Source organism: Lissotriton helveticus, chromosome 2_1 (assembly GCF_964261635.1).
Source record: "Lissotriton helveticus chromosome 2_1, aLisHel1.1, whole genome shotgun sequence".
NCBI classification, from domain to species: Eukaryota; Metazoa; Chordata; class Amphibia; order Caudata; family Salamandridae; genus Lissotriton; species Lissotriton helveticus.
The window spans coordinates 916,036,901-916,181,079 of NC_136059.1; positions in this window are offsets into that span (position 1 = coordinate 916,036,901).

The window sequence follows — 144,179 nt, forward strand, 5'->3', positions numbered from 1 at the left end:
AATAGAAGTTCATGTTCTGGTGTGAACATGGGCTTCTTCTTGGAATTCTCCAGGGTCTATTATCAAGCCCATAGTTTTCTGCCGCTAAACCGGCGATAATTTTAATGCCGTCCTTGATCATATGCCCCTGAAGATTTTAGGATAGACAACGTAAAAATATTGAGAAATGTCACGTTTTGTTGAAATGATCGGAAGCTTCCGTCCTAAGTCGGGAAAGTTGGTGCAATCATTTGTGCAACTCGTCAATCCTTTTTTGATGGTTCAAATGCACATAGGCTACTCAAACTTATTTTGAGATCATATAGGGTTAGAGGTCTGCAGCTTCCAAGGGCTGTACATTATAGTTACTGTTATTAAAGATGTAAAAGCCCATCTTCAATGCTGTCTTTGTTTTATCCCTTGTCCCAGTGTTTCGGCTTTTATCAAGCTTACATAAATATATACAGAAGCCAACGAGCACTGAAGAAAAAACACTTGTCCCAGCAACACGGCCCAGGACAGTCTTACGGAGGCCGCAGAGACAACAAGAGGTTCAACGCAGACACTGGCCGAAAGTTTTGTGAGTAAACCGAGTGCTTCAGGTACGAGCCGGATAAGCTCTCTTTCCACAGGTCCCTAACCCCCTGAGGCCCCTTTATCTTCTCAGGGTCCACTCCTCTGCCAGACTACTCCATGGGGCAAATTTGGCAACAAGCCAACGTGAGGATAATCTTCCTTTCATGCACTTACCAACGTTTTTGTGTTGATGCGCTTACGATGCTTAGCCCACCACAAAACTTCATGTATATATGATAAATTTCACCCTAGCCATACCACCAATATGGCTACACCATTTGCCGCTTATTTATCGTCTACACAGCACAATAGATATCGGCAATCAAACTGTTTTGTGAATATGTTACCATACTAAGACTCTCCCCTGTATGTGTGTTTTGTCATACTTGTTGTATGTTCAGTAATGCTCAAAGAGGGAATCCCCCTCACACATGTAAAGCACCTTAGCGAGTGCTACACATTTTTCAAAATTACACAATCACTTAAAATTAAGTAATTTGCACCTATACACTTTGGTCCTGAGGAAAGCCAGTTTCAATCATAAAGGCCTGGATGAGACATGTAGACCACACCTGGATGTAGGAGACCTTAATTAACACTCCTATAACATCCAACAGCCTTTTTAATGCTAACAGTGACCCAGTTATTAAAATATAATTTACCCTTGGGTACTGGAACCCCTGTATAGCTTTTAAATTTTCACCTTCACGTCACTACACTGCACACTCAGAAACATGCTTGCTCCGCTGTATTCAGGTGTCGAAGCACACCCGGGACACACTCGGTGTCACTGGGTGGGCCCGATGATGAAGCATGCCACCAACCAGGTTGGTGGGTGAGGGCTTCATGAACAAATAAAAGGGTTTGTACCCTGTCTTACAGTCTTGAGTCTATGTAAATTCACAAATAGGCTAGTCCTTTTTGATCTCACATATAAAACCCTGGGGATATGGACTAGCTACCTAGTCCTCTCTCTCTCCTTTGATAGTGATATATATAGGCAGCGCACAGCTGCGAGAGGTAACGAACACCTATGGATTTTGCGAATCTGGCATACGCGAACTTGCGTATTTACGGATTCGCAATCCGCAAAATCCGCGAACTCTCGCGAATTTGCGGATTTTTGTGTTTTTTTGTGTTCGCAAGGGTTTCTACCAGTTCGCGAGGTTTGTTTACCAGTTCGCAATTGCGAACTTACTTTTCGGCTCGCAACGGCCGCGACTATGTTGTTTCTACGTCTGGTTCATCATCACAGGTTCACAGCACCCTCTGTTTCACCACTGCCACCCTCTGGTACACCCATGCCACCCTCTGGTACATCCTCACTGCCACCCTCTGGTTGGTTTATCACTGTAGATTATGGGGTGAAAAAAAGCAAGCACACCTGCCCTGCTTCAACTGCCATGAATTAATTGGGGTTGATTAATGTGTCACTGATTTTTAAACTTCCAGTCTGGCTGGCACCTGCTTCCTTCCTTATCTGTAATTTGCTTTCTGTTGCAGTGCAAATTTTTTTCACAGGACCTTTATGGCCTACTTGTAGCTATTCTATGAGCCTGCTGTGAGGGTCATAGCAGGGTCATAGAATAGTTGCAAATAGGCAACTGAACTCTGGAGGGGCCCCTCAGGAAGCACTAGAGTGAATGGTTACTAATGTTAAGATTGAACTTTTGCACCTGCTGATTGCTTTCAGTTTTGCAAAAATCATTTTTCTGCAATTTCGCGCGATTTGCGGGGCGCGAATCTGTGCGAGATCGATTTCGGAAGCCGCGAATTCGTGCGAATACACGAATTGTTTTTTGCTGCGTGTTTGTTCGCGTGATTTTTTGCATGTTCGCAAGCCGCTTGTAGCGCAACGTTTGCGAAGTTACCCTAGCGGTCGTACATGGGCGCGGCCATCTTGTTTGCGTGACGTAATTCAGTTTCCAGGCGCTATGTGTAATCTCGCAAAGTGTGCGGCTCGCTTGTACATGTTCGCGTGTGATCGCGAGGAAAATCTCGTGCGAACTTACCCACGCGGTCGTGAACGGGCGCGGCCATCTTGTTTCTCATTCATTGCTATGGTTCTGGGCATGCTCTCTGTATCCTTTCTTAATCTCTGCCATCCTTTGCTTGTTTGAAGTTTTTTTTAATCTATTTTACTTATTATCTATGCAAAGTAGCAGGGATGCGCCAGTAATTGTGCGCCATGCCACCACCACCCATGGTGCGCCGTATTTACAATGTGGCGCACCATGGGCCCAAAACGTCACAGAAACCTTACGCATCTGTGCCGTAAAGGCGGCGCATTGCTGGAGTTGCGTGCCAACGATGGCGCAGCTCCAGCAATGCTCTGGGGTGCCCTATCTCCCCAATGCTGCATCAAGCCGTACGTCGGCTTCAAGCAGGCGCAGGGTTTGAGTCACGCATCATTGTCCTAAAAGTGACTGATTGACATCTTGTAGATTTCCCTCAGCCAATTTTAGGATTCGTTCCTGCTCAGGAACGCCCTCCCTTGCGCCGGAACGCCCCCTGATGGCGCAGGGCTTTACAACGTGATGCATCTCCCATATGCGTCACTTTGTCAAGATACGCCGCACCATGTCGCCTCTTTTGTTCTGCCGCTGCGTCACAAAAGTCACGCAACAATGGAGCAAAAGAGCCGCAAGGGGCTTCTAAATCAGCCCCTACAGACTCAAGTCCAGTCCTTCCTTTAGACACATGGCTATAAGAAGAAATAGTGGTGGTGGTCGGTGGCTTGATAGTTTGAGTATTCACTGATCTGCAAGCACGATGGACTTTGTCTGTCACTTTGCGTGCTGCGGACTGCTGCCTGCCAGGCCTAGGCAAACCTTTTTAGTAGTTTGTTTACTGAGTTACATAGGAACTTTCCAAGTCAACGGTCCGCAAATCAAGCAATGCTAATAACGTAGTAGACCACATGAGATCGGTCAATTTATCCCGTGGAATAGTTGTCTATTTGCTATTTCGCCAAAATATTTTGTTATTGTTCTTTTGAAATGTTTGATTTGGTTGACAAATATCATCCATGTTTTCTGGTCTTTCTTTCTTTCATGTTGTACATCAGCTCCCCCAGGGGCAAGAGGACACAGGAGGAGGAGGAGGGTGCTGTTCAGGATGCAGGCCAGGATCGGGCAGGCGAGGGCTCCTTTGCTGGCCCCAGTAAGTTTTAATTTTAATATAGAGTACCTATTTTTTCCTAGCATTCCTCATTCGATTTTTTCTAAATCGTCTTTGATCTTCTTGTACACTGGATCTAAATTCTTATCCTGCCTCGACTATGACTCCCTGTGGTATTACTAGATTATTCTTATTAGTCTGTCTGTGTAGCTAACTAAGATTGCACATTTGGCAATTCCATTGGACTCCCATTCTAGTCAGCAATAGCTCTATGCACTGAGTGCAGTCCTCTGGGATTGTCCATAATGTCTTTTCAAGTCTTCTAAATGTTTATGCTTTGACAATTGCCAACAATAAAAAGGTGAATGGCCACCAAGAAAGAATAAGATACTACTTTACTTTGGGTTTGGATAGTAGGACAATCCATTCTACTACTGTTGCAGGGACAAATCTGCACAAACAGAACTATGGACACTAAATAATGCATTGCTTAGCTTATCAATTATAATAGGTGCTGTTAGACTTTCCACATACCTCAGTGATAACAGACTTGGTAGTTGAACCCCCAATCTCCTTACTGACTAGATAGTGTGGCAGAGTCATTTAGCTCCCAAAGTCACCGATGATTGATCCCCAATGATGATTAGATTATCCAACGCAGGACAAGAGTACGGAGTCAGAGTCAAGAAGTGTCAGAGGCACGGACTCATGCTTGCAAAAATTCCAAAACCTTTAGCTCATCTACTCTAGTCTGGAGGACCAAAAACCACAGATTCTATTTAAGTTTAAAAGCTTTATTAAAAGTAAACACATTTTTTAAAATCAACTTTTTCATAAAACTAAAGGTTTAACTGAAAATGGAAAAGTGCTTAGTGCTGACGATTAATTTGACACATTTCTTGTGGTCGAGCCGAGCTCTCACCTGGTTTGAACTTGATCCTGCTTGTGTTCTTAGAAGTCAAGCTTCTGTCTGTTAGGAGAAAAAGTGGTGCGTGTTAAAAATAAAAAGCAAGCATTCATCAGTTGTGCCAAAAAGTGCAGCAAGACAACAGCCTTCCCTGGAAAAAGAGACATTTTTACTTTAGAGTAGACAGTCACAAATTATTACATTGTATTCTGTTTTTTTCACATTTCTTTATTCCTCCTAGACCAAATATTATATAGTAGTGAGTGGTGTATTCTAACATTCTTAAATGTACTTTGTAGGTGGAACATCTGGTGGCGGGGCCAGCGCGGAGGTGGTGGTATTGGACGAGGGGACCAACTCTGGGGAGGAGGCGGTGCAAGTGCCGGACGTGCCTGTGAGGGTTCACACGGTGGTGGCGGGCAGAGGTAAGCTATATATTCCTTACTTATTGAGATTGAAGACTGCATAGTGTGCTTTCTGCACGGGTATATTATAAATCAACCAGGTAGTAGCCTCCTCTAAATGTACTTCGACTTAGCTGTGAAGTTTTTGGCGAGAAGAATCCCAATAAGATCTGAGATGAACTTGATGGATGGGATGAACGAAAAGTGAAAGAAGGGTGTAAGTAAGTGTGGAAGGACGAGAAATTTAATGATGACTGGCAAAGAAGAAAGATATGTGTTTGCTTGGTCCCCGAGGTGGCTGGGAAGGAAAGAATATGGTATGGTGCATGGCTGGGTGAATGATGAAGCAAGGATGGGTGGAAGGAGAACAGCCTGGGTGGGTGAAACAGAAACTGTATGTGTGCATATACTTTGAATGGATGGATGCCTGGATCATGGTATTATCTGACTCTTAGATAGCATATGTGTATCTAGAGAGAGTAGGCGGTCACTGGATGAACTAAGTGTTACTTTGAAGAGCATGTAACACCGCACCTGCACGTCCGTTCCAGTGTAGGAAAGGCAAGGAAAAGAAGTTGTAATTTTGTCCAATTACTACCATGAATAGTAGCAGTAGTTTGTATTGCAACTGCAAGCACAGCATATATCCGGTTATTACGGTGGACACTCCCTACCTCTCTTAATAACTTTAGTTTAGTAGTAGTACGTCATTCATGTGTGGGTGTATCACTGTTCACTTAATAATAAGCAAAGCACCTAAAATCATCCCATATGTCATCAAATACATCCCATTTGAAGTGATAGATAATCAGATTACTTAGCTTCTTCATTTTCCTTTTCTAGTACTCATTTGCACTGTAGGGTGAAAGCTAAATTAATTAAGCAGTAGCCCTTTTAACAGAGTATTCTCAGTGCCACCCGTAATAGAAAAGTAAGAGCTTCACCACCTGCATGTACTGGACCGGTACAGTAACGCAAGTCTGTCTCACTCATCATGGTGTGCGTCTGTTTTTCTCTGGTGCAAGTTCACTGCGCTGGCATTATGCCGGCTTGCATAAGATAACGTACCAATTTTCCTAAACAAGAGAGAAGAAGAAGAATAAGACTGGTGTACTGTCATAGTCCACTGTAATGGAAGTCCATAGTGCTCGTAGAATTTGTTCCTTAAACTCCCACTAATGTTAGAGCAAGGATGAAGAAGTGGGAGGTTAGATAGATACTGTCCTCAATAGTTATGTACTGTGCTTTCAATTTGCTACTTGTACTGTGACACAACTTTCTGCTCAATCATTTTGTGTTAATCTTAAGGAGCATTGGTTACAGACTATGTCTTTCTTTCTTCATATAGTTGCTCCTTCCAAATCAAACAGAACATCAAAGAGGGAGCTGGCTCAAATGGCCCGGCAACGGAGGCTGGATGCCACTGTCGCCGAATATCGGCGGCTGGTGGCTCTGGAGGAGGAGGAGACGCAGTCTACCGGTACAACAACAACATCCACTGGGACAGCTGCATCCTCCTCCGTGCCACCACGGGCTGCCAGCCAGCGCAGTGCTCCAGCGGTACGGAGCCGGGCTACCAAAGCCAACCGCCACCATCGAGCAGCAAAGACAGCAGCTGCCCCCCACAGGAGTTGCAAGGCACGCCAGCGCCGCTTATGCCTCAGACTGTCCTACCTGGAGCAGGAGGTGCATACCTATAAGAACTTGGTGGAGGGCCTCCGCTTCGACCATGCCACCCTCCGCAAGGAGTATGATGCCCTGGCCGCTAAAGTCAACAGCACCCTCCCGTAGTGTAGTGTCCCTTGCCCCTTTTTTAGAGACTTTTGGGGGGTGGGAATTGGGAGTTGGGTTGTTTTTGGGACTTTTGAAGTACAATCGTTGGGGTTAGGGAGGGTCTTGCGTGAGATTATTTTGTTAGGGCTACAAAAATATATTTTTTGAAACTTTATCTGACCATACCTGTTTTTTACTGCTTTTGAGTCTGGTGGGTGGGGGTTTAACAGTAAGTTTGTTTTCCTGAAGAGTCCTAGGACTTTAGTAGTACTACTGTCAATCTCTCGTCTATTCCTAATACTCCATTATACTACCTCCCACCAAACGCTTATCTTACCTGTAATTTGTGTTTGAAAGTAGGGCTAGGCCCAGGGCTGGCTCCACGGGAAATGGCGATTAAGGTTGGCAATACTGGGCGGATGAAATGTCCTCATTGCGGTGGTACTAGTGGTGTGACACAGTGGCAGTTGCATGCCTATGGAAAAAAAGAAAATGAAACCTGGTTTGTCCTTACTGTAGCATTACAACGGTACGATAGAGAATATAGCAGGTGACAGTACACTAGAACAGTGCCACACAGAGCCTAACAAATGGTAAAGTATTGAAAGTATAACTAGTACTTGCGTTGAATTTCTTTGACATTGGCTACTACTACAAGAAATAGTACTGAAGCTGAGTAAGTCTAGAATATATCCTCGGATTCCTTCACCAGCCTGTTGCTATGACCTTATCCTCCCCAGCAAGTGTGTGGAATTATTGATGTCATTTAGTCACACATCAAGCAAAACCACACAGCCCGGGGGAAGAGGGTTAGGGTTTGGAAAATGGATGGGAATGGGGGTTTCTTTTTGGGTAGGTTTTGTTGAGAGAAAAAAAAAAGCACAGCATGGACAAACAATAATTGAAGATAAAGAAATCTTTGGGTACAAAGCTAACCATAAATCTTTTAAGTGACATAAAGGAAGTGCATGCCCTACTGCATGCATTGTTACTGAAAAGTAAGTAGTACTAGAATGCGACAGTACAGGGCTGCAGCGTTTTCACTTGCCTATCTCTGCACTCAGAGAAACACTTCTTTCATTAAATTAGGTTTAAAAATTAGCCGAAGTAAAACCTATAGAATGGCTGTAGGGATCAATTTAGAAGCAGAGAGAGATCCAAGAAATGCAGTCACACTCATAGAAGAAAACAATGGATACTGTATCTGTATGTTGTTGTAGTTGTCCTGTTGAATTTGGTAAGTAAGTTGCATGCAGCAAACAATTCCTCTTATTAGCGGCACTCCTCCATTCCAGCTGACGCTTCGTCCATCAATGTTGGTGACCAGAAGACACCCTGTCTACTGCCTGCCTGGTGGATGCTGAATTGCGGCTCGCTAATGTGAAGCCTGACTCCATCCTTTTTTCCCCATTGCACAGACTGAAACCCGGACTGTAATTATTGAACGAAAAACAGGAAGTGCTATTACAACACCACTGATAAATAAATATAAGGTATGTACACTGTGTAGTGCAAAAAGTCACACTTTGATTTTCCTAAAAGACAGTACAATATTTTTGAAAGTGCGTACTCTGTCTGAGTCACCTTTTGAAGGATAAATAAGTATGGGCAAATTAATTTAGCGGATCTTTCCCCTCAGGCTAGGTGTACTGTAAACTGTGTTTTAGAACAAAATTAGACCTTCCCAGCAGTGCTCCCACCCAGACCCTTACTAAAGCCAGTCGCAAAAATGTAGAAGACCCCCAATCAGATCTCAAAAAACGAGGCCTAGCAGAAAACTGGTGACAAAGCGTACTTTGAAAGTAAAAGTAGGCCCAAATACCCCCTTACCCACCGTGGATTGTATTCAAACCACTTGCAAGCAAGCAAAAGTATCCATAGCCAGCATCGCTCCAAGACTCGAAACCCCCCCCACCCAAACACATGCAATAGAAATACTGCTAACCCTAACGAGCCCTAAGTTAAGAATAGTGGCAAAGGCTTTCTTTAACTATGCCAAATCCCCCCTTTCCCACCATACTACTGCTTTTGAGTCTGGTGGGTGGTGCTTTAACAGTAAGTTTGTTTTCCTGAAACTTAAGTCTGTGTCATTTTCTTCCTTTAAGTCTAAATGGCTAAATGTTTTCAACACTAAGTGCCTCTCATAGAGTAAGTGATCCCCCCTTTCCCACCATGGACTTTCTTCAAATCACTTGCAACAAAAATTAGACATTCCCATGAGTGCTCTAAAACCCCAGAACTCAGTTGCAAAAATCAAGAACACCCCGAAACACATGCAATCCTGCTGCTAGGGCTAACCCTAACGAACCCTAAGTTACAAAAAGTGCCAAAACCTTTTTCCTCATGGATGTTGTTTAAACCAGTTTTATCCGGTATTAGACCTTCCCAGCAATGGCCCCAGAGCCGTCAACCCAGGCGAAAACAAGTAGAAGACCCCCAAACAGCCAAAAAGCAAAAGTACAAAAATGTGGACTTAGTCACTTTTCTGAAAATTTCCAAAATCACTCAGCGCGCGCTCTGCAGCTAGGCCCTAACTCCCCTCTGCCTCCATGGATTTCCTTCAAACCTCTTGCTATCTAAACTATCCATACCCAGTAGTGCTCCCAGACCCCGAAACCCACCCACAAACACCAGGAAGCCCCCCAAACAGGCCCCCGAAAACGATACATTGAGCGAAAAGTCAGAAAATGCAAAAGCTTTTTCCTCATGGATGTTGTTTAAACCAGTTTTAACCGGTATTAGACCTTCCCAGCAATGGCCCCAGAGCCGTCAACCCAGGCGAAAACAAGTAGAAGACCCCCAAACAGCCAAAAAGCAAAAGTACAAAATGTGGTTAAAGTTTTAATTATATTAACTTGTGCAAAACAAAGAAAGACAGAAACACAGGAATAAAAGTAAATAAGTACGAAAAAGAAAATTTCTGAATTCATTGGCTCATTTTCAGGCCTCGGTGTCAGGGAAGAAGAGTTTGTCCTCATACTCTGCGAATTCAGGCAGGAGTAGGTCAGTGTCACCTAACACAGAAGAAATTCCCTCATCTAAGTTGCTGTTCTCCTCGTCTTCTTCAGTCGTGCGATCTGGTACTTTGAAATCTGGTGGTATGAGGTGCTCATTCATCTTGATCATTGTCGATATCTCCACATTTTTGGGCGAGAGGCGGGTCCGTTTGCAAGTTACAATGCGACCAGCAGCACTGAAAACACGTTCAGAAGACACACTTGCGAGTGGGCAAGACAAGTAATGTATAGCCAGGCGGGTGATCTCTGGCCACAATTCTTTTTTCCCATGCCAATACGCCAATGGGTCAGCATTAACATAGACCTCTGTTGAGTCATTCAGATAGTCCTGCACCATCGACTCAAAGTTCTCCACGGTTCCTCCACTTTGCTGAATTTTTGCTCGGACCTTTTTAGAACCATAACCAATCTCAGCTAGCCAATCCTCTTCATCACCCGATATTTCTGTTGTGTCTGGTGCAGATGATGCGGTTGCCGGTGTGTTTAACGGCTGAGAGGTCATTTCTGCCACAGCCACAGGTGCAGAAGTGGAGTCTTTTGACTGGGGATGGCCTGCTGATGTACTGCCTTTTCCTTCAATTTGCTTCCGTTCTCTTTCAAACCTGATGGCTGACCAGGCTATCCAACGTTTGTACTTTTTAACATCTTCATCACCAAAAGGAAATAATGCACAGCCTGCCAGCGCCTTTTTGTAGCGTGGATGCAGAATAGTAGCACAAATGTAATGCTGTTCTGAGTGGATCTTTTGTAGACGTTCATCGCCAAGTAGACGCTCTAATAATTTCTTCGCCAAAACAAAAGCTTCTTGCTTTTCTTCATCTTTTTGAAACTTTGAAGACACCGCCTTCAGTTTGTGCTCCAGCATGGGCAACAATGGGATAGCTTTTCCCAAATTACAGTCCTCCCTGCTGACTGCACGTGTGAAGACCTCAAAAGGACGAAGCATGTCTGTCAGGCTTTTAACTAGCTCCCATTGCGCCGCATTTAACCTCAGGTCCTCCTTCACAGCTGTACCCATTGTTACGAAATACTGATCGAGTACCGTAAACTGCTCATACAGACGCTCAAGCATGTAGAAGGTTGAGTTCCAACGTGTTGGCACCTCCTGGATGAGTGCTTTCACTGGCATTCGACGTTCATGTAGCAGGCTCCTCAGATGCTTCCGGGCCTTAAAAGAATGGCTGAAATGGTTGCACATTTTTCGGCAGGTGACCACTAACTGGCATGCTGGACTGTCTTTCTCCAAGAATTTTTTCACAACCAGGTTTATACAGTGCGCCAAACACGGCACTCTGAAATAGTCACCCAGTACCATGGCCTTAACTACATTGGCACCATTATCCGTGGAAACATAACCAATGCCGCGTTTTTTTGGAGACAGCCAGTGAAAGACCTTTGTGTTGAACTCATTCAAAATGTTTTCTGCTGTATGACGTAGCTCCAAGCCAAACATGGCTAGTGTTGCATGTTTCCGAGCAGCTTTAAAAACTTGGTCCAGGTCAGCACCTGCGTTTAGCTTTGCTTTAACCCCTGAAAAAGAGACCCAGTGTGCAGTGATGCACATGTAATCAGTGCCTGCGCCACTGGTCCACATGTCTGTTGTCAGATGTATAGTGTGAACAGCACTCTTCTGCAAAGCTGCCCCAATCACCTCCAGCACATCTTCATGTAGTGCTGGAACCGCAACTCGGGCAAAATAGTACCGGCTAGGAACCTTCCATTTAGGGCAGAGCGCTGCCACTAATTCGAGAAAACCAACCCCTTCTACAAAAGAAAAAGGGAGACGATCCAGCGCTAGCATTTTAGCCAGCTTAGTGTTATACAGACGCACCATTGGGTGGTTGCGGTCATATGGCGCGTCTGAAGAAAACATTGTTTTAATGTTGCCCTGGACCATTTTACGGGATGATGATGATGACTTCTTCGACCCAGTTACGCTCGCTGATGAACTTTTTCGCATTGGTGTCTCACTCTGTCCCACACTCTTAGTGTGGCTCCCAGGGGTACTGGGAGTAAGTGAAGTGTGTGACACTTCTTCCTCCTCGTCATCATCAGATGGAACATCAACGTTTTCTTGACTTGCAATTCGGGCTTCCTTGATCTCCTTTAGGTGCGCAAACCATTGGACAGCGTGCTGTCTCTCAAGATGACCTCTCTGGCCTCCAGTTCCATAGTTGGTACCAAGCTTACCACGACTAACTGCAAGCTTACAAATGCTACAAATGGCTATGTTTTCCCTTTTTGTGCAAACACTAAAGAAGTCCCAAACTGCGGACTTGAAATGTCTGTGGGGGCCGGAGGAGGCGATACTGGTGGTGGCCTTGCTGCTAATGCCAGATGAAGTAGAGGATGTGTATTGCTGAACTTTACTATGTTGTGCACTTTCACCACCACTAATTGAGGTCGAGGTGGATGGAGGTCCCTTCTGGCGAGTAAGAAATATGGAAGCGGTAGGTTGTGGTGTACTAGTTAACATCAATGATTTTGGTGTTCCCATTGCCTCCTCGTCGACTTCATCATCACGCTCAGCAGCTTGTCGGGCTAGGGTCAAAATGTCTGTTTGCTGCATGCCCGCTGGGGCTTCAGTGACGTTAGTGATGATGACTGCGTCGTCGTCGTGAGAGTCTTCAGCAGCAGGAGTATACGCCACTTCTTGTTGAGCGTCATCACACTCTGAGAGTTTCGATGACCTTCCTTTTACGCTTAGCTACCTTTGTCAGATCATGGTGTGCCTCCTCAACCTCACTCTCAGACGGCAGTGGTGCTGGTTCCCAAGTAAGATCCATATCATCAGAAGGAGGTGGGCCTGAAGAAGATGTAGACACCAACACCCTTGATCTTTTCCTTGCTCGGGATGTGGAAGACAATGAATGATCATCAGGAGGAGTGGCTTCCTCGAATGATACCTCGGCTTGATTGTCGATTTCCAGATGTGCCCCTACTTCTGGAGGAACAACTATTGTGGCCACTTGTTGTGCCCCTCCATGTACCTCTGCTTGCTCCTCTCCTTGCGCCGCCTCTCTATCCACATGTACTTGGGCTTGTACTTGCACATGTGATTGTTGTTGCGGCTGTGGTTGTTCAACACTCGTCAGATGAGTTACAACAACCTGTGTTGATTGAGGGACATTGCTGCTACTTTCTTGCGATGAGCCAACATCACTGGTCGATGGTGATTGAACAACTATACTGGCTGCCTCTGCAGCACTCAAGGACTTGGACCTAAGTTGGCGTGGTGGTGGTGGCACTGAGCCCAATGGAGCGGAGGTGCTGCTCCCAGCTTGGTCCCTAGCAGACCCCGCTGCTGCTGCAGGCGTACTTTTTTTTATCCCAAAACATTTGGCGGTCGTCATCACACCAGTCTCCTTGGTAAGTGGCGCCACTTGCTTCTTCTGCTCCTTACTGGCAACTTTCTTGCTAGAGGAGCTACTGGCAACTTTTTTTGGGGGCCATCTTCTTCAGATGTCACTCTGAACAGCAGGCCGCAGTTGCACAAGTTGCAGAGTTGTCTGTGGCCACATGCACACGTGACGTTGTGCTGCACACACCGCAGCAGGACTTCTTCCTGGCACTGGTGGTTCTCTTGTGCACCTACAAGCAATGGAAGACAGAGGAACATCAGTTATACACCCCAAAAAGTCGAAAAAACACACAAAAATCAGCACAATCCCATTCCCAGCCCATCCATGGCCTCAATGGTGTTTAAATCCAAAAAGACACCCCACAGAAAGACTAGGCCCATGCACCACTCACACTACCCCTGGGAAAAAGGCCCCACCAGCAGCCCCAAAAACACGACAAAAAACACACAAAATTCAGCACAATCCCAGCCCATCCATGGCCTCAATGGTGTTTAAATTCAAGAAGACACCCCACAGAAAGACTAGGCCCATGCACCACTCACACTACCCCTGGGCAAAAGGCCCCACCAGCAGCCCCAAAAAAACGACAAAAACACACAAAATTCAGCACAATCCCAGCCCATCCATGGCCTCAATGGTGTTTAATTTCAAGAAGACACCCCACAGAAAGACTAGACCCATGCACCACTCACACTACCCCTGGGCAAAAGGCCCCACCAGCAGCCCCAAAAAAACGACAAAAAACACACATAATTCAGCACAATCCCAGCCCATCCATGGCCTCAATGGTGTTTAAATTCAAGAAGACACCCCACAGAAAGACTAGGCCCATGCACCACTCACACTACCCCTGGGCAAAAGGCCCCACCAGCAGCCCCAAAAAAACGACAAAAACACAAAATTCAGCACAAGCCCAGCCCATCCATGGCCTCAATGGTGTTTAAATTCAAGAAGACACCCCACAGAAAGACTAGGCCCATGCACCACTCACTACCCCTGGGCATAATGGATGAAAGCTAGGCAAAATAAGTGCAGGCCTCAGACACTGCCTCTCTTCAAAATGGCCCCTTGGACCCCAAGCACATGTTGCCGGTACCAGCACTCAAGATGGCCACCACCACCACCCACATGGCCAGTCCAAATCAACAGTACACCCCAAAAAAAACGAAAAACACACAAAAATCACCACAATCCAATGCCATCCAGGATGTTTACATTAAAAAGACCCCAAAGGCAGACTCAGTCCATGCACCACTACCCCTGGGCAAAAGGCCCCACCAGCAGCCCCAAATAAACGACAAAAAACACAAAATTCATCACAATCCCAGCCCATCCATGGCCTCAATGGTGCTTAAATTGAAGAAGACACCCCACAGAAAGACTAGGCCCATGCACCACTCACACTACCCCTGGGCAAAAGGCCCCACCAGCTGCCCCAAAAAAACAACAAAAAACACAAAATTCAGCACAAGCCCAGCCCATCCATGGCCTCAATGGTGTTTAAATTCAAGAAGACACCCCACAGAAAGACTAGGCCCATGCACCACTAACTACCCCTGGGCATAATGGATGAAAGCTAGGCAAAATAAGTGCAGGCCTCAGACACTGCCTCTCTTCAAAATGGCCCCTTGCACCCCAAGCACATGTTGCCGGTACCAGCACTCAAGATGGCCACCACCACCACCCACATGGCCAGTCGAAATCAACAGGACACCCCAAAAAAAATGAAAAACTCACAAAAATCACCACAATCCAATGCCATCCAGGATGTTTACATTAAAAAGACCCCACAGGCAGACTCAGTCCATGCACCACTATGGTGTTTAAATTCAAGAAGACACCCCACAGAAAGACTAGGCCCATGCACCACTCACCCTACCCCTGGGCAAAAGGCCCCACCAGCAGCCCCAAAAAAACGACAAAAAACACACAAAATTCAGCACAATCCCAGCCCATCCATGGCCTCAATGGTGTTTAATTTCAAGAAGACACCCCACTGAAAGACTAGGCCCATGCACCACTCACACTACCCCTGGGCAAAAGGCCTCACCAGCAGCCCCAAAAAAACGACAAAAAACACACAAAACTCAGCACAATCCCAGCCCATCCATGGCCTCAATTGTGTTTAAATTCAAGAAGACACCCCACAGAAAGACTAGGCCCATGCACCACTCACACTACCCCTGGGCAAAAGGCCCCACCAGCAGCCCCAAAAAAACGACAAAAACACAAAATTCAGCACAAGCCCAGCCCATCCATGGCCTCAATGGTGTTTAAATTCAAGAAGACACCCCACAGAAAGACTAGGCCCATGCACCACTCACAACCCCTGGGCATAATGGATGAAAGCTAGGCAAAATAAGTGCAGGCCTCAGACACTGCCTCTCTTCAAAATGGCCCCTTGGACCCCAAGCACATGTTGCCGGTACCAGCACTCAAGAAAGCCACCACCACCACCCACATGGCCAGTCCAAATCAACAGTACACCCCAAAAAAAACGAAAAACACACAAAAATCACCACAATCCAATGCCATCCAGGATGTTTACATCAAAAAGACCCCACAGGCAGACTCAGTCCATGCACCACTACCCCTGGGCAAAAGGCCCCACCAGCAGCCCCAAAACAACGACAAAAAACACACAAAATTCAGCACAATCCCAGCCCATCCATGGCCTCAATGGTGTTTAAATTCAAGAAGACACCCCTCAGAAAGACTAGGCCCATGCACCACTCACACTACCCCTGGGCAAAAGGCCCCACCAGCAGCCCCAAAAAAACAACAAAAAACACAAAATTCAGCACCAGCCCAGCCCATCCATGGCCTCAATGGTGTTTAAATTCAAGAAGACACCCCACAGAAAGACTAGGCCCATGCACCACTCACTACCCCTGGGCATAATGGATGAAAGCTAGGCAAAATAAGTGCAGGCCTCAGACACTGCCTGTCTTCAAAATGGCCCCTTGCACCCCAAGCACATGTTGCCGGTACCAGCACTCAAGATGGCCACCACCACCACCCACATGGCCAGTCCAAATCAACAGTACACCCCAAAAAAAACGAAAAACACACAAAAATCACCACAATCCAATGCCATCCAGGATGTTTACATTAAAAAGACCCCACAGGCAGACTCAGTCCATGCACCACTACCCCTGGGCAAAAGGCCCCACCAGCAGCCCCAAAACAACGACAAAAAACACACAAAATTCAGCACAATCCCAGCCCATCCATGGCCTCAATGGTGTTTAAATTCAAGAAGACACCCCACAGAAAGACTAGGCCCATGCACCACTCACACTACCCCTGGGCAAAAGGCCCCACCAGCAGCCCCAAAAAAACGACAAAAACACAAAATTCAGCACAAGCCCAGCCCATCCATGGCCTCAATGGTGTTTAAATTCAAGAAGACACCCCACAGAAAGACTAGGCCCATGCACCACTCACTACCCCTGGGCAATAATGGATGAAAGCTAGGCAAAATAAGTGCAGGCCTCAGACACTGCCTCTCTTCAACATGGCCCCTTGGACCCCAAGCACATGTTGCCGGTACCAGCACTCAAGATGGCCACCACCACCACCCACATGGCCAGTCCAAATCAACAGTACACCCCAAAAAAAACAAAAAACACACAAAAATCACCACAATCCAATGCCATCCAGGATGTTTACATTACAAAGACCCCAAAGGCAGACTCAGTCCATGCACCACTACCCCTGGGCAAAAGGCCCCACCAGCAGCCCCAAAAAAACGACAAAAAACACAAAATTCAGCACAATCCCAGCCCATCCATGGCCACAATGGTGCTTAAATTGAAGAAGACACCCCACAGAAAGACTAGGCCCATGCACCACTCACACTACCCCTGGGCAAAAGGCCCCACCAGCAGCCCCAAAAAAACGACAAAAAACACAAAATTCAGCACAATCCCAGCCCATCCATGGCCTCAATGGTGTTTAAATTCAAGAAGACACCCCACAGAAAGACTAGGCCCATGCGCCACTCACTACCCCTGGGCATAATGGATGAAAGCTAGGCAAAATAAGTGCAGGCCTCAGACACTGCCTCTCTTCAAAATGGCCCCTTGTACCCCAAGCACATGTTGCCGGTACCAGCACTCAAGATGGCCACCACCACCACCCACATGGCCAGTCCCAATCAACAGTACACCCCAAAAAAAAAGAAAAACACACAAAAATCACCACAATCCAATGCCATCCAGGATGTTTACATTAAAAAGACCCCACAGGCAGACTCAGTCCATGCACCACTCACTACCCCTGGGCAAAAGGCCCCAACAGCAGCCCCCAAAAAATCGACAAAAAACACAAAATTAAGCACAATCCAAGCCCATCCATGGCCTCAATGATGTTTAAATTCAACAAAATGCACCCATAACCAACCCTGGTCCTACTGGATACTGTGGCTACCCACAATATATTTTATTTAATGTTCTGAAAAAGTTCCAAAATTGTAGTTGCAGCAACTGTAATGCCCCAAACAAACTTACCTGTGAAAGTTGATTTCTAATCCAAAAGTGATCCAAAGAAAGTCAAAAAGGCCTCAAATCCAAATATCCAGCAGCACCCACAAAAAGTAATCCTTCCAGGTCAAGGTCCAAATGAAAGTGACCAGCACATGAAGAAAGCACTGGGAGGAGCCTGCTGGACAGGAACAGGAACTTGGAGACTGTGGGGCACTTCCTTCCCCCCCCAAAAAAATGGACTCCTTGCAAAAAAAAGTGCAGGCAAATGTCAACCTGAGGAGGAGTGATTCTGATAAAAATCATCATTTTCTGTTTGCTGGTGGAGTTCTTGTGCAGAATTGCAAAATCTCTATTTCGCGAGTGCGAGATTGTTCCTGCCCGCCGCACCTACGTGTTCGCAATTGCGAACTCTCGCGATGCGTGCTGTGCAAGGTAAGGTGGCAAGCCGCGATTACGTATTCGCGGGCGCCAACTCCCGCGGGATCCCGCAGCAAGATCCAAAATGGCGCAGCACTCGCAAAATATCGAGAAAAACAACTCGGCAAACGCTGAATGACGGAAAGTGAACGCCGTGCGCCACGCTGCGCGCCGCAATATTGTATCACCAAGCAAAAAAATCCGCCGCGTGCGAATTGACGGATTTTCGGCAAATTCGCTAGAGTTTGCGGATTGCGAATTTACCGACAATCCGCAAATTCCGCGAGCGGAACGGATTTTACGCCCATGCTTACCGAAAACCACGGCCTCACTTTCAGTGAAGACGACATCAGTGAGATCCTTGCTGACCCATCTTTTCTGGCAGACTTTAACATCTCTAATACCATAGCTCAAACAACTGACTGGGACATACTAACAGAGAAAAAGCGGAATCGAATAAGAACCATCTTACATGGCGTCATATTGACCCAATATCTACGCACTAATACAACACCAAGGGGACTCCTTGTTACCAACGCCCCCAGAATATTCCTGGATGACGTCACCTTTAGGAAAGACTGGGCCCAGATAGCTTGGCACTGCACCAGGGACTGGTTAGTGCTCATCATTAAAACAGCGAAACGTCTCTCCAACGCTATAATTATTGATATCCAAACCACAGAAAGCCACTTCAAAACCACACTGACATCATACAAAAAGAAACTTGACGATCAGAACAAAGAGATGGCTGAATACAAAGATTATGTGACCCAAAGCAAAATTAAAACATTTCAAAAAGACCTCAAGAAATTCAGCTATTCCAAAACATACCCACACGCGGAGAATGACTATGTACCCCCTAACAAAACAGATGGTACCTATGACAGCTCAGGAGACAACACATCCATATCAAGCGACTCGAGCACAGGCTCCAACAAACAATGCTGCAGAGGACGCCACAGAACTGGCAGGGACCACCACAAACTCACAACTTTGGCCCACCGCCATTTGGACAAATACAACACGCATACTATGGATACCCACCTCTATACCCACCTGGCCCAATCCCCTTCTACCAAGGAAACCAAAGACCCCCTTTTTTAGGACAGGGCCGCAGATCACGCGGCAGGAGACGGAACTACCAGCAAGTCCAATGGGAAGAAGAAGACCCAGTCAGCACCAACACCCGCAACAAATCCCGGGAAATATCCAGGAACAAGCAAGCAGTGACCCCTGACACACCCACATCAATGGTGTTTAACCTATCGAGTACACCTGTGACAGAAAGCGAGACAATGGTCCTCAGTAAAGGCCTCTCGTTCGTCCCTACCACACGACTGGACAAATTTAAGCTCCATGTCGAACTAGCTGAGTTTTTCAGAAAGCTCAAACTTAAGGCCTTCTTTGAAAAAGTGACACCGGAAGAAACTACCACCAATACCAATCCCAATGAAACAGGCCTTAGGTTAAAATCCACCTTCTTGCCACCTCCTACCAGTGTACCCACAGAAATCTCTACCTTCGAACAAGCAGTTTACACTGACATAGAGAAACTGAATACCAAAGGAACCTTCAACAATCTATCGAAAAAAGACGGTGACATCATACAACGCCTACAAAATAACCCCACCATTGTCATCAAACCAGCTGACAAGGGGGGAGGGGTCGTCCTTATTGATAAAACCAACTACAATCGAGAATGCCGCAGACTCCTCAGTGACACACATAATTACAAACGCCTGGATAAAGACCCCACCGCGGAACTGCAAATCACCATACACACCCTGGTAAAGAGAGCCAGTGACGCTGAACAAATCTCAACCCAAGAGGCGGAATACCTGTGCACCAAAAATGCGAAAGTACCCTACTTTTATACTGTACCCAAAGTACACAAGGGCACCATACCACCCCCAGGAAGACCTATAGTCTCAGGGATCAACTCGCTATTGGAACCCCTTTCTAGGTACTGTGACCACTTCCTGAACCCACTGGAACAAGGAACGCCTACCTACATCAAAGATACCAAACATCTCCTGAACATCATCACTGAAATGAACTTCGATCAAAGCACCCAACTCATGGTGGGACTGGACATAGAAAGTCTTCACACCAGCCTCCCACAAGACGCCACCCTGCAAGTCCTACAAGATGTACTGATGCAAAACCCCTGGATGTACCAAAGAAAACTACTTTGAGTATGAAGGCACTTACTACCTGCAAACTAACGGAACCTCTATGGGTAGTGTTTTTGCTCCTAGCGTGTCAGGACTGTACATTCACCATTTCGAGCAGGAACACGTCATGCCACTAACCAACCCAACATAAAGACTTGGCACGGGTATATAGATGACATCTTCGTGATTTGGGATGGAACACAGGATGTACTAAACATTTTTCTTACTTGGCTTAATGAGCGTAACCCTTACCTACGATTCACGTGCAACTCCAGTGCCACCGAGCTGGCCTTTCTGGATCTCAACATTCGAGCACAACAAGGGACTCTGCGCACTACCACCTACTACAAACCAACAGCTAGGGACTCACTGTTACAGTTTGACAGCTTCCACCCCAGACCCTTAAGAGAAAACCTACCCTTTGGGCAATTCCTACGGATCCGCAGAAACTGCAGCCACCTAGAGGACTACAAAAGACAATCCCGCACCTTATCACACAAACTACAGGAACGTACCCCAACGCCATTATTGTCAAAACCAGCAAAAAGGCCGCAATATAAACAGAGAATCGCTACTGGAAACGGTGACAAAAGACCAGGAACCACCACCCATGACCTGTGTGACCACCTATAATACATCGTCAAATCAAGTTTCTAGTATCATCCGCAAACATTGGAAGATAATCAATTCAGGCACTAGTAAATGGGAGATCCCGCACTTTGAATTTAAACATGCTAACAAACTTAAAGACAAACTAGTGTCAACAAGACCACGTGCCAGTCCTAAATCTATGGACAATACAGTCCTCAACTTTTGGGGCCTCCCCAAAGTCACTGGCCATTATCCATGCAACAACTGCAGTGTGTGACATCTCACTAAACCAACGAAAACTCTCAACCATGAACCTGGCAAAATCTGGACACAATGCCAACACACCAACTTTAACTCCAGCAACCTTGTGTACCTCATAACATGCCCCTGCGGGCTCCGTTACGTGGGCATGACGACCCTCAAAATCAGGACTAGAGTGGTTGAACACAGAAGCACGATCAGGTGTGGCAAAAAAATCAGCAGACTGACAGAGCACTACCTCACGGCACACCACACCCCCAATGACATGTCTTGGACTGTCATTGAACAATTTGAAATTAACCAAACAGACAATGACTGGATCCTTCATACAAAAGAACAGAGATGGATCTATCGCCTCACCACCCAGCAACTGGGTTTGGGCTTGAATGACTCCATACCCTGGAGCTCACTGAAAACATGAATTTCTTTCTCCTCACACGGAACACTACTCTTGATTCCTCCGTGTTAAATGTCCCTCTGTTGTATTAGCCAGTTATAATACACCTGGCCTCACAACTTAACCCCACAGCGCTTTTTAAGTCCTTTTTCCCAGTTAGCGCTCTTTATTTCTCAACCGTTCATGTTACTACACCTGTACACTAATCTGTGTACACTGGGTACAGCTTACACAGCCACACCCAATGCACAGGCGCCGACAATCGGTATCGCGCATGCTCATAGCAGAATACACTACTCTCCCACACATGGGCATGCTCACAGCAGGATACACTACTCTCCCACACATGTGGAATTCACAGCAGGATACACTACTCTCCCGCACATGCGCAGCATAGCCATGACTTAGCGTGTCCTTGCACAGTCTGTTTTCTTTGTCATACCCCGCACAGGTGATCAGAATGATGCAGACTGCATTTAAGGCACAAACACGGCCCAGGACAGTCTTACGGAGGTTCAACGCAGACACTGACCGAAAGTTTCGTGAGTAAACCAAGCGCTTCAGCTACGAGCCGGGTAAGCTCTCTTTCCACAGGACCCTAACCCCCTGAGGTCCCTTTATCTTCCCAGGGTCCACGCCTCTGCCGGACTACTCCATGGGGCAAATTTGGCAACAAGCCAACGTGAGGATAATCTTCCTTTCATGCACTTACCACCGTTTTTGTGTTGATGCGTTTACGATGCTTAGACCACCACAAAACTTCAAGTATATATGATAACTTTCACCCTAGCCATACCACCAATTTGGCTACATCATTTGCCGCTTATTTATCGCCTACACAGCACAATAGATATCGGCAATCAAACTGTTATGTGAATATGTTACCATACTAAGACTCTCCCCTGTATGTGTGTTTTCTTATACTTGTTGTATGTCCAGTAATGCTCTAAGAGGGAATCTCCCTCACACATGTAAAGCACCTTAGCGAGTACTACACATTTTTCAAAATTACGCAATCACTTAAAATTAAGTAATTTGCCCCTACACACTTTGGTCCTGAGGAAAGCCAGTTTTAATCATAAAGGCCTGGCTGAAACATGTAGACCACACCTGGATGTAGGAGACCCTAATTAACACTCCTATACCATCCAACAGCCTTTTTAATGCTAACAGTGACCCAGTTATTAAAATATAATTTAACCTCGGGTACTGGGACCCCTGTATAGCTTTTAAATTTTCACCTTCATGTCACTACACTGCACACTCAGAAACATACCTGCTCCGCTGTATTCAGGCATCGAAGCACACCCGGGACACGCTCAGTGTCACTAGGTGGGCTCGATGATGAAGCATGCCACCAACCAGGTTGGTGGGTGAGGGCTTCATGAACACACAAAAGAGTTTGTACCCTGTCTTACAGTCTTGAGTCTATGTAAATTCATAAATAGGCTAGTCCTTTTTGATCCGACATTTCAACCAACTTATCATGCCACCTGCAGGGTACCCCGGCAGCAGTGATAGATCCAATTTTTAGGCAGCTTTCCAATGGGAGCTACCTAATGTTGAATGATCACAGCTGTTGTGGAATGATGCCAGGAATAGCCTATCTAGTTAGTGTGTCAGCCAGGGTCACTTGCTGTATGCAAGTATTGTTTTCAAAAACTAAGACAGACGGGGCGTCGGCGCAATGGCCTTCACTGAACATCTCTTTTATACGAATTGATACTTTAAGCAGAATGAAAGCCATTCTTTTACAAAAAACTGTGCCACTGACCTCATGCAGAGAGACCTATTATCTGCAAGTTTCAAGGTCCTCTGTGGAGATACATGCCTTATTATCAACAAACTGCCCCATACATTTCACGGAAATGTTAGGTTGTATCTTAAACATGTCTGATACCCGTGGTATTGTACATGTATTTAAGATGATTTTTTTCGGGACTGTTAGCACCCTTTGAAGAAGCCCTAGGCATTTTTCCAAACTTTGTGCACTCTGTGTTCGGCGGCCTGCCTCTCATCTTGGGACTCGTAGCAGGGATACTATTCTTGTTCCTTCTGCTCTGATATGGCTAGTCCAGTCACCAGTGATACCCAGATTACCATGGAGAACACTCTTCTGGCAATGCAGTATTGTGAGCACATAACACCGATTCTTGGCTTGGCTCGTTTAAGAGATCTGAATACCACGTGGTTCCTGTCGTTCAGACCGATCTGGCAAGATTGCATCTTACCTGTTCTACGATGTCTGCTTTGTGGAGAGGAATGCGTGTTAGATATTTGTCTGACACTTCCATCAGCACTGCCAACGGATGTTGACGCATTGCTTGGTTCTGTAACGGCTGATGCATTGTGTTGTCCCCAGCCGCTACCAATCCTGATGACGGCATTCATTGGGGTCTCACCGGCAATTCCAGCTGAGGGTGAGATACGCGGACCAACAGGCACACAGTTACCATCTACTGCGAACATTGCTAATGCGACTGGCGCTGTCGGCCGTGCTTCTCATCTGTGTACGATTGATCTACTTAATGAAGTGGTTCAACTCTCACCTACTGTGGTAGTCAATTTCTTTGCCAGCTTAGAAGATTTAATGTTTTCTCCTGACACCGAGAATAACTTTTGAAATTAGCACACAACGTTCTATCAACTTTGAATTCGACCTTCGTTTTTCAAAACAAAAAACTTCTAAGTTTGGAGCTCTATTTTTCTACAATTTGATTTGACTTTTTCCAAAATTGAACTTTGGCACAAGGTAATCGGCTTAAAGTAGAACTATTCTTAGAGAACAAGAATTATTTGAATACTTCCTAGAAACAATATTGGACTTATCAACAAACCAAAACAATATACATATTCTGCTATGGGATGGTCTCGACCTTTTTTCTGTATTTAAAGCCATTTCATAACTGTAAATTCTATGATTCATTCAGTTAGCATTGCCAATATAATACTTTATGCTTGAATTGAAATCATTGCTTTTAAATGCGTACAGTACAAATACTCGTTTTATGTCTACAACCATTTTCAAAAGCATTTTTATGTATTTTTGGGTTGGAATCGTAAACATGCTTTAGATATGTTTTAGTGCTTAATTTTAGTAATTTCAAACATAATAAAGTGGAGTGGGTGTTGTATAGCATTTTAGGACCTTAGTGTAATTTTCCCGATTCAAGCCCTTATATAGGTATAAATCATCATGTCCTTATATAGGCATAGAAATCATAACCATATTTAGACCCAGCTCATGCAGTCCAAATATGGCATGGCTACTTCCACTAGTTCCGAAAATCCACAACGATTTCTTGAAAAACTCGGCTTCAGCAGTTAGGGACTTCCCCTTGCTTGAATATTGATTTGTCCAAGAACTCATCAAGTTTTCAAAGAACTGAGACTCTTTGATGACGTTATTATGTCCACCTTTACGTCAAACTCTGCACTTTCAAGGTATAAATATGCCCACACTTTCCCAAGCAAACACACAGTGGTTTGGAGCAGTTCGACTATCTACTTGCCCGACGCATCTCACTACAGCAAGTGCCGAAAGAAGCCAACCCTCCAGCAGACGCACTGAGAGAGGCGCTGTCTTTTTCTCCTGCCGAGAAATCCAGCTCCAGTGTTTCCAAGCTCCCCTTGCGGGGTGTTGGGAAATCGAGTCATGAGACTGACCTCCTTCATTCTAAACCAAGGTACGGAGCTGATTAGGCCATAAGAGAAATCTTGGATAGATTCTTGACAAAAATAATACTAAACTTATGCTACACCACACTTAGGGGCATATTACCAAGGGCATTATCGCCGCTTTGCAGGACTTTTTCCCGCTAATGCGGCGATAATTTTATCGCCCTATTACCAAGCTGTCACTAACACCAGTTAGCGACAGCTTGTAGGCGATAGCGGGCATTTTGGGGCCCACTTTGCATGTTAGCGATAATTATCGCTAATGACATGCAAAGTGGGCGTGCCAAAATGTCAGCGACTGAAAACAGTCGCCGCAATCGCTATCGCCTATGATCAACACAGGCGTAGTTTTGGAAATATTCGCGCTAAGCGTGAATATCTCCAAAAGCTAACGCCTGCCCTGACCAGTTCTTAGCCATGTTGTCCAATGAGAGGTGGTTAACATGGCTAAGAGCATTGTCACGGTAATGCCTGAATATCGCTGTATTGACAGCGATATTCACGCATTTCGCCTATTTTTTATCGCTCCTGAGATAAACCTTGCTAATAGCAAGGTATCTCAGCGATAAAAACAGGTGAAGGGCGGCGATAGAAATATTCCCACAAAGCCAACTTAGCGATAATAATACTCTTCTTGCTGCACGAATTAAACTTTACAGCCAGTATTACGATTGTAGCAGTTCATCTCTTCTGCATGAGAAAGAAGACTGTTCAATAAATACTTTTTATTTTTATTTTATTTTAGTGCTCATAGAACAAGTTACAACCAATTCAACCAATACTTCAGTGACCCCCCGCCTACCCCCAATAGTAGGACTAACAAGTCAGTGTGTCGTCGAGCACGTATCCACATTCTTTCCAAGGAGTTACACAGCCAAGGAGCCAACAACCCCATAAATGGGGCAGGCGGCGTTGTAAAGACACAGAGGCATTCGCACATTAGGGCGCAAATCTACATCTCCAATCCCAGCAACACAAGTGTATGTGCCTGTAAAAAGACTCTATACTCAGTCCGCAGCATGAACTACACATTCTCTCCTCTTGTCCCCTGTAGTTCCGTACCCAGGGCCTCATCTGCTCTAGCGGCTTGGTAGGTTTGGTAGAGCCCCCAGAAATTCTTCGGCCTGCTAGTGGGGGGCAACAGCTCGCTGTAAATTTCAGATTGCGTGCAGCAAAACAGCAAATCGCACGCCCATCTTTTAAGAGTCGGCTTTGGCCCCCTTATCCAGCAGCAGGCCACTACTCTACGCGCTAAAAGGAGCCCCATATCCACTAGTCGCTGGATCGCCTTTGGTAACGGCTTAGTGTAACCTATTAATGCCATCGCGGGGTCAAGGGGAATAGTGGTTTCAGTGATGATGCTAAGTTCTGCAAAAATGTTATCCCAAAAGTCATTCACACCTTGGCAGGTCCATGCTAGATGGAGGAAGTCAGCATCCGGGGAGTGACACCTTTCACACTCCGCAGTGGATCTAAGACCGTACCTACAGAGTCTAGCTGGCGTGTAGTAGATGTGGTTGAGGAATTAAAAGTGGACCAGCCTGTGTCGTCCATTCAAGGAGAGTCTCCTGGTGTTGGTACAACAGTATGTCCAGATGTCGTCATCAAGCAATCTTTGCAAGTCTACCTGCCAGGCCAGTCTGGCTTTAGTATACGTGTGTTCCCTATGGGTTTGTGACAGGGCATAAAGACACGTAAGCAATTTCCGTGGGGTCGTGGCCTTAATGACATGAGTGAGTTCCTTCACTTCTGGCGGCTCCGCCAGGTCCCCGCCTAGGAGCTCCAGACAAGCGTGACGCACTCTAAAAAAGTGGAAACTCGTCAGCAGCGTGTGGTCCGCTTGATCAGTCCGCACCTGCTCCCAGGTTTTGACCACCCCGGCGCTGAACAGGTCACCGGCGTTCGTTATTCCAAGTGCCTGCATAGCTGCCAACACTCCCTTTTCACGCAGAGGGGGCAACCACCGCGCCCAATCAATAGGCATGCTAGGGGAATACAGCAGCGCACCATTCTTTCTCTGCAGGAGATTATTCCAAGCATGTGCCGTAGCTGTAATCGAGTCGAGGACTCCCGTGCGGCGATCAACAGGTTCAAATATCGTGTGAGGGAGGGAGAGTGGTTGAGCAAACAAGGTCTCCATTTTCACGTGTGGTATGTCTTTGTGTCCGTGTACCCATGTATGTAGGTGAGCCGCCTGCGCCACCCTATAGTATAATTCGAGGTCCGGAGCCCCCAGTCCCCCCATGTTGTATGGCAGTGTGAGGAGCGACCATTTAGCCCTCGGTTGTCCGCCCGCCCATGCAAGCCTAGTCAGTACTTGTTGTAATCTACTGAAGAACATTTTGGGAAGCACCATCGGAATAGATGTAAATAAAAAGAGGAATCTGGGGAGCACCACCATTTTCATGATGGCAATCCTCCCAAGCAGGGAGAGTGGGAGTTTACACCATGCATTTACATCGTCCTCTAGCTTACTGAACGCCGTACCATAGTTAGCTCTGAAGAGGGTTTCCGGGTCAGTATGCAATTGGACCCCAAGGTACCGAACTGTGTCCGTAGTCCAAGTAAGCGGATAGTCCATGGTCATGGGCCGGGTGACTGGAGTTAGGGGAAATGCCAGCGACTTCGACCAATTAACTCGGAGACCAGACAGTGCGCCAAAACGGACTACCTACCTTAACACCGAAGCCAAATTGGTGTCTGGGTCCCTGACATATAGCAGGGTGTCGTCTGCATACATGGAGACAACGATTTTGTAGTTTGCGAAGCAAATACCTTCATTACAATGGTATTCTCTGAGGGCACAAGCCAGTGGCTCAGCCACCAATGCATACAGCAGGGGAGAGAGAGGACAACCCTGCCGCGTGCCTCTAGAGATCGGGAAGGGGTCTGTCACTATGTCGTTAATTTTAATCCTGGCTCACGGTCTATAGCAGAGCGCCCCTATCATTTGTAAAAAAGGGATGCCCAGTCCCATGCGCTGCAGCACCTTTCTCATGTAAGGCCACTCCACGGAGTCAAATGCTTTCTCCATGTCTAGGAATACTGCTAAGGCAGCCCTATCCTGACGTGTGTGTTGCATTGTGCCTAATACTGTGCGGATGTTGTATGTCAAATTCCTGCTCGGGATGAAGCCAGCCTGTTCCGGAGCCACCAGTTTAGGAGCCAGGAGGGCCAGCCTACTAGCCAGGACTTTAGCGAACAGCTTCGCGTCCACGTTGAGTAGGGATAAGGGTCTGTACGAGCTACATTCCTCGCTAGGCTTCCCAGGTTTTTCAATAAATAATTTTATTGAAAACGCCTGTCTCTCTATTTTCTCTGCACCTCTGATGAAATGAAGCATGCACGAATGACTGAGTATAGTATCTATCTATTGTTTTCACGACTCTGAAGATCAGTTTTATCTTGAGGAAACAAAGTTGTCATGTTTATGCGGTTGTCAGAAACAAATCCCTTCTTGTGAGTTCGAGAACCTTTCTAGTGACCTTTGAGCTAGCTGGCACTCACAATTAAGTTTAATATATTCGATAGAGACCTAGTAGGCATAAGTCCTACGTCACATATATAGGATATATTATTCCCATGAGCAGAGCCTATTGGGAATATAGGAACTACACTACAGAGTAAGTGGGCACCTCACATGCGTAACAACAGGGAGGCTATCGGCAGGTTCTCTCCAGTATGCTCACATATGTCATCATTGGTTGCCCACTCACTGAAAAGATAGAATTGTGTCCAGTAGAGAAACAGAAAGAGCAGAACAGAAAAATTAACTGTCCCAGAAAAAAAAACCTGTGATTTACAAAGAACAATGTGTTTCATCAAATTAAAATTGAGATAAGACTCACAGTTAGATTTGCCTTCTTTATTCACAATCGTGAGCTTACTCAAATTAAAAGCACTGCATGTTTCAAACCTTGTCAAAGTAGTGCAACATGTTTCATTGCCAATGCTATGTTGTGGCAAATTCATCAGGGTGCAAGGTTCTTTATTCACCTCACTGGACAATAATTTTAAAGATGCGTATTGGCAGGTGAGAGCTAAGGGCATTCGTACCAGCTTCCACCATACCACACGGGGTTGTGTTATTCACAGTTACCCCTATTTGAAAAGAACACCAGTTTAGTAAAAATAAAATATCTTTATATAAACTCAACGCCTTGAGACCCTCCGGGTGAGTAGTGCGCTATATAAATGATATGATTGATTGATTAATTGATTGAACAAGACCAAAACGACATAAATCCAACATTCATGTACTAAGAATTTGACTTTTAAAATGTTTCAAACAATTGGGTCAAGAGAAAACCAGGGATGTGTGATTCTGCACAAAGTACCTGTAGATGCATTAAAATTCACAAGGCCAAACAGCTGCAGAGGGAGAATGTGTCAAGAAACAAAGAGATGCGTCAATTCCTGGGTCATTGGGGAGGCAATGCAACAGTTCTTCCGCATACAGTTGAAGTGATGGGTCAAATCCGGACTGTAAGGGGATCTGATGCGTCGACTCCAAGATAGTGCAGGTCCACATGGAAATCCGGGATGCGCTGGCCATAACTGTCGGTACTGCGTCGGTCTCTTCAGCTGCGATCCCACGATGCGTAGGTTCTTGCACTAGCGGTGCTGCTTAGGGAAAACAGCCGCAAGGGGGGTGATGCATCAATTTCTTCAATGCTTCAGGTTTCGTCCAGCTCCCAACAGCAGAAACAACCTTCAGAGGCCCAGAACTGGAATGGGCACCTTCTGGCAGGTCAGAACATTCTACAGCAGAGTTCAGGGGAGCTGGGGGTAAAGTCTTTGCGTCCCTGAGACTTCAGAACAGGAGGCCAGCACACACAAACCCTTGGAGATTATTCTTCTAGCAGGATCTCAGCAAAGTTCCAGTCTTTGTCCTTACCTTGGCAGAAACAGCAACTGTAGGCCAACCCCCATCGCTTCACACAGCAAAGGGGCAGTACTCTACCTCACAGCTCTTCAGCTCTTCTCCTCGGCAAAGGTTCCTCTTGAGTCAAGAAGTGATCTAAAATTCTGGGGTTTTAGGTCTACTACTTATACTCATTTTGTCTTTGTTCTCTTTATACTAGGGTCTCTGAGCCCAGTCCAAACCCGTTCTGTCCTCACTGATGTAGTATCACCACAGGGTTTTTGAGTCAGCATTGTGCAAGGGAAATATGCCCTATTCAGGTGCAAGGAAATCTCATTCAACTACTCTAAATGCAGCCAAGCCTCATTCGGCTCAGCTCTGAGTCATCCAGGAAGGGCCATGCACACCTCAATACCCCCAGTGCCTGTCTACAGTGAATGCACATCCCCAGCCTCTGTCACTCCAAAACCAGACAGTCAATCCACAAACAGGCAAAGAAACACAGAATAGTTAAACAAGAAAATGCCTACGTTCTAAAAGAGGAATTTTCAAGCACAATTGAAAAACCATCTTTACTAAAAGATGTGTTATTAGATTCTGAGTTCAGATAGCCTAAACTTTATTTCTCCATCTTGTCCTAATGGAAAGTTATGCTTCTAAGATGTTACAAAGTATTTCCCATTCTATCCTATGGGACAGATGGCCCTTCAGTAGTGAAAAACTAAATTGGTAGTTTTCACTAACAGGACATGTCACACACACTCTAGTACGTGTCCTGCCTTTTACTTACACTGCACCCGCCCATGGAGGTACCTTGAGCCTTTAATAGGGGCACAATACATGTAAGAAAAGAGGTGGTCAGGGCCTGGCAAGGGGGTGCACTTGCCAGGTCGACATGGCAGTTCAAAACTGCGAGCAGACATTGCAGTGGCATGTCAGAGATACGTTTTCAGGGCTACTCATGTCAGTGGCACAATCAGGCCTGCAGGCCCACTAGTAGCATTTAATATTAAGACCCTGGCACACTCAGTGCACTTTACTAGGGACTTACCAGTAAATCAAATATACCAATAAGGGAGAACCAATTGTAATAACAATTTACACAGGGATCACTTGCACTTTGACACTGATCAGCAGTGGCAAAGTGCCCAAAGCTTCTAGGCCAGCAAACACGAAATCCAGCACAGCATTACAAATACAGAAGGTAAAGGCAAATAGTCAATGGAAACCACGCCAAAGATGCCAAGTCTAACACACTGCAAAAAGAAGGGGAAAAAATGAACACCCCTGGCGAGTGCCCCTACCAAGGAAAAATTCTGCTGGACCACCTCCTTAACTTTTACCTTGGCGAAAAGGTTTTTGTGGAGGAGCCGAACCCAGGACATATAGTTTGGGCAAAAGGTCATCTTGTGCAGGAGTGCCCATAGGGAGGGCCATTCAAGAGAGTCAAATGTCTTCTTAGCACCCAGGGCTAGTAGGATGGCCTGTTCAGAATTTCCATCCTTACAGGCTAGGCACCTGCCATTCACCTCAAGTTGTGTCTCGTTGCCTGGTAGGGCATAAATTCAGACCAGTCAGTCTCCACCAGGGAGTCTATCACTTGCATTAAGCAGTTTGCAAGTACCTTCACCAAGGTCGTGGTCTCCAAGTTGAGCAAGTAGATCGGCTGATAAGAGGCACTCTTACCGTGGGCTTCCCTAGCTTGTTGATCATCGCTATTGTGGTCTTCCTCATATTCTGCAGGGGGACTCAGTCTCGTTGCACTCTGCAAAACATATCTCACATTGGACCCAGCATGGAGGAGTGGACACATCTGAAGACCTCAGTAGGTAGGTCATTTGGGACCGGAGATTTCCACCCCTTCATTTGGTCTATAGCCTCTGAGATTTCCATCTCTCTAATCTTGGCTTCTAAGTAAAATACATTCTTTTATGCATGAACAAGGAAATCATTTTGGAGATTGTTATACTTCGAGAATGAAAATTGGTTCAAGATCAGGGCCCAGGAAAGGCACCTCAGAGACAGAGAAAATAGACTAAATGCAGTCTACCATAAGTACCCTGACCTCGTCTATGATAGCACGGAGGGGAATAATAGTCCTCCCCTACAAGAACACAAGTGTGTATGAATTAAAAACACGTATAAAGCATTTGGGGAAGAGAAAAGACCCTGCTTTCAACTGTCAAGGAAATTGTGTTTTTTTTCTACTGTGGAATTGCCCTTACTGAAGTACTCTGACAGGACTTATGCAGACAGCTGTTACATTGTTTTTAGATATATTAAACTAAGCAATCTATACTCTCCTCTGTTTTTTGACATCATCAGGCCTGATCAAGATTGATTTCATTTTCCCCACTAGCCAAGGCAGATACTTATCATGAAAAGCGTCCCATATTTATGTTTATGTTTGAGTTTTGTAAAGCGCCTGGCTACCTGAGGGCTTCCCCATGCTGGTGAGTGCTGCGCTGCGAAATGGGCCTCTGGTACATTAACAAGGAAACAGCCATGTCTTAAGTTTCTTACTGATGTAGAGTTCATTTTCCAGTGCTCTGAGACTGGGTGGGAGATCATTCCACAACTTCGATACTAAGTGAGCAAACAATCTTCCTTCCCATATCATCCTTTTTATCGTGGTTGTGCTGAGTAGATGAAGATGAATGGATCTTAGGCGTCTAGTTGGAGCATAAGTGGTTACCAAACTCTCCGAGCTTTGCTGGACCCTTGTTATTTATGGCTCTATGAGCAATACAAAGGGATTTAAACTTAATCCTTTCCTCAATTGGGAGCTAATGCAGCTGTTTGAGGGGTTCTCTTGCTGAGACGTAACTAGGAACATTTAAAAGGAGCCTTGCTGCAGCATTTTGTATGGCCTGAAGTCTCTTTATTACATATTTGGGAGTGCCAATATAAAGAGAGTTAACTCAATCCACGTAGGAAACTATGAGGGACTGAATGACTGTTCTCCTTAGATGCTCAGGGATCAGTACCAGTATCTTTGGAGCACTCGGAGTAGAGAGAAGCAAATGTCTGACAATGTATTTGCTTGGTGATCCATTGCTAGCGAACGGTCCAACCAGATTCCCAGGATTTTTATCACTGATTTGGGATCGGGGGGACCATATCATCTGGCCAGCTACCCAATGGTCTGTGTATGGCTTGGTTTCCTAATAACATTAGTTCAGTCTTATCACCATTCAGCTTTAGGCGGCAAATTGCCATTCAGTGGCGCAGATCATCTAGGCAGGGTGCCAATTGTGTATTTCCTAGATTAGGAACTTCTGTTACAGAGACAACCAGCTGGGTGGGTGTCATCCGCATAGGAGACCCCCGACAGGTCATAATCCTGCACCAAGGTGGCAAGCTGGCACACATATATATTGAAAAGGGTGGGGCTGGCTCCCTGAGGGACACCACAAATAGTTGGTAAGCTATCTGAGAGGCAATCTTTGTCCATGACTGGGTAGGGTCTGTTTTCCAGATATGAAGTGAGCCAGCCTACTGCTTCGTCCTGCATTCCCACTTCCTGAAGTCTTTCTTTTATGATAACATGATCCACTGTGTTGAATGCAGCACTTAGATCCAATAATAAGACAGCGGCTGAGGCACGGTTATCTAGTAAAGCTTTTAGCTCCTCTGTGATCACCAGAAGAGATGCCTCTGTGCTATGGTGTGTACGGAAGCCGATCTGGGTGGGATGAAGAATGTAATTTTTTTCTAGGTAGTTTACTAATGTCCGGTTATAGAGTGGCTGAACTTATTCTCATAGTCAATTCTACCACGGGGCATAGGGCTCAAAGCAGGTGTAAAAGTCTACTGCGATAACAACATGATGCCTAGTTCATGGGCTTCAAGTAATTTATTCAGAGTTCTGAAAGTCTGGTATTCCTTGTTATGAGGGGTAGAACTATTATAGATATTTACAAAAAGGTAGGGGGTTCCTTGCTTCAAGTCAACCTAAACCCACGTGCATCCTGCTTAGCGGGACCGCAAAGTTTATTTATATCACAAAGGGACAGTGTTTCAGGGCTCCTCCCCCTCCTGCAGAGATGGACGGTGATTCACATAGTCCCTGTAGTCCCAGGCACAGCAAACAGTAATTGCAGACCCTGAGGTAGCAGGACTGTAAAGGCACTTTACAGTGCAGAGGGAGGGTGTATCAGGGCTTCTTCCACTACTGCAGCAATGGATGGGGTGATATGTAGTCCCTGTAGACCTAGATTAAGTGAACTGCGATTACAGCCCTGAGGCAGCGGGAGCGCTAAGAGACCTTATAGCACAAAGCGAGGATGTATGTGTCAGGGCTCCTCCCCCGGCTGCAGCGATGGATTGTGGAATTAATGAAAATATTTTTTGTATAGCGCAAAGTTCACTCCAAGGAGCATCTTGGCGCTTTTGGACAAGGACCAAAGAAAAGACAGGGATGGAGGTGGTGCAGGATAGAGGATGATGGATGAATGCTCAGATTAGTGCTAAGATTTCCTGATCTGTGGTACTGAAGATCCAGGTTTTTAGTAGCTTTCTAAAAGTGGGTTTGTTGTTAGTGTGCCTTAGTTGGGTGGGCAGGCAGTTCCAGGCCCTTGCTCCGAGTGCGGACAGGGTTTTCCCTCCTCGGGTATTCATTTTAAAGTTGGGGATGGTGAGTAGGTTCTCAGAGGAAGACCGCAAAATTTGTTTGGTTATGTAGGGTTTAATTTTTTTCCTCAGGTAATGTGGCCCACTTTCAATAGTGGCTTTATAGGTGGTGGTTAGCACCTTAAACAGGATGCTTTTATGAATTGGTAGCCAGTGGAGGGTTTTTAGAGCATCAGTCGCGGATGACCGTTTGGGCAGTCCCAGTACCAGCCTAGCGGCGGCATTCTGGACCACTTGTAATCGTTTAACCACCATTATTTTAGTACCTGCATATAGACTGTTGCCATAATCAAGGCGGGATAGAATCAAAGCCACTGCAACAGTCTTTCTAGCGTGCAGGGGAAGCAGATCAAAGAATTTCCTTAGCGTTCTTATGATTTGAAAACAGGTACCTACAACTGTGAGTGCCTGTTTGTCAAAGGAGAGCGTGGGGTCAAATTTGAAGCCTACATTTTTGGCTTTTGGAACATGTAGTCTTTGGAGTCCCAGGTCCAGTGAGAGGCAATTACAGCTCCCTGTATAGCCAGACCGGAAAGGCTCTTTATAGCATGAAAGGAGGATATGTCAGGGCTCCTCCCACTCCTGTAGCGATGGATGGGAGGGTACATTGTCGCTGTAGCCCCAGGTGCAGCCAACACCTATTACAAGGTAGCGGTATGGCAAAAGCGCTATATACCGCGAAAGGAAGGTGTGTCATGGCTCCTCCCCCTTCTACAACAACAGATAGTCAGACATATAGTCACTGTAGTCCCAGGTGAAGAGAACAGCAATTACAGTGGTGGTAATGCAATTTGACAGGATTTTATACACCAAGGATCCTTTTGGTGTGACTCTTCCATGAGTACTAACGATGGACACAATAAATGGCTGTATTCTAAAATAATGAAGCCATGTATTGAGGTGTATACTATGATGACACATTTGTGATGATGATGACTTAGATATGGCTAAAAAGTTAAAAGTGGATAAACCCCAAATGGTGGTTTTGGATACAGAAGGCAATCCAATGTTAGACACTACTGTAGCGCAACAATATAATTCACTGATTGGTTCCACCAAGGTTTGTGGATGAATATGTTCAATACAAAATATTAAAAACCTGTTGATACAGCCACTAGGGCAAAGGTGAGTGCAGAGCGCGACAGGCATTCTGTTTCTGACAAAATACCACTCACTTCATCGTTGGTTATGAAAATATTTTACTTGTTCGGTAGAGTGGCCATAGATCCTTGCAAATGGATAGGAAAGACCTGGGCCTCCTTCAAGGATCAGTTGCTAGATATACTGATTCCAATAACCAGAATATTATTTGGCCCTGAACAGGCAAAGGGTGTGGAGGAATTTATTGATGCAGAAATGGTTTCAAAAGGAGCCCAGAGTGTAATCTGCTTTTTAGGCAATGTGAATGGGGGACTCTCACATGAGAGGAGGAAAGGAGTTTTATTGTGGATTGATATTAGTTTAAATATACCAGTTTTTCTGTTTGGTGATGATTTGTAATTTGCAAATATGTTCAGGATTTTTTTCTCTGGAAAAAGCTCACTCCTTTCTCATGGGAGGTTTTGATGTGGTTTCTCTCAGGGTCAGTGGACGCAGGGTCCACTTCCCTGGCCTGTCATCCTCTTTCACGCCCTGCTACCGCTGCCATTTCAGGTATTCCAGACCACTGTTCTTCCTGTAGAGGAGAGGGGAAGGATGCTTCAGATTCAATGGCAGTCAAGTGAGGGGAGGAGGAAACCAAGGTAAGGACTTACCTTTTCCCTCTCACAAAAGGCAGGTTAGCCTTGTTTGCACAAAAATCGGAAAGCATTTAAAAAATCCTTGGTTTCTACAGACAGTTCAACATAAGCTTCACAGGCTAATGCTTTTCTCTCGAGAGGGGTTTATCAAACAGTTTTTTCTGCAACCAAAACGAAACAAAATCATACCAGTTATAAACTTGAGAGAGCTCTACTAATGTGTCCTATACTGCCACTTTAAAATGGAAACCGTAATCTATCTAAAAGGTATCCTCCTGCATGGATACTGGATGATGCATCTGGATTTAGAATGCTAGTTTAACAGTGCCCATATTTCACAGTCAGACATATCTCCAGTTTCTCTGGCAAGAACACTGGAACAGATTCTTTCCTTCTTCGGCATCTTGGTGTGTCACCAAACTGTTAAAACCAGTAGCAAAAACCCTCAGATCAAAACGTCTAAAGATAATAGTTTACTTCGATGAAATAATCTTTCTGGCCTAGGAAAAGGAGTTGCAGATGGAACTAGACTGAAGGCAGTGGATTTGATTCAAAGGTTAGGGGTTACAATAAACCAGGAAAAGTCAGACCTGAATCCTTCAAGAAAATTTGATTTACTTTTTTAAGGTTTCTTGGTGGCCTCAGACAGGGGGGGTTTGATACTTTCAGATGCAAATCTAAAGGTGATCAAGAAAGAACTGAAGTTAATTGTCCCTCAGATTGCTGTCATATATTTGGCATGGTTGGCAGGTCTACTGTCCTCATCCATTCAGGCAATATTTCTCGAACGCCTTTATCTTTCAAAAAACTAATATTAAATCCTTTTCAGAACTATCTAAAATACTCTCAAATGATCCAATTTGATTCAGAAGCAAAAGCAGAAATTCATTGGTGGCAATGCCATTTAGAAGCTTGGAAAGGACAGGGCATTATTCCCAGTTACCCAGATCTTGATTTAGAATCAAAAGCAGGTTTATGGGGATGAGGTGCAAGGTGCGGCGCCTTCCCAACTGGAGGAAGATGGTCCAAACGGGAGTCTGCAATGCACATATGATGTTTATAGCTTCCTAAAAGCTCCTATGTACTAAAAAGCTTAGCGAAATACAAAGTGAATGTACAGATCTCCTTCACATGCACAATTTGACCGCAGTCAGATATATCAACATGCTAGGGGAAAAAGATCAAAACTTTTAGCGATGCTTTCTAGGTCTCTGTGGGAGTTAGGTCTTAAAAAGTATATCCATTTAGTGTTGGAATACCTTCCAGCCCAACCAAAAAGGTCAAAGATTAGCATTCTAGGAATCTCCGCAACAGCAGCAAGTGAAAGTTGGATGGGCAAATATTCAACACCCAAAAAGCGGTTTGGAGGCCATTTTGTATACCTTTCTTTAACAACTGATCTTAAGAGCCCTTCAGCTAGAGGTCAAGACCCAGAAGCATAGGCAACAGGCACTTTCCTTCAAGACTTGTCTTGGGGAAGGCGATTTACTTTTCTGATTTTTGTCATGATTTAAAGAATTAGGATTTGTAGGTAATCTACAAGGTGTTGAATTTGACATGTCTCGGAAAGATCCAACCTTGGCACCCATCTCTGTTGGAACTGTTGTTGGATTGTCCAATCCATCTGCCAGTTTTTCCACAGATTCTGAGAAACCCTTATGATCACATGAACGCTTTAGTCCTACAGGGCATGCTCAGCCTGGCGGCATGGATCCTTTCAGGATGTTCACAAATGTGTCAGAACTTTTGGAAACAGCTTCTGGGTACATCAAGTCCTCCTGGTCCAGGGGTACATTGAAAGCCAATAGTTCAGTCAGTGAGGTTTGGAGTGGCTGGCATTTGGAAAAAGGTATCGATACAGTTTCGTCCAAGGTGACGGGGGGGCTACATTTCTTAGCATCTCTGGCAGCTGGTAAGAAGTCATACAGTTTGGTGAACAATTACAGGTTGGCGATGCCAGTAGGGAACACTAAGGTTGATACAAAATCAATTGGGGAACATCCTGTAAATTGCTGAATGAGATAAGATATATAAATCTCCCTAATCCTCAGTATTCTACTTTGTTTCCAAGCAGAGTTCCAGCCACCTAGTCTTTATGGAACTGTCATGTGCCTCTGACAGGGCAATTAGGTTAAAAGTCTCATCCCTGCTGAAGATCATGGGTGTTGAGAAGGGCCTTGTGGATTTTCTGCATGTTCTCCATTATGATCTTGCTGCTTTGGTCAAATATGGCCCTAATCATAACTAAGTTATTTGGTCTAGGTTGGGGGGTTTGATAGGAATGCAATCTTGCACCAATTTATTTATAATACATTATTAGTTTTGAAGTCGCTATATTTTCCAAAGGTTGTGATATGCCAGTTGTCAGGAATAGATCCATCCCTGTGCTACTCTACTTGACTATTCAGTTCTACTCTCTAGAACTCCCAATGGTCTTCAGATTTTGTTGGACACTTTCAGTGAATATGTGGGTTCGCTGATCCTTGACATCAATTTACTAAACATGTTACTCATAGCCAGAGGGCCAGAGGAAGTTAAAATCTTGCTGTTTGAGCCTGTAAGGCAAACCTATTGGTAGAATTCACAAGTACCCGTACTGTGGAGTCATTTTTGACTTGCAGGGTACATGAACTCCACGTCTTGCGAGAAAAATATGCTTAAACAACAATTAGACAAGAAAACTTTTTCCCCTCTTTTAGAAGTTCGTATAAGGAAATGTTTGCTGGTTTTAACATATGGTTCTGGGCTGGGGGTTATAAAAAGACTTTTGGCCTACAAGTAGAGGAAAACAGACTTTGCAAGTATTTGCTTGGGCTTCCGCTGAGCAGTCTCATTTAAATAGTGCATCAGTAGCTGGACCTGAGTTATGTGTGAGATCTTATCAATTTGGCTCCTTTGTTAGTTGTGGTGGTCAATATGGGTAAATCCTAATGCCACTTTCAATCAAGACATTATCGATGAATGCTTAGATTATGATTGAGACATGCAGATTGTGTGGCATTGCTATGTTAATAAGATATGTAAAACTCGTAATACACCCATTGTTTTTAAGCCACAAGCTAACTAAACTTAATAGATACACTCTGAAAATGCCCTTTTTAACCTTATAAGCAGCATGAAAGGAATGCATTGGAGCTAACCAAAACTCAAGTCAGTGAGTAAGTTCTTATTTACACCATGAGTGGCCTGGAGTCATACATTGATTGGGTGGGACCAGAATTAGGATGGAAACCTTTAGATCACATATATGTTTCTCCCTGGGTTCACATGGCCCAAGTTTCATTCTTGTCTGCCCCTGTGAGGGGACTTCCCCAAAGAGTCTGCTTCATGTTGTGCTTTTTAGTACATTTTATTCCCAATTCACAGTGGGTTTTAAATATGATGCTTGAGGGACAAAGTATTAGAAGGTGTAGACTTGCACTGATGTTTTTATTGCTACTTATTTCCCCAGGGGCCAACTTAGGTTTTGTTATCTTTTTAAAACATTCTTTAAGCTGTAGGAAATCACAGAAGGCACTTCTGACTTTGGGGTGATAGTGTGTGTCATCTTCTATAAGTTGAATTTTGATATGTTTTGTGACCTGTATATGATGAATTGGTCTGTAATTATTATTACCCCTATCTATTTAGTGGTTTTGTAGCTGTGTATGATGTATTGTTTATGTATTTATTGTCATTAGGTTTTTAGAAATGTACTTTTATGATGGTTTTAATGATCAAATAAAGACCTACTGCTAATACAATGTGAGACATCAACCTAGATTTGCATTTTCTTGAATTTTGGGGTGATAACAAGTTCTTATCTCTTAAATGTGTGTCCACTAAGTTAGTAACATTGTTATGCCTGGTGTCATTTAGAAGGGCCTGAGATGTCAGGGCTCTGGTTATCTCGGCTGTGCAATTCTCCCCTGATGGTATTTATTTTATTATTACAAGATGTACTAAGAATATGTTCACTTTTGTGGAGTTCCTTAGTTTCCCTACACACACAATTAATGTGGTAAGGTGTTTTCTGCAGTATGTACAGCTAGCTAAAGATTTAGGAACAAAAAACGACAATTGTTGACCGTAATATGCAGATTAGTAAAACATGAAATGCTGGAGGAATCACAGCCGAGATGCAAAGTTCAACGTCATCTGATGCCGGCAATGATGCATCCATGTTGGCGGGCACAGGGAACATGGACTCTGTATCATCTTCTACCACACAGTGACCAGTGCCCACCCTCCCAGCAACTTCCTCTGGTGCAGCCCGTGTTTGCATGAGTAAGAGGGGAAGAGTGTCCTTCACCCCGGGCACCGCTGCCCCTGCCCCTGTCCCCCCTGCTGCCATCAGTACTGAGTATGTGGACCTTTAGCACCAGTTGTGGTTAGGTCAGACAGCTCTCCTCAATGGCTTCATAGTCCATGACAAAAAATTGGAACAGATGGTTGTTTTCATGGAGGGCATACATTCAGACATGGGTGGGCTGTACCGGACTGCCCAGTCTTTGTCCTCCACAGTGACTGCGGCCCTTCAACTGGCACAACGTCAGAGTCCAGCTCTGGTTCCTTTGTCCACCCCCCTGGCAGTGGCCACGTCTGATGATAGTGACCACGCTCCACAGACCTCAAAGTCACGATACAGCAGACAGAGCACACAGTAGCAGCTCAAGTGGTCCAGGGCGCAGACATCCCCACAGAAGTCTAAAGCCACCCTGAGCGCAAAGACAAAAGACTGTCAGGCGACACCAGGGGCCAAAAAAGCAAAGAAGCAGATCTCAGGCTCACATGCCTTGGAGGCATCCCCAGCCAAGGACTCCCCTGTCTCTAAAGTATCTCTCAAGGAGAAGCCTACAGTATCTGTGCCAAATGAGAAGGTGGTGCACACCAAGAGCACACCTAAGAAGGGCTCCAAGGCAGATTCATCCTCCACCTTGACTCCCATTCCAAGCCCGTTGAAGCAGGGGAAGGAGGGCACTGTAGGGGTAACACCTCGTAAACAGGGGATGGAGGGGCACAGGTGAGGCCAGGCGAAGAGTTCCGCTGGATCCAGAAAGTCCCCAGGGGGGTGCCAGTGTCTGCACCTGATGCAGCTTTGGTGGTGAGTGTGCCAGTTGTGTCCACACCACCTCTAATTGATCAGGGAAGCCATTTAGAATCTCCAAGAAGTGGAAAGGCACCACTCCACAATCATTCTGCCACACTGTGTCTCACGTCTGCATGACTCTACCTCCACGAGCAACTACACCTCCTGGGCCAAGCCACTGATAGCTCTACCTCAGCTGGGCCTCTCTCTCGCTGGTCAAGTGCTCCAACTGTCCCCGACACAGAGCCAGCTCCCAGTCCGCCTGACAGCAACGCCTGAGTGGTAGTCACCCTCACACACATGTCTCTCACATAGGGGGGCCTGTACTACACATTGTTGACCCCTGACAGTGTTGCTGACCATGGAAGGGTACAGATGCACACGTTCCCTGTGCAGCTTCTCATGGACATGTGCTGCACTTTGTTTTGGCCACTGGCCTTGTTGCTCTTTGCTGAGTTTACCTATTCCCTGTGCAGCTTCTCATGGACATGCTCTGCACTTTGTCCTGCCCGCTGGCCTTGTCATTCACTGCTGTGTGCCCCTTGACTGTGCAGATTCTCATATACTGATTCTGCACTTTGTCCTGACCACTGGCCATGTCATTCACTGCTCTTTGCCCCTTGCCTGTGCAGCTCCTCATGTACTGACTCTGCATTTTGTCCTGCGCACTGGCCTTGTCATTCACTGCTGTGTGCCCCTTGCCTGTCAGCTTCTCATGGACATGCTCTGCACTTCGTTTTGGCCACTGGCCTTGTTGCTCTTTGCTGTTTTTACATATTCCCTAGGCAGCTACTCATGGACATGCTCTGCACTTTGTCCTGTCCACTGGCATTGTTGTTTTGCCCTTGTCTGTGTGGCTTTTCATGGACATACTCTGCACCTTGGACTGGCCACTGGACTTGCTGTTTTGCCCTTGCCTGTGCAGCTTTTCATTGACATGCTCTGCATTTTGTCCTTCCCACTGGCCATGCTGTTTTGCACTTGCATGTGCAGCTTTTCATGGACATACTCTGCACCTTGGACTGGCCACTGGCCTTGCTGTTGTGCCCTTGCCTGTGCAGCTTCTCATGGACATGCTCTGCACTTTGTCCTGCCCACTGGCCTTGTCATTCCCTGCTACGTGCCCCTTGCCTGTGCAGCTTCTCATGGACATGCTCTGCACTTTCTCCTGCCCACTGGCCTTGTCATTCACTGCTGTGTGCCCCTTGCCTGTGCATTTCCTCATGTACTGACTCTGCATTTTGTCCTGCCCACTGGCCTTGTCATTCACTGCTCTTTTGCCGTTGCCTTTGCAGCTTCTCATGGACATGCTCTGCATTTTGTGCCTTGTTCTTCTCTACTCTTGGTGCCTATCTGTATAATATGTGAATAAAGACAGTTGCTCCTGTTGTCTGTTTTGTCAGCGTCCTTACTGAATAAAGTTCTTGTTCTGTGTGTATATGGTTTACTGTGCCACATGCTCTGTGTAACACTTCAACATTGCCAATGTCTTGGCTCACTTACTCTATTTTTTACAGGGGTGACCGGGACTTCAATTCTTCCTGACCCTGATACTTGTCGGGGCAATGGTGTCAATTTGAAATAGAATGCTGTTGTCATTTTCAAAATGTGTTAATGTTGGCTATTTGTACACATGTCAAGTTGGGGGGCACTGCCAGCACAGAGTGGGATTCCATCCACAGGATTGCAGGCAGGCTGGCCAGGGTCATCATGTAAGTGTGTTCTTACTTTATGTGTGCCCAGTAGTGTGTGTGTGTGTGTGGTCATCTTGTGTTGGCCAGCCATCCTGGTCCCATGGGTTACCTTCAATGTGTGCTCTTGGTTGGTCAAGAAGTGTGCAATGTGAAGGGGTGACTTTGTCGGGAGTGTTGATGTGTGTGTGCCCCTGCATTGTTAACTACACACATTTCACCCAGGAGTTGAGTGCCTGTTGTTTGGATTGTTCCGCCCTGTGGATATGGTTGTATGCACATCTGTGAGTTGTATGTTGTGCACTGTGCAGTGTGTTGGTGTGTCTATGCAGTTCTGGCTGACTCCTACTTGTTGTTTTTGTCACTTGTGAGTATGCAGAGTGTGTGACTGGCAAGTTAGTGTTGTCCATGAGAAGCTGCACAAGCAAGGGCAAAACAGCAAGGCCTGTGGGCAGAACAAAATGGAGAGCATGTCCATGAGAAGCTGTACACTAACTTGAGTGCTCCCTACATCCTGGATTCGGTAATTTACCGAATCGGTATGTTAAGAATTCGGTATTTACTGAATCCTTAAATTACTGATTCGGTAAAATACTGAATCCTACAAAAATGCTACCTACATCTAAAAAGCCCAATACCGGTCGGTAACAGCCGAAATTCGGTAATTTCGGCCGTTACCGACCGGTATTGCGCGACCTACATCTGGCCCTAAGTCCCTTACTCAGTCATCAAGGGGAGAGGAGTTGGCCTAACGGCTAGGGTGGGGGACCTCAAATCTGGGGAACTGGGTTCGAGTTTCGAACATCCTGTGATTCCGGGCAAATCACTTAGGGCCAGATGTAGGTAGGCTTTTACCAGTCGGTAACGGCCGAAAATACCGATTTTCGGCCGTTACCGACCGGTATTGAGCGATCGGTATGTAGGTGATAGAAAATAGGCCGAATCGGTAAATTTACCGAATCGGTAAACTTACCGATCGGTAAAATACCGAATTGAAAAAATTACCGATCGGTAAACTTACCGATCGGTAAACTTACCGATCTGTAAACTTACCGATCGGTAAACTTACCGATCGGTAAAATACCGATTCGGTAATTAAGAATAGTTAAAATTGAAGAGTGAGATGTAGGGAGGCTCTGAAATACCGAATTTGCACCAAAATCGGTATTTAAGAGTCGGTATTTACCATGGATTCAAATCAGGTGGTAACCAGGTGCAGCCTATAAAAATGGACCCAAAATGCAATTCTGTTTGCACAATGGCGGCATTTTATGTCATTGCAAGACGGCTACGGCTACAGGAGGAAGGAGAGAGGGAATGGCTGAGACAGGAGCAGGTTTACAAGCAGAGGGTGACCCTGTTCATGCTCACAGAGGAAGAGATACTGCAAAGGTACAGGTTGGCTCCAGACACCATCTTGGAGCTCATCAGGGACCTAAAACCACTGTTGGAGCACCCCACCCCAAGGGCACATGCAATCCCAACACATGTACAGATGCGGTGCAGCATCCACCTGCTGGCGTCAGGGAGCTACCAGAGCGTGGTTGCTGCGGTGGGAGGGGTGAGCCAGAGCAGCCTCTCAAGGTTTTTTCACAATTTCCTTGACGCCATGTTGCATAGGATGGAGCATTACATTTCTTTTCCATCCACCCATGCTGAACTGGTTTAAACCAAATCTGACTTCTACCAGATGGCAAGATTTCCCCATATCATCGGATGCATTGATGGCACGCACATCCCCATTTGTCCCCCTGCTGCCACAGAATACATTTACCGCAATAGGAAGTCAAGCCACACCATCAACGTGAAGGTGATTTGCAATGCAAAGAACGTCATCACAGACCTTGCTGCAAAATTCCCGGGAAGTACCCACGACTCATATATATTTCAAAACAGTGGCATCTATGCACGCCTGACTGCAGGGGAATTTGGTGAAGGCTACCTCCTAGGTAAGAGACAGTGTGCAACACCTATTACACCTATTGCAATAAGCAGTACATGTATGCATGTGAGTAAATTATTCCCTTTTCATTTTATGAGACAGTGCATATGCCCTCCGCTCATTCATACTCACCCCCTACCTCAACCCCTCAACCCCCAGCCAAAGGAGATACAACCGGGCACACAAGAGCACACGCAATGTTGTTGAGAGAACATTTGGTATCTGGAAAAGCAGGTTTAGATGCTTGCACAAGAGCGGAGGTGCAAGGCAGTATACCCCCATCACCTGCTGTAAGATCATTGCTGCCTGTGCTATGTTGCACAATCTGGCTGTTAAGAAGGGGACTGAGGTGGAGTTATCTGACTATGAGGATCATGACGACGACATTGCTGTGCCTGAAAGACAAACTGCTGGAGTGTCTACACCAAGTGATGGAAGATACAGACGTGATGACATAACACGCAATTATTTCTGAGTAAGTGAAGACACTGAGCTATAGTGAAAGCACAAGCTTCTGTTTAATTAGATTTTTTAAAGATATGTTAAAGAACAAAAGTGCAACAGTAAGCATTTGACAGCAATGCTCACAGTGAGCAAACACACTCAGACAGGTGTTGAATCCACCCACCGTAGTTGTACATTGTCACTAGGCAGGTTGCAATGGCACAAATGTGCAAATAAAACTTTATTAACTATGAATCAAATGTCCAATGGCAGTAGGCCATAGTTACAACTGTTCATTTTCGGCCACGCTTTGCACTGGCAGGTGTCTGTGGCTCAGCCTGTTCACTGGGCGTTTGGCCTGTAGCCTCACCCTGTCGCCTGCTGCTCCTCCTTGGCTCTACGCCATGGGGGCTAGCTGTGCTGCTCCTACTGGTGCTAGCTTCAGTGTCCGGCACGTCAATAGCAGAACTTTGTGCACTTTGTGCATTGAGTAGGGCCTCCAGCGCACCGGTCATTCCAGCTATGCCCCTTGTCAACTGGTTGTTATTATGAGTCAGGACTTCCTGACTATTGATGCTACGCCTGCATAGCAGGGATGTGGCTGTTGCCAGGCGGTGTATGGATTTCTCTGTTCTCTCTGCGCGCTGCTTGTCCCTGCGCCTTGCAGTAATTTCAGAGTCAAGTTTAGTGCACAGTTGCTGTATGACTGTTGCCATGCTCTTGTTCACTTCCACCAGCTCTTTTATGCCCTTGCCAATTTCATGCATATTGATGTTCAGGTTTCGCATTTGTCTTTGACAGGCCATGATGCCCTTGCCCTGCATCCTCTGAATCCTGACCATGGATCCCTCCAGGCCTTGGAAGACACTGGACCCCTCCCCACGTGCACCTACACCCCTTCCTTGTACTGTGCGCCTTCTAGTGGTACTTGGTACAGGTTCTGTGCTGGGCTGCAGTGTGGCAGTGATGTCAGCTTGAGACAAGTTCTGTGAGTCTTTACCCACCATTTCATCAGCACCTGTCTCCATTTCCAGCAGTGGGGAAACGACATGCCTCCTGCTAGGGTGTGCAACAGGTGTTACTACTACAAGGGATGCAGGCATTTCTGGTGATGAGACCAATAGTGGTGACTGTGAAGGAATTGGGGAGCCCTGCATTTCTTCACTGATGTCAGTTTCTTGGGAGGGTGGCTGCCCACTCGGAACACCTGTGTCCTGGGATGCACTGGGCCCTGGCTCCTGACTGTCATCCCTCTGGGGTGCCGTGCCTTCTGCCTCCTCGGACTGCCTTCTGGATGTGTGACCTGTGGACATATGAGCACATATCAGCTAGGTGCAAATGTGTCACAGCCACTACAATTAAACATATAATATTGCACTTTGTACATGCTGCCTGCCCTTCATTTTGTCTGCATTCATTTAAATAACTTGTTGGTTACAGTGCTGTGTGACATGGTCTTTCAATAACTGACTACGTGTACCATGATGCATTGCTACAGTTTTGCACAGACACCATGGGACTGGGGTAACTTAGCTGCAAGGGGTGAGGGATGGATGGGGGTGGGAGGGGGATTGCTGTGCATGCATCTTACCTTTTTTTTTGCAGATTGCGCCGAGCTGTCCACTTCTCCCAGTCCATGGACACTTTCAGCCTCCAGGGTTGTGGCTACCAGCTCCTCCAGGTCGGTGAGGGGGGGTGCAGTGTTCTTTCCTCCACCTGTTTTCTGTGACTGTTTGTGGCGGTCAGCCAATTTTTTCTTTGTGAGGCTCCTTAGGTCATAGAACCTCTTCTTTAAATCTTCAGTGACTCTGGTGGTCACTCCCACTGCATTAACTTTATCTAAGATTTCCAGCCATATTTTCCTTTTTGTTGATTCTGGCACAGTGAGGGACTGCTTTCCAAAAAGTCTGTGGTGTACCTTTACCACCTCCTCAACAAGGACCTGTAGCTCCATACTACTGAATTTAAGCTTTCTTTTCCTTTCAGCCTGCTCAGTGTCCCTGCTGCTTTCCATGTTAAAGTTTTCAAAAAATCACAAGCTCTGTCTGCTGCTGCTGCTGCTCCCAGTCTGTCTGCTCCAACTGCCTTTCCAGAACCTTCTAATTAGTTGCAGCTGCCTGTGTACCCACTTCCTAGTAGGAAGGGGGAGGGTGGTTGCACCTGATTGGCTGTTGTGTTAAGTTTCACTTTTGTTTGCTGTCCGATTCGGAAAATACCGATCGGTATTTACCGATTCGGTATTTACCGATCGGTATTTACCGATCGGTATTTCCAATGCATTCCTATGGGTCTTTTGGCCCATAGGAATGCATTGGACATACCGATCGGTAAATACCGATCGGTAAATACCGAATCGGTATTTTCCGAAACTCAGATACCGATTTTTACCGATTCGGTAAAAAATAAAGATTTTTCCTCTACATCTCAATTACCGATTTTTAAATACCGAATCGGTAAAATTCGGTATTTAAGAATCGGTAAAATCTGATTACCTACATCTGGCCCTAGATCTCCCGGTGCCTAACAAAAATTGAATGTGTCCTCATGTAACACAACTGGTGCTATGTAAAGTGCTCGGATACCCGATTCGGGTCAGGTTTGCGCTATATAAAACTCTGTAAAATAAAATATATTTTAAAAAAACATGCCTCACAATTACCAAATTTAGTGCCACACTCTTCTGGCTTGTCTCAGCTCTGTATGGGGAAGAGTCAGCTTTAAAAACCTTCTTTGGCGGTTGCAGCTGTTGATCGCTTGATGCCGTCACATGATGTTGCTGTGCATTATCGGTTCATCTCATTTGTGCAGGGGAACTCATGAGAAATGGTGTTCCTCCCCTGAGATATGTGGGTGTATGTAATGCGGCGCTGTGCCACAAAAGTATTAAAAACATATTTTAAGGTAAAAAATAAAAAGGAAAAAAACAAATCAAAGAATGAAAACCCGGTATACCTAATATGGACCAGAAATAATACAGGTCAACTATTCACAGTCATGTAAAAATAGCACTATGGGGCAGATTTATGAGGCCCTTGCGCCTCTTTGCGCCGCAATTGCATCACGTAATGTGACGCAACGGCGGCGCAAACAATGCGCCCTATTTACAACGTGACGCATCTAGGAGATGTGTCACCTTGGAAACCCCTGTGCCATAAGGAGGCGTTCCTGCGCAGGGGGGGGCGTTCCTGCGCAGGAACGCCTCCTAAATGTGGCTGAGTGAAATCTATGAGATTTCACTCAGTCACTTTCTACGTCAATTCCTTACGCCTGCTGGAAGCAGGCGTAAGGGTGACGCACCATGCATTGAAGAGGTGGCCCCTGTGCATTGCAGGAGTCATGTCGCACTTGCGACATGACTCCTGCAATGCGCCGCCCGTACGCCGAGAGATGCGTCACGCATCTTCACTGTCTTGCACCATGATGCGCCACATTGTAAATGCGGCGCACCATGGGTGGCGGAGCAGTGGCGCACTGTGGCGCACATTAACTGGCGCATCCCTGGGGATGCGCCAGTTAACATAAATCTGCCCCTAAGAGTCAAGATGTTGTGTGGACATGCTCCACTTGTCGTGTGAGTAGCAATTTTCATAGCGCATACTGGATAGTTTCATCTTATTAATGCATACACTTGAATATCTTAGGAAACCCATTTTGCAGCAGGAAAATGGGAAGATAGTTTACCAATGGATTCTTCAGAAGACCAACATTTTATGATGAATTCTGGGAGATGTAGTCCCTCCAAGTTGTATTAAACTTAACCTCGGAAAATGAACCTTATATTTAAATATTATAGTGGAGGGATATGGGTCTGTGCTCTAGCTGTAGATTGACGAATTGTAACCTCAGACTATCATGTATGTGTGAAAGAAATACTTTTTTCTCTTTCCGAAGAGCCAAGAGGGGGTTTTGCGAAGGAGGCCCAGTGACAGCTGCTGCCACCAACCCTTGGTGGGGCAGTGAGGAGGGGGGGGAATAATATATTTTTTTTAAATGTACCTGCCGCTCCCGGTTACCTCTTCGATGTTTCTCTGCTCCAGATGCTGAGGTGCTCCTCTGCTCCCCTGCCCACCTCATCCAGACACTGCTCTCATGCATGAGAGAAGCACCAGGATTGGTCTGAGCAGGCTAAAATGCCGCTCAGTAAGGGATAGGGAGCCTGTGCTAGACAGCTGGGCTGGAGAAATGTAAGTGAGTAAATCTGTTTGGCCTTCCTAAGATGGCAGGCCAAATTGAAATGTGCACTTATAGTGCGTCCACCACTCCTCCTTCCAGGGCCTAGGCTGCTGCTGACGCTGAGCATGGCCCTGCCCCTCCCTAGACTCGGCCAAGTCGGAGTGAATGAAAAATAAAGTAAAATGATCATTTAAAAGTTTTTTATTATCAATTTATTTTTCATATTATCGTCATTGGCATCCTTTCCCACTCCTCCAACATAACATACATGCCAATAAATAAGCACACAACACAATTTTTTGTTTGGGTAAAGTTGCTTCAGGTTTATTACATACACCGTTGTGTGATCTGGTGGGTTATCTTAAGGGCGATCCAAGGGCAGGCAACTGACTGGGCTGCCTGTCCGTCTGATGAGCCAAGCAGCACTGAGGTGAACCCCATCTGTGCTGCCACTTGTGGGGATCATCTTCCCGGATCACGTACCAGTCTTCTTACTCACGCCCCTTTCAGGGCGGAGCGTAGCATAGCAAACCCCCGGTTGTTCAGGCCCACAACCGCCCGAAGGACTAACGGGGCGCCAACAAGGTTCTCCAGGAACCTCCCATTAGGCTCCTGGGCCTTGGCTCTGGCACCCCCTATGGTGCAGCGCAGAAGTACCCTTCTGTACCCATTTGCTTCCAGATCGCCTTGTAACTCCGCCACAGCTCTGGAGGCGGCCATCGTTACCGCCAGAGCCCCCCACCAAAACAGCTATAGTCTTACCCGTAACCTCTCCTGTCTAGAGCCTCCTGCAAATCTAGATGAAAGAGAACCATAACTACTGGTTATGGATGACTCCATCTATATCCCAATAGCCATTGAGGTTAGCCTTGGTCAGCTAGTGTCTGATGAAACAAAAGGCCCTTTGGGCCTGTGAAGTTGTGCCAAGAACTACTCACCCTCAAGCGCGAAAGTTCTACTGCATCACATGCCTCAACCCTGTGCAAACTCTGGGCGGGAAAAATGCAGACACCATGGCTCACATTGCCCCATCTATTTGCTGATCTCACCTAGCTGTCATCCTTCTAGCACTGTGTGTGCCTCAACACCTGCGTGCCCCAACTATGGGACAGCAGCCCACTAGCTAGGTGACCACTCCCCCACCCGCCTGCCTACTTAGGCTATTATGGCGAGAAGGATTATACTTAACCTTTGAACAGTCCCTTTGCTTGCTAAATCATGACACTCAGGAGGGTTCATCACTAGAAGTGTGTAAGGGGCCCTCCTGCCCTTGCCATTTGTCCCTTATTCCTTATGGGATTTTGTCAGTTCAGTTCCCTCTGTGGTGGAACTCCCTAGGCATACCGCTTAGAGAATCTGTCCGATTTAAGCAGTGCACCCTTGACGTTAGCTTGGATCAGCTAGTGTCTGATGAAACAAAAAGCCCTTATGGCCTGTGAAGTGCCAAGCACAATTGACCCCACGTGGGAAAGTTCCACTGCGTCACATGACTCAGCCCCGCCCCAACTCTGGGCGGGATAGTTTCAGACACCCTGGTTCACAATGACCCACCTATTTGCTGATCACACAAGCTGCCGCCCTTCTAGCACCGCGTGCGTCTGGACACATGTGTCTCCCATCTCTGAGACAGCAGCTCACTTGTTAGGAGACTGCTCCTACCCCCCGCTTGCCTACTTAGGCTATTAGTATGAGAAGGATCATACTTAACCTTGGCACAGTCCCTTTACTTGCTAAATCAAGGTGCACAGGAATGTCCATAACTATGCGTATGAGACAATGAGCAACGCTGCCCTCCAGCACTTGCCCTGCATCCCTTATTCCTGATGGAAATTTTGCCCACTCAGCTCCCTCTGGTGAAGTCCCCTAGGCATACCCGCTTAGAAAATCAGTCCGATTCGATACAGGGCGCACTGTCTGTAATATGGTGCCTAACATTTGATGTGGGAGATGCCACACACCGCCTAGGTCATGGGAACCCTAAGGAGCACACCATTTCCCACTGGCGTACCTCTAAATAGGACTGGCTCCACCCAACTGTAAGTCTCCTATTGGGCTGTGAAATGTGGCCCAGGATGACCTTAAACAAGCAGCATGGTGTGCTACCACAAACCGTATCGGTCATGAGAACCTTAGAAGCACCTAATTCACACAAAAAGTATCCAGGAGTCAAAAACACACTCTAATCACAGACAACCGTTGGCATGAAAAAAAGGGGGAGAGATTGTGAACTGAATGTAGTTAGATTGAAATAAGACAACACGTGATACCATATAAACAAATGCACGTGCAACATATATCCAAGGTGAAAATGTTCCCATCAGTTGTTGAACTGTACCACCATATTTACATAATTTGGGTTCTCCTTACCCAGGAGTTGGTGCACACGCAGTCCCTGTGAGACTGTGAGAGTAAGAAGACTCTACGCTTTATCTAATGAGTGGTGTCAGTATGATGTTACAACTGAAAAGCAGTGCAAGTGAAATAGTTAGTGAAGTGAGTAAAATTAGGTGAGACTGAATAGAAGTGGAAAATTTAATATTTTCTTTCAGCTCCCTAAACATAAAAACAATAGTGAGATAGCAGATTTAACAAAATATCCGCTCAGCGAGTGGTCAACATGTTTCTGCATACGAGGTAAAGTACCTCCGCATTCATCAGGACCTAGGTTTTGCTACTGCTGTTGAAAATAGTGAAAAAAAGGAATCATATCACCTGTCCGTCAGGTACAGATCCTCCACCACAGTCCACTTTCTGTGGGGATAGCGCCTCACCTCACCTGGCTGCAGCTCAGGTAATTGAGGAGCACCGCTCTATCCGTCGGTGTCTCCAGGCGTTCCTCTGGGTTAAACTGGGGAGGCCTCACTATTTTCAACAGCAGTAGCAAAACCTAGGTCCTGATGAATGCGGAGGTACTTTACCTCGTATGCAGAAACATGTTGACCACTCGCTGAGCGGATATTTTGTTAAATCTGCTATCTCACTATTGTTTTTATGTTTAGGGAGCTGAAAGAAAATATTAAATCTTCCACTTCTATTCAGTCTCACCTAATTTTACTCACTTCACTAACTATTTCACTTGCACTGCTTTTCAGTTGTAACATCATACTGACACCACTCATTAGATAAAGCGTAGAGTCTTCTTACTCTCACAGTCTCACAGGGACTGCGTGTGCACCAACTCCTGGGTAAGGAGAACCCAAATGATGTAAATATGGTGGTACAGTTCGACAACTGATGGGAAAATTTTCACCTTGGATATATGTTGCACGTGCATTTGTTTATATGGTATCACGTGTTGTCTTATTTCAATCTAACTACATTTAGTTCACAATCTCTCCCCCTTTTTTTCATGCCAACGGTTGTCTGTGATTAGAGTGTGTTTTTGACTACTGGATACTTTTTGTGTGAATTAGGTTATTGTGAGGGGCATGTATCCAGTGTGGAGTCGTTAAACTAGCCCTTGTGTGGTAAATAAATAAATAATACCCTATTTTTGACTAGACATATATCATAACAGATAGCTCAATAAATAAGAGTCAAGATTCGAGGTAGTAGGAGTTTTGCAGGTTTAATACAGCATAAGGACAGGAACAGGACAACCTGCATAGGAACAGGGGCCCAGCAGCTGCTGGGGCTGGGTCTGGGATGAGCGCGCTAACTTTTAATAACAATACATGAGCTTATATACAAAACGCAAACACATAGCATTACATTGCAGTAGGCGTAGCAGTGGGTGGAGCAGAAGGCGTGACGCGTAGCAGTCGCGAAAGATAAGAGTAAAAGTAGGTGTAACTGGGCGTATACATAGACATGTGGTGCAGACGTAACAGAATATGTCATGAATGGGGCGGAAACATAGGAGGGGGCTACCTAAGGAGCCGGGACCTCTAACCTGATGGTGCACGCAAACTGGCAATGACGTGTTACTAGGAGAAGCTGGGGGCTATGAACTCTGTGCTAGGAGCAGAGACTAAAGTCTGGAGGGTCGGAGCGACATGTACCTAAACTCTATCTAGTATCTGATGTTTAGGGAACATGTTGATATAAACTAAGAGTCAGGAGGGGAGAGGCTAACGGACTCTAAGACTGGAGCATGCATTATTCTACATGTAATGCGTGATGAAGAATATTAAATGACCATTAAATGCAGTATTTCTCTAACGTGGAGACGTGAAGGCTAGACAATGACGGGAACTATTGATGCAGTTCAGTAGCTTAGGAATGCAGAGAAGGAGGACTAAACTGATAGCTGGAATCATAACATACTTTTGGCAGACTCAGAGGCAGAGCCAAGCTGCACCGGGCACTGCGAGGCAGGAAGTAAGTGAAGGGTCGGGGATACAGGTGGGGGCTGTATCGCTCCTCAGCGAGGACTTCAGGAGACAGGAGTTGAATCTGATGTCTCAGGCCCTTTTGAGGCCTAGAAACGGGGACTTTATAATGGAATAACGTGCACACCGAGAAACGTGGCAACATTACTTTACATAGGCCTCATATTCGTAGTATTCACGAGGCCTGGAAACTGGCATACTAGAGGTGGACACAACTGTAATTGCGTCATTAATCAGACATGGGGAGTACATATGCATATTGATCATGCACACATAACATATGATGGATGACACGTAGGGACACAGAACATGGCAAAATTTACTTTTCCACATTCCCTCCTTGTCACTACGTTTCCATCAGGAAACATCAATATTCATGATACCATCTATCATTTCATACAGTATCATTTGCTCGTCTCGAATTATCCTGGAACGGGATTTAGAACGGGGCTTAGGACTAGGAATACAAGAGGTAGCACAAATGCCGCAAATCGCAGGGCCACATTGTATACAGAGACAGCAGCTAAATATGATCGCTACTGCAATACCTAGAAAGGACAGGACTTTCCATCCCCATGCGGAAAATATATTCCAGAACCAACCGGACCATGTCCAGGTGCCTGGATCTTGGTGTAACAGATGGGCAATTTTATGGAGTCTGGTTATAGCTGAATAAACAGACGGCGCGTTATTTGGAATGAAAATGCAGCAACTAGATCCGATGACTCTACAGGCCCCGCCCCTATCGGCCAGTATGACGTCAAGGACGAGACGATTCTGTAAAACGACAATTCTCATAAAGGATTGTTCTTCGGTTAAGTTACCTAGAGCAGAGGCAGTCTCATCTACTACAGCTTCAAGGGTTCTTGTTAATCTACGGATTAGCTTACTATTTACAACTGTGCCTAAATAAGGGAAAACACCTTTATCAATATCAATGAATTGCTCTGCAGCAGTTTCAGTATAATCGACAATCGGGAGGTTTCTCTTGTGTCTAGTATGTACTAGGAAGGAATTCCTATGGTAGTCAGGTGGGGCTAGGAAAACAGGTGGCAGTAGGAAAGCAATATAACAGGTTCCCTCCCAATCGAGGGGCAGACGAACATATGCGGTCTGACCACAAACAAAATAAGAATGACGTGAAGCTTTAAAAATAGATTTCCCACTGTCACTATACTTGACAATAGTAGTACATTCACTATGTCCTATATGTACGGAACCCTTATTTCGGACACATAATTCGCCTTTGACTGGTAGTACTGAAATAGCGGGTGAGTCTGAAGTAGTATCAGACTGAACATTCAGGACCATAAAATTCGACGAATAATTACCTAAATTATACACTTCATTTTCTAGATCTAACCCGGTTCTGTGGGGGAAACCTTGCTTGTCTGGGAAACATGTGCTGTTAAGAAAAGACATATCTGTTGAGGATGACGTTAACGTGGACCATGCTCCACACGAACCATTATGTGAAAAAGGATAAGGAAAGAGTGGCAGAACTCCCTTCGGTGTCTGGAAAGGGGGGAGTCGACCACACACCCAACAATTAGTGGCATTGCTGGTCTGGTGTGAGTAATGTAACATACGGATAAATGAGTTATTACGCATAGCGAGGCGGTATGAATATTCGTGAGGAGGCAGATCACTAAACGTGTGCTCTACTGTAACATTAGGAGGCTTATTTACATGAAGAACTGGGAAATATAGGAAAAAGGCATAACTGGTGCAGGAAATCATAATGCTGATGAATAATATGAAACTTAGAAAAACGATACATCTGATTGAGTTTTTACTAATTCTCTCACTATGGGGGTCTATTTTATACATGTCAGAAACAGTCTAACCGTTTCACCTAGGGGAGGACTTATACAATCAAACTGACTGACTTATTTTACTAGACCGTAGTTTATGCTTATACTCCTGCTGCGGAGTTTTCTCTACCAAGGGAGGGGTTATATCAATGTCATTTGCGGGACAGTCCTTAGGAACAATGTTCTGGCAAGTCTTGATATCCTGGGAAATGTTTTTAGAGACCGGTTTCAGTCCTTTAAAAAGTTTAACGTGAGAAAGGTGTATCCATCCTTTTCGGCCTTCCAACTTCACGGCTGTACGGGTGGTGAGGAGGACCTGACGGGGCTCTTTCCATCGAGGCTCCAGCGGACTTGATCTGTCAAAGTTTCGGACCATCACCATCGAACCTGGAACGATTTCGTGCGGTGCCACCTCGGTATTGTCTGGAAATGCGGCGGCAACCTGTGAACGACATGAGTTGAGGGCAGACATCAAGGAAGCTAGGTAATCTGTCAGCATATTACATGAAACATCGGTAATACTTCGGGGTCTAGGAGTACCCCACATGTTAGGGGGGCGGCCGAATACGACCTCATACGGGGACAGACCTGATCTGGAATGTGCGACCATGCGCATATAAAACAAAGCAACTGGCAGAGCTACTAGCCAGTCCACACCCTTGTCTTTACATATTTTAGCAATTCGGATTTTCAGAGTCTGATTATGTCTCTCAACGAGACCGGCTGCTTCAGGATGGCGTACACAATGAAACTTCCACTGGTACCCTAACAACAGGGAAACGTGCTTCATCAACTCAGATGAGAATGGCTGACCGTTATCAGAATATACGACTCTAGGGAGTCCATATCGAGGGAAAAACTCACGAACCAACTGCTTGGCAGTGGTCGCGGCTGTGTAATCTGGGACTGGATATGCTTCTGTCCATCTGGACAAAGCGCATACAACTACAAGGACATACTTGAAACCTCGACATCGCTCCATCTGAATATAATCCATCTGGAGGACTTCAAAAGGGTGGTCAGGAGGCTGGAAACCACCTTGTTCCACCGGGACACTTTTACCTGGATTAAACTGACAACATATCATACAGGTACGGACTTTCTGCTTGGCTGCAGCTCGTAAATGCTTGTTGAACCAAATGTTCTGGATACTGTCTAACATAGCTTTTTCTCCTAAATGTGCTGGACTATGTGCGGTATTAATGATGACTTGAACCATAGAGTCGGGGAGAAACCATGTGGCTCTACCCTTCGTTAACCATCCTTGATCTGTCTGGACCCCTCCTTGTTCGGACCATTTCTTGATTTCTTCGGGAGTAGCATGTAACTGGATATCTATGACATCTTGTGTAGGGTCCTTAACTGTCATACATGTAGTCGGATCTGGAGTATGTGTCATGTTAACTGGAATGTCTAGAGTCTGTGCTGTAAGCTTGGCTGTGCGATCTGCTAGATCATTACCTTGGGAAATAATGTCAGTAACTTTCGTATGTGCTTTGCATTTCATGATAGCAATAGATGTCGGTAAATGTATGGCATCTAACAGAGCCTGAATAAGGAGACCATGCTGAATCTTGGTTCCATGAGAAGTCATGAAACCTCTCTCCTGCCAGAGCACTCCGAAGTCGTGTACAACTCCGAATGCGTAGCGTGAATCTGTGTAAACATTAACTTTCAGGTTCTTGGCGTGTATGCAGGCTTGTGTCAGAGCAACTAGCTCTGCTGCTTGAGCGGACAGGGTATCAATACGGTGTGTTTTAATAACTTCAGTGTCAGTAGTCACTGCATACGCGGCGACTAGTTCTCCTGTACTAGTTCTCATACATGAACCATCCACATAAAGTGTCAGGTCAGGATCTGGCAACGGAATATCTGTCAAATCTTGTCTTGGCTTTGTCGTAATGTTAACTACTTCCACACAGTCATGTGGGTCAGGATTTGAATTAACTGATGGTAACAGTGTAGCAGGATTCAGGACGTTGCAGCGTCTAATTTCTATGTGTGGCTGAAACAATGTCAATTCATAACCTGTTAAACGTGCAATTGTCAAGTGCTGAGTTTGTGTTCGGTTTAAAAGGACTTCCACGGAGTGTGGGACTTGTACTGTCAGGGAGTGTCCTAAGACTATGGAATCACTTTGTCTGATAGCTAATGCTGTGGCTGCAACTGACTTGAGGCACGCAGGCAATGCCTGGGCGACTGGATCTAATGTGCTAGAAAAATAAGCACAGGGCTTGTATTGTCCTGCTTGATCTTGTGTGAGAACAGATAATGCTGTACCTTCACGTTCAGTAACGAAAAGTGTAAAAGGCTTACTGTAGTTCGGTGTAGCTAGAACTGGAGCTTGACATAAAGCTTTCTTTAACTCGTTGAAACTAAGTGTATGTTCAGATGTCCAAGGGAGAACAGTCGATACGGCTGCCTCCTGTGTCGTTAACTGTATCAGTGGCTTGGCTAGAAATGCATACTGGGGAATCCATTGTCTACAATAAGAAGTAAGGCCGATAAAGGCACGTACCTCCTTCTGGGTTCTGGGCTGGGGAAGACTCGCTATTAACTGGATGCGGTCTGGTGTCAACTGCCTACCCCTCTTGGACAGCAAGTGTCCTAAGTATACCACTTGCTGGACACAGAATTGAAGCTTCGAAGGGGACACCTTGTGCCCCATCTCGGCTAGGAAATACAGAACCGTCAGTGACGCTCGCTCGCAGTCACGTTCAGAACGGGCTGTGATCAATAGATCATCGACATACTGGAGCAGGGCAGTGTCAGTTGGCATGTGAATGTTATCTAGTTGTCTCTTAAGTGCTTGACTGTAAATACTAGGGCTTTCTGTGAAACCTTGAGGAGCGCGTGTGAACATATAGCTCCTTCCATTTAAACAAAATCCGAAAAGAAACTGGCTGTCTGGATGAATTGGAACACTAAAAAATGCATTCTTGAGGTCTATGACAGTGAAGAACATGGCTTCGGAATCAATGGCTGTCAATAGGGAAGAGATGTCTGGGACAACTGGGTACTGCGGAATAATACATTTATTAAGCTCTCGTAAATCAATCACTAATCGATATACTGGGGGTGCATTTGGATCAGTACCCTTTGAGACATGGCATCACTAATACTTTCTGGGTCATCCCCTGTACGGATGAAACGATATATTCTGTCTAGATCTTCTTTCATATTCGGCAAGGTGACTAGATATTCGGTCACCCTCCTTACGCGTACTGAATATAAAACCATATTAAATTCGCCTGGAACTGGGTCATAGACACATTCGCCAAGGGTTTGCCTGATTTCTGCAACAGACTTATTACTTTTAGGAGTACGCTGTGATGCTTGAGCATGTAATTCGAGTGCTGATAAACGCTTGTATGGCGGCGGGGTTTGAGGAAGACCTCCTCCTGCGGCCCCTAAACTGGAATCATCAACTGATGCTTTTCGTCCTGGCAGGGTCGGTAATTGTAACGTGGGCTGGACTTGTATGGCGGGCTGACCCGGGGGGGCTGTTAAAGGCACCCCGGTGTCTGGAGGAGCAGGAATTACCTGATTTACAGGGACTGGCGGAGCGCGAACAGGATTTGCATATTCGGGGACTGTGTCGTCCAGATAGGACGAAATAAAAATATCAGCTGCGGTCTGTTTGTGACGTAGCTTGGTCGGAACTAATGGTGGCGGGAAATTACTGGATGCCTCTGGGGTCGCTTTTGGCAAGCCCTCAGCAAGAAGAGGATACATACCCTTGATAAGGGCATGCCTCTGTCTGTCTGACTGTTCAGTTCTAACTCGTTCACCTATCTCGATTAATTCTCTTTCTTGGACTCGTTCTTGGGATTCTCTACTTAGTTCTGACTTTCTGATTTCTTTTTCGGTTCTTTTATGAGCTTCTTTGCGCCATAACTCGATGGCGTCTTTCTGTGACTGTCTGGCTTTCTTTTTCCATAATGCTTCTTCTACTCGCATGATGCATTCAGCATCCCATGTACCCGATACGGGCCATCTATACTTTTCTTCTAACTGTTTGGTATAATCTACCCATAAATCTAGATACAATATGGCGCTTATGCCATGCTTCTGATACATAAAATGACCTGGACTGTCCCTGGGCGGGACAGGAACTGCTTCTTCTAACAAACCCTTTCTAGTTTTTAACTGACGTAGTCTCGAAAAGAGAGACATTGTAAACTTGAATCGGAACACAATACAATAAACGAGAAACAATAACAATTGGGAGAACAATTCAGGCATACCACGACATTGGAAATACATTGAACAACATCATAACATTACAGTTCGGACAGAAATATTACCTGGAATACTGAGAACAGAAACACAAGAATTTCTCGAGAACGGAACAGACTAGAGTTACTGGATGCACTGCTGAAACAGTACGGAACATACCGGTCCCATAAAGGGACGCATCAAGACCCGTATCCACCTAGGTGAACACTTCGTTTGTGGGCCTGGGTACCACCTACCCACGGACCAGAGTCAATTTAGATTGACCCTGTCTAGATACTACCCCAGCAATGGTACTCACCGGGCAGCAAGAACAGAAGGCCTTGGACTGGACTGGACTGCTACGACGACGGACGACGAACTTCGGACTTCAGTTACGGGTGGGCCTCCGGATACCTCGGACCTTGGACTCTTGGCTTGGGCTCTGGTCGGGACTCGCCGCGTTCCTCCACCGTCTCGTTTGGATGCTGGACCGCCTCCTCCGTCTCCTCCGTGGGCCTGAGGGATACTTGAGCAGAAATATCTGCCACTGCGCAGAAGAGTTCCGTCACGACTGCAGAGGGTCAGGGGGTCGGCGTGGCTTCACCGACGCGTGGGGAAAGGGCAAGTCCCTGTTCGGGCGCCATTATGTGGTAAATAAATAAATAATACCCTATTTTTGACTAGACATATATCATAACAGATAGCTCAATAAATAAGAGTCAAGATTCGAGGTAGTAGGAGTTTTGCAGGTTTAATACAGCATAAGGACAGGAACAGGACAACCTGCATAGGAACAGGGGCCCAGCAGCTGCTGGGGCTGGGTCTGGGATGAGCGCGCTAACTTTTAATAACAATACATGAGCTTATATACAAAACGCAAACACATAGCATTACATTGCAGTAGGCGTAGCAGTGGGTGGAGCAGAAGGCGTGACGCGTAGCAGTCGCGAAAGATAAGAGTAAAAGTAGGTGTAACTGGGCGTATACATAGACATGTGGTGCAGACGTAACAGAATATGTCATGAATGGGGCGGAAACATAGGAGGGGGCTACCTAAGGAGCCGGGACCTCTAACCTGATGGTGCACGCAAACTGGCAATGACGTGTTACTAGGAGAAGCTGGGGGCTATGAACTCTGTGCTAGGAGCAGAGACTAAAGTCTGGAGGGTCGGAGCGACATGTACCTAAACTCTATCTAGTATCTGATGTTTAGGGAACATGTTGATATAAACTAAGAGTCAGGAGGGGAGAGGCTAACGGACTCTAAGACTGGAGCATGCATTATTCTACATGTAATGCGTGATGAAGAATATTAAATGACCATTAAATGCAGTATTTCTCTAACGTGGAGACGTGAAGGCTAGACAATGACGGGAACTATTGATGCAGTTCAGTAGCTTAGGAATGCAGAGAAGGAGGACTAAACTGATAGCTGGAATCATAACATACTTTTGGCAGACTCAGAGGCAGAGCCAAGCTGCACCGGGCACTGCGAGGCAGGAAGTAAGTGAAGGGTCGGGGATACAGGTGGGGGCTGTATCGCTCCTCAGCGAGGACTTCAGGAGACAGGAGTTGAATCTGATGTCTCAGGCCCTTTTGAGGCCTAGAAACGGGGACTTTATAATGGAATAACGTGCACACCGAGAAACGTGGCAACATTACTTTACATAGGCCTCATATTCGTAGTATTCACGAGGCCTGGAAACTGGCATACTAGAGGTGGACACAACTGTAATTGCGTCATTAATCAGACATGGGGAGTACATATGCATATTGATCATGCACACATAACATATGATGGATGACACGTAGGGACACAGAACATGGCAAAATTTACTTTTCCACACTTGGACCCTCTTCTAAGTAGTGTGTGTTATAGTAACCTTAGAAGCACACCATTTTCACCAGGGCGTACCCCTCAATGAGACCAGCACCACACTGCTGTAAGGCCAGACAGTCACATATATTCAACCTACTTACTGGTTTTTGCCACTTGATACCCTACTGGTTGCAGCTCTGTGTTTCTGTGAAGCATGCGTGCCCCCGGGGCATGATGTCGCTGATAACCGGTGTATGTTACCCACTTGCTGATGTATTGCTAACTACCCTTATTTGGATTAAAGGAATGCTGGATGACCCCAAAATTTGGGACGGGCCACAAAGTAATCAGGCCGTTCAAGGTACATCTACCCCAGCAAGGACTATCAACATATTTGGGACAGCGGTCTCAGAAGATTCCCCTTCCAGCCTCATGTTCTAGCCTATAGAAGGATAACCATGGAGCAGACTAGTCTGTGGGAAACAGGGGGAACATACTGTGCCAAAACCTGCCCTGTCCTGAATATTGGGATGCCAAAAGGTCTATAATACCCTGTTGCCATTTGGCACTAACGCAGTGTTTACCAAACTATTCTGTGCCACAGCACACTTGATAGATGACAACTACCACCACCCGCCTGCTGCCCTGGTTGAAGCGCCGGTGAATATATCTTAACTGAAGTGACCTGATACCTGCCCTTTGCTGCAGAGGAATGCCTACCCAGTGTACATGGTACCTGATTCTATATGGTGCCCGCAGGTGTTCCCCATGAAGGCCCTCGTAGCCAATTGCACAATGCAGTCTCAGTATTTGGCAGTGCCTCTCTTTGTGTTGAAATTTCCTAAGTGTAAAATTATACTTTCCCACCATAGGGCTGGTAACCAGTGGCAAAGGCAGACTGTTAATTTGTGGCTTCTGACATTGCCCCTGGATATATACTACAAAACCGCAGTACACTTACAACACGCCAGTACCTTTGCTTTAACAAAGCTTGTTAGTTGCATAAGATAACTGAAGCCACAATTCTGGATTTGCGGCGTAGCATATTGAATATTCAACCATTCTGAACTGGTGGGACTGTCACCTTAACATGTTGAACATTGCATTAAGTGTCTCCCTTCAATGAGTCAGAAAAGGGGGTGGTGATGAACAGAGTGTCTGAATTAAGCAGACCACTCTTACCCAGTCCAAAGATCAGGGCTTGATCCATCACCGTTATTTAGCTCACTGCCCCATCCCAGCTCAGAACCTGGCTATATGCAAATTAGTCTGTCCCTGGCCCAGTGCATCATGGGAACAGGGCAGACCAAACTACCAAGCCAATTCTTCACCAGAAAGGATACAAGCTACCGGGGACCGGTTTCTGGCATTTCAGCCTCATCGGCCCGGCTTGCTTGATTCCTGATGGAGCAGTGAGCAAGGGACTCATGTCTGAGTATACCCTGCCACACCTATAGTGGCCAAAAACGATTCAGAAAAGGGGGTGGTGATGAACAGAGTGTCTGAATTAAGCAGACCACTCTTACCCAGTCCAAAGATCAGGGCTTGATCCATCACCGTTATTTAGCACACTGCCCCATCCCAGCTCAGAACCTGGCTATATGCAAATTAGTCTGTCCCTGGCCCAGTGCATCATGGGAACAGGGCAGACCAAACTACCAAGCCAATTCTTCACCAGAAAGGATACAAGCTACCGGGGACCGGTTTCTGGCATTTCAGCCTCATCGGCCCGGCTTGCTTGATTCCTGATGGAGCAGTGAGCAAGGGACTCATGTCTGAGTATACCCTGCCACACCTATAGTGGCCAAAAACGATTCAGAAAAGGGGGTGGTGATGAACAGAGTGTCTGAATTAAGCAGACCACTCTTACCCAGTCCAAAGATCAGGGCTTGATCCATCACCGTTATTTAGCTCACTGCCCCATCCCAGCTCAGAACCTGGCTATATGCAAATTAGTCTGTCCCTGGCCCAGTGCATCATGGGAACAGGGCAGACCAAACTACCAAGCCAATTCTTCACCAGAAAGGATACAAGCTACCGGGGACCGGTTTCTGGCATTTCAGCCTCATCGGCCCGGCTTGCTTGATTCCTGATGGAGCAGTGAGCAAGGGACTCATGTCTGAGTATACCCTGCCACACCTATAGTGGCCAAAAACGATTCAGAAAAGGGGGTGGTGATGAACAGAGTGTCTGAATTAAGCAGACCACTCTTACCCAGTCCAAAGATCAGGGCTTGATCCATCACCGTTATTTAGCTCACTGCCCCATCCCAGCTCAGAACCTGGCTATATGCAAATTAGTCTGTCCCTGGCCCAGTGCATCATGGGAACAGGGCAGACCAAACTACCAAGCCAATTCTTCACCAGAAAGGATACAAGCTACCGGGGACCGGTTTCTGGCATTTCAGCCTCATCGGCCCGGCTTGCTTGATTCCTGATGGAGCAGTGAGCAAGGGACTCATGTCTGAGTATACCCTGCCACACCTATAGTGGCCAAAAACGATTCAGAAAAGGGGGTGGTGATGAACAGAGTGTCTGAATTAAGCAGACCACTCTTACCCAGTCCAAAGATCAGGGCTTGATCCATCACCGTTATTTAGCTCACTGCCCCATCCCAGCTCAGAACCTGGCTATATGCAAATTAGTCTGTCCCTGGCCCAGTGCATCATGGGAACAGGGCAGACCAAACTACCAAGCCAATTCTTCACCAGAAAGGATACAAGCTACCGGGGACCGGTTTCTGGCATTTCAGCCTCATCGGCCCGGCTTGCTTGATTCCTGATGGAGCAGTGAGCAAGGGACTAATTTGCATATAGCCAAGTTCTGAGCTGGGATGGTGCAGTGAGCTAAAAAACGGTGATGGATTAAGCCCTGATCTTTGGACTGGGTAAGAGTGGTCTGCTTAATTCAGGCACTCTGTTCATCACCACCCCATTTTCTGAATCATTTTGTCCACCATAAGCGTGGAAGGGTATACTCAGATGTGAGTCCCTTGCTCATTGCACCATCAGGATTCAAGCAAGCCGGGCCGACGACGCCTGAAATGGCAGAAACCGGTCCCCGGAAGCTTGTTTCCTTCCCAGTATAAGAATTGGCTTGGTAGTTTGGTTTGCCCTGTTCCCATCATGCACTGGGACAGGAACAGACTAATTTGCATATAGCCAAGTTCTGAGCTGGGATGGTGCAGTGAGCTAAAAAACGGTGATGGATTAAGCCCTGATCTTTGGACTGGGTAAGAGTGGTCTGCTTAATTCAGGCACTCTGTTCATCACCACCCCCTTTTCTGAATCCCTTCAATGAGTAGCAAGCTCAGCCGCAATTGGGACCATTACACTAATCAACGTCCGCAACAGCCAGACAGGTCACCTGCACGTAAGCCAGGTGCCGAATGCAGAAAGCAGGCGCCCTTTGGAAACGGAATTGTGGAGCACAATCCCTGCATTGGAGACAAAAGTGACCTCGTTGTACTGCGAAAGAGGCACATGCAGAGAAAAAAATAACTATTCTTTGCAAAACAGAGCCTGTCCGTATCTTTCGTCTACATTGGGACAAAAGACAAACCATGATATTATCACTGATCAAGTCTGTGATGTCATATTCGCTACCTCTGGCATATTTCTCATAATTCACCATTTATGACTGGCACTGCACTCTCATGCTATGCTTTGTGTGATCTTTGCCCACTTTCGTGTGAGCAGAGCCCCGTGAAGTATACTTGGCTTCATGGCCACTACTGCACAAATATTAGGTGAGAAAGACGAAACCATACTTGCCGAGCCCTGGCCAGAACCGACAAACATTTTACCATTTGTCCTCAATAGCACATTCATCAATAAGACATTGAGAAGGGCCACATGCATAACTCCTTGTGGCCAAAGGACCTTGTTGGCCAAGCAGAGAAATCTTCGCTCAATGCAATAATACTAAACAGCCTTCTCATTGCGCACGCCGCTCAGTCGCCAAACAGGACACAGAGGTTTACACCGAACATCCCAACTCCACAGGAAAGGCACCACAAACCCAATCCATTGAGCAAGTCACTCACCAAGGCACCCCTGAAGGATCCACCCATGAACAACACCCCCTGCATGAAGCTTGAGTGCCCCCAAAGAATAATGTAGACTGCGGTTCACCAGACACTACGCTTGAGCATGCCCTGTAACAGCCGGGTCCCTCCCAGACCCCATTGCTGGCACTGAGCAGGGGTGCCCATTCCTACTAATCCTACACAACTGCCACTGCTCCACCGATGCTGCGCAATGTGCTACATCTCAGGAACCACAGAATGGAGCACCTTGGAAATTCACAGCTGCACTGCGCCCGATTATAGCAATAAACTGGCATGGTTAACCAAGTGACCTGCCCCAGGCCACTCGGTGCAGGGCCGACGCCGGGACCCCAAAGCTGGCTTTGCAGTTCCCAAGTCACCTGTTTGGGCACCAGTGCCCCCATCCTGCCTCCAAACAAAATGCAGCTACTGCACTGGCAGTCTCGCAGCGCTAGCGGCATCCCAAACCACTGCTCCCTGGCCACAAGCCCAAAACTACCTCCACAAAATTGGTGGACTCTCTGGCCCCATGACAACAAAAGGGGGCCTGTTACTCTGTATATATTTGTTACTGCTGCTTGCTTTTGCTACTTGCGAGCAAATCAAACAACAAAGGTGAGGGAGACATACTGATATCAGTAAATTCGCCCAACTGGCCAACAAGAAACTCTAAGAAGACCAAGGTGTAAGGCTGCTTTTGTGAAACATTCCCGAGCTTGGAGTGTGCATATGTGGGACATTAAGTCAAGTATTACTATGTGTGAGAGCTGGCCTAAATGTATATTCAAAACGAAAACTTATTGAACCTGCATATAACAGACATACTCAAGCATACACTTCAAAATGTGGCTATCCTCACGCTCGGTGCTTGTACTGATCAAGGCTCTGCGATCCAAAATGTAAAATGCTTACAAGATAAACTCAGGCAAGATGGGTGTCACGCTAAATCATGCTTGAAAGAGAGCTTGAGTGCTTGGTCGAGAGTAAAGCAAGCCACAAAGGAAATGGCAAGGAAGGTGGGTATAACAGGAAGATGTCTTACAATAACCCATCCCTCCATATAATATCGCAACCCCAAAATATGCAGAAGACTTTAAAATTTACAGACTGAATTGCAGACCTAGACATAACAGGAGCTTTCAAAATTGCACTACCATAGACACTGGCACCTTGTTTATAACAGACATTCACCAATGGATGGTTATTTTCACCCCGCACAAAGGTACCTATTTTCCCGACCTCACAAGGATGAACGGCTGTGTGGCCCCGCGGGGATCCAATCCTGCACAAGGCCTACAATGCATACTTGCAAGTGCTCCTGCACAACCCATGGCAGAAACTGGTACGGACTGCCTTACAGCACCGCCAGGAATGCTCCCCTAAACAAGGTTTGCCCCCTGCTTAACAAGGAAGGGAGGCGTTAATCCACAGTGAAAGCCGAGTTTGCCTGACAGCGTGGCCACAGGTTCCAACATGCAGCTCCCCCTATCCCTGCAGCCGGGAAAAGAGAAAATCATGCAACCCAAGACCTCATCTCTTGCCACTCAATGGGGCGGGGGAGCACAAAAGGCACCCTGAAGCCAGCGAGGAACTACCAATGGCTGTGTACCGTTTCCAGGCTTCAGGTGTGCCAAATATTACTCATTAGGCCGGAAGCTCACACTTACACCCCCCACCTCGACTGCAACACATGCCCACGCCAGGCAGAGGGGGTACCACACAACAGGGGCCTCGCCCTCTCCCCTCCATCCAAGCCCCACCGGGCACAGTGCCATAATAATTGGCGGGCAGTAGAGTATCCATAACGGCGGTGCCTGCGGCACTGGTCATTGCCAGAAACCTCCAGCCCACATGTGGCCTAGCCAACCCTACAGGACACTGCCCTTACCGTACTCGTGGCCCCAGACAACCGCAAAAGGAACCACTGCCCTGCTTCGGAAACGCAGTGATCGCCAGCAATTAAAAATAACACCACAATCAGCACATCCAGTGTGGGTTGTATGGTATGGTAACCCTACTAGGCCGCGGCTACCGTAAGCCCCTTGAAGTTTACACTCATAAATAGCCATCCTGCAGCCATACCCTTATACCGTCCCGCTCCTGGGGGCTGTTAGAAGCCTGCAGGGGTAACATCACCCTTAACGCTACAGCATTACCCTAATGCGCAACGGGCCAGTAGGAGACGCGATCCTCCACCTGAGGTCTGAGGTACAACAGCGTGGTAAGCGGGCAATAATTCAGCTGCAATTAAGCGATGACCTCCGCCCACTTAGCATTCGCTTACACAAACCCATCCAGTACTTCAAGCTAGTGTTCCAACAGGCCCGACCTGCACCACATGCCCCCAGGTCGCATCCCAGTCCGGGGCAAAACATGCATGACAACCCAAAGCCCCCTGCCCTGGGCAGCCCTTTGGTCGGATCAAGTGATAAAGTGGGACAGAATAATAGCCCGCACCCCCTGAAGCCGACCGGGCGCTTTCACATCTACGAACCATGTAACGACCACCCCTGTGGCAACTCTGAACCTCGTCTGAGGGGAGGCAGGAGTTATGGATCGCACAGAGGGGGCCCCACTGGTTTCAGCCCCACGACCCAGATGGCAAGCAGGGGAGGGGGGTTGTAAATCACACAAGCCGGCACGACCATCCTTACCACCGTAGTGCCTGCAGGGAAGAAGCACTTGGCACCCACTGCGATGCAACTCGCACCCACCACCAGCAGCGTGGCATGGCCCGGCCGTCCTAAACCCCCCCCAATGCCCCCTCGCAACATGCTCCATGCCCCGAGTGTCCAACCGAGCAACACACCTGGTGCGCATACCGCGCAAGGCCTCCCACATGGGTACAGTTTGGGTTTTAATTACTCCGATATGGGTATCATGGGGACTGGGCAGGGACTGGGCAGGGGTTATAGCACCCCCAAACCTTGAATGATGTAAAAACATGGGGGCAGAAGATATCACAGGAAGGGGGTTGGCCCATACATGGCACTATCAACACCCCTCCTGGTACAACCATCAAAGCCCACTTAATACCAGAATACACTTTCAGTCTTTTATTTTAATGTTGAGTCAGTCATTCCGGTCAATCCGGGGACTGAACTCAAAACCTTGACGCTATTAGCAGGAAGCTCTAACCAAATGAACTAAACGGCCGACATAAAATTGAAGGGAGCGAAACGCACACCGCGGGCTACAGCTCGCTCTATGCATGAAGCCTGACACACGAAGCACTTAATAAGTTGTGCCATCTTGTTGGCGCAAAATACCTCTGCTGCTCGGCAGGCAAATGCCCTCTATTCCCACACCCATGGCCTTCTGAACCTCGTGGCAGCCCCCAGAACAGCACCTCAGCACACTGAACCGGGAGAGCGACAAATGCCCCTGCCTGATAAGCTTCGGCGCCATCTAGTCACAGAAACTCTCACAACTAATTGCAGAGGCTGCTCCCGAAGGGGGCTCGAGAGCCGGCGCCATAACCAGCGCTGCGCCCCCGGACACAAACAAACTAGTGGGTGCCGGTTTTTGGCGCGCAAAGCGACCAGGAACTAAGGAAATGCCCGGCCCCTCCCCTAGCGGCGGCCGCCGAAGAGGCGCCAGCACCCCCGGCCAATGGAGGCCTAGCCAGGCTACAAACTCTCCAATGGGCAGGGGGCCTACCTGGCCCGGAAGGCGAATGGGGGAGGCATATAAGCGCTGCTCCCCCAGGCAAGCTCCTATCTTATCGGAGCGGGGGAGCAGCACCGGCGGCGGAGCACAAATTCTTGTCCCACCCACCCACACCTAAGGAACAGCAATGTTGCAGTGCTGAGGAACAGGCAAAGCGTGGCGAAGAACTACGCTGATATCGGTTGGTACGGAGGCACACCGGAGGGCGGTGTGCCAGAATAGGTCCACTCACCTTCAGATGCCTCACGGCTGGGTGAGTTGGCCTAAGGACAGGTGTGTAGGACCACTCACTCTGGGATGCCTCACGGCTGGGAAGGAAGTTGGCCTACCAATGATGGGGGGGTAGCAAACGGAGACGGCGCTCACAGCCCAGCCCCCGCCTGAAGGCAGGGCACAACAAGAGTCGGACAAGGTAGCGAGGTGGCCTAACTCCGGGACAGAAGCTACCCCCTCCCCGCGCAAAGTGAGCGCAAAAACCAACCTACCAAAGAGAACGACCCACAAGGGCCAAGAGACAATAACAAGGAAGTTTTGTCAGGACATAACATGCAAAATATGCAGAGTATATACATGTTTCTTTGTATTCCTAATAAACTGCGGCCAACAAATGACCACTATGTGACGAATGTGTACGTTGGCTTTTCTTGTCCAGATAAGGAATACAGTATGGGCGAAGGTGGTATACATGTGGGAATGGGGCAGAGTGCGGGGGTTATGGCTCTAACTGAAATCGAAACTCCTTGAATGCCTGCCACCCAGACTACGAGCCTCGGAGTCAAGCTGAAAGGAGCCACAGAAGGCGGCTGTGCGCTACGCTGCAGCGCCTTGGCCCAACACGGATGCCCAATAAGCCCCCCCCCCCATAGTCCCCACCCTGAGCCACATAGCAGCCCGCTTGTGGCCCTGTGCCAAGGTTGTGGCCGGGATGACGATTGGATCGGTCTGCCGCGAAGCAGGGGACTACCGATGGGGGAGGGATAGTAGGCACAGGCCGACTCACCACTCTTCCCCCTAAACTCAACCAACTCGCTAAGCTATTCGGGACACGACCCGAACGACAACTGCAGACGGCGTGCAAAAGAGGGCGCCAAAATGGTGGGGGAGGGACATATACCCTCCCCAAGTCCTGGCCCAGGAAGTGACAGCCCTTGCGCGCCGCAACCAGGCTAGGGGGACTCCACCCAGAGTCCCTCCCCTGAAGGGGGCGGAAGGTGTGGGGTGCCCAGGCGACACTAGAGTGCTGACCTCTCTAGTGGCCCCCTGCTGGGGCCTCGGCCAGTCGCATTTGCTGCCTTTCAGCAGTGGGGCGATACTCACCCCCATAAAGGAAGAGCTGCCCCGGGGGGCCCTGGAGATAGCGCCCCCACCGCTTCTGTAGCGCCCCTGCTGTGCATTTAGCAAGATATAAACGACAACATAAAGTCTGGGAAAAAATGCATGTGTTTCCTGTCCTCGCAGGACTGTACTCAGATTAACAATATCAACATATTCCTACAGGCACGCTGTTCTCAGAACATGAATTGCCTTACTTCGATAAAGCAAAACTCTCAGCAGGAGAACATTCTCTTCATTGCTGCAGACGTGAAGACAGGCAAGAAGCGCACCTGTCCTGTAAAGGCCAAACATTTATTGGCCGACGGTGATTTCGACAGGTGTTCCTTTCGACCGAGGCGAAGACGGTGTGATTACAAAAGAAGGGAAAAGCAATGAAAATAGAGTGCTTTGGAGATAAACATTCGGAGCTCTTACTGAAGCAATCTGGAAGGGTCTGGCTAAAAAACAAACGGTGGCACGAAGGCTCGAAAGCATAAAAATGGTAGGGCTGAGAAGATTTGGAGCAATTTCATGAGTCATAATGGGAATCAATTTAGCCAGTTTAATTTCATGATTTTTAAATAGAGAGGGAGTCGCTCTGAAGTCATAAATGGACTTTAAGACTGTTTCTAATTGAAATTGTAAAGTAGCAGCTGTTGTGTGGGATGAGATATTCCCGGGAATAAAAACTGAAAATAATTGCATTTGCTACCCCGAATCCATGGGCCAGGAAAATCAAACCCTGTGCATATTTTTCAAAAAACCCTGCCTTGTCGAAGCGCTGTGCCAGTAGTTATGGCCTGAGAGATAGCAGTCAGGGCATTGGGTTACCTGAGCGAGCATATTTCCAGCCTGGCCCTGTACAGGGCGCACTGCACATCACATCTAATCAAATGCTTGAGAGATTCACACCCAGCAATCAACAACAAGCTCAATCACCAGGGCGTTGTCACCTGCAGGATATGTTGTCCTCCCTTGCTGTGCCTTGTTAATCAATATGAGGAAGCTGATTTTATGCACCTTCTGTTTGAGAAAGGCAAATATTCCCAGTTCCACTGCCAAAGGGTTGTAACTACGGCTCACAAAACAAAATCAATACCTAAGGCATCCTAACAACCAGCTTTTGTACAAACAGAGGCACATTTTACCGACCTCACCGAAACAGTAAAGTTCTAAGAACTACTCTACACACACACGAATGCACAGGCATGCACATGGAAATAAATGGGGCCGATAAGTCAAGTTATTTAGAGCATTTGCATTAATAAATGCACATTCCCATATTTATTACTGTAGTGCAAAAATTAAGATCCATTTTATTCCCATAGTAGCATGAAATTCACATGAGGAAATTAATATTTACTGCCTCAAACATAACCTATTACGATTTCTCTACACGTAGAAACAACTCTTCTAATAGACACGAGCCTTCTGTTCCTCACAAAATCCTGGACACGACCAGATAGGGAAGTTGAGTTAGGTTTGGCCTTCCCTCCGGGTTTTAAAATATTTCATAATCCAAGGTTGGGTGGGAGAGGTGGAGGAGTAGGAATTATATTTAAAGATACCTGCAATCTTGCCCCATTATGCATAGAGGAAGCCCAGGGTTTTGAGTCACTCGGGTTTTCACTCAAGGATAATGGTGGCGCTTTGTGTTCAGGTATACTTTGTTATTGACCACTGGGAGGTCCTGCCCCCCACTGCCAAGAACTGATTGATGTGATAAATAATTTATCACACTCCCATTCTAAATTTATGATGCTCAGAGATTTCAATCTCTGGGAGAATGGTAACCTTGACACGGCTCTTAAAGAACTATGCCAAGAGTGTGAGAATACTAACCTACAGCACTTGGTGTTACGCCCTACCCATCAGGGAGGCCATGTGCTGTATCTTATCTTTGACAATGAAATGGATGTAGCTGTGAAGGAGATACTTCCGTTGTGTTGGCCAGATCATTTCCTGGTTCTTTTCTCCTTAAGATTAGCCAACCCTAATAAACAAGCTCGTCAACCAGTCAACACTGGACTGAGTAGGGAGCGGTCTAAAATGCTAAAGTTAAAAAAACTTCCACGACTTGTTGATAGTAATAGCTTTGACACTGACACATCAGTGGATGAGAATTATCTGAATCTGTGCAATCAGATTACTAACTCATTAGATCAGATGGCCCCGCTGAGGAAAGTCAAAAGTAACAAGAAGCCGTCCGCTCCCTGGTACAACGAGGAGTTGAGGTTGATGAAGACTAACTGCAAACAAGCAGAAAGGAAATGGAGGAGGAAATATCAGGAGACAGACAAAGTAGCCGTGAAAAAACTATTATGTACTTATAAAGAAATGATAGGTAAGACCAAAGCTAAATACCTTGAGGAAACTATCCTACAATAACACAATAAGTCCAAGCCTTATTTAGCTTAGTAAGAGATATGTCCAACCCAGACTGCGCAAAGATTAAGATTCCAGCATCAAAAGAACTTTGCGATGATCTGGCAGTTTTCTTTGAGGAAAACACCAACAAAATCCTAACTGGGCTAAAATCTTCTAGGGATGATGAGTCGGACAAAGAAGATGATATGCATTTATCACCCTGTGGCAGAACTCCTTATGTAGCTTCCTCCAGGGAACTTAGCTGCCTCTGGAACTTTTCCAGATCCCCTCACAAGAAGAGTTCAATATAATCACAGCCGGCATCTCTTGAGGCTCTCCCCTAGACCCGCTCCCACATAATATGTGGAAGGTCTTTGGTACTGAGCTTTTTCTGTATCTTTACCAAATTTGCTGCCAGTCCAAAATTAATAGCTCAGTGTCTAACTGCTGGAAAAAGGCAGTTGTTTCTCCCTTATTAAAGAAAGCTACACTGGACCCCCAGTGCCCCTCTCAAGTAAATAAAACGGTGAGCACTTGTCTATCTCTGCTCAGAGCACTTAGAAAAATACTCCCTTATCTACCTACTTCAGTTAGACCTCAAGTGGTAATGAACATTATTATGAGCAGATTAGATTACTGCAATGCCTTACTCCTAGGAGCTCCAGCATCTTTGATTAAAAAAACTGCAAAGGATACAGATTATTGCATCTAAGCTTGCGTTACACAGACAACGCAGAGCTTCAGCCTCGCTTGCCCTAAAAGATCTTCGTTGGCTGCCCATTGTGCAAAGAGTCCAGTTTAAGGCACTCTGTATCATTTATAGGGCTGCACATAAAATGGGGCCTAAGCTTTTACAGAGGAAATTTGTATGGTATTCTCCAGCTAGAAGCCTGCGCTCCTCTTCAGCCAGTCTGATTTGCAGCCCCCATGTCAACAAAGTCCGATTGGGTGGCAGATCATTCAGTTTGCAGCTTCCAGACTCTGGAATGAACTGCCAATTGAGCTTAGGCAAATGAACACTCTGTCACTTTTCAGGAAGGAATTGAAAACTAGACTCTTTGCTAGAGATTAATCTCCAGCCCTGTTCCTTCAGTGTTTTTTGGTAATCTTAAGATCCAGGATACCCGCTGGGTGGCTGCCGTGAAATAAAAATGTCCCTTACATTATAAGCAGACACAGTACTTAAGAGGAGTGGTTCAAAAGGGCAGTTTTATGTCCACTATTGTCTTTATTCCTTACGTTTCCTTCCTTTCAAGTCTGTCCTGCGTCTGTGCTTTCACAGCATGCCTTGCATCAGTTCAGAGGTGAGCCGATTCCCTGTTGCAATTATCTACTGGAAAACACACTCACACAATGCATCAAGCAGGTGCAGTGATGAATGGATTAGAGCACACAGCACAGTTAATTTAGTGATTGACCAGGGTTGTGACAACAAGGTATGATGACATCACTAATGTGATAAACAATACACATTTATCATGCCTGAACCAATGTGAGCCAGCATGGGAAGAGATACTAGGCAGTCACCCAGCTAGTTTTATTGTTTTGAACATTCCCATGGTTCGCGAACAAATCCATAGTCCCAGCCCTGTGAAATAAGTGCTGGTGCTGAGCACTGTAAACCTGCACAAATTAAGTATTACCTATATATGCCCACAACACCCATAGTTCTTAGTACTGATAAGCCAACCAAATCCTCACGATAAGAGAAAAAAGGTACTTAGCTGAGTTCATGAGAATTGGTAGATTCGCTTCCTGAGTCAAAAAAATGTAAACAGTTGTTTGAATGGGTTAATACAATGTCAACAAATACCATAATCTGTGCAGGCCCAACAACGGAAATACCAATAAATGCAATGTCAGTTTATGCCATAACCTGTGCTTGCATAACAATGTCAATACCCATGAATGAGATGTCAATGTATGCCAGAGTTTATGCCCACACAACAGTGTTTATACCGGCAGCAACAATCCATGCACACATAACAATAATGTTACCATTAGAAACTATGCAAATGTACGCCATGATCTAGACATGCATAACAATATCAATATCATTGAAGACAATTTCGATGGACAACATGAAAACTGTACGCACAATGTTGAGAATGTTGGTAAAAATGATAGCAGTGACAGCCATATTATTTTCAGGAGTTCTAATGAACTCATATCTTTGCTGTCGAATTCACCCAAGTTGACCTCCCCATCAACCCTGAGTCAGAGTTATGTGGTCAGGCAGGTCCTGTGACCCACACCTACACCTATCGAGTGACAGGTCACATGTGAGGTCCCATTTAGCCCAAAGACAAACGCAAACCCAGGGATAACCCTGATCGATCCCACTGATAGCTAGTTGCACCACAAATACGTCCAAAGATATTGGCCCCAATAAAACATGTTTGGCCAAAGGGTCACGCTACTCAAAAATACAATAAAGTTAGATACCACATGTAGATAGGAACACTCAAGCAATCAGAACATGACATGCACACCACTTGTAGTGCTCACTTAGGACTTACAGGAGGTACCAAGAGGGCTTCTTGGCCCCCATGGTCCCTCAGGAGTAAAATTAACTTCATGCCCAACCAGCAGTGCACCACAAGCCGCGTTTGCGGAGTGTTGGAGATTAGGGATGGGCCTCCGAAGGCCTCTTAGCAATTCCACAGTGTGGGACATTTTGGAGATAACAGGAGAGGTAGTTGGGGGGCCAACTACCCTTCCTATTACCTCCAGCAAGTTCCACACAGCAGGATTGCTGAGACCTGATAGGAGGCCATGCCCCCTTTCTCAACCACTCTGCAAACATGCCTTCTGGCGCACTACTAGTAGGGGGATGAAGTCCCCATGGCTATTGCAGGTCCTTGGGGGCCAACTAACCATCCTGTTACTTCCAGCAAGTCCCACACAGTGTGAACCTAAGATGTTTTTGGGGGCCATGCCCCCCTTTCTCCACCACTCTGCAAACATGCCTCCTGGCGCACTACTAGTTGGGAGATGAAGTCCCCTTGGCTCTTGAGGGTCCTTGGGGGCCAACTAGCCCTATTATTACCTCCAGTAAGACCCACACATGTAAATTACTGAGGGGTCTTCAGAGGTCATGCCCCCTTTCTCCACCACTCTGCAAATGTGCCTCCTGGTGCACTACTCATTGGGAGAAGTAGTCCACTCTAGTCCAGAGACCCTCAGGAGGCAGGGGAACCTCACCCCCCACCAGCAGTGTGCAGTGAGCGGCCACCCTCCCCAGCCATTTTCGCCACCAGGTCCCCCTATATCCCAGGGCTTGCCAACTTTTACATTTTCTTTTTTAAAAGGGAGGGGATCACGCTGTACCCCTCCCAAGGCCAAGTTCAACCCCAGGGACACCATTCCCTGGGGACAGATATATATATATATATTTTTTTTTAAAGGCGATGGGGGCCGCACGCCCTCCCTCCCTTGGCCAGTATTGGCACTGTGGACCTCAATCCCCAGGGCCAGGCCTTTTCTTTTTTTTATATTTTCTTGAAAGGGAGGGGGTCCGAGCACCCCCCTCCTGGACCATTTTCTGCCCTTGGGAACCCCCATCCCCCGAAGCCAGACTGCTGACATGCAGCTCCCTGTATGCAAAAACAAAGTGCTCTGCTTTGAGCAAACAAGATCAAAATGCTCTCACTTGCTTAAAGCAGAGCAATGTTTGCTATGGCATGGTGGGAGCAGTGCTCCCATCAAGCCATATCAAACTGCAATTTTCCAGGGGTGGGCAGACCGGTACATTTCTAGAGCCGGCCCTGGGGGTTGGAGGTCCCCAGGGCCATTTGGGTTCCTGGAGGGCCTCACGTGGTGCCCCTCCTTTGCTCAAATTTGCCCCGGGGAGGTGGTGGTCCCTGGGGCTGGGGGTCTGCAATGGACCCCCTTAATTTCTGCATTTGTGCCCGGGGAGGTGGCAGTCCGCTGGGCTGCGGGCCCTGGTTTAAAAAAAAAAGTAGGTGCCCGGGGAGGTGGCGTCTGCAGGGGGGAGGGGGAGGCCCTATGGCCTCCCCCGCATCATTTAAAATAGAGAACTGTGTGCCACAGGGAGGTGGCAGTCCCCAGGGCAGGGTGGGTCCACAAGACCTGTTATAATTTTAATTAGCCCCAGGGAGTTGGAGGTCACCGGGGCAAGGGAGTCCGCGAGACCCCCCCACATAGTTGCAATTAGCCCCAGGGAGGTGGCAGTTCCTGGGGCTGTGGCTAGCCCATGGAGGGGGGCCTGTGTGCCCCCCTGCTATATTTATCACATGCCCCCAGGATCTGGTCAACCTGAGAGTTATTCTAAAACAAGCACAGGAGCCCACACTTGCTTTTCTTATACGTTTTGCCATGAATTTTCCAACCCACCCGCGAGTCAGTGGCATCAGTTAAAAAAAAGCATTTTGCCCTTGACGAGTTCACTGAGGGACCCCCCACACCATATTATTCAGTTCAATGTTGGCAATTAATAAAATAGAGCATGACAGCTGTTATTGTGCACTAGCAGCATGTATAAAATTGGTTATTGGTAGTTTAAGCAACTCCATGTATTCCAAGACAATAATTAAAAATCAATATTTTGTTTGGGTTTTTAGGTATGCCCCTAGGGAAGGGACTTAATTGTCCTGAAATGCATTGGGCATAAAAGAACCAGGATGTGCATCTATGTATTATGAATATAATTTTGATGCAAAATAAGTTTGATGTAAATTCATGTTAGAGAAAGAATTGTTTAGATAATATATGAAGCATTGAAAGTAATGCAAATACAGAAAACTAAGGCTAAAAACTAAAACTAAAAGAGGAAATAGAACAAAGTATGTTGTATATGGTGATTTATAAGAATGATACATTGTTTATTAATGAACAGTGCACACTGCATTCAAGTCAATTGACTTGTTATATCATTTTCTAATTCTAATCCCACACACATTGGGGAAATGCATGCATTTGAGGATGTTAGATGTACTACTCTCTCTCCCAGTCCGTTGCAACATTGCATATGTTAGGCAGATGATATTTTTAACAATTCTAACCCCAGTCCTACAACATTCAGAATGTTCATAGAATGTGGGTGAGTTGTATTTATTAATTTAACTTCAATCCTACAAACAATGGAATAAGGACATTTATTTTAATATGCCAAAATTGCAGTCTCAGTAACATTGGGGAAATGGAATATAATTGTGGGTGACAAATGTATCATTATTATTTTATTCCTCCAAACGTTAACGTTAATTTGGTTAGAGTGCTCAGGTGGAACTATCCTTAGCATATATTTGTGGGTGTTAAACTTAGTATTCTACCTTTAATCTTGCAAACATTAGGTAATGAATATATATTTGTCGGGTGTCAAAGGTACTTACTCCAGTGCCACTAACATTGGGGTGAATGCATATAATTGGGGGTGTCATAATTACTACTCAAACTGCAGTCATGCCAACATTGGGAAAGTATATATTTTGAATGGTTACGGGCAATTCAATTACTATTCCAAATCCAGTGCTACAAACTTGGGAAATGTGCAAATAATGAGTAGAGGCACATTGCCTATTCTAGTTGCAGACCTACAATCCTTGGGGAAGTGCATCTTTTTCAAGTGACGACAGTTATTTTTAGATTTCCCAACACACAAACAAGGATTAAAACATATTAATATCAAAGTGTACATTTACTACAACTTTTTCAGCACTTTTTTGCCAATGTCTTGTTTTGTCACATATAATATTAATATTGCATCCACCCAAACTATTATTAAAAAGAGTTTAGTAAAAATAGCTCAAACATTGTTAAATTCAAAACTACAAAGATAGACAAATATTATTAACCTTTAAACTGTAACACAAGAATTGAAAATAACTAGTAATGTTATATTTTAAATTCTTTAGACATATATTTCATTTACATTATTTGTTTTTTCAAATTGTATTAGGTTATTTTCATTAGAAATACATTTTCAAACATAAACAGTATAAATACCAACATTACAAATAAACTTATTTTCAAACAATCTAAAATAAAAAAATAATGTCTTAATAAATCAAATAAGTAAAAAACACCAATAAAATCAAATAAATATTTGTATTTATTTTAAAACAAATACAAAAGCATAATTAAAGAACTGTTTTTGATTAAATTAAGTAGAGGTTTAATAATATTTAATTTATTTATTTTTATTCTCCCTCTCCTTCATCATCCACGAAATGCAATACCATCTCTAGGCAAATCAGGTATGCAATTAATAAAATAATTAAACTAATCAATATTGAAATAATAATTAACAAAATACGTAATTTAATTTAAAATGCTACCCACTCTATTTTACCAATAAACCTAAAATCCTCTAAACAAAAAACATACTAAAGACATTCTTAAACTGGAAGACATTCAGTTGCAACAGGCATTCCTACTTGCAATTGTTGATTTCACCAAGCTGAATAACTCAATTGAATAGGGAGATTGACTTAGGGCAACACAAAATGCTCTTGCAACCATATCTGCTCATTACCGAATCCTGAATAAAATTATTCCTGAAATGTTGAAATTCTGTGTTTACAATAACATCTTTATGTTCAGAACTGTTCATCCAGATACAAGGAACTGCATATGGCTGAAAAATATATCCCTCAGTATGCTTGTATTTTGTCATTGGTGAAGCATTATTGGCGATGGGATGGACACCTCTCTAAATATACGCCCCATGTCATTTATTGGAGCTATATATTGAGAAGATCCTATTACTTTGGCAAGGAAAATATTCCCTTCTGCGATGACAAATCACCCACATGAACCAGAATGACATGCACCCATGCTACCTTTATAAGCAAAATCTGCCACTCACAAAGCACCATAAGAAATGTGCCAATGAGGGAGTTTCTTTGAGTTTGAGGCACTTCCAGCGAGAATAAAGCTTACACAATAAAGACACAAGAATTTAAAGAACACTATGTACACAAGTGTGAGAAAGTACCTCACTTTACACATTTCCCTATATTTTCTGCTGCCTGATTTTGCTGTTTTTCTTTAACTCTGCACATTGAGGCACTGCTGTCTAGGTACTCTGTATCTGCTCTGACCCCCAAAACATGGTAGAATTGGCTAATTCCTATTTGGGCTACTTAACTTTCCAATAAGACCATTGCATACGCGGTGGGAAAAATCACCAATGGCATCGGAAATGTATATTTCACTCATGGAGAGCAGCAGCTGTTGTGCCATGCACTAGGCTGACAAGAAAATATGGCTTTAGGTCAGAAAAAGAAGAATCCAAGCAAGAGGAGTCATTTCCATCATCCATCTGCACTGGAAGTGACATCACTTGAGTTCCTGCCATTTATTTGCACAGGAAGTGACATCACTGGGTTTCCCATCATCCATCTGCACAGAAAGGGACATCAATGGATTTCCCATCATTCATCTACACAGGGAGTGACATCACTTCTCATCTCTCTCAGGGCCTACATGATGGCGTCTACAGTGTGGACAAAAGCAAGTCTGTCTCTGCCAACACGCAACATCCCACTCTCTGGCAATCACATGGTCCACAACCACCCAAACAACACTCCACACTAGCATGCATGCTACTCAACACCAATACCCATTCCCTCACTGTTGGACCTAGAATTCTTAGGGTGGTCTTACATCAAACCTTTTACTTTTTACCTCCACTTTTTGCTGTATCTTTTTGTTGGCCTTGGGACTCTGAGAATGTTACCAATGCCAATAAGTGCTAAAAAGCACGTGCTTCTTCCCTAATCATGTGTGTAATTGGTGTATACCTGATTGACATATGCAATTTACTTGAAAATCCCTTGTAAAGTGTTATGCCATATACCCAGAGCCTGTAAGTTAAATGCTACTAGTGGGCTGCAGCATTGATTGTGCCACCCACAGAAGTAGCCTTTCAAACCTGTCTCAGGCCGGCCACTGCAGTGCCTGTGTGGGCAGTTTAATGCCACTTAGTCTTGGCATTTGAAAACTATTTGTCAAGCCTACAACTCCCCATTTATTGCGTATAAGTCACCCCCAAGGGCAGGGTGTTATATAAGTAAAAGGGAGGACATATACTGTTGTGCTATGCATGCCCTGGTAGTGACAAGCAGCTACATTATTTTTTTAATACTGTGAAGCATACCCCCTCATAGGTTTGCATTGGCAATTCCCTTATACCCTTTTGAGTGGCATTTCTTGATCAGAGAGGTGTAGCTTTTTCATGTTTTATATCTTTGGATTGGTAATGATAAATCCTCCTTACTGGTGAAGTTGGATTTGACATTATTAGTTTAGAAATGGCACTTTTAGAAAGTGGTCATTTCTCTGCACTTTCTTCTCTATGTGTCTGACAGCTTGCCTCCAATACATAGCAGGGCTGGGTGACAGCTGCATTTGTGCATTCCCTCTAGACTGCCACAGCACAGGGCACTGAACTGCATTCACTTACATACCAATGGGTCTTGCTGGGCATGGACAAATGGGAGGGACTGAAAGTTACACTTCAATAGGTAGTGTCCTGTCCAAACACAAAGTGCTAAACACCCTCCACAGATAGCCTGGTAGAAAGGACTGGGTTGAAAGGGATCTATGTGCACTTCAGAGGGCTCTTTTGAAGTCACTACCTACATCAAAGGCGCTTTTGGGTATAAGTAATGGGGCTCTGACCCCTTCAAATCAGGCACTTTTTGGAGCTGTACCCAGACACTGCTGGCTCTACCTCTGCACATTTCCAGAAGGAATGCTGTGCTGCCAGGAGGGACTACCACTTTGATAAATGCTCTGCTGTGTTGGCCTGTTGCTTGTTGAGCTGCAGGAGGGACTGCCACTTTGCTACCTTCCTTCTTGTGCTGGCCTGCTCCTTAAACCTTTTAGCTGTGCTGACCTAAAGTCTCAGGGCCATCAAAGACTTTGCTTCAAAAATATTAACTGATTTGCTCTACAAAGGTCCAGTGCTTCATTTTGACCTGCAACTGCTAACTACAAAAATCAGCTCTACATACTGACTGAAATTGCCCCTTTGACTAAAGCCTATGCGTAGAGCCAAGGGAAACCCTTCCAGTGCGTCCCCAGTGTTGCTGTGGTAACTGGAATCTCCTGCATGACGACTCCTCAGGGCAGACTGTCTACGTCACCAGAGGCCATGCTCATAGGTGACCACTCCTGTGAAGTGGAGATCCCCTCATCTGTGTTCAGTTAATACAATGTTCATACACTGGTCCCGAGTGACCCATGGCCCCTTTTACATTTGTAGTGCCTGAGAGCTGGTCTTATCCATACACTGGGTGGCAGCAGCACCGTGGGGGGGGGGGACCTGTCTTTTCTTTCATTCCCATTGTAGTTCGGCATACGAGGTGCCGTGGGGTACTGTGGATAGGAGCAGTGGCATTTTTGGAGGAGCTTTGCACGCCGGTCGGTGGACCAGCAGTGCGGCTCTCCTTCCACTCCCCCCTGCGCGACCATAAGTTTGAGCTGCAGTACGTGCAAGGTTGATGCCAGAATCGTACTGCGACGAACTTTGAGGCGAAGGTCTGGGGCCTGATGTGCTGTGGCACTTTTACAAAAATATAAACTGATCTCTTTTATTATTTGCACTGCGCGCTGATTGATATCACGCTGTGTATTTTTAATTATTTGCTTGCGCTGAGTGCTAGCGCGTGTCACCGTTTGTCCGAGTGCTGCTCCCTGAACTATCGCGCTGATTTTAAGCGCTAGCTCCGCTGATTGCTGAGTGTTCTCACAATTTTTGGCACAGGCTGTGTCTTTTACCTCCCTGACCCCTTATTTCCTACTGCTACCTTTTCCGTTTCTGTACCTGAGGCGGAAAGGTGGGTGCATTCTCTCACGCTCTTTCTTGACACTTTGTTTCCGGTCTTCCCCGCTTGTGCTGGGTGGCAACAGCACCGTGGGGGGGGACCTGTCTTTTCTTTCATTCGCATTGTAGTTCGGCATACGAGGTGCCACGGGGTACTGTGGATAGGAGCAGTGGCCATCTTGGGAGGAGTTTTGCACGCCGGTCGGCGGACCAGCAGTGCGGCTCTCCTTCCACTCCCCCCTGCGCGACCATAAGTTTAGAGGCGTTTCTCTCCACGCAGCGGACGCGCTGTGCGGACGCGCCTATCCCGCGCCAAAGGAGCGCCTAAGGTAAGCCCGACTGCGCCCGTCAGCGTCCTGGATGCGGACGGGTGCGGACGTGGGCTCCTTGTTTTCCTTTGGCTGTTTTTCTTCCATCTTCTTGCCACTATGCGCTCTTACACATCTGCTGAGCTCCTGTCCTTTCGGGGCAAGGAGGCGACTTGCCGCTGCGTTTTTCCGGGTAGGCGGTTTTGGAAAAAGGGCTGCCCTGACTGCGGCTGGCGTTTGGTCGGCTGCCATGTCGCACCCCCCGCAACTCTGCCAACTTACAATCCTTGCTTTCTGCTCAATACCAGATCCCTCAGTAGGCATTCACTGGATATTTACAATTTGCTGACGAAGTTTAAGCCGTTATGCCTTTTTTTAACTGAGACCTGGCTGGGGGAAAGCTCGGGCCCTGATTTAGCGAATGCCATTTAAGCGTTTCTCTTGCGCCACTCTTTCCACTGACAACATTGCGGGATGCGAGTCCCTGAGTTTTACCCTTTCTCTGTCTCCCCATCAAGCTTGTGTGGGGCTTTTAATATATAGGCCTCCGGGACCCATAGGCCTCTTTTTTGAGGAACTACAGGCTGTTCTTTCGGTATTGTGTCTAAAATCAGAACACTGTATACTGTTGGGAGATTTTAACTTACACATGGATGTAGGGAGCGATACTGATGTTGTCAAGTTGTAGGACATTACAGCTCCTTTAGGGCTGGTACCCTATGTCTCTGCTCCCATGCACAACAAAGGGCACACTCTCGATCAAGTTTTATCTACAGTTTTGATTCCTGTCTTATGGTCTGATCATTATTTAATAAATTTTGTTATCCCTCCCGTCGCCACTTCCTCTTCAAGACCGTTGGAAGGCTCTAGAGGGGCTGCACGGGCATTTCACCGGGTGTCCTCTGAAATGCTGGTATCTGCACTCTCCTCACACCCTTGTCAACTGTCTCGTAGTTTAGAGGAGGATTTGGACTTGCTACATAGGTGGCTCATTGACAGATTTGAGGAGCTAGCTCCCATGGTAATTTCCAGTAAAGCCAGCAGGCGTGCTTCTGCCCCGTGGTACACTCCCTCTCTCGGTGAGTTGCGTAGAGAGTGTAAAAAAGCCGAAAGGGCCTGGCGTCGCCTGTATGATCCCAGTGACAAACACAAATATAGGGAATTAATTAGGCTCTATCACCGCCATATTATGGCTGGGAAAAAAGCCTATTTTGACAAAAGAATAGAGGATGAGGCGAATATGAGCAAAGAAATATTCCGGATTGTAAAAGATTTCATCTCCCCCTCCTCGATTCTGCCTGCTCACTCCCATACCGAAGCCTGGGTTTGTCAACTTGCCCTCTTTTTTGCCACAAAAATTAAAGCTATTCAAGACACTTTCATTTCCCCGAATTTAGTATCTGTACCTGAGATCAGGCTTTCTCAGTGTCTCCCCTTGGGCGTGGAAGGCCCTTCTCTCTCTGAGTTTCCAGCTCTGTCTCTCCCTGCCTCACTTGACTTTTTTATCCAGCTGAAGTGTGGCTCTCCGCAGGATCCTTGTCCTGCAAAATGTCTTGGAAGAGTAGCCCCTGCCATAAACTCCTTGCTCAACCCGGTGCTCAATATGTCCTTGAGCACGGGAGTGGTTCCCCAGGCCTGGAAACACGCCTTGATCTTGCCGCTTATCAAGAAGCCCAATCTGGACTCTTTGGTCCATGCAAACTATAGGCCGATCTCCCTTCTCCCGGCTTTGGCAAAGGTGGTGGAGAAGCATGTTCATATCTCCCTATCTAACTTCATTGAGAGTAATAATATTCTACACGACACTCAGTTGGGTTTTCGTGCCAATATGAGTACGGAGACCGCTCTTCTTGAAGTCACCGATGCCATCAGGGAAGTATTGGACACTGGAGGAAAGGCCATATTAGTTATGCTGGACTTGTCGGCGGCTTTCGACACCGTTCCCCATGACGGTCTCCTTTTAAGACTCTGGGAGATTGGATTACGTGTAACGGTGTTGAAGTGGATTGAGTCATTTCTGGCCGGCCGCCGGCAAACGGTCTGGGCGCCACCTTTCTCTGCCGATGTGCCGCCATTGGAGGTGGGGGTGCCTCAGGGCTCTATCTTAAGCCCCACCCTTTTCAACATCTATATGGCCCCTCTGGCGGCAGTGGCGGAGTCGTTTGGTGCCCAGATCGTATCCTATGCTGATGACACCCAGCTCCTTTTCACCTGCACAAAGGGTTCTGACTTTGATGGTATGCAGATCAGAAGCTGTCTGGGGGCGGTCTTTGACTGGTTTAAACAGCACAGTCTGAAATGTAATTCAGATAAATCTGAACTGCTTTTCTTTGGCTGCTCTTCTGATCCTAGATGGAAGGCCTGGTGGCCTCCGGACATGTACCCTCCGGCAGACGCGTCTTCCAAAGCAAAGAACCTCGGTTTCCAGATTGATGATGGCCTTTCTTTTGGGCCTCAGATTCGGGAACTTTCAGGGAAATGCTTTGGCATTTTGAAAATGCTAAGGAAATTCCTCCCAATCTTGTCTTTTGAGCATAGAAAGATTACTGTACAGGCATTGATAGGCTCACGCTTGGACTATGCGAATGTGCTCTACCTGGGTCTGCCAACATTTCTACTGGCGTGCCTTCAGGTGGTGCAGAACTCCGCCGCAAGGGCCATATATGGCCTTCAGCGGAGAATGAGTGCTTCGGAGTTGCTTAAAAAGCTCCACTGGCTTTCTGTCTCTAGACAGATTACTTTTAAAGCACTAACTCTTGCCTTTAAGGCGCTACACCATGTAGGGGCCAGATATATTAGGAGGCGCCTGACCTTCTACGTGCCTTCTAGAACTCTGAGATCGGCCTCTTTGGCTATGGCCTCTGTTCCTGCCAACAGGCGGGCTAGAATTGGAGGACGATCTTTCCGATGTCTGGCGCCTCGCTGCTGGAATTCTTTGCCCGTTTCCCTCAGGAAAACTAGTAATTTACTGGCTTTTAGGAAGTAGCTGAAGACATGGCTTTTTACCCATTGATGTTCCTGTTATGCCCTGCATTCTGCCCCGGTCTCTTTTTTTCTCGGGTTTTTGTCAAAGCGCCGGGACACTCCTAGGAGTAGCCGTGCGCTATAGAAGACCCGTTTTAACATAACATAACATAACTGTATGAATGCCTAGCTTTCGATCCCCTGCTGGGATCTATATTAGTCACGCCAGTCCAGTGAGACCACAGTGAGTTGATAAAGGAGAGTGCTATTCCCAGCACCCACAGCTTTTAACATTACCATAAATGATCTAGGAGGAGCAAAGACGTTTTGTAAAACTTTGGTTTTCCTGCATATTCAATATCTCATAACTTAAAAAGTGCGCATTGAATTTTGTTTGTTCTGGTCGTGTTTTGGTTATAATATACTAACCTATTTTTCTAAACCAGTGTAAAGTATTTTTGTGGTGGATTCATTGTGCCGATGTGTGTGTGTTGCACAAATACTTTACACATTGTCTCTTTTGATAAGCCTGCCTGCTCTGCGCTAAGCTACCAGAGGGTGAGCACAGATAAGCTCAGTTGTGTATCTCACTTACCCTGACTACAGTGGTGGGTTCTACCTGGCCATGGGGTATACCATAGCCAACCAGAAAGCCCATTTCTAACACTAACCAAACATGCCACAGAGATCTGGGACCTGCTTCATGACAATACCCTTTGTTATGTGCCCGGGTTAGGCCTATGTAGTGAAGCAGCTCATTTCTTACATTGCCCTCTTTTTCACAATAACATTTCTTCCATGACCTTTGGCACATAATTGCGTGCAAGACAATGTTGGATTAGTTTCTCTGAAACTACTTTTTTTACACATCTAGCTTTGCATAACATTATCACAATGCCTCGAACATCATGTACAAGGCCTCTTTATGCACTATGTACAAATGTCTACCTACATATCCATAAAATTGATAATCTTTACGTACATCGCAAAACTGCTTTCTATTATAAATAATGAACATCCCAAAAGATGAGCAGAGGAGGCACTTCAGATGACCTCGTGGGTCTCTGCATGCTGACACTTCCCTACACAGTGGTCTGACATCTCATGAGGGGTGTCCAGTTTGTGACCAAGATGGGGTCCTACATTCTCTCCCGCCAGGTAATGGGGTTGGATCATCCCTTGGGGGGAATCTTGGCTTCACACCTACACACACTCTAGGTACACACAAAGCAGGAGTATGACTGATTACTGCCTTGTTGATATGCCTGCATATATACACTGTGTTAGCACCATGGTAGAATTATATCTACTATTTACTCTTTTGGTGCTTTTAATCACTTTCATCTGCTTCTGTCTACTGTTATTCACAGCACACGTATTCTATACAAGAATAACATTGGTCCAATAAATATATTGAAAACATCTCACTGTGTATTCTATATGGGGCCAGATTCACAGAACTAACAAGACAAAATCCTAAACTTACTACCATCTTGGTATTCACAGAAGGCACTTACTCATTTTGGTATTCACAGAAGGCACTTACTCATTTTGGTATTCACAGAAGTTAGGAGTCCTAACTTTAGGACTTCTAAATGCCTTCTGTGAATGCCGAAAGTCTTAAAGTTAGGATTTTACTCAGTTTAGGAGTAGTAAAGTTTGGACTCCTAACTTTAGGACTCCTAAATTTCTTCTGTGAATACCGAAAGTTTTAAAGTTGGGGTTTTTCTCAGTTTAGGAGTAGTAAAGTTAGGACTCCTAACTTTAGGACTCCTAAATGCCTTCTGTGAATACCAAAAGTCTTAAAGTTAGGATTTTTCTCAGTTTAGGAGTCCTAAAGTTAAGAGTCCTAACTTTACTACTCCTAAACTGAGAAAAATCCTAACTTTAAGAGTTTCGGTATTCACAGAAGGCATTTACGAGTCCTAAAGTTAGGACTCCTAACTTCTGTGAAAACCGAAATGAGTAAGTTCCTTCTGTGAATACCAAAATGAGTAAGTGCCTTCTGTGAATACCAAAATGGTAGTAAGTTTAGGATTTTGTCTTAAGTTAGTTCTGTGAATCAGGCCCAATATTTCTCTGAGCACAAGTAAGCTCGAGTAACTGAGCTAAAGGTTCTGATCTATTTCCACGATCCTTTCAGGGTCAGGGTTGTCATGTTCAGTGGTTACCTGAAACAATTCACTCCCCAGTAAGGTTAGAGGGGCTTGTGATGGCACTGTGAGCTAGCTGGTCTCTAGGCCAACATATCCTGCAGGGGTGCCCGGATTCAGTCTAGGCACCTCGCCCAAAGTTTATGTTTTCCAAGAAACGTGCAGGTAGGAACTACACAACACCCTGAACTACGTTTTCTCATGGAACCTTAGCTGAACGCTGCTTCAGCACACCTATCCCTGCTGGCTACAAGACTGCCAGGCAAGACAGAGGTCACAAACACTGAGGCGGAATCGCCATCATCCACAAGAACACCTTCAGCTGCACCATAGACATATCATCTGAGACATGGAACACCTGTTGTTCAAGCTACACGTACAAGTGTCAGCCAATTTCAACGTAAGCAGCGCTCTCATCTACAGACCACCGGGAAGTGCACCAACTTCATGGACTCTGTCGTACCACTCACCCTCGAAGATGGAAATCACATTACACTTGGAGACCTGAACATTCATCTGGAAGACCACGCTGACCCAAGCTCATGTGCCCTCATTGAGGAACCTGGGAGCCTGGGCTTCACACATTAATTAAATGAGCCTACCCAGGTCGCAGGACACCTCCTGAACACTATTTTCATCAACTTCTGCAACATCCAAGTTCACAAGCCCACATTAGTTCCCTGGACAGACCACTCCATCATCAAGTTGAGCATCCCTGTTATTTCAGCACATATTCACCACCACCGGACCAGTCTGCCGAAAATGAATCACCACTGGCATGGACTGGAATACCACTTTTTGCACCCACTGACCTGAGCACAGCAACAGCTTTCAACAGGCTAGCTGGTACATTGAGAAACTATAAAACTCTGCAAATGGAGAATGAGCCAGGGCAAAGTAGACAGGAGCATGTACTAATCCGTCTTGAGGTGCTACCAACAAAAGATCCAGAACAGCACATGCACCGCTCTGGTAGACTGCATTAATGCTAGCACCAATAGAAGCAAATAAATCTTCACCATTGTAAAAGATTTTATCTCCCCACTACCTACTTCCAACTCGATCACCCCTTTCAGGACCTCCGCAACAATCTCTCTCAATTCTTCAGCAATAAAATCACCATTATAGACAGCAAATTCAGTCTGCAACCGACCCAACATACCGATCTTATCCAAAGAACCTATGCTAACAACACGGTCTGTCATCACCCCAGAAGAAACTAATGCCACCATGAAGTCTAACCATTCAGGGGCCCCATCAGACCCCTGCCATTAGCACACCTATTCAAGTGGACTGCAATCTATCAGTGGCATGCTCACGTCCATTCCGCGTGCCACCACCTCTTCCACGACCTTCCCAGATACATTTTTTACATGTTTGTATTTTTTAGTCCTCATTCCCCTTAGATAAAAACAGAGATAGTCGGGGATTCTCTGGGGCCCCCCTCTTGATCGGCACCGACCAGAGAGCTCTGTTCCAAAGGTACTGCATTTTACACAGAACATCTCCTTACATGGGTAAAATCGTCTCTCTCTCAGAGCTATCCAGAAGGTAACCGGGGTGGTGAAGTATCTCAGTGTAGAGGCATAATCATAGGACCACAGATTCCAGCCAACTTGCAAAAGGTAACCAAAAATCTCTCTTCTTTTTCGGTGACAGCCTGTCCAACTTAATTATATATTTCACAGTGTTAATCCAATCTCTTACAGTTAGGGGACATTTTTCATCCAGTTTTTACAAATTTCCCTTCGGGCCTTTATAATTAAATAAAACCTCAGTTTTTTGTTGTAAACAGATAAAGATTCATGCCATACCGGAACCCCAAAAAGGACCAATTCTGGGCTTACCTGTAGTTGCCTTCCAAGCATTGTAGAAATGCAATTACTTACATCGGCCTAGAAATATTGCAGAGCTGGACAGTACAAGAACATGTGAGTATCGCCTACCTTTTCTTTTTTTTTTTTATATTTATTTGAGCAAATACATAAATATACAACTCATACTGTACATATAATAAAGAAGTGGTCAGTCCCAGAAATCAAAATTTGGCAGATATGTAATATGTGAAATGAATAGATAGTGATATAAAGAAGAATAAATCAAGGTAATATTGATAAATGTTGCTTATATAGTACATCTCAAAAAATATCACATCTTTAGAGACTATGAGTTTCTTTGGTTATCAAACCAGGTAGCAACTGGGGCCATAGCTGAGCCCCAAGGGTTCGTAATCTTTTCCCTTTGGTTTTATAAATTGCAGTCTCCTGTTTATAAATTCCTATTAGTCTGTTCAGCCATCCTTGAAAAGTAGGAGCATCTGTATCTATCCACCGTGTTGTCAAAAGTATTCTATATACTGCTGTCCCAACAAATACGGACATTACTTCATTGTTACTGTACCCTAGAGAATCATCATGGCCCTGGATTAGTAGTGTTAATGATGTTTTAAGCTCGTGTCCAAAAATTCCAGCCCAAAATTTGGACATCCCTTTTTTAATCGGATCTAGTTTAGGGCAGTCAGCGAGCATATGTATAAGATTATGCTCTGTTCGTTGTTTTCGACGTTCCCAGTTATAAAAGGCCATATTTTCAATGGTCATTTGACCGCAAACTTCTTGCAAATCAAGAATATATAGAATATATTAAAATATGGACTAAAGAATTCTTTGATTATAACCAATACAGTGCACCTAGGCTAGTTGTTTGGGACTGTTATAAAGCGGCTCTAATGGGGGAAACTATCTCCTTTGTCGCCAAACGTAAAAAAGAACGTGATAGCCTAACTAAACAGCTCAATACTGAACTAACAAACTAAGAGCAGCTGCATGCTACCCAGATACACCTTGGGCAGCAAGCAGAAGATACCCTTTGTAAGATCTTGGTTCTTAAAGCCGAGATTAATAGTGACTTGACCCGAAAAGCAGCAGAAATCCTCCAGGTAAATCAGAATAAAATATATGAAAATGGAGAAAAGGTGGGGAAGCATCTGGCTCTTAAAGTTCGCCAGAAGCAATCACAAAATACAATAAAATATATAGACTATGAAGGACATAAATATACCTCTTCTGAGGGCATATTAACAGCTTTTCAAGATTATTATCAGAAGTTGTACCAAAATGAAGATCGATCGCCTATACCTAACATTAAAGATTTTCTGACTAATTGGCTTCCCGAAACAGACCCTGGTAAAACCATCGACAACACAACCAGGGATGACCTTGAAAAAGAGATTTCAATTACTGAAGTAGAGTTAGCATTATTAGAACTAGCCTCTGGAAAAGCTGCAGGGCCAGACAGAATCCCTCTGGATCTTTATAAACTGCTTAGTAATCTGATTGTACCATATCTACTAGATCTCTTTCTCGGCGTACAATGGCATGGGAATGCGCCGGAATCATGGAAGCACACGAATATTGCTATCTTCCCCAAAAAAGGTAAACCACCCGAATCCACCTCATCATACCGTCCAATTTCACTTATCAACTCGGACTCAAAGATCTATGCCAAGGTTCTGGCCAACCGGCTTAGTGGGATCATCGAACATCTGGTCTCCCCCTGGCAGCACGGCTTCATCCCCGGTAAGAGCACAACAGACCACACTCGCAGAGCCATCTCCCTATTCGCCTACCTTTTCTTGGAAGCAATAGGGACATATCGGAGTGGCACCTTTCCAGATTTGAAAAGCCTTAAGGTTGTCCAATAAACCCAAAGGAGACAAAAGATATGGTTTCTCTTCAAATTTGCAGCCTGCACCGTACAATACAATAAGTCGCAAAATACTTGCCATAATTCTTCTAGATGGATCCCTGGCAAACTCTTTTCCCGCAGCTCCATCAGCAGTTTAAAATCCCCCTTCTTAAGATCGATCAGGAGCCAATATTGGTGTGCCACCTCTTTCTTTTTTGCCACTTTCTCTTTTAGAGTAGATTCCTACTCATTCGGGGTGCCAACACCTGCTCAAATTGCTAGGTGCCAACTTCTCAATTGCAAATATTCGAACCTAGATAATTCATTATCCGTTATGTCCAGCAACTTTTCCAAAGGCAGTAGAGCACCATCATCGACTAGCTGCTTCCAACACGATATTCCGGCTTTCCTCAGAGGAACCGCCAAAGAGTCTTTTGTCCATTCCAGAGAGCCAGGAGCATCCCAGATCGGAGCTAAGGCACTATGATAATTGATTTTTAGCTACTTTCGAATTCTAAACCATGTGGCAGCTAGCACAAGATCTTTAAGGGGTATTTGCGATCTCCAAATTTATAGATGAAAGCTTGCTCCCCCCCTTTCACATCCAAGAGCATCACCTTAAACATTATTCCGATATCTGAACCATCTGGTTCATTCAACAGTATTTTCCCATTCCTCCGAAGGAAAACCCATGCATAATAAATTAAATCTGGCAGGCACAGTCCTACCTTAATTTTCTTCCTGCAGAGTTTTTTTCCCGAAATACGTGTGCCTTTGGAGGCCCAGATAAAACTACTTATCTTGGACTGCAATTTCTTAAGCCAGATTTCACTGAACACCAAGTGGATGTTTTGGAATATAAAAATGAGTTTGGGGAAGATCATAATGTTTATCAGATTTACCCTTCCAATTATAGTCTATGGTAAATGAGCCCAGCTTGCCAATGACTTGCTAATCTCGTTGCTGACTTTTTTAAAGTTGATTTCTGGAATTCTTTCAATGTCCTGTGTGACCATGACGCCCAAATATCTTATCTCTGTTTTGATGTTCTCTTGTTCTGTGATCATATTCCAGGCCACGGACATTTTTTTTGCATTTACTTCATAACCTGAGCCTGAAATACGACTAAATTATACAATATTGGAACCTCGGAGGGCATTTCTGAGGTGTACACCATCAAATCATCAGTGTACAAAGCACGTTTTTCTCCCAGCTGTTTTATTTTAAAGAGAGGATTCTGCCCTCCTGCCTGATTTTTACAGCCAGGGGCTCTATATATAAATTAAAAATTAAGGGGGATAAAAGGCACCCCTGTCTAGTTCCCCTCTGGATTTCAAAAGAGGCGGATAGATTCCCGTTCACCAAAACGTTGGTTGTGAGCATTTGATATATCAGGCTCACGGTCCTACAGAAGTTGTTTCCTAAGTTGCACCGCCTTAATATTTTTTGCAGGGCCAATTTACCCTGTCAAACACTTTAGTGGCATCTAGGGTGATAATGGCCAGGGTAGTTTTGTGAAGTGTAGCTGATTCTATAGCTCTAATTAGATTGTAAGTCAGGTCCCGAATCCCCCTTCCTCGAACAAAGCTTTTTTGATCCTCATGCAGAAGGCCCACCGACCCCCATTTAACCTCTCTGCTAAGATATATTTTCTTTTAAACACAATTTTATTGAGATTTCAAGCACCATAACAAATGCAGCACATCTTCCAAGCAATTGGGCGCTAAGAATGAAAATGTATCAAACATGAATACACATTTTATTTCCACAATGTAAATGACAATGTGGACATTTGTTACCAAGTACACATATCAAGACAATGTCACATTATCTAAGGAGCAACAAATACGGAACAGACATGCCATTGATATAACGAGCTATCCGAGTATTAGCAGACTCATAAGTATCTGACAAACTAAACTTCATAAACTAATACGAATACTTAAAACTACCCCCCACCCGACCAGTTCCTGGTCCACTAACTTATAGCGTGAGAAGAATAAAGATTGTATTCACACAGTAAATACCAGATTGTTTCATAGCATACATATGTATAAGTCTCTAGGTCCTCCGAGAGATAAGGGGAACAGCATTATCAGGTAGCAGAAAGTTCAGCTCTTGGGGATGTGGAATGTGGGGTTGGGCCGGGCTCGCTCTGCGATGTTGGAGGGGTTAGCATATCAATGGCTTTAAATGTTTCAAGCATATGCTCCCAATCTAGAGAGATAGGGATCTTATGTAGTCCTCTAAATTCCTCTTGCCTAATATTCGTACTCTCAGCGGTGCCCCAGCGGGCCATTTCTGTCTTCCATGAGATAGGTGTAGGGGGGAAACAGATTTCCACCGCATTGTGATGGCACATTTTGCGATAAGCACAGCCAAGTCAGCGAATCTATATTGGGCCTTCTGCCCCTTGGGTCGTTTATGCAGACCCAGCAGACATCTTTCCGTCGATGACCAAATAGTCGTACCAGTGATTTCCTGCACTCTGTAACCAACAGTTTGCCAGTATATGCGAAAACGCGGGGAATCCTACAGCATGTTTCTACTAGGTCTGCATCTTTTTCCTGACACCTAGGGCAGTGAGTTGTATGTTTGGAAATATACAATTAAGGCGATGTGTTGTGAGGTATGCCCTATGTGAGATCATGTACTGTATGTATTTCAATTTAGCATTGCGTGACACTTTCTTAGGACATTCAAAAACAGAGGACCATTCCCTGTCTGTCATTTCTCTTCCCAGCTCTAGCGACCCTTTAACACGGCGTAGCTGTAACAATATCCCTGAGTGTGCTCGAATACCTCTGTATAGCCAGCGAGTGAGGTGGCGTCCCCTTCCCATGAGATGCGTTGTGTATATTAGTTAATGCTTATGGGATTTAATCCCGAAAGGAGACCACCACCGTTTGATGTTGTGAGAGATAGCTGTGTGTAAAAGAAAAAGTGTCAGGGGGACCCCCTGTGTACGAACAAAGTTATTGTGATCTGCTAGTGTGCCCTTAGTGAATAATGCTCCAATTGTTGATACACCTTCCTGAACACTTAAGGGTAAAGCCCTTTTCGAGATTAAACCAGTAGTAGTAGGTATCCCAAGAAAGGTAATGCTGGGGGGGATGGTGGGCCCTTTTGGTGTATTCGAGTGCCTTCTTCCAGTGTAATAATGCAGTTTTGAGCGAGGGGGGGCTGTAGGTGAATGCCTCGTCCTGCTAGCCAATAGGATAACCACTGCAGTTGGCTGGCCATACAATAAGCTCGGATGTCCGGGGCTCCAAGTCCTCCATCCTCAGGTTGGAGCTGTAACTTGGCAAGGCTGACCCTCCTATGCCCCTTGCCCCACATAAGTTCTAACAGGAGTGTGCCTAGTGTATAAAAAATTTAGGTCGGGATAGTGATCGGCAGGTTAGTGAAGAAATATAGGAGACCAGGAAGCATCACCATTTTGGAAATGGATTCTCTACATATCACTGACATGGGCAGCGAGGTCCAAAAGGAGACCTGGCTATGTAGTCGAGGGATCTGTAGGCGTGGGTGAGGAGTTTGAAGGTGACCCTCTCCTCGACGGGGAGCCAGCAGAGGCTTCGTAGGTGTTGGGTCATGTGCTCATGGCGCGGTGTCCCGAGGATGAGTCTGGCTGCGGCGTTCTGGATGGTCTGAAGCCTGTGCAGAAGAGTCTTGTTGATTCCGGCGTAGAGGGCATTGCTGTAGTTCAGTCCGCTAGTAATGAGTGTGTGGTGACAGGCCTTCTGCAGTCGGTGGGATCCACTTGAAGGTCTTACGGAGGATGCGGAGGCAGTTGAAACTAGTGGAGATGACGGCGTTGATCTGGTGGTTCAAGGAGCGGGAGCAGTCAAGGATGATGCCGAGGTTCTGAGAGTGGTCTGTAGGGGTGGGTGGGCTCCCGAGGGCAGAGGGCCACCAGGTGCTGTCCAGTGGAGGTGCAGGGAACGAGGATGAGGACCTCAGTTTTCTCTGAGTTTAGCCTCAGGCAGCTGTCATCCAGGCTGCCATGTTCTTCATACTTTCCTGGAAACAGAGTCTGGTGTCTTTGGGGTTTTTTGTGAGCAAAAGGATGAGCTGGGTGTCATCGGCGTAGGATACAATGCTGAGCCCATGCCATCTGATGATGGCGGCGATGGGGGCCATCTAGATGATGAACAGCGTGGGGCTGAGTGATGATCCGTGGGATACTCCGCGGTTCATTTCCAAGGGTTTGGAGAGGAAGGGAGAGAGTCGGATCCTCTGGGTTCTGCCGGAGAGGAAGGATTGAAACCAGTTGAGGGCGGCTCCTTGTATTACTGCGTAGTGTAGTCTGGCTGCGAGAGTGTGATGAGAGACGGTGTCGAAAGCTGCAGAGAGGTCTAGAAGGATGAAGTCCATGGTGTGTCCCTGGTCAAGTAGCATGCAGATGTCATCAGTGGGTACGAGGAAGGCGGTCTTGGTACTGTGGTTGCTGTGGAATCCAGACTGGGAGGTGTCCAGGATGGCGTTATCTTCTATGACTGCGGTCAGCTGGGCGTTCATGAGTCTCTCTGTGACCTTGGCCGCAAAGGGGAGGAGAGATGGGCCTGTAGTTTTTCAGGTCCGTTGGGTCGGCCGATGGTTTCTTGATAAGGGGTTTTACCTCCACATATATCCAGTCATCCAGTGCGATGATGGTGGCGGCTCTGTGGAAGATGTGTGGTTGGACGGTCTGTTGGGGCTCCTAAGTGGGTTTTCTTCATGGTCGCTGTGATAAGTTCTACGGTAGTGGGATCCCAGAACGTGATGGTCGGCTTATCGGCGGCGATGGGTAGGAGGGGTGGTGCTCTTCATTGGTTTGCTGAAGTTGTTGTAGAGGGACTTGATCTTAAGATGGAATTAGGAGCTGAGCTTGTCGCAGAGTTCCTGGGAAGGTGTGATGTCTGTGGCTTCGCATGTGGGTTTTGCGAACTGCTGTATGACGTTGAACAACTCCTTGGCGTTGGTCACGTTGGTTTGTCTCTCATGAAGGTCAGTTTGGTGTCTCCTATGTGCTGGTGGTATTCCTTCAGGGCGCTCTTGTGGTCATTTTGTGCACCTGGCACTGTACACCTCAGATGACTGCAATCTCATCCACAGAATTAAAAAATTATCCTGCCTGTGCCTGATCTACTTCAACCCATACATGATCCCCCTAGCCAGCATAAACTGCTCTCATGATATCAACGTCCTCCCCTACACTGACAATGTGCAACTCATTCTCTCCTTCACAGACAGGAGTCTCAGTACCCGGATCAAATTCAATGCCTGCAAGACTGAAATCACCCACTGAATGAAGACCAACTGTTTAAAGCTGAACACTGACAAGACTGAAATCATGATCTTCAAGAAGAACAATTGCCATAACAGAGCTAGAACTGACACCCACCTCCACCATCCATGCCAAAAATCTTGGATTCATCATCGAAAGAAAACTCAACATGACAGAATAAAGTCAATGTCATCACCAGCTCATGCTCCCAACCCCTGAAAATGCTAGGGAAGATTTTCAAATATCTCCCAATCAGCACCTGGAAAACTATCAGGAATGACATGACCACAAGCAAGTTAGACCACAGGAACACACTCTATGCCAGAATCAACACAAAACTCACCAGTAGGCTTCAGACCATTCAGAACTCAGCAACCAGAATCATTCTAATCCTCCCATGCCGAACTCACATCAAACCATGCCTGAAGGAGCTCCATTTGCTCCCTATTCTGAAAAGGTGCACAAATCAAACTCCTCACCCACACTTTCAAGGCACTATATAACAATGGCCCAACATACCTCAACAGTCATATCTGCTGTCACAACCCTTCCAGACACCTCCACTCATCTGGACTCCTACTTGCACAAATCCCATGCATATGGAAAACCTGATGTGGTGGTTGAGCCTTCTCCCACATCGCTCCTAAAGCATGAATGACCTGCCACTAAACAAAAGAGCCTCCTCCTCCCTTCTTAAATTTCACAAGAAGCTGAAAACCAGGCATTTTAAATGGTCCCACAAGTCCTAATGTGTGCCTAGTTTCACACCTTCTCAGCTCCAGAATACCCTTCCGGGTGATAGTATGCTGTACAAATCTGCATAACATATTAGGCCCAACATAGTAGCTTGAATCATGCAGCTTTCAACACTCTACGCAAACCGGGAAAATTAACCTTTTTGACAGGAAAGAATCCTGCTTTTAAATATTAAATAAGTCACCTCTAAGTAGGCACCTTGTAACCACAAGGTACAGTTCCCGCTGTTTAAAAGTGGCATATACAAAAATTTAGTGTAGCTGTCCAATAGGAAAAAATGTAGTTCAGAATAAAATCATTCTTTATTCACTGTTTCATGGCCTACCTCTCCCATAGGATAACTTTGGAGTTACCTTTTTACATTTTGTAAATGTAATTTCCAATTAGGAACAGGTAACCCCTTCACGTTTGGTGCAAGTCTGGGTTGTGAACTCTGCTGCTCCACTTGCAGAGTTTGCATGGTTTTCTACACTCCACGTTACGCAGAGCAGAGTTTTTTTCCTTGCTTGCGTTCATCAAAGTCAAGTTGGCGAGCGCAAACAAGGAAAATCCACCTCCCAGTGAGAATTTTCCTCGTTCGCGATCATCAACATCAAGTTGGCGAGCATGAAAGATCAACTTCCCGGCGAGATTTCTCAAATGCGGGCATTCAGATTTCTCATTGCGATGGGTCGCATATGCTCGCGACCACTCTCATTGAGAAACCGTCTGTTCGCATCGAGAAATCTGCTGCTTGAGTAAAAATCTACTCGAGCGGCAGAAAGGAAGCAGCGCCCGCTTGCACTGCGCTGTGCATGGTGCCATTTGCGACCATTGCAGAGTGCGGACAAGCACCTGGCACTGAAAATCACAGCAAATGGCATTTATCTTGCGGAGCTTCGCGGAGCTCAGCAGAGTTTTTTTGCAGGCTTAGTTTGGTGTCTCTAGAATTTTAATGAAAAATTCAAACTTATGGTGAAGTTGGATTTCAAATTGCAATTTTGAAAATAACAGTTTAAAAAAAAATACTTTTCACATCGCCAGAATCTCTGGTAAGCTAATTTGCAGACCTGTCAGCTGGGCTTTCAGTGCTTCCCTTTATTGAGGTGTGAAAACTGCTCTCAGAGCAGAAACAAAAGTGTAGGGTCAGAAAGACCAGGATGTGAGGTGCATAACACATATCAACTCAGTAAGGTCAGCTGGGGAGGGTGCAGGATCTTCATTAACTTGAAAGAGACCAGGGTGAGGCCTGCTCATTCATAGCTAAGTAGAGGGGCGAGGAACGGCTCGCGTTCCAGTTGTTGGACGCCCCCGCCCTCCCAGCCTACTTAAGGACAAGCTTTTAGACACTCGGTGATTTCCCTAAAATCTACCCCTGAGGCGGAAGCAGGGGGCTCACAGCTAATTGTTGGCAGCTAGGATATTGATTACGGAGCACATGACATTTTTAAAAATTGTATATATTTTAACCGATGTTATTTTAAAATTGTACTCACTGACCTAAGTGCGAGATTACATCGCACAGAAGTCGAAACTTTCACTGGCTAGGGCACGGTGCAGCCGATTTGCGGGCTGACTTCCGTGTTACACACAATATAGACGCCATCTTGGGGCGAGGAACGGCTCGCGTTCCAGTTGTTGGACGCCCCCGCCCTCCCAGCCTACTTAAGGACAAGCTTTTAGACACTCGGTGATTTCCCTAAAATCTACCCCTGAGGCGGAAGCCGGGGGCTCACAGCTAATTGTTGGCAGCTAGGATATTGATTACGGAGCACATGACATTTTAAAAAATTGTATATATTTTAACCGATGTTATATTAAAATTGTACTCACTGACCTAAGTGCGAGATTACATCGCACAGAAGTTGAAACTTTCACTGGCTAGGGCACGGTGTAGCCGATTTGCGGGCTGACTTCCGTGTTACACACAATATAGACGCCATCTTGGGGCGAGGAACGGCTCGCGTTCCAGTTGTTGGACGCCTCCCACCCTCCTCCATTTCTAATCAGTGCCATGTATAAATACTTAGTAAATATTGGGGTTGAACCCATATAGTCAATGGGACCTGGGTATTTATTCGGTATAGGAAGAAAGGGGTCCCAGACACAACACAACAAATTCCACAATTCGAAGTAAAATACGTGGAAATATTTCACAAAAGGTCGAGTCAAGGTGCAACGTGTTTTAATTTTCACAGCACCGGTGCTAAACATTCATTAGCTCATTACTCACAGCATGAATACACAACTTAAACACAATTACAATAAGCCCAGAAAGGGGGGAGAGAGGGAGAGGGAAGTGCAAAGGGGAAAAGATTAACATTTCTTGCTAGTTAGACATCACTATTTCAAGAAACATATTTACAAATACATGTGACCATATTTGGAAAATTCACAAGAGAGAATATACACAGATCCCCAAGCGTGGGGTCTACAACAGCGTGTGAGAAAACAGCATCATGTTTTGTTTTGTTAGTGTCTTTTTTATACAGAATCTCCTATATGGCTGTATACATTAAACCATTCCGTGGGAGTTCAAAACAGTAGAAAAGTCTACGTTTCGACCCTAGGTTGTAGGACAGTGTATCCTTACTAGGCGGGTCTTCGTCAGGACGTGAGGGAAGGGGAGGAGTGTAGGGCTGTTCCTGCTCAGGAGTCATAAAAATTCCTGTTAACACATAGTTCTGGCCAAAGCCGGGCGGAGTGGTGGATTGTTAAAAAATCAGCGGTATCTCCAAAGCGTTGCTGGGTAGGATCAAGGTGCGTATATCATTAACATGAAGTATGGTCCATACCAATCATAGTTCAGCATTCGATCCGCGATGACCTGGTAACGCTGAAATGCGAGTCAGCGCCTGTGGAGTTCCGGGTCCGATATTACAATGCAAAGTCTCTGAATTAGAGAGAACCTTACAGCAAATAATCAATTGAGGTCGGAGGGTTTTCTTAAAGGGCGGCGGTGTGCTCGAGTCGAGATTCCACCATTGAATCAGAAGTCTTTGTCTTCATGCGCGCGTGCATGCAGCAGCGTCTCATCTCAGTCAAGGAGAATCAGGAATATAAATACAGCATGCCTACCCGTCCGCGCAGCGGGCGCGCCAAAGGCAAGCCCGTCTGCGCCCGTCCGCGCTGTGTCCGGGCTTAGGGCCATGACCCCTGGTCAGGTTTCTCCAGATCATAGGAAGATCTACTCACGCTCCGCTTTGCTGGAACTTCAATCACCTCATACCTCCAGTTGTACGGTACATGCTCCGTCAAGCATACCACATAACTCCACCTATAAATGCCTCTTCTGCAATACCTCGTTTCCTATATACATTTCCAATACTTCCAATACTCAAACCAAGCCAGCAACTCTCGCTAGAGAAACCGATCTTTTCATGGCGCTTATAAACGCACGCTCAGCATGCAAACACCGACAGGAAATAGCTGACCTGATAACCGACAACAACTTAGACGTGCTGTTTTTCACTGAGACATGGCTGGATGAGGCTTCTGATCCAGATCTAGTAATTGCTGTACCCCAAGGCTATAAAATATATCGTCAGGATAGGGTACGGAAACGAGGAGGTGGATTGGCTATTATAGCCAAAGAACGCTTTCCTATTAGAATGACATCTATCCCCTCCACGACTTGTGAAGTACTCCAGTTTAGCATAAGGATTAGTGCCCTTTATAATTTTAAGGGACTCCTTCTATATGGACCGCCGGGCTCAAGGACTGCGTTCCTAAACAATCTAAGTATTATAATGGAATCCCTAGCTATGGAGGATTCTTTCACAATCTTGGGTGACATGAACTTTCATCTGCACCAAATTGACGATAATAACACACAGGCCCTTATCGCGGATTTGGACATAGTCGGGCTCAGACAATTGATCACTTCTCCGACCCACCAAGCTGGGCATATTTTAGATACCGTCTTTTCAAATGAGGAGGGCCTACAGATCTCTAAAATCTTGCCTCTGCCCTGGACTGACCATCATGTAATTTTCAGCAAACTGACTATAAAGGATACCTTAATGAAAAAGGTTACTATCTCTACTTTAGCACCAATCAAAGTTTGGAAAAATATAAACCAGAGGGATCTAACTAAGCTATTGGATGACACACGTCCTCAGCTGTCCCTTGATCTTAATACTGCTACCCAACAATTTTATGACTGGTTAGGTAACGCCACCAACAAGCTAGTACCAATTAAAACATTATCTAGGAACAGAATTACACCATCTGCCCCTTGGTATACTGAGGAATTAAGAAGGCAGAAACAGCTGAACAGAAATCGTGAAAGGCAGTGGCGAAGAAACTATGCTTCTGAGGATAAGGCCAAATACAAAGAGTCTCTGACGGTGTATAAAGCGATGATTACTGAAGCTAAAAAATCTTTCTACTCGCTTAAAATAGAAAAAGCTAAAAACTCAAGCAGACAATTATTCAATATCACAAGATGTTTGTCTGGTAATGCCCCTGACTTGACCCCGCCAGTATCTCAATCATTTTGTGACGCATTGGCTAAATTCTTTTTTTCAAAAGTCAATGATATTTATCAGGCCTTCTCTCTAAATCCACTAACACCAGTTCCTTCTGATCTGCCTTCGGACAGGGTCATGAACAGCTTCACGCCGATAACTGAAGAACAGATTAAAGGGATCGTATCTCCTAATAAAACTGGATCAACACTAGACCCGTGTCCAGTCTCAGTCCTCTTAACAGTGATGGACACCCTTATTCCAGTCATTACTACAGTTTGCAATTTGATACTAGGCTCTGGTATATTTCCCGATTCCCTAAAAAACACGCTGGTGAAGCCCCTGTTGAAGAAACCAACCTTAGATAAGGCAGAATTAAAGAACTATAGGCCTATCGCGAGTTTACCATTTCTAGCTAAGGTGATCGAAAAGACCATGAATCAACAGTTAGTCGAGTTTATAGAGAAACATCAATTACTGGATGAATCTCAATTTGGCTTTCGAAGATATCATGGCACAGAAACTGCCTTAATTAAGGCGGCAGATGACATCAGGGCAATTCGCGATCAAGGAGGGACAGCAGTACTTATACTGCTAGATCTATCAGCCGCTTTCGACACGGTCGACCATAAGATTCTGGTCGACCGTGTCGAAAAGATGGGTATTCTCCTCCTAGCGAGAAATCTGATTGCATCCTTCCTTGCTGATAGATTCCAGGCAGTCAACTTGGGCACACATCAATCCGCTAAACTGTCATTACCGTGTGGGGTGCCTCAAGGCTCATCCCTAAGTCCGACACTATTTAATATCTATGTGTCGGACCTTGCTAATGTCATCAAAGCATATGGGATGAGCGTAACCTCCTATGCTGATGACACTCAACTGGTTTTGTCCATTAAAGATAACGGACCTAAGGTGGCAGACAGTTTCAGGCATGGAATGATCGCAATCAGGGAGTGGATGGCATCCAATTGCCTTAAGCTTAACTCCGATAAGACGGAGGTGCTTATCTTTGGACCCCTCCGACCTGAGTGGTCAACAACCTGGTTGCCATCTGTCATGGGAGACCCCCCATGCCCAGTTACCAAGGCAAGGAACTTGGGAGTAATTTTTGATGTAGACTTAAACTTCGTGGCACACGCCAACAAGGTAGCGGCAACAGCCCATTACAAATTAAGGATGATTAATACAATTATTCCGTATTTGCCTGTAATCGCCGCGAAAACACTGATAAGCTCCTTAGTGTTATCATCTCTTGATTACTGTAATGGTCTGTTTCTAAATGCCCAAGCTAGGACAATGAATAAGCTGCAATCTGTACAGAATGCTGCAGCTCGTCTGCTCTCTAAAACACCTAAGTTCTCTCCGATATCTGAAACCATCAAGAGATACCACTGGTTAACGATCCGAAATCGGATCAAATTTAAATCGCTTTGCATTATTTATAAAGCACTCCATGATCAAGGCCCAATTTTTTTCAAAGATAAGCTGATACCTTATAAACCTGGTAGACAGCTTCGATCGGCCAACCTGAACCAACTAGTGGTCCCTCGAGTTAAAACTGTCTCATGGGGAGACCGCCGCTTTATAGTGGCGGCCTCCAAACTATGGAATACTCTGCCACAGTACATTAAGATGTCCTCCTCACTCCTTCAGTTCCGTTAGGGGCTAAAGACTTGGCTCTTCGATCAATAAATGTACTTAACATCACTATGAGCCGCCAAAGACATTTAGGGAATCTTTCTAGCGCCAAGACGCTTACGGGTATACGTTGCGCTTAATAAATTGTAAAAATAAATAAATAAATAAAAATAAATAAATAAATAAAAGGAGACCCGGAGTAAGAAACCTTTTGTTTTCTAGGTTCTCTGCAGTCAGATTGGTAGTAGCACTGTGCAAGGGCGAACTGGTCCCAGACCCAGTTTGGTGCTGCTGAGAAGAAAAAGACTCTTCATTTCCCCAAAACCACTCTTGGCTGGCTCACAAGCTGAAAAGCTATGGTATCTTGGATTTTACTTAGAACAGTGTAATGTGGGATAGTTTGCAGTAAAGCAAACAGGATTTGTTGCAAGCGTTGGGAAATGTTTTCCTAATTGTGGGTAAGGGGTGCTATAGTCCATTTGCGACATTAAACTTATAGGCCCTGGGAACACTTTTGTACCATATTATAGGGACCTATAGGTAAGTTCAATATGCCAATTAAGGATGTGCCAGTTTCATCATGTTGAAGGGGAGAGCACATGCACCTTACCTCTGGTTAGCAGAGCTAAGGTGCACGGAGGTCTACAGCTAACAAAAACAGTCAAAGCTAAAATCTTGGGGGACACCGTGCAAAAATGTCTAATTTTCAATACAGGTCCCCTGAGCAAAATCGAGGGAGAACTATCTACTGCCATGGGAGTTCTCATCACTAAGAAGAAAAACCTGGAAAGACCAAGAGCATTTACATGGTCAGCCCTAGGGAAGAGTTCCACTGTAAATTCCACACCCTGAAGCAAGATGGACCACTTCAACGATTATGATTCTCACCTCACATTTCCATCAGCCTATCGGAAGGCAGACATGAGTCCCAAACAGGTGGGGTCTCAGTTTCTTCTGTGCCAGATCACTGTATATTCCTCCTGTAAGACCAGGCATCCTTGGAAGTGTTTCCCCCCCTAAGCTTTTGCCTTCAGACCCTCTATTTTTGTGACTTTATGGCTCTATGCAATTTGCCACCAATGACCAGTGCTAAAGTGCTTGTGCTCTCTCCCTAAAACATGGTAGAATTGGCTTACACCCAATTGGCATATTTAGTTTACTTGTAAGAAGCTAGTAAAGTTACACTACCTATGCCCAGGGCCTGAAAATTAAATCCTACCAGTTGCCCTGCAGCACAGAGTGTGCTATCCACTCAAATAGCACTTTAAACATGTCTCAGGCCTGCCATTGCAGCCTGTGTGGGTGCAGTTTTAAACTGCCATTTCAACCTGGCAATATGAAACCTTTGCCAGGCCAAAACCTTCCTTTTTAACACATACAAGCCGCCACTAGGGTAGACCCTTGGCAGCCCAGTGGGCAGGGTGCAATGTATTTAACAATTTGGACATATACTGTTAAGTTGTACCTGTCCTGGTAGTGTAAAACTCTTACATTAATTATTCCCTACAGCAGGGCTTACCTCTTCCATAGGATAACATTGAACTTACCTTATTACATTTTGTAAGTGTCATTTCCAAAAAACACTTAAGAATTGCAATGAAAAATACTAGCTTATGGTGAATTCAGATTTCAAATTACAATTTTGAAAATTGCAGTTTGTTAGAAAGTTGACTTTTTCTTGCCTTAGTCATTTGGTGCTTGCAGCCTGTCTCTTCGTCACATGAGTGAGTGTAGTTGGCAGCCACAAACATTGGGGATTTTTTTTATTTTTTTTTTCTTTTATTTATCAATTTTAGAATGCATACACGGTACATCAATGCTATGCATATAATGAAAGCGCCAACACAGTACACAATGCAAGACAGTTAGTGAAATAACAGCGAGCCCACGTCCGTTACAATGGATGATAAACAAACAGCCAGCAAGCATGAAAAGGTAGCCCAACAATACTTTTGTTGTAGGCAAAAGACAAGAAAGGAGTTCCTGGGAGGAGGAAGCGCAGACCAGCAGCCCCAGGGGGGAGAGAGAGAAACAGTCAAGGCCGTGCCTGGAGGGGTGCACAGGAACCAGCACCGGCGGCCGCCACGGACCAAGGGCCGGCGGGAGCGCGGGAGAGACAGAGTAAGTAGGGGGTAGCCGGTAGCATGACAAGGGGAGGGGGAGGTGGGGACGGTTAGGCACAAACGTCAGCCACGGCCACTGCAGGCTCCGGTCCAATGGGAAGCGCAGGGGAAGCGGTACCACCAGAGGGGGATCGAGAGAGGAGATAGGCAACCAAAGGGCCCCAAATATCAACCGGACGTGATCTGACCGGCATTAGGTCCCAGAATTCAGATAAGAGGGTCTGACAACGGGAAGCGTCCTCCAGCCAGGCCGCAACTTCAGGAGCGGGACAGCGGCCCCAGCACATAGCCAGTCGTCGCCTAGCCAGCACCAGGAGCATGGCGATCAGCCAGCGGGAGGCATCGGGGCAGAATTTCACAAAGCCAAGAAGACAGATGGTAGGGTCCGGGCATACGTCCGCACCGGCAATGGCAGAAATGGTGGAGCAGACCTCCAACCTGAACCCCTGCACCTTAGGGCAGAGCCAGGACAGATGAGCGAAGTCCGCGGCTGGCGCAGAGCAGCACCTGCAGATGTTGTCCGGGCATAGGCCTAAGCGTTGAAGATGAACAGGCGTGCGGTAGAACCTGTGTAAAAATTTAAAGTGGATCAGGCGGAGCCGGTAGTTCGGGGACAGCTTAGTGCTTTGGTTACAGCAGTAGAGCCAATCGGCCTCCGAAATCTCCACACCCAAATCCTTGCTCCAAGCGTCGCGTGCACGGGAGGAGGAGGTGGTGGAGGCCAGCAGTGTGAGGGGGTACAATCTGGTGACCAGTTTACATGGGGAAGTTGAAATGTATACATAGTCTAACGCCAGAAAAGTGGGCGGAGAGCTCGGGAATGATGGGTGCAGTTTCCGGCAGGTGACACGCAGCTGGTAGAAGAGGAGTGTGTCCATCAGGGACGGCGACTCCGGAAGGGAAGAGAAGGAGTCGCTCGGGTACAGATCCGCAATGGTCTTAATGCCACAAGACGCAGCATGGCGAGACATGGCGGAGGACTGTAGAGGAGGAAAATCCGGGTGATCGGCAATGGGCGCAGCGTTAGCGGACAGTAGAGGTAGACCGGCGAGGCGGCTCAGCTGCAACCATGCCCAGCGCAGTGTCTCCACAGTGTTCACTTCCGCCCGGGGACGAATGGCGGGTGCAAACAGGGCTGTGGATAGGGGCCAGGGGGCGGCGAAATCCGATTCCACCACCACGTGGGGCTGGTAGGGGGTGGGATGCAACCAGAAGTGGAGGAAGCTAGCCTGAGCGCAAAGAGCATACCTTCTAAAGTCTGGGGCACCGCCCACACCAGCAACACCACCAGCGAGCGTAGTCGACGAAAAAAGTAGGCTGTCAGAGGAATGGGTATATTGGAAAATAAATATAAAAATTTAGGACGAACTATCATTTTAGCGATAGCGATCCGGCCTGCCAAGGAGAGCGGTAGCCGGCTCCATTGAGGAATTCTGGTCTCAAACCAGTCTACCCCACAGCCAAAGTTGGAGCGCCAGAGCTCGTCCGGGTCTCTGCTCAACCAGATCCCTAGATAGCGTGTGGGACCCGAAGCCCATGCAAAGGGATAATCAAGCGCAAATGAGCCGGTGGCGTCAGTCAAGGGAAACAGCACGGATTTAGACCAGTTGATTCGGACTTCTGAGAGGCCGCCAAACCGAATGACCGCGCGCACCAGGGGGCTGAGGTTGTCCTGGGGGTGGAGAACATAGAGAGTGACGTCGTCCGAATACATGGAAACCAGGAGCGCACGCGAGGAAAAACCGATGCCCCTATGGGTATGATGCTGCCGCAAGCGGGCAGGTAGGGGTTCCATAGCTATCGCGAAAAGCATGGCCGATAAAGCGCACCCCTGCCTTGTACCACACGATATGGCAATGGGGTTAGACACTAGCCCGTTAATGCGGAGCCGGGCGTTAGTGTTAGCATATAAAAGGCGAATATTCTGCAGGCAGTGGGCACCAAAGCCCATGCGCGACAAAACATGAAATAGGAAAGGCCACTCGAGGGTGTCGAACGCCTTTGTGGCGTCAAGCAACGCCGCTACAGCTGGGAGATCAGGATTAATTTGGTGCAAAACAGAGAAAATAGTTCGGAGATTGTGGGAGGTGGCCCTGCCAGGGATAAAGCCTGATTGATCCGGGAGGGCAATGGTGGGCATTAGTAGTAAGAGACGAGAGGAGATTAATTTGGCAAAAATCTTGTTGTCCGTATTAATAAGAGATAGGGGGCAGTAAGAATCGCACTGGTCTGCAGGTTTATCAGGTTTAAGCAGGAGGGTCAGCGAGGCCTCACGAAGAGAAGGTGAGAAGGAGCCTGTCTCAAAGGATTCATTGTACATGGCGGCTAAGTGCGGAACGAGAAGAGCGGCAAACGTTTTATAAAAGGAGGCTGGAAGGCCGTCAAGATCCGGGGCCTTATCACTCGGAAGGCTGTTTATCGCCGCTAGTATTTCCTCCCTTGAAAAAGGTTTGTCTAGAAATTTCCGTTGTTAATCCGCTAACCAAACCAGAGCGATAGACTCAAAATACTGGTCGAACTCCACCACAGGGGGAGGAGAGCTGGCAGAGTAAAGATACGAGAAGAATGTGGCAAACCGGGTGCATATCTCCCCAGTGGACGTGGTACGATCAGGACCCCCATCACTAAGGGCGGTAACGTAGGAAGCAGCCCGAGGAGGACGCAGCAGCTTAGCAAAGGTACGCCCTGGGCGATCCCCCTCCCCAAAGCGACGAGCCCGACCCTCTCTGTCCAAAAAGGAGAGCTCACGGCCAGCCTCGTCAGAAAAATCAGTGTGCTTCTGGCGCAGAAGTGCCAGCTGCTCAGGACCAGGATTTAATAGCAGAGCGGCATCAAGGTCGCGTATTTCTCCCTCCAGTCTGGCCAGCGTGGACCGAATAGAGCGAAGAACGCCCGACTGCTTGGAAATGCACTCCACCCGAATGTACGCCTTGAAACTTTCCCAGAGGACAGAGGCCGAGTCAACCGACCCCTCATTGAGGTCAAAAAAGTTAGTGATGGAGGATTGAATTTCGGCACAGAAAACAGTGTCCCTTAGTGCACCAGAAGAGAGGCGCCAGGAAAAGGCACGGTGCAGAGAAAAGGGGGGTTTAAAGATAAGTTGAACTGGTGCGTGGTCTGACAGGGTGCGAGCCATGTGAGTGGCATCGACCGTCCATGATAAAACATCAGGCGAGGCTACCCAAATGTCAATTTTCGACCAGCAGCCGCACATTCCAGTCACGCAAGTCCCCTCGCGATCCCCGGGGCGAAGATGACGCCAAACATCAAAGGGGGAATTATCGCCCAGGATAGAGGACAAAGCGCTGGCAACCCTCGGATGGGTCCGGTGGGCCCCCGAGCGATCCAAAGTCGCGGAGAGGGCTACATTAAAATCCCCAACCCATAACACCGCAGCGGGGCCACAGGAGAAGATCATAGGCCACACATGGTGGAAAAAGTTGGGGTCGCCAGAATTTCGACCATAAACCGCAGCGATGGTTATTGGCTGCGCGCACAGTAGGCCATGTAATACGACGTATCTGCCCTCTGGATCAACTAGTACGCTGGAAGTCTGCCAAGGGAGACCGCGACGCAGCAGAATGGAGACCCCCATAGGTGGGATAGGTAGAGGAATGCGTTTCCCCCCAATAGCGCGCATGCAGCCTGGACAGCGAGCAGGGAAGCAGGTGGGTTTCTTGGAATAAGCAGATGTCCACGCAGTGGCGCCGCAGGTGGGCATGAGTTAGACGGGCTTTGCGGAAGTCATTAAGGCCACGGACGTTCCAGGTCCAGCATGTGATGTTAGCCATGTAGGGAAGAAGCAGCGGCAACGAAGCACGCGGGGACCCACCCAGGAATGTATCGTGGTGCAAACCCCGACCCGGCAGAGGGAAAAAGCAGCACCCCCAGGCAAGGAGGGTCCAGGACGACATATAGGTTGCAAGGTCCGGGCCGGATAGGGCAGATGCATGCGCTGGGGAGCAGAGGGGCCGGTAACAAAACAGGCAGGCTGCCCTGACATCGCGGAGGAGGCAATAGAAGCGCATGGCAGCAGCAGAAAGCAAGTGCTAGGGCCGCAGTGGTAAACTCTGCCCCTGAGGTGACAGTGAAGGACTGTAAACAGGATATGGAGCATGGAATGTAAGAAGCATGGCTAGCACGGTTCAAAAGAACAGCAAACACGGCGTGAGGCGCCATAAGGCAAGAAAACAGACATTGCATGGTACAAGCAGTGGAGCATATGCAAAATGATAAAATCACATAAACAACAATGCGGCTAAACCACAACAACATGTGGAGAGAACACCCCCCCACCCCCATCCCACCAGAAAACTCAGGACCGCACTTAGTGGACCTGACCCAAAACCCCCCGCATCCAACCACCCACACTAACCCCCCAATCAGGCTGAGAATACCACCCATCCCACCCCAGGAACCCTGAACTTGGAACAGGAGTAGAATAAAAGGAGGCGGGAATCATCCCAGGTGGGGCATGGCAGGGCCCGGCGAACACCCCCGTGAGACAGCAGGGTGGCCAAGCTAAAAGCGGACAAAGCAGCCTAAAGAAAGGAGAGTCTAGGATAAATATTAGCACATGCCCAACAGGAGTGAAGTGGATCTCCAAGACAACCAAGGAGCTGGGAGGGGAGAAGTAGGCATAAGAACGGCTGTGGGGTAAAGGAGAACCTACAAATGGGGCCGAAACATAGTTAACCCACCCAGGAGGCGGGGGGAAGAAAGGGCACAGCAACATCCATAGAAGTCCAGCTGACAACACCCGCGGGTACATCGCAGCAAATAGGCCACAGGACCGTCACAGGCAATAGGGAGGCAATAAGTGAGAGGAAGCAATGCACCTGAGTTACAGAAGCCCAATAACACACAACAACAGTATAAAAGATATGGTAATGGCAACCAGCTCAGACAGTCAATCATTGTCACTTAGCTGAGCGGTGACTTCAGTGGGTGACCCAGAGGGGGATTTTATGGAGTCCTTATCCAGGCGTTTGGCAAAGGCGAGCGCTTCCCTTGGATCAAGAAAAATCAGCGTCTTGGTTCCCTGGCGGACTCACAGTTTTGCCAGATAGGCAAGGGAGTAGGCAACGTCGTGTTTCTGGAGGATCCGCTTGGCAGGCAAAAATTCTCTCCCTGTGGCCTGCACGGACATGGTATAGTCCGGATAGAAGGAGAGGGTATTGCCTTGGTCCGTGATGGTGCCCCTGTCCCTAGCGGCGCGGAGAATGGCGTCCCGGTCTCGAAAGTTCAATATCTTGGCAACGATGGGTCGAGGCGGCATTCCAGGCCTGGGACACGGCCCCAGGGAGCGATGCGCATGCTCCTGCACAAAGAAGGAAGAGAGGACGTCCCCAAACAGGTCCTTGAGGAGGTTTTCCAAGAAGTCCTCCATTTTGGAGATATTGGTGGACTCGGGAAGGCCCGTAAGGCGAAGGTTGCTCCGACGAGAGCGTGCCTCCAAGTCCTGGTTTTGTTCCCTAATGACCGCCAGGACCTTGTCCAACTGGAGCAATTTCTGTCGATCTTGAGTAGCCACGTCCTCGGCATCGCAGACTCTTGTTTCGACGTGAAGGAGCCTATTATCGTGGGAGTCCACTTGGGCCTTCACCAAGTCGAGGCGAGCTGAAAGCTGCTCCAGTTGAGAGGCGATCCCAGTAATCGGGGACTTCACTTCAAGCATGATGGCTTTAAGATCGTCGTCACGGCCAGGAGGGGCGTTAGTAGTCCCTGCGGAGCCAGCCACCTCCGAGCCAGCTCCGTCCCGGCGGGAGGACCCGTAAAGTTCAAAGGCTATTTTGGGCTGCCTGGGATCCGACTTCCCCATGGTGACAACGCTCACAGTCCGGCCAGCAGGTAGAGGGGATGCCCAAGCAGTGAAAGAGGAGCGCTGCAGGACCCGGCGATGATCCAGGCGGCCAAGAAGCGAGCGCAGCAATGGGCCGCAGCACCACGCCAAAGGGAGAGACCACGCAGGTAGGTAGGTGGAGGGCCAGGCCCAGATTAGCAACCGAGCACCGTCAGCAGCCCACCAGGCTCCTCCCACGGCAAGGTGCAGGTACGGTCAGTCGCCAGGGGCCGTGTTGGAAGGGCTAAGCGGCAGGTCCTGCAAGCCGTGGGTAGTACGTGAAGCTGGCCCCCAGACCACCAAGCCCGACAAAGTCCCTGCAGGGAGGTAGTAGAGCAGGTGGTGGCCACCGGAGGAATCAAGCGAGCGGAGGCAGGTGGCCCAACACCCGGCCCCCCAGACGAGGCAGCCCCCAGGCAAGGCGAAGCCCAGCGACCAGGAGGGCAGCCACCCACGAAGGAGGTAGCAGCGAGGATAGGATAACACTGGTAGCCAGCGGGGCCTCAGGCTCCAGAGCCAGGCGTAGGCAGCAAGTATTCCAATGCTGAGGAGCCAGTCATGGGGTGGCAGAGAGCGTGAGGTGATGGAGGAATGCCATTAACACAGGCCGAGTCAGGCAGCAGGCAGCAGGCAGAAGAAAAGTGTCCTGGGGTGTGAGCAGCACCCCGTACAGGTGCATCTAGCTGGATAGCACCGAGGCAAGGCGAGGGCCCGGAGCGGGGAGAGCAGAGCGGACAGCAGCGCAATACGGCGCCCCCCTCAGTCGCAGCCAAGCCAGGCCGCACGCTGCCAGGGAAGTGGGCGGTGCAGACACCGGCCCAGCCCGACCGAGGCCGGAGGCAAGCAGGAGTCCGCGGTCAGGCAGAAGGTAGGCACAACTCGGGAGGACCGCCTAGAGCACCCCGCGCCACCGCGCCCCACCCCGGCAGGCCACCACTCCAGCCGGGTCCCAGCCCAAACCCCAGGCCGCAGCCGAGGCAGCGCCTAGGCCCCGACTAGGCCGCAGCCCACCGAGTGCGGGCCGGACAACCCGGGAGCCCCAGCCCCCGAAAAACTGTCTCCCCCCACGCACCCCCACTCATCACCGGGGAATCAGAGCACCGCAGCCCCGCTGTAGCTCCCCACGAGCACCAGGAAGTAGAGCAGATGTCGCCACTGGGTTTCGGGAGAGGACTCGGTGCGGGCCCGGCTCCAGCACGGGACCCGAGCCGCCATTCAGGAGCACCGGGAGCCGCTAAAAGAGGCAACAAGCAGCTCCCTACACCCCACGCGTAGGAATCCAAAGTGAAAGGGCAGTGTTAACAGATCAGGCTGCAGGATCGTGGCGGATGCAATGCTTGGCCGGCAGAGCCCACTCACGGTGCGGCCATCTTGCAGCCGGCCAAGCCACGTCCCCCAACACTGGGAAGCTTAGGTGTGACTGAATGGGTTATCACTAGCAGGATGGGAAGGAGGAGCTGTTCCTAGCCCCACTTACACTTGAATAGGATGTGTCCTATCTCCACATAAAGGGCTGCATAGTCCATGTACATAGTATGGAGCAGCCGGGACCAGGAAGGCTGGGTACCTGTGAACTTCAAAAGCATACCTCTCAAAGCTTCTACCTGCTTCAAAATCACAACTGACCTCAGACACCAACTCTTCAGTACACTACTGGACCTGCCAGGAATAGAGACTACTGTCCTGCTGAGTGGACTGACACTCTGCTGGACTGCTGCTCTGAAGGATCTGCTGCCCTGCTGACCTGCTGACTGTTGTCCTCTTACCTGAGTGAGAAGAGATCTGGACCTGCAACTTCATCATTAATCTAAGGACACCCGAGTGACTCAACGGGCTAGTCTGCTGTTCTCCTGATCTGATCCTCTTGACATAAAAGGATCCCCAACATCCTGCAACAGCCCCTCGAACCATCTGCAGGTCCCCCCAAGTCCTGCCCCCAGATCCCGAACCCTTGGCGTGACTCAGGGAGCTACATTCAAGCTTTTGGGCTCTTCATGACCATGAACGGGCCAGTTTGCACCAAGACCTTGCAGCTCGCACCGCAATTCAATGTGAAGTTCCCACAGCTGCCTCTTTGTACTGCAAAAACAAAAACAACAGTTGATGGACAGAATGCAGAACAATGTCATACATTCACCCCATTACAGAGATCTGAGCCTAAATCCATAATTGTTTTTTAACTCCACACCACCCCAGTGCAGACATGGCCATATGTAAATCAGCCTTGACCCTGTGCCTCATGGGAACAGTCGAGCCCGAACTGCCAAGCCATGTCTTCCCTGGACCGGAATCAAGCATCCTAGGACCGGTTTCTGGCTATCAGCCGTCATCAGCCAGGATAGCTTGACTCCAGTCACGTCTGAGCATACCCTTCCCACTCGGGTGACAAATGCAAAAACAACAGTTGATGGACAGAATGCAGAACAATGTCATTCTTTGTACTTCAGCATCAGCGCTAGTGGGGAACCACCAATGGGGAGCTCTAGCAACTCCAACCCGCAGCACCTGGCCTGCTCTTCACACTACGCTAGCATCCTCTGGTGACTCTCTCCCTGCTCCTTGCGGTCCCCTCCATCCTGAACGGGACTATTGGCCCAGAATTTGGCCTGAAAGTGGGACTTTCATCTGGTCCAATCAGACCATATATCCCTAGTTGGTGTGTCATGATTTTTGTAGCTATTGTCACTAAACTCTTTAAAAATTCATAGAACTAGTTCTACAGATTGGAATTTTTGTCATTTAGTTCAATTTGTATTTAAGAAATTCTACTATTTTCTCCTAACTTGTTATGGGATCCTTTTTGTGTGATGTGTTTCACTCTGTTTGTGTTTGAAGTGTTGCACAACTACTTCACAAGTTAAGCCTGACTGCTCTGTGTTAAGCTACCAGAGAGTTGGGCACAGGTTCATTTAGGGTTGGCTTGTTCCTCACCCTGACAAGGACTGTGGTTGCTGCTTGATCAGGGCTCACACCCCAGTCAACCAACAACCCAATTTCTTACACTTCCCTGTAGATTGCAGTCCACCTTTCAACCCTAGATAGTAGCCACCTGCTAATGAAGGCTACAGGTTGGTTAAGACCCTCATCATTTAGCTGTGACAGAACAGCCCCACTACAATGCTCTGATTCATCTGTCTGCACAAGAAAGTCCTTACTAAGGCAAGTGCTTCAAGTGCTGGTGCAGAACACATGGCTTCATTTAGGGTATCAAATGTTTTTTGGCACACCTCTGTCCATATCACCTTCTTTTGCTGCTTCTTGGAAGTCATCCCAGTCATGGGGGCAACAATGGTGCTATTGTCAAATCTCTTGTAATATCCAGTTAGATGTAAGAAGGGTCTCACCTCTGTTTGGGTCTTGGATGCCCTCAAGTCACAATAGTCTGTATCGTTGGCTGGAGAGGTAGTGCATGAGATCCACCAACATGGCAGCCCAACTACACCACTAACCTCTGCCATATCAGGCACGTATTGGCCTTGCGGTAATACAGGTGATCATCGCACCTGGACCTGAAGACAGCAATGCCATCTAGGAAGGCTGCACAGAAGTCTACATGCCAGATAGGACTCAGTTGACCAACGTCTAGAAGGTGGCAGGGGTGTTTTGGAACCCATAAGGCATCACTTTGAATTGGAAGTAAAGTGACCTTCCGGGATGGAGAATCCTGTCCTCTCTTTGGTCCCCCTCAAATAGGCCAATCTGCCTATAGTCTGATATCAAGTCAACGAAGCGGGGGAACTTGGTAGCCCCTAACCATTCAATGAGCTCATCAACTTGGGGAATGGGGTGTGCATCATTCTTGGTGATCTAGTTGAGGCCCCTGTATTCTACACTGAGCCTGTATCCAAGGGTGGTGCCTAATGTTAGGCTGTCTTTGGTGCCAAAATCACTGGGATGTACCAAGGACTACATAAGGGATGAATCACCCCAAGGTCCTGCTTTTTAGATCCTTCTTTTTTATACGGGCACCCAGCTTATCAGACAGCATGTAAATCCTGTTTTTGACAGGCGTACTACATCTGTATCAATATCATGGGTACATCAGTGGGTGAGGCAAGGGGCAAAGGAGGGAATAAAGCAGTATTGTACCAGTAACAGGTGACAGTCTTTCTCCCTCTCGGCTATCAGTGTGGAGGAGAGAACAACTCCCTCCACTGACCTATCCTGCTCATTGGAGGATAAAAGGACTGGGAGGGGTTAACTTAATTCCTCATCACCACAATCTCTCACCATGAGCATTATCAATTCAAACCTTTCAAAGTATGGCATGAGGTGAGTCACATGCTGTATCTTTATATGGTTCCTGGAAATCTAGAGCTCCACCAGGTAGGTGATGTCATTCTTTTTCTCCATAATCTTATAGAGTCTGCCCGCTGGTCCTGTAAGGTTCAAGGTTCCTTGGGCACCATGACCCACAAATTCTGGCAGGTTATTAATCTACTAGAGGGGCCTTCTGGTCATACCATTGCTTCATCATCTCCAGGATGGCCACAAGATTCTCCATGTCTTCCTTCATGAAGTATTTCATCTGGGCTCTGAGGACTTAGCATGTAGAATATTACATTTTATGGGGGTTTTGAGGGAACTTGTTCCCACCCGCCCTTCACAATACTGAGAGGTCCGCTCAAAAGGTAGGCAAACAGTAGTTCAAAGAGGCTGAATCGCACTCCCTTCTGTGGCACATTCCTGTAGGCATTTGTCAGACATGGTTACATGCTGTTTCTCTTATGCCTCATGGGCTCTGTCAGGCCCATAATCATACATTTCAGTGTCTTGCTGAACCTCTCAACAAACTCATTTGTTTTGGTGTGGTATGGTGTGGAGAAATTGTAGGTTACCCCCACTTTAATCCCACATGGATTTCATGCAGGCTTGCATGAAGTTGGTATCCCTGTCAACATAATCTCCTTGGGGAAATCCACACAAGTGAAGATTTTCATTAGTGCTCTGGCTACCATGACACAAGTCATTGTCTGTAGAGGTATGTCCTTGAGGTACCCTATGGAATGATTAATCAAGATCAGGATACAAATGTTGCCTTTGGCTATCTTGGGATCCCGAGGACCAACAATATCAGTACTCACCCTCTCAAGGGCCGTTCCCACCATGGAGAAAGTCTGTAAAGGAATGCTACGGTTTACCCCCATTTATCACTGGCCTGGCAAGAAACACAATATATACAGAATGCATCTAATTTAGTCCTCATCTGAGACCACCTGGTTAATGTTTTTGGCTTGGCCCAGATATCCTGCTAGGGAGATGTCATGAGCCAACTCCAGTAATAATACCCTTTAGCACTGGGGGTCCACCAATACTTGCTTTGACCCTAGCTCGGGACTTTAGGTTCAATATAGAGGAGACTATTCTCCTAATTAGCAAACCACGTATCAGAGACTTCCTCCACCACACAGCCCTGCACCAGTACTTTGGGAATGTGGGCTCTTCCACCTCTCCTAAGCACTTCACCGTCACTGTCACCATCATCATTGAACTGAGAGGCCCTCTCTGCTTTCAGGTCCAATTAATTCTGGCTTAATTCATGAGCCAATAGGGACTTATTCTCTTCCAAGGTCAAGGTCAGTTTCTTATCCTCAATGGCCAGTGCCATTGTAATTTGCTCCAGGGCAAGGATAGCCAGTTATAGCTTTAGATTTCTCTCTGCTTACCTGGATTTTATCTCTGACTGGGTCAAACAGTGTAGGAACACATTGCTCCCAGGTCTGGATAAGGTAGGTGACCGGGATCCAATTGGCACCTCCTCCTCTGGCTCTGAGGCTTCTACCAGGCTGTTTGATTTCCCTTCTTCATCCCCTGCCTCATAAGTCCCTTGCACCTATGTCATGAACTGTAGCAGGTGGATTTCCTCCCATTTTTGGAAGGCTATCTGGTAGTCCCCTTTCTTGGACCCCTTTTGCCAGCTTCAGTCCTCTCTCTCTGAACAGCTTCCTCATGTGTGTTATGCTGACGCTCTCAAAGTTGCTCAGATCCACATCCATCCATTCTAAAATCACAGGTGGAAAAGAGGAGGAAAGAAATTAAATGTATGAAAGATCAGAAAGGGCCAATTAAAAATCAAAAAGTCAACTTGAAAAATAAAAAGTCGACTTTGATGCCAGATTACAAAGGGGATTTTAGCTTTTACCTTAAATTACTGAGGAGTACTTTAAAACCTACATCCTGGATCCCACAGCTGAACACAAGTTCTAGAAAGCAGGGCATTAGTTTGGGAGGTGAGAACAATAATTTAAAGTTTATGGTTTAACATAGCACCAAAGAAATGCTAAGCGGTAACCGGGGTTATCTGGTTGGGCCTGAACTTTACATATGTGCAAATTACAGCTAGCCCATGTCCTGGTATACTAAAAGAAATCTATGAATGTTTGAAGGTATTTGTAGCACAGGTGAAGAGGTTATAGACAAATTTCTTGAAGGTCAGACAAAAATTTTAATAGCTTTACAACAAGGATTTAGTGTCTAGGCTGCTTGAAAAAGCTGAGATGTTGCTGGCAACATTTTCTAGATGGTCAGCCTCGGTAGGTACCTATTTGTGACAACTGCATCCCACTGACTTACATTAAGTCTGATTTCCTATTATTTGCTATGGCTCCCTTGTTCACACTTATAAGTGCTCCATCTTTAGACAATATCAGATGGAAGAGAAGGAGGGATATTTAAATTTTGTGTGGAAGACATTTATGGTGAGTAAAGGTAGGCACCTATAATCTCTTATAGTGATAAAATATTCCTTGCCGGAAGTGTCTGAGTCAAAGTTGCTACATATAAACAATGTCCAGTGGTGGCCCATTATCAGTACCCCAGAATCTTTTCCTCATATCAGATAACCTATCATGAATGTGACTTCGCAAGTCTGGCGAAAACATTTAAAATGCTCATTGATCTCTTCTCTGCTGCAGTAAAAATTTCTTTAACTCCTTCGCTGCTAGGCCTGTTCCCCACGCTGTGCTAAAGCTATTTTGGCTATTTGGGGTAGTTTGCGCTTAGGCCCCATAATTTTTGTCCACATTAGGTATCCATGCCAAATTTGAGTTTTCTTTTGACAACATCCTGTGGTTTCTAACACCTTCGGTGCTCATAACGGCTCCCGGCCGTCACGAGTCCCAGTAGGCATGTGCTCATCACGGCCGGGAGCCGTCAGAACGTAGCCGCTCCGCCCACGCGTGATTAATTCACCACCTGTGCGGCTGAATAAATCAGGCTCCTGGCCGTCATGAGCACACACCCACCGTGATTTATGACGGCCGGTAGCCGTCATGATCACTGTGGTGCCATGCCCACCTCTAGCCCACCCGCACCGTGGCAAAATTAAAACGGCAGCGAAGGGGCTAATGGTTGCCAGGGTTTGTTGATTCCCTTGTAGGGAGCTGAGAAATTATCCAAAATACAGCTGAAGTTTGGGGTTTTTGGGAAAAAGGGGAAGAATTGCTGCAGTAGAACGTGTCTGTTTTTTGCATGCAAATAGTAACAATAAAGGTTTTGTGGTGGGAAGATCCCCATCTTGTAAACACAATAGAGACCGTTTCCAAATTAAGACCAAATCATAAAGAGTGAGGTGCCCAGTGATAGTTGGTCATCTCACAAAAAGTGATAGACTGGCATCACACTCCGCCCGGAGTCATGCTTCATCATCTGCCAGTCCTCGCCCTCCAAAAACCACGTTTGATGGAGGGCGGGCATGCACCTGGAGACAGGGATGCACTTCTAAGTGAGTGGGGGCCCAGAAAGAAAAGTGATATTAAAAAGCCATCACAGTGTACCCATAAATCCTTTATTCAAGCGGGAGACTGCGTGGAGTTAAAAACAAGGAATGCGGTGAATAAGGATACTATCATCCCATCACTGCTGTGAAGTTTTTAAGAGGTGGTCAACATGTTTCTGCCAGTTGTCCTTATGGGTACATGGCATTCGTCAGGACCAAGTACAAAAGGGGCTCCAATCTTACCAAATGTTTTGGCAGTACCACTCCGTGGGAGTAATCACTATAATTCTCCACTCTGTGGGTCCATGGACCCTTCTAGAAGGTTGACTTGCCCCATGGGAGGGGGGGAGTTTTCTCTGGAGGTCCCTGCGATCACACTATGTCAGTAGTCAGGGCAGCTCCCATAGACACACCTACAGTGTGCGTCTCTCCGCCTCCCCGTGGATCCAAAATTCCAATAGAAGCCCTTGTTAACACCAGAACATGGACTTCTATTGGAATTCTCAAGGGCATATTATCAAACCCATTATCGCCGCTTTAGCAGCAGTTTTCTGCCGCTAAACAGGCGATAATTTTTAACGCCGTTCTTGATAATAAGCCCCTTGGATTTTTCAGCTAAATGTTGTATTAAATATGTGAACTTCAAACGTACTATCATTGTGATTGTCTCCCTGAATATACTGTACACACAGTATATTGTTGTCCATGTTTTGGATAATATTATGCAAATGGTACCTCTTTCAATCCCACTCTGTGGGCTCACTTCTTCCACCCTGAGTTAAGTGTTATTAGGGGAGACCATGTGGCCTAGGGCTAGAGCAGTCAACCTCGAAGATGGGGAACCGGATTTGAGTCTCAGCAGGGACACTCAACATCCTGTGATTCTGGGCCTAACAAAATAAATATGACCGTCTATAACGCAACTCGTGCTCATGTAAAGCACTCTGACACCTTCGGAAAGTGCTTGGGCTGACTAAAATAAAAAAAATAAAAAAATGTGCCGTAGTCTGAAGTGGATCAGCTCCCTGCACCCTTGGCATGCAGAGTCCACTTATGCCTAATACATGTTATACAAACACTATACTAGTACACATAAGGATCCCAACTCTTCTCTGCAGTATGAGAAGTGCAGGCTGTTAGGTTCTTCTGCCTTTCTGGAGGTGTACATTGTGGACTTCAATTATTTATTGTGCCTACTTGGCATGCACAAAGGGTGGATTACACGTTATGACTGCTCATACAGCGATGTCATCAGTGATGGTATTGACGATGTCATTTGGAATGTCAGCAGTGATGGCATGTGTGAAATCATGAGCAGTGCATGGCAGGAGCATGAGTTATGATTTGTATAGCTATTAAGAGCTGGTCAACTTGAGAGACAGATTTTTGTCAAATGGACATTAATGTGTTATGAGCAGAAGAAAGTATAACAACCATCCCATGTTGCCTTTGCACGTCAGGGGATTTTGGTAAGCAAGGGGAGGGGCTTTTGGCCAGCAAAGACCTCCTGGAACCCAAAGTCAATTGCAGTGGGCCGTGTGAAGTTGCAATTGGTCAAATGAAATGTTGTTTTATAAAGCCAGCCTTCCTTTATACATGGAGGGTGATTATGAGACACATAAGAGAAAGAAACACTTTTACAGTTAGCTAATACAACAGATAGGTAATGTCCTGCAATTTGTAGTGAAGAGGCCAGCTGTAACTAGTCATCCGGTGACCAGGAATCACCAAGTAGCCGAATATGAATGATGGGGATTTCACCTAAGCCAAGGAGCAAATGGTAACAGGGGGAGAGAAAAAGTGTAACAAGAGAAACCAGTGAAACTGCATGGGCACACATAGGAGATCATCTTTGATGTTTTCTCTTTTATAAAGCACATTCAAAGATGGCCACCTGTGCGTATGCCAGCATGAATGAATGCTCAGGCAGATATCTTTGATAGGTTCTTACAACCGTAAAAGACATTCAGAGATGATCACCCATGCATGTGAATATATGGAATTGTAAAAGCGTAGGTGACTGTGCTGAAATGCATTTTTTCAAACTTTATTACAAAAACCATTGTCAAAGCAAGCATTTGAAAAGCCAAAAAGGCTGCAGCCAATGCCAGAACTATTGTCATTTTTATGTTGAGTTTGTTATTTGGAAATTGCGCCGATCGTCAATATGGGTAAGGGCTGTACAGTATTAAAACCTTAAATAAATAGGCAAATGAGTCTTGGCCATGTACGTTCTTTTTATTATTATTAGAAAGCTGTATTTCCTTTCGAGTGACTGTAAGATTCCCCAATCTTCTCTGTTCCTGAAGACAACTTGTGAAACTCTTTAAAGAAGAGTCATCTGTTTTGGAATTTATCTGATTTATTGTTGCGATAAGGGATGATTTTATGGCATTATGGATCATGTTCACTCGTACTTTCCTGATCTTCAATTGTCTTTACGCACAAAGGTAATCGATGGTGCATCAAATTGACTCATTTTTTAATTTATCATGATTGTGGAAACTTTTTTGTGAAATCCTGTTTACTTTGCCTGTAATGCTTCCTTCTTGTTACATTGTTTATATTTGAGAAGGCATTTGACATTTACCACTCATGCACCTGCATTCTTGGTGGAACAAAATCAATACATTATTGATTAACAGGTCAATTGTAAGTTTAAATTGAGTGAATGAAACACACTCATCTTTGGTGCAGCTTTTCTCTATATTTCTTGAAGTCTTTATCAGTTGAAGTGTGAAAAAGAAGACTTTGATTGATTTTTAAAGGTCAAGCTGACATTAGAAAAGGTGAATTGCTTTTTGGTGTCCAATTCATTCCCTATTACACGATAACACAGGTCAAAGTAATTTCAAATGCGCGATATTGAAAAATATCTGCACTATTTTTCCATAGACTTTGCAGGATTTCTGTAACAAGTCTGGTCTATTAGTTTTAAATGCTTACTGCTTTGTGAATATTGTTAATTTTTCCCTTTTAGAAAAACAATAAACCCCTTCTGTGCAGGACTTTGTAGCCATATGTCGATATTTGTGAATTAAAAAGCTTTTTCTTCTTTTACAAATTCAAGGAAGGCAAAATGTCTGCACAGCCCGCCCTTCAGGATTGAGCACGATGAGGCGCACTTAGGTATGGTAAGATCAAAGGCTAAAGGTCAACAATCCTCTCGCTGCACCGTCCTTTTTATTTACCACAGAAGGGCCACATGATACAATACCGCCTCCAACGTTTTACACTTCCAAGTGTAAATGTAAATTACTATCACATTTAAAAATAGATTACTATCAATGGTTAAGTCTTAGAATTTCGTTGGGGAGGTCATTTTAGGTGTGATAACCAGTGGCTCTCAAATATGTTTTCTTAGATGGGTTGCACTAGTAGGAATTCTGTTTACCTGTGTTTTGTTACAATCAGAATTACCAATTCGAAGGAGCGGATTGACATGGGGGCCAGGACTCGAGCTTCTTCTTTTTTTCCTGCAAACATGCAAAAACAAAACAAATACACAAGTTCCCACATCCCTAAGGCATTTTTGTTCCTATTTTTATATATAAGTGAGTAATAACCCACAAACATAGGATTTCATTGTAAGGGGATATCAGTATGATCATCAGGTCCATAAAGGAACGTGGGAGTCCACGGCCCGAAAAAAGGTTAATGTCACACCAGCAGGGCCGCACTGGGAACCACAATTGGCCCTGGCAAGTGCTTAGTTTTGCAGCTGTGCAAAATACGAGTCGCATCACGTAAACTACTACCATGAGCCATTGAGTAACAATGTCGCTATCTTCTGCTCTTTACTTTTTCCCCCAGGGCCACCTCAATATAAAATCATATTTGTTTAAGCAGTGAAGTGTGCTTTAAAAAATGAACACACACCCTCACAGGAGGTTCTGCCCGCGCCCACAGTCACACTTGTTCCCCAGTGCAGGCCAGTGCATGTGCCATATCTGCCTTTAGAACATAAGTCAGCCTAGCGATCTGTGGTGTTGATGATGCAAGGTCACCAGCGCAATAAAGCCAGAGCCTCCTGGACTAATCTTACTCCCTGATGACATGGAGGCAAAGTTAGATATGGGTGCCTGAGACTCAAGCCATGAAATGCCAGAGGCTTCACGTCAATCACGGAGTGGAAAGCATTGTCACCCAACTCTTTCCCAACTGGTCGCAGGGTGGGTTGGGGTGTGTGATCCTCACTGAAATCACCCCACCCTTTCCCAACAGGTCGCAGGGTTAGTGATTCTCACAGAACTCACCCCACCCTTTCCTAACAGGTCGCAGGGTGGGGCAGTGTCACTAATCCTCACTGAACTGAACCCACCCTGTGACGAGCTGGAAAAGGGTGGTGTTGATGCTGCAGGCTTGATGCAGAAGAATCAAGACTGTGCAGTAGATCATTATCAGTTTTGAAGACACACTCAGCTGTTTAAAGCTGCTGGTCCCTGTATCGTAGCAGGAAAGCTACAGGGCCTGGTGCAAGCAAAGAAAATGGACCCTTTCTCTGCTGTAAGGTTTGTAAATTACAACATTTGTCAGGATTCCGTGGGCCCCTCAGGGTTCTGGACCCCTGATGCCACCAAACTTGCTGCACCAATGACAGCTGCATAACAGGCTGGTCTGCCTTTCATTGAATAGGTGTCAAAAATCTCCGGGGCATATTCTCAAGGACTTATCGCTGAGTTAACGGCACTTTATCGCAGCCAAAGTGGCGATAAAATTATCGCCCCATTCACAAACTGGTGCTAACAGCCCATATCACCAGTTTACCTGCGATAGCAGTCGCAAAAATCATCACCACAGATGACACCGGCAACTAATGCTAATGATATGCAGAGTAGGTGTTCCCACGTAAAAATCAGCAAAAACACCACTCCGCAACATTCTCAACGACCAGACAGTTTGACGATAAGATTCCAAAACAGGCGATAAGGTACGTTAGCAGCAGGGATCTAACACCTGCTCTTACACCTGTTGTAAAGTCGGACGACAACCTGCACCATAAAAGGGAGCCCAGCCCAGAGCCACACCTGAAGAACAACAGATGCCATGGAGCTACTAATCATGCAGTTCGGAGCACCAAGAGGGCCACAACACCCATTGCCACCACCACCAGGCCTGCCACCCGGCTTAGCTCCCCCGGACTACCACAGCACAGAGGCAGTGCAGACAAAGACAGCGGACCTTCAGAAAATGCACCAGGCTGATGGACCTAACACCAGAGGCTGTCATTGGCCACTGCAGCCTCAAAGCACAACCTTCCTCCGCATCCTGAACATCATTACCCACAGGGTAACGGTACAAACATAGCGGACAACCAACATCCCTCCAGAGACAAAGATTCTGGCTGTGCTGCATCTGTTGGCCTCTGGTACCTTCCAACCAGCAACTGCCAGAGTTGGAGGAGTCTCACAGCCAGCCCTATCAAAGTTCATTACAACTGTCTCAGGTGCCATCATCAGCTTGGTACCCCAGTACCTTCACTTCCCCCACACTGTGCAGGAACAGCTCGAGACCAAGCAAGGCTTCTACACCATAGCTGGCTTCCAACACGTGTTGGGGTCAATTGATAGCACAAATGTCCAACTTGTGCCCCCTGCCGACACTGCACACAATTACCCCAACAGAAAGCACAAGCATTCCATCAATGTGCAGGCAATAGTGGACCACAGGGGACTCTTCACCAATGTCGTCGCCAACTACGCAGGCAGTGTGCATGATTCCTACATCTTCCGACAGTACATCATCAACTGGCTCTTCCAGGATGGCACCTACAGAAATGATCTGCTCATTGGTAAGTTCAAAATGAACACCCCACACAGTCCAACTCCACAATCATGCAACTCACAACTCTGGGAATGCACATGTTACAAACTCAAATACAACATACCAAACAACATTACCACCAACCATACATGACAGCACAACTTACTGTGGTAACCTGGGCTAGCCATGTACACAAGCCATCAAAGGCATGGCACCTCAGCCACACAATAACAGAATGTGGGGAGAGGTGGGAACCAGGCATGTGCGAAGGAGGCAAGTGCACCATGAATGAGAATGTGCACAATGCAGACCACAGACATATCCATGTTGACATACACTGCTGGTGTTTGGAGTGTCCTGGACAGTGGGCGCAACCATGTCACCCCAGCCAGTGGGGAAGATCGCGGAAATGTAGCTTGTTACGCCCCCACCTGTAAGTGTGAGCAGAGTGGGCTGGCCCGGCGTATGCCAGGCCAGTGTAGGGGTGTGAATAAAAAGCATGTGGCACTGGGCCTGATTCTCTTCTGGAATGCCCAACATGTCTGCCAGGGTGGAGCCTCTCACCCCGCCACGAGGCCGACACCGTGAGCGGCGGTGCTTGTGATCCTGTGCATTTGCTGCACCCCGGGCCACTGGTCCTGAACCTGTCTTGCCCGCCCCTGCGCACCCAGGCCTCACTGCTCCTCTTCCGACACTGGCGTGTGTCAAAGAGGGCCCCCACGTGTCAGTGCAAGTTCCAAGCCCGAGGTCCGCGACCTTGGCAGCCTTCTCCGACCATCACAGTACAGTGTGGGGTGGTCCCAGTCTTAGAATAGTTTTAAAAAGACAATCTAGTTCAAATATTCATAAAGCATAAAGAAAAAACAATCAAAAGGATTTAGTGAGGACATGTATAGTGTTATTTAATCACACCAACATTATGAGACATTTATCTGCATTGAATCCAAAGAAAATGGCATGTAGTTCCCTGAAGGAAGGGGGAAGTGGGGAAAATCAAGAAGATTCGTGAGGATGGTGGTTTGAGGGATAGGCAAAAGCAATTAGTGACATAAAAACATGTTCATATCACACAACAATGACAGCATTCTCATTAAGCCACTACTGAAAATTAATAATTTCAATACAAGCCAAGCTTCATAGATAAGAAACACAGCAATAGATCTCCATTGTTTACAAGCTGGCTTTCAGTGAAAAGTGTTGCAGTTTCGACCCCATGGACTTGTAGGTAACTGGCTACCTTACGAAGGGTTCTTCCTCAGGACTGTGGAGGGGGGACACCTAAAACACAAGTGAAAGCTGTGGTCCTAGAAAATTACCATGAAAGACCCCACACCAAGGGTTGGAGAGGGGGTGGGGCACGTAGGCTCCGAGTCCCTGAGAGCAAGAAAACCTCCACCTGAAAAATAAAGGTGTGGACATTTTTCAGGAGGAGGTTTTCTTGCTCTCGGGGACTCGGAACCTACGCGCCCTCTCCCCCCTCTCCTACCCTCGGTGCAGGGTCTTTCATGGTAATTTTCTAGGACCATAGGCCATGCGAATATATGTCTTTAATCCCTTTCCCCTAAACAGTTTTTAATTCCATTTCACTTGTGTTTTAGGTGCCCCCGTCAACACTTTCCACTGAAAGTCAGCTTGTAAACAACGGAGATCTATTGCTGTGTTCTTATCTATGAACTGAGCCTTGATTTATATATGGCAGAGTTTATATCACTGTACATGCCTCATTGCAGACTGCATACCCTTTCAGCTCTGATGCCACTAAATCTGTTCCCCAACATACATGGACACTCACTGGTTGAACTTTTGTGGCATCTGAGTATATGGCCTTGGGGTTGTCCTCATCATCATGTAACTGATACTGATTTGGTGGTAAAAATGAGTCTGTAGCATTCATCTCCTACATATTGCCTGTTTCTGCTTGGCTCTGCCCTCTGCATCATGCCCTGGAAGAACATCTTCCACTGTCCCCCCCATCCCTCTGCGACATTCACCTTGGACATTGACGTGGACCTGCTCAGCTCGAGTGGCCCTACCTTAGTGCACTGCAAGTCACCGTCCCGTGGCGGTGTGCCTGTGCCGGCCGCAGTGCATCCGGGGCCAATAACTCTGTGCAGCTCAAGTCATGGACACTTGCTGTTTGAACTTTGAACTTTTTATTTCCTGATCACTGTTGTATTTGTTGCAGGCACCAACCAGCCCCTGAGGGGTGGCTTACACTCACCCCTCACCCATCCAGCAGAAGCGTCACTGAACATGTGACCTTGGCAAAAAAAGAACTGGGCGCACGTGCCCATAGCCAGTCCCACAAACTATCCAAGTGTATCCGTGTAGGCCCTACCACATTACATTGTGCTGTGTACAGCGGACGCAACTGTGTCACATAAGGCAGTGGGGTAGACCTGGGACATGTAGCAGTGTCATACCACACTGTAAGGTAAGCAATGTGGACTGGCATACGACAGTCCAGCATAGGGATGTGGTTGATCAACCCGGGGCTCTGGGCGTGGTAAAGTTTTGGCCTTGCCAAGAAAGTAACTAATGCGTGTTTTGCTGTTGTAGTGTCGGCGCCAACCCATCCTGCAATGGACTATGTTGCAATGTAGCATGCCCTCGGAGTGCGTGCTCAGCCAAAGGGGTATATGAGGGAGCACAAGCCCACTCAGGATCAGGGCTCATACTTGCCAACTGTTGTGTGTCTCACTATTGCAGCTGCATTAGCCAAGGTCTACCCTCCACCGCATGGTGAGTTCAGTCAGCCATGAACTATACATCCATGTCCTCCCTATCCTTAGCATAGGCCTACAGACGTGGCCGCCCACCTTCGGCACACAACATCACAGTGTCGTTGTCAGGCTTGTGGAAATGCGCAGACAGGCATGACAATGGGGTGCCGTAAGGGTTCAAGTGATGCAACTGCACTACACACACTAGTAAATAGGCCCGAGGGGATGGAGGAGCAACAATGAGGCCAAGTAATACACATTGATGCCGCTCATTTGCTTCAAGCAGTACATGTTAAACAGGTATCACTAAGTCACACATACCACACACCAATGTACCAGTAGGCCTGCCAACACATCATGCAGAACCAACTCTTGACTCATGTCTCTCTGCACTGTCACAGGTGATCAAGGATATGCACTCTGCGATTGGATGATGAAACCCCTCCAAGCCCCGAACACACAAGCCCAGAGGCAGTACAATGCGACCCAAAAAATGCACTAGGGACATCGTGGAATGCACATTTGGGGTGTTAAAGTCTTGTTTCAGGTGCCTAGCTATCACAGGTGCCACGCTCCTGTACAGCCCAGACATCGTGTGGAAGGTGATTGTTGCATGTTGTGTGTTGCACAACATATGTGTACGTACCAATGCCCCTTGGATACAGGTACAAGATGCACTGGACGATGATGATAAAGATGGGGCAGGTGGACCACACCCCACTGCAGCCGCAGCAGGAATAGACGGTAGGAATACCATCAAAGACAATTTCTTCACATGAGCACATCACATTGTGACAGTCCTTAGCAATCATGGTACAGTACAAAATGACCACTGGCACAGAATGTGGAAATAAATGCATTACAACACACATTCCCTGAGTGCATGTCACTCATCTGTACAAGCACATCACTCAGACAAGTGTAAGTGTGTAAGTACAACATGTGGTGCTAACAGTTTCATGATTTGATAATAGATGGTTGTGTTACCTCTGTACAGAAAGGCTGTTTAGTGTGTCACGTATTCGAAATACGATTTCTGTGTGTCACAGATAGTACGGTATCCCACTCTTCGTCGTTTCACATGTGTCCCATATCATTACATATTGGCTGTCATTTGTGACTTACAAGTGATAACAGGGCTTCTTTTGGGGTCACATTTGTACCACCATGATGCACAGATGCACCCTGAGACTCAAGTCCCACAACAAGAGCAACATATACATAAGGGAGAGTCACTGCCCCTACATTCGTCCATGCTTTCATAATTCGTTGGTCATAGACATGGCACGTCTGTGTACAGGAGGTGTTGATTGCCCCTTGCAGTGTGAATGGGAGATGCAGTTTCACAGTGTGTTCCATGTATGTATACGCATTGGTGCAGTTTACATACAGACTACATGTCAATATACATTGTGAGGAGATGCCTATTTGAGGCGTGACATTGGACATTTGTTCTACCTCACGGATATGAGGTTGTACTCGTACATTGTCATCTCACTGTTTTTTTCTCTGATTTTATGGTGCATTTTCCCGCATGACGCTTGGGAATTGCAGGCCTGTCGCTGGTTATCGCTGATTTTTGTATCACGGTTTGGGACATCGCAGCTTTTTGTGCATTTGTGTTTGCATTTTTGCGGCGTCGCATTGATTTTGACGTGGTCATTTGACATGTTATCGTGAGACTATGGCATGGTACCGCCGTGTTGAGAATACAACGTTAACACAGCATTATTTTCCCGTGATAGACTGCGAAGTGAAGAGTTGCGTTAAGCTAATTTTGCAATGATTATCACACGTTCTTGAGAATATCCCCCTCCATTTTAAAGGTGGGTAGAGACCCACTGCAGTTGGCAGTAGTGAGCCCTGCAGGTGGCAGTAGTAAGCCCTGCAGGTAGTAGTATTGAGTGACTGCACCTGGCTGGAGGGGGATGTTTGGGTTGTCCACATAAGATCCCCTTTGATCACCTCTCAAGGAACACTCATGAGGGCACACTGGCTGTGTGTCACCTCTTTGTGGGTTACATTCGGTGTACACATTCACATTTCCTGTGCCTTTGGGTCTCCAATATAGCTCCGATGAAGAGGTATAATGGTTTCTCATTTGTATGGAGCCATAGCCCATAAAAATGAGAGAACGCTCCTTTGAAATCCCACTGGTGGTGCATGTGTATCAGCAGGATCTGTATAACAGAAGATGTCATGTAAGCATCTGCAGCCTCTTCGGTGATACCAAAGTGCCTTGAGGTGGAGAAAATGGGTTAATGCGCCCTACATTACTTAGTGTAATAGGGTTCCTGGTAATTCCATACACCATCAATGTTGCAGCCGACAATAGTGGAACTCGGCATGGACCCCTTCCTGATGGGGGCTTGTGTAAGTGCCCGTTTACTTATTTATTTTGTGTTTTTGTATAGCATTGGCAAGGTCACCAAGTGTCATCGCGCTTTACAATGGATTGCATGGTTATAGCAGATTCACAGAATCAAGCGATTTCCGCTAGTTAAAGCTAGGTTACATTATGAATGAAAAAGAACAAAATGTAATGGGGGCACTGGAGAGCAAGTGGAATACACACACAACAACAATCTGGGTTCTAGTCCAGGAATACATTGCAGCCTGGTCAGGGAAATCTTGCGTGATGCGGATGTGAAGCTCAATGGCTTCTTTTAGCACATTATTTATGCCGCAATAAATAGCCTTCTCCAGCTCTGACAAACAATGCATCTTCGTCCAGGTTAAAAACCTTTAGCATATATTAAGCAGCATATTTAAGCTTGTGTTTATTTTCGAGGAAGAAATACGCATCTGATGTTACAAATACTACAATCTGCATTGTTATATGATATATGCGCAGTTTATGATGTCTAATTTTGTGTAACCATGATCAGTGGATTACATTGCTGTTGTCAAGTGCCCAAGGGTTTTGTGGTTGGTGGTCGGTTAATAGTACATTCATCTTGAGCCCTGGGCTTTGAAGACACCACAGCATCGCATTAATTGAACCAGCTAATATTGTTGTAACTCGCAAATCCCAATGATGATATGGAAACAAGAAACTAACTGGTTAGATCTTGGTATAAAATGACAAAAACACAATTAGATCTGACTACTCAGAACAAATTTACAAAACCAAACCTGTAATATTTTACTAAAAGATCAGAAAGTCTTTTTAGGTCTCGCCTAGCGTTGCAGCGCATGTGCTGTCGCTTTGCGAGGCATGTAGTATATACTAGAGTGGGGAAGCTTCGTGTAAGATCCGCCCACTCTCCGCGCATCTTTTTGTTTGGCTTACATCCTAAGTGCTGCCTTCTGATTGGTTTTCATCTTATTAGTTCCTCCTCCTGATGTCCATGTCGTCATTTGTATACTTCCGAGGCTATTGGCCCCTTTACTCAAACACCATATTCTGTCCTGTGCCCCCTAGCCCCCTCTCAATTTGTCACTTTTGCCACATCCTCACCCCTCCACTCCCGTTCGTGCCTTCTTAAACGACCAGACTACTATTTGTAATGCAATACGTCTCGCGTAAATGCGAGTCATATTGCGTTGCAAATGCTTGTTTTAAAGTAATGCGCAGTCATTTAGAGGCAGGCCCGGGCACCGGAAAAGAACCCTCGGTTGCTCCGCAAGTCTTTGTTTTACATGGAGCCTGAGCCAGCACGCTAGTGCTGCTCTGTTTAGTTTCTTGTTCCCACCCCCCTCCCATTGTCCGCGTTCCTTTTGTTCCTGCCCCCTCCATCTGTTGTCTCGCAGCTCGTGGGCCATGGACATGCTTTTGGAGACCACTGCCATCACTGGTGATGGGTGCGAGCGTGCAATATTTAATTGCGCGAGTATCCACTCTATGAGTGAATATGTAAACGCAGTGTCCATGTTTGTGTGTGAGTGTGTGTCTAGGGTCCTGTGTGCGTCTGGGGTCCCGTGCGTGCGGCGCTCCCAGGGTCGAGGTCCCGTGTGCAGGCTTTCACCAGTGTTTAAAAAGCCAAGCGGTCTGCAACCCCAGGCACAGCTCCCACCCCGCTTCCTCAGACATCCCCTCTCGCAGCTCTTACCCTCACTCGCCACAAGCTTTCCTTCCCTATTATTACCCCGGTCACTCCCTCATCCTTGTTCCAACCTCCACTCGCCACTCCTGGATCTTAAATCTCCTGCACCCTACTCCCTCCCGCCTCGACACGGTGCACAAATAGGCTGCACGAGAAGCTGCAGCAGTGTATTTGGCCCTGGGTAGCGCTCTGGCAGCACCGCAGCTCTTGGGCAGAACCGTAAAGCTCAACAACAAAAAGGAAACAGAGCTGTAGGGGGCGCCCTCCATGCTGTGCCGTGAATGCTATAAGAAGCAGAGGGTTCCAGACCAGCACTGATTGTAGTAAAGCAGTGCTCGTGGTCCTGGAAGTGCACTGGATGCAGGGAAGCATATTACCCAGTCACTCCCCCATCCTTGTTCTACCCTCCACTTCGGCACTCCTGGATCTTAAATCTCCTGCCCCCTACTTCCTACTGCCTCGATATGGCACAAAATATGGGCTGCACGAGAAGCAACAGCGGTGTATTGGGCACAGCGTAGCGCTCTGGCAGCACCGCAGCTCTTGGGCAGAACCGTAAAGCTGGACAACAGAAAGGAAACTGAGCTGTAGGGGGCGCCCTCCATGCGGTGCCATGAATGCTATAAGAAGCAGAGGGAGTCCAGACCAGCACTGATTGTAGTAAAGCAGTGCTCTTGGTCCTGGAAGTGCACTGGGTGCAGGGAAGAAGGGGAAGCTGACACTGCAACAACAGTGCCTCAGCAGCACTTCTCTGCCCTGCACTGGATGTAGTAAGCAGCAAAAATTAGGATTACCAAAGCGCAGTACCGTTTCCAGTGAACCAATTGAAGAACTTCCAGCAACACTGCTCCTGGTGCAGTTCTCAGGAGGACACTGGATTTGAACTGGAATAAGAAGAGGTGCATTTTTGCAGCAGTAAATCCAGTTAGATAGTTTAGCCCTGTGCAGCACTTCTCCAGTTCTCACACTACAAGGGACACTGATTCTGTGTAGCAAGGAGTTCAGTCATTCCAAATTCACCGCTGTCCCAGGTGTGTAGTGAAGAAGAATGAACTCCACTCTGCAGCACCAGTGACCAGTGATCGCAGTGCCCTGCACTCGTATATTACTATCAATTCTCAAATTGATGCCACTCTTTTTAGAAATATGAAAGCCTGCGGAACCTCTGTCAGACAATAACATATTTGTGTTTACTATAACACTTGCACACCGACGAATCTCTTAGTAAGATAATGTAGCACTACTGTACATACTGGGGACAATTATTAGCTATTTCGATGTCGCTCATGTTGTCTGAATGATGAAAGCAGAGGCAGCCCCGTCAGAGAATGAACAACGTGTTTTTTTTGCATCATTACACTGACTGACACCTTACTGTGTCTAGAATTATTGCTGCATGTTCCACATGTTATTATTTACCTCGACGTCAATGGTGTATGTAGGATGCCACCCTGAAAAGGCCCTGCCACGATTCCAAGATGCAACTTGAAGGTTGCATGTAGGCATCTCACGAAGGGCAGCTTTGCACTGAGTTTTTGGACCTACTAGAACCAAATAGGAACTCCGATGTGTTCGTTTCTCCAAGTGTTTAGGTCCACTCACTGTATTTGTGAGGATTTTGTTTGCTTCCTTACCACTCCTCTTTAGTCGACCCCATTTGTAACGCCCCCCTCTCCCCCCCACACACACACAGCTGCAGTCATATCCATAGGTAACCGGCTGGATTCATATGTTGCAAGAGTGACAGGAACTAAATATTAGGACAGGAACATTTAAAAAACAAATCCCCGCTTTGATATGTAGCTAGTTTAATGCCTTTCCCGAATCCCACTTTAATTGGAAAAGATGCTGCCTGTCTGACCCGGACTGCCAGGGCCCATTACAGCGGTGGGACCAGGTGGGCTCTGCAGCATCTAAACAAACTCTTCCAGGTGGCAGCTGGACACCTTTCGGGGAGCCGAGCTACCCGTGCCCAAAATGTAATGACCCAATCAGATGGTAGCGTGCCCGGATCTCCAGCTGTCTTCCCACGTGCCAGGCATTGGGCTTAACCAGCAGCTTCAAACACATCGACCTTCTGATGTCACCCTATGCCCCAGTTACTGGGATTACCAAGCTTCTAATACACTGACCTTCAGATGTCACCTCACATGCCAGGTACTCTAACTACACTGTAGTTTCTACAGCACGGCTCCATTTTAAGGCAACACACCAACCCAACATTTTACCAGCCCCCAAAAGGGCAAGCATTACCGAGTAGTTTCTAATAAACAGACTCCCTTGGTTGGGGTGCATTCAAATGTGAACTGCCCTCACAGGGGCTGTGATCACCGAAACGTTTTTAAAACACAGGGCTTCACAGTCTCTGGGGCATTGTAATATGAGGAGCAGCCGTTCTGTAAACTGGGATCCATCCGTCCACCCAACATCCTCATCCCCTCCATCCATCAATGCCACCCATCCATCACCTCGTCTCTCATCCATCCATCGACAAACTCCTCATCCATGCATCCCCTCTCTCTCTTTCTCACATCCATCCAATGCCCACATCCATTCATTACCTCTGTCCTTCTCTCATCCTTCTAACGTCCACATCCTCATCCTTCCATCCCTTCTGTACTATCAATCAATCAATCAATCAGAATACTTGTATAGCGCGCTACTCACCCGGAAGGGTCTCAAGGCGCTTGGGGGTGGGGGGGCCGCTACTGCTCGAACAGCCAGGTCTTGAGTTGTCTCCTGAAGGCAAGGTGGTCCTGGGTCAGCCGAAGGTGGATGGGGAGGGAGTTCCATGTCTTGGCCGCCAGGTAGGAGAAGGTTCTGCCTCCGGCGGTGGCTCTTCGGATGCGTGGTACTGCGGCGAGGGCGAGGCTGGCGGACCGTAGCTGGCAGGTGGGCGTGTGAAAGGTCAGGCGGTCGTTGAGGTACTTGGGGCCCAGGTTGTGGAGAGACTTGTGTGCGTGGGTGAGGTGCCTGAACGTGATCCTCTTGTTGACGGGGAGCCAGTGTAGGTTCCTCAGGTGGCCGGAGATGTGGCTGCGTCGAGGGATGTCCAGGATGAGTCGGGCAGAGTCGTTCTGGATGCGCTGTAGTCTTTTCTGTAGCTTGGCTGTGGTTCCGGCGTAGAGGGTGTTTCTGTAGTCCAGCCGGCTGGTGATGAGGGCCTGGGTGACCGTCTTCCTGGTTTCGATCGGGATCCATCGGAAGATCTTGCGGAGCATGCGGAGGGTGTGAAAGCATGAAGAGGAGACGGCGTTGACTTGTCTAGTCATCGAGAGGGAGGAGTCCAGGATGAAACCCAGGTTGCGTGCGTGGTCTGTCGGCTTGGGGCGGTGCCCAGGGCTGGGGGCCACCAGGAGTCGTCCCAAGCGAAGGGTGATGGTCCAAGGATGAGGACTTCCGTCTTGTCTGAGTTCAATTTCAAGCGGCTGTTTTTCATCCACTCGGCGACGTCTTTCATCCCTTCATGGAGGCTGGTTCTGGCGGTGTCGGGGTCTCTGGTGAGGGCGAGGATCAGCTGGGTGTCGTCGGCGTATGAGATGATGTTGAGGTTGTGTTGGCGTTCGATGGCTGCGAGGGGTCTCATGTAGACGTTGAAGAGGGTGGGGCTGAGTGATGATCCTTGCGGGACGCCGCAGATGACTTCGGTGGCCTCGGACCGAAACGGGGGGAGGCGGACTCTCTGTGTTCTTCCCTCGAGGAACGAGATGATCCACTTCAGTGCCTTCTCTTGGATGCCGGTGATGCTGAGGCGTTGGACTAGGGTGCGGTGGCAGACAGTGTCGAACACTGCGGAGAGGTCCAGGAGGATGAGTGCCGCTGTTTCCCCGTTGTCGAGAAGGGCTCGGATGTCGTCGGTGGCTGCGATGAGGGCGGTCTCGGTGCTGTGGTTGGCTCTGAAACCGGACTGCGAGGGGTCGAGGGATCCATTCGTCCCGAGGAAGGCGGCAAGCTGTCTGTTGGCGATTTTCTCGATGACTTTGGCAGGAAAAGGGAGGAGCGAGATGAGGCGGAAGTTTTTGAGGTCGGTGGGGTCCGCTGTTGGTTTCTTCAGTAGGGCGCTGAGTTCGGCATGCTTCCAACTCTCCAGGAAGGTGGCGGTGTCGAAGGAGGTGTTGATGACGTCTCGGAGTTGGGGTGCGATGGTGGAGTCGGCCTTGTTGAAGATGTGGTGGGGGCAGGGGTCAATGGGAGATCCGGAGTGGATGGTGTTCATCGTGCGGGCTGTGTCTTCGGTGGTCACTGCGGTCTAGGTGCGGAGGGTCGTGGTGGGGTGCGTTGGTTCGGCAATTGGGTGCGAGGATGGTGTGCCAAAGCTGTTGTGGATGTCGGCAATCTTGCGGTGGAAGAATGAGGCGAGGGAGTCGCAGAGATCTTGTGAGGGGGTGATGTCGTTGTTGCCAGTGCTGGGGTTGGAGAATTCCTTGACGATGCTGAAGAGTTTCTTGCTGTCGTGGGCGTTGTTGTCCAGTCGATCCTTCAGTGATTTCTTCTTGGTGGTGCGGATGAGCTGGTGGTGCTTGCGGGTCGCGTGTTTGAGGGCGGTCATGTTGTCGGTGGTCCGGTCGAAGAGCCAGGCTTTCTCGAGGGTGCGGCAGGTCTTTTTGGAGTCCTTGAGTTTGTCGGTGAACCAGGGGGCCTTCTTGCTTCTGGGTTTGCTTGGAGGGTTCTTCAGTGGTGCGAGGTCGTCGGCGCAGGCTGTCAGCCACTGCGTGAAGTTACCGGCTGCTTCGTTTGGGTCTGGTGTGCTGGCAGGTGGGTTCTGGCTGAGGGAGGTGGTGAGCTGGTCGGCGGTGATCTTGCTCCAGCTTCTGTGAGGAACCTGTTGCGGGTGGTGGTGGGTGGTGGTTTTTCTGAAGCTGAAGTGGACGCAGCTGTGGTCGGTCCAGAGAAGTCCGGTGGAGTGGCTGAAGGCGATGTGCTTGCTGGATTAGAAGATGGGGTCAAGCGTGTGGCCGGCGTGGTGGGTGGGGGTGTTGACCAGTTGCTTGAGTCCGAGGTTTGCGAGGTTGTCCAGCAGGGCGGTGGTGTTGCGGTCCTTGTTGCTCTCCAGGTGGAAGTTGAGGTCCCCCAGGAGGATGTAGTCGGCGGAGGGGAGGGCGTGTGGGCTGATGAAGTCCGTGATGTCTTCGCTGAATTGTGTGCGTGGTCCCGGGGGTCTGTAGATGAGGGTGCCTCTGAGGGTCGTCTTTGGATTGGTGTGAATCTGGAAGTGGAGGTGTTCGGCGGCGTTGAAGGTGTTGTCGGCGTCGGTCGTGATGCGGATGGTGTTCTTGTGGACAATGGCGATGCCTCCTCCGGTCTGGTTGACGCGGTCCCTCCTGATGATCTTGTATCCATCCGGGATGGCGATGGCGATGTCGGGGGCTGAGGAGGCGTTCATCCATGTTTCAGTGAGGAACGCGACGTCTGGTGATGTTGTGTTGAGCAGGTTCCAGAGTTCGACGGCGTGTCTGTGGACAGAGCGGGTGTTGAGCAGGATGCACTTGAGGTCGCAGCTGGGGTTTGGCTTTGGCTTTGCGGGTGCGGTGCATGTTCGGAGGCAGGTGAACTTGCAGGTAGTGCAGGTGAAGGGTCCGTGGAAGCGTTTCGGAGCGGCTTGGCAGCAGGCGGGGTTCCGGCCGGCATTGAGTGCGTTGAGGGAGGCGGCGTCGTAGGTCTGTCGGGTCATCTTGCATCGTCGGTGGGGACCAGGGATCCTGGCGCTGGGCGCGGTCCAGGCGCGGACGGGCGCAGACGGGCTTACCTTTGGTGCACCTTCGGCGCTCAATCGGCGCTCCCGCTGCGCGTGACCGCTGCGCGTCCGCGCAGTCGCCATTTATGGCGAAGTGGGAGGGAGGGAGGAGCAGCTGGGAGGCGGGAGCGGGGAGGGCACAGAAGGGAAAAGGGGCGTGGCCGCGAGCACGGCGGCGGGAAGCGGGGAGCGGGGCGGGCAGTGATAATACAACACAGCACTGGGGGAAAAAAATGCAGATGCGGATAACAAGATGGAAAAAAAGATTAAAACAGCACAGATGGGAAAGAACTGGAGTTAAACAGCACAAATGGGGAAAAATAAACAGACAGACTGATTTATACGGCACAAATGGGAAAAAGGGAGATAGTACACTCTGATACTGCGAGGGCCGGGATCAGCGAGGCAGAGGGTCGGGGTCAGAGAGACAGGCTCTGCGAGCAGCAGTGGGTCGAGGAGCACACGCAGCAGCTGGTGGCCGTGCGGCGCGGGGGTATCCTGAGACAGGTCACACTCACCTGCGCCGCGCGGTCGCCATTTATGGCCAAGTGGGAGGGAGGGAGGAGCAGCTGGGAGGCGGGAGCGGGGAGGGCACAGAAGGAAAAAGGGGCGTGGCCGCGAGCACGGCGGCGGGAAGCGGGGAGCGGGGCGGGCAGTGATAATACAACACAGCACTGGGGGACAAAAAATGCAGATGCGGATATCAAGATGGAAAAAACGATTAAAACAGCACAGATGGGAAAGAACTGGAGTTAAACGGCACAAATGGGGAAAAATAAACAGACAGACTGATTTATACGGCACAAATGGGAAAAAGAGAGATAGTACACGCTGATACTGCGAGGGCCGGGATCAGCGAGGCAGAGGGTCGGGTCAGAGAGACAGGCTCTGCGAGCAGCAGTGGGTCGAGGAGCACATGCTGCAGTTGGTGGCCGTGCGGCGCGGGGGTGTCCTGAGACAGGTCACTACTGTCATCTTTCAACATCCTCTTCCTGTCCATTAATGCACCACCTCATCTCTCCTCTCATCCATCCAATGACAAACTTTCCATTCATCCACCCATCCATGAATCCATTACCTCTCTCTCTTCATCCATCCATCCACTTCAATCCATCCTCTTCTATCTGCTCAGTACCATCCATCCATTCGATCCATCCATCTATCCATCCTCTCCTGTCTGCTCAGTATATATTCACCCAACCGATCCATCCATCCATCACCTCTGTCCTACTCTCATCCATTCAACGCTCTTCTCCTCTCCTACCCATTAATCCATTCATCCATCCATCATCTCGGTCCTTCTTTCATCCATTCAGCAGCGCCCACCTCCTCTCCATCCATCCATCAATCCATTCATCCATTCCCTTGTTTCTCTTCTCATCCATCCAACGTCTGTTCGTCCATCCATCTATCGTCGACCACCTCTCTCCTTCTCTCATCCATCATCTCTGTTCTCTTTCCCTGGCCGAAAATACGATGTGCACTATTAAATGTTCAGGCGTGCTTGTGTTTTAATGCGGGCCCCTTGTGAGTTACGGGGCTATTGAAATCAGAGCGACGATTCACAGTGAAAAAAACGCACACTGTTAATGATAATTTGTATTATAGCAGAGATTACAAAATCACAGTGTTGTGGGCTGCGACCGCCTGAACTTTACACATCACTGCCAAACTTGGAGCCATTCAGGAATGTGAATAATTTGACCCTGGAGTGGCCCACCCACTATTTGGACTAGTAAAGATGGTTCTTGAGTGTCTGTGCAGAAGGGAAAACATAATCAAAATATAGGTTAAAATGGTTATTAAGCACAGACCAAGAATTATTTTCATTAACAGTTTTAAAACATAATCCTTCCATTTTAGATCAAAGTATCCACCGGTAGGCTTCGAACAAGGATGTTTTCTTTTTGTATAGTACGCTGTGAACTTCATCGCCTTCAGACACTTCTAAAGCTATAACAAACAAGCATTAGAACAGGCAGGAAGAAGTTGCCAGCATTGCAAGGACCCAAAAAATAGAAGACATTTTTGTATGTCAATTTTTGTTGTTAATATGGTCGTTCAGTTGTAAATAATGTCTTCTTAGTTAAATATAAGGTTGCAAAAATGCTTATAACACTTTTTTATTATAACTTGTCAACATGCTGCACAGTAGCCACAATGCTCTACTGCATAGTTTAAAGACATTGGCAAAGTCAATAGCTCTGGCTAAACACTTACAAGGTTCAAAAGGCGAAACCTATTGCCTATGCCAAAGCTTATTTTCCTTATCACATATAAGAGAACTTTGAAATACCGAACGTCGTGACTTCAGGAGGTGCGCTGTACGAAACCTTCTCCTGTGTATGATTTCATAAACTATAATGCTGTCCATGCATAATAGCAAACCAGGCCTCCCAAAGAGGGCACATAACAAGTAATTGGCCTTTTAGTTCACTACTGTGATTGTCGAAGGAAGCATGAATATCACTTTAAAAAACACTTCTCAATGCAGTGATATCAATTGATGTACTAAGGTGAGCTGCATGTTAATGAAATACACTTTTTGAATTTTGAAGCTTTATCATATTTGCATGGGTTTGTTGCAAGATGTCTTTAAAAATGAAAGGGTTCTTTCAGTTATTTAGTGCAGAAAACCTTAGTTACTTCCTTTCTATATCTCCAACTACCCTGAAGGAAAATGCTTAGACAATATTTGTTACAAATCTTGTATTGTCAGTGATATGACCACCGAAGGCCCTGATTTTATATTAAAAACAGAGCTTTGGACTATACTATTTTCCGCAGAAAGGCAATATTTCTCTCTATGTGTTCCCATATCTGGCGTGTCACGCAGTTTGGTGCTTACTTTTCCTCCATGTTAAAGAACAGTAGATGTTTCAGCACCCAGGCTAATGTGCTGCATAGCTAAATACATATAAGGTCCCAAAGGCGACACCAATTGCATTGCAAATGCTTGTTTTAAAGGCACTTGCTTTGATTACTGCTTGAAGAGATTGTGATGGGTTCATGTGGTGGACAATCTAACAGCGCCCTCTGTTGGGAACAGTGCTCTCCGATTACATCTAATTACATTTCGAAAGAGGGCTGCAGAGTGCTTTAATGATGCCATACATGACGAATAAGGCCTCTTCTGAGACCGTCATGTTAACATAAATGCACATTTGGGAGGGCTGACATGCCTGAGCGAAGAGCAGTCGGTCTCGTTAGAGAGCAAAATGGGCATTCTTTATTGCCTTTATATTCTGCAGGGTTGTTACCGTAACGCACTCTAGTGGTAATTGTTCATGTACGTGCAGGGCCGCCACCTTTTAACCAACCATTTTAAAATGTCAGACACTTTCATCTTTCGCCTACAGTGTCAGGAACACGTTGCTAATTGGTTCCTATTTATGAGAATTAGAATTTTTAACAGCATAGGCAGACGCCCTGTTTCTGTGAATAAAGAGGCATTACAGGGGCGCTGGAAGTAGGGCAGTGAGAGGTGTTGCAGCACGCCACAAAACACCTGGCAGGGGGTCAAGAGGAGAATGAGGCCTTTAATTTTTTTTTTATCTAGTTGCATTTTCTGTTCATTTAAATATAGAAGTCAAATGTTATACAACGCACAATTTGCTGTTTATTATCGTGATGGCGTTTATCTTTCTTTTTTCTATCTCCTAGGTGAGGGACATCTGCAATGTGAACAAAGTGGTATTCTTGCTCGGGGGTAAGCTGTAAGATGTAAAATACTTTATATTACACAACAACAATCAAATAGCTGTGAATAAACTACGGAAATATTTTAAAATGTATCAGCACCCAGGAAAGTGCAAATGAGGCATGTTGCTTTCTTTTTTTCTAATAATCCTGGAGTGTGATGAAAATCGATTTCAACAGGATCAAAACAAACCAAGACATTTTACGCTGAATGTGCTTCATATATGCATGCCTGAAGCCAATTTGGATGGCATTTCAATGGAAAATATGCTCTTTGGCAGCACCTACTATACCATGTTTTCTTCATATATTCGAGACCAAGCGGTCAATTTACTATGAGTTAACTCTATGTTTGCGTCACAAAACGTTGCATTTGGCGATGCAGCCCTCGCAAAGAAATTCATTTTATTTATTTGTTTGCGTACTTACCTCTGTGCGGCTGTATTCCGCAGTTTCCTACACCCCACCCTGCCCCTCCCCTGCCTCATGTCAGCGCCCGGCATCACTCCCACCACGGGCCGCTACTGCACATACCTGAACATTTAACAATAACACATATTGAGGAGCCTTTCCTTTTACATGACAGCCAGAATATTGAGAAACAAATCCTAATATTCTCGACAGCAGATAACTCATTAAAACGTACCCAATGACAAATCTGGATGACAGATTGAACCTTCAAAATGTATCCCAAACTATTCTCTTAGTTGTACACCATACATGGTGAATATCAAAATGCAAATATCCCTTTCATATATACCCTACTACCCAAATAAACAAAGCAGCATTTACTATCAAAGTATATCAAGACACCTCCAGAAATCTTCAATAAGGGCCTGATTACAGTGCCAGTTGGACCGACTGTCTGACTGCCGCAGCTGCGATCTGATTCCGACAGCCAGGAAAGTTCCCCCGACCGTATTACACTGCGACAGCTGCCACTGCGGTGGTGTAATCTACGGCGGTGGACATACCCCAAATATGTTGCTGCAGGTGTGTGCAAAATCACAGGAAATATACGATAGTACACACACATGCATGACATATGTAGGAATATACCTTGTGCACCCGGTACTCCATTGCTGGAGTGTGGAAATCTGCACCGTCCAGTCAATGGGGATATATGCCACCTATAGACGTACCTGCATTCTGGCCCCCACACGTTCATAGTCTTCAGGGCTCAGCTGCCGCAGTGTCGGGGGGACCTGGAGAAAGGGATCCACTCCAGAAACTTTTTGGTGAGAAGCTGATTTGGGTGAGTGTGCACCCAAAATCCATTGTTTGCTATGACTCGAGGCAGGTGGTCGGACCACCGCAGTTGGGTCATCTGACACACACATTGTAATTGGGACGGCAGTTGGAGATCCCTGTACTGCCCTGTGGATGCTGTTTTTCTCCAACTGCCATCTCAGTGTCTGTGGTCTTTCAGCAGTTAGTCGGAGTACAGGATACATGCAAGGTAATCAAGCAGTCAGACCTACCTCTTGACCAACCACTTCCGATGAGACCTAAGCGGTCAGACTGCGTCCGACAGGACCGCGGAAGCCGGTCAGACCAGCATCGTAATCAGGCCCTAAGTGTAGAATATGCTACAAACAGCTAATTTGCCCTTGAAAGTAAAATAAACTGTAGCACTAGCCTAGGTCCCTGTCACAGACATAGCCAACCACTGCAATCTACTAATAGAAAACCCTTTCTATGAACAAAATGTAGACAAACTAAGTCCTCTAATGGAGTATTTCGAAGACACTTGAGTTGATAGACTGCATTACTCCTGACACAGAGACCAACCCAAATCCCAAATACCATGGTGGAATGTCCATGACAGGACCTTGGCACAGAAAGCCAACACAAACAATGCAGTGAATGGATGGCACAACACCTTCCAATCTATACCAGGCAGAACCCAGCCTACACTCTATAATTGTATAGAAGGATAACATAAAGAGAGAATCTACCTACAACTACAAATTGAGTAATCTGTTAGTGAAATTTGCAAACAAACCAACGTATGTGCAACATTCTACAGTTTAAAGTCAAATTCTTCATAAATAACCATGGAGTAGTTTACTATGTGTGGGAGGGTATGCTCAGACGTGAGTCCCTTGCTCATTGCACCATCAGGATTCAAGCAAGCCGGGCCGAAGAAGGCTGTGATGCCAGAAACCGGTCCCCGGAAGCTTGTTTCCTTACCAGTATAAGAATTGGCTTGGTAGTTTGGTTTGCCCTGTTCCCATC